This window comes from Corylus avellana, chromosome ca1, assembly GCF_901000735.1.
Source record: "Corylus avellana chromosome ca1, CavTom2PMs-1.0".
In the NCBI taxonomy this organism is placed as follows: Eukaryota; Viridiplantae; Streptophyta; class Magnoliopsida; order Fagales; family Betulaceae; genus Corylus; species Corylus avellana.
In genome coordinates, this window is record NC_081541.1 from 648,908 (window position 1) to 778,282 (window position 129,375).

At 36.2% G+C, this 129,375-nt stretch overlaps 16 protein-coding genes and 1 long non-coding RNA gene across 20 annotated transcripts in view; 8 read left to right on the top strand and 9 right to left on the bottom strand.

The window, feature by feature from the left end:
• The window catches only part of LOC132175688 (anthocyanidin 5,3-O-glucosyltransferase-like), a 1,652-nt gene extending 213 nt beyond the window's left edge, over positions 1-1,439 (top strand). The window contains exon 1 of the mRNA XM_059587713.1: positions 1-1,439. This exon is cut by the window's left edge and continues 213 nt beyond it. Within this exon, the coding sequence (XP_059443696.1) occupies positions 1-1,319 (1,319 nt within the window). The 3' untranslated portion in view covers positions 1,320-1,439.
• A 1,836-nt stretch (positions 1,440-3,275) lies between these two features.
• LOC132175652 (anthocyanidin 5,3-O-glucosyltransferase-like) lies at positions 3,276-4,942 on the top strand. The gene has a single exon (XM_059587666.1). It carries the CDS (start codon positions 3,421-3,423, stop codon positions 4,846-4,848), a length of 1,428 nt encoding a protein of 475 aa, XP_059443649.1. The 5' UTR covers positions 3,276-3,420; the 3' UTR covers positions 4,849-4,942.
• A 96-nt stretch (positions 4,943-5,038) lies between these two features.
• On the bottom strand, positions 5,039-6,611 carry LOC132175668 (anthocyanidin 5,3-O-glucosyltransferase-like). The gene has a single exon (XM_059587690.1). The coding sequence runs from the start codon at positions 6,558-6,560 to the stop codon at positions 5,136-5,138; it is 1,425 nt and encodes a 474-aa protein (XP_059443673.1). The 5' UTR covers positions 6,561-6,611; the 3' UTR covers positions 5,039-5,135.
• A 2,122-nt stretch (positions 6,612-8,733) lies between these two features.
• Positions 8,734-19,452, bottom strand: LOC132167224 (ABC transporter G family member 4). 3 transcript variants are annotated; one of them, XR_009438667.1, is made up of 3 exons: positions 17,527-19,452; positions 17,193-17,261; positions 8,734-8,804 (listed from the first exon to the last, which is right to left on the bottom strand). XR_009438667.1 is itself a non-coding variant. In XM_059578130.1 (2 exons), exon 1 carries the CDS (start codon positions 19,318-19,320, stop codon positions 17,527-17,529), a length of 1,794 nt encoding a protein of 597 aa, XP_059434113.1. In that variant the 5' UTR covers positions 19,321-19,452; the 3' UTR covers positions 16,150-17,261; positions 17,523-17,526. The 3 variants fall into 3 exon arrangements, 1 of the variants encoding a protein (XP_059434113.1); XR_009438666.1 differs by having other exon boundaries at positions 17,523-19,452; XM_059578130.1 differs by lacking the exon at positions 8,734-8,804 and having other exon boundaries at positions 16,150-17,261; positions 17,523-19,452.
• A 3,392-nt stretch (positions 19,453-22,844) lies between these two features.
• LOC132167363 (late embryogenesis abundant protein At1g64065-like) lies at positions 22,845-23,763 on the top strand. Its single transcript, XM_059578315.1, has one exon. The coding sequence runs from the start codon at positions 22,922-22,924 to the stop codon at positions 23,507-23,509; it is 588 nt and encodes a 195-aa protein (XP_059434298.1). The 5' UTR covers positions 22,845-22,921; the 3' UTR covers positions 23,510-23,763.
• Positions 23,764-29,651: 5,888 nt separating this feature from the next.
• On the top strand, positions 29,652-31,800 carry LOC132162983 (late embryogenesis abundant protein At1g64065-like). The gene has a single exon (XM_059573189.1). It carries the CDS (start codon positions 29,825-29,827, stop codon positions 30,461-30,463), a length of 639 nt encoding a protein of 212 aa, XP_059429172.1. The 5' UTR covers positions 29,652-29,824; the 3' UTR covers positions 30,464-31,800.
• A 6,921-nt stretch (positions 31,801-38,721) lies between these two features.
• Positions 38,722-40,735, bottom strand: LOC132162094 (membrane-associated kinase regulator 5). The gene is made up of 3 exons (XM_059572347.1): positions 39,365-40,735; positions 39,186-39,254; positions 38,722-39,066 (listed from the first exon to the last, which is right to left on the bottom strand). The coding sequence occupies exons 1-3, from the start codon at positions 40,302-40,304 to the stop codon at positions 38,975-38,977; spliced, it is 1,101 nt and encodes a 366-aa protein (XP_059428330.1). The 5' UTR covers positions 40,305-40,735; the 3' UTR covers positions 38,722-38,974.
• A 7,358-nt stretch (positions 40,736-48,093) lies between these two features.
• On the top strand, positions 48,094-50,764 carry LOC132191180 (reticulon-like protein B2). Its single transcript, XM_059606178.1, has 5 exons — positions 48,094-48,467; positions 49,475-49,655; positions 49,736-49,877; positions 50,139-50,208; positions 50,308-50,764. The coding sequence occupies exons 1-5, from the start codon at positions 48,269-48,271 to the stop codon at positions 50,475-50,477; spliced, it is 762 nt and encodes a 253-aa protein (XP_059462161.1). The 5' UTR covers positions 48,094-48,268; the 3' UTR covers positions 50,478-50,764.
• Positions 50,765-51,461: 697 nt separating this feature from the next.
• Positions 51,462-54,847, bottom strand: LOC132162843 (F-box protein At5g52880). Its single transcript, XM_059573064.1, has 6 exons — positions 54,478-54,847; positions 53,639-53,793; positions 53,398-53,485; positions 52,871-53,070; positions 52,050-52,195; positions 51,462-51,789 (listed from the first exon to the last, which is right to left on the bottom strand). Exons 1-6 carry the CDS (start codon positions 54,660-54,662, stop codon positions 51,643-51,645), a joined length of 921 nt encoding a protein of 306 aa, XP_059429047.1. The 5' UTR covers positions 54,663-54,847; the 3' UTR covers positions 51,462-51,642.
• An 829-nt stretch (positions 54,848-55,676) lies between these two features.
• Positions 55,677-65,219, bottom strand: LOC132185536 (uncharacterized). The gene is made up of 16 exons (XM_059599303.1): positions 64,435-65,219; positions 63,078-63,199; positions 62,890-62,978; positions 62,772-62,807; positions 62,422-62,515; positions 62,172-62,214; positions 61,912-62,012; positions 60,593-60,657; positions 59,806-60,302; positions 59,631-59,718; positions 59,383-59,520; positions 57,976-58,544; positions 57,441-57,576; positions 57,295-57,363; positions 57,067-57,204; positions 55,677-56,292 (listed from the first exon to the last, which is right to left on the bottom strand). The coding sequence occupies exons 1-16, from the start codon at positions 64,650-64,652 to the stop codon at positions 56,179-56,181; spliced, it is 2,517 nt and encodes an 838-aa protein (XP_059455286.1). The 5' UTR covers positions 64,653-65,219; the 3' UTR covers positions 55,677-56,178.
• Positions 65,220-77,528: 12,309 nt separating this feature from the next.
• Positions 77,529-80,348, top strand: LOC132167288 (S-type anion channel SLAH2-like). The gene is made up of 6 exons (XM_059578207.1): positions 77,529-77,587; positions 77,866-78,050; positions 78,207-78,677; positions 78,761-79,531; positions 79,607-79,638; positions 79,730-80,348. The coding sequence occupies exons 2-6, from the start codon at positions 77,883-77,885 to the stop codon at positions 80,088-80,090; spliced, it is 1,803 nt and encodes a 600-aa protein (XP_059434190.1). The 5' UTR covers positions 77,529-77,587; positions 77,866-77,882; the 3' UTR covers positions 80,091-80,348.
• A 4,560-nt stretch (positions 80,349-84,908) lies between these two features.
• On the bottom strand, positions 84,909-86,317 carry LOC132164832 (probable membrane-associated kinase regulator 6). The gene is made up of 2 exons (XM_059575383.1): positions 85,385-86,317; positions 84,909-85,293 (listed from the first exon to the last, which is right to left on the bottom strand). Exons 1-2 carry the CDS (start codon positions 86,070-86,072, stop codon positions 85,280-85,282), a joined length of 702 nt encoding a protein of 233 aa, XP_059431366.1. The 5' UTR covers positions 86,073-86,317; the 3' UTR covers positions 84,909-85,279.
• A 3,285-nt stretch (positions 86,318-89,602) lies between these two features.
• On the bottom strand, positions 89,603-93,996 carry LOC132167789 (uncharacterized). Of its 2 annotated transcripts, XM_059578814.1 has the most exons (4): positions 93,647-93,995; positions 92,661-92,810; positions 91,858-91,923; positions 89,603-90,294 (listed from the first exon to the last, which is right to left on the bottom strand). In XM_059578814.1, exons 1-4 carry the CDS (start codon positions 93,806-93,808, stop codon positions 89,626-89,628), a joined length of 1,047 nt encoding a protein of 348 aa, XP_059434797.1. In that variant the 5' UTR covers positions 93,809-93,995; the 3' UTR covers positions 89,603-89,625. The 2 variants fall into 2 exon arrangements, with proteins under 2 accessions (XP_059434797.1, XP_059434798.1); XM_059578815.1 differs by lacking the exon at positions 91,858-91,923 and having other exon boundaries at positions 93,647-93,996.
• Positions 93,997-95,881: 1,885 nt separating this feature from the next.
• LOC132190310 (G-type lectin S-receptor-like serine/threonine-protein kinase At5g24080) lies at positions 95,882-100,235 on the top strand. The gene is made up of 6 exons (XM_059605263.1): positions 95,882-96,126; positions 97,185-97,739; positions 97,811-98,616; positions 98,696-98,876; positions 99,258-99,711; positions 99,801-100,235. Exons 1-6 carry the CDS (start codon positions 95,882-95,884, stop codon positions 100,140-100,142), a joined length of 2,583 nt encoding a protein of 860 aa, XP_059461246.1. The 3' UTR covers positions 100,143-100,235.
• Positions 100,236-101,816: 1,581 nt separating this feature from the next.
• On the bottom strand, positions 101,817-102,915 carry LOC132163475 (uncharacterized). Its single transcript, XR_009438307.1, has 2 exons — positions 102,408-102,915; positions 101,817-102,324 (listed from the first exon to the last, which is right to left on the bottom strand). It is a non-coding gene; the product is annotated as an uncharacterized LOC132163475 (long non-coding RNA).
• Positions 102,916-109,459: 6,544 nt separating this feature from the next.
• LOC132188411 (uncharacterized) lies at positions 109,460-117,285 on the top strand. Its single transcript, XM_059602856.1, has 16 exons — positions 109,460-109,761; positions 111,350-111,755; positions 111,836-111,958; positions 112,643-112,784; positions 112,880-113,172; positions 113,883-113,941; positions 114,158-114,252; positions 114,551-114,653; positions 114,765-114,859; positions 114,935-114,997; positions 115,299-115,374; positions 115,463-115,571; positions 115,833-115,945; positions 116,094-116,152; positions 116,542-116,650; positions 116,968-117,285. Exons 2-16 carry the CDS (start codon positions 111,365-111,367, stop codon positions 117,100-117,102), a joined length of 1,965 nt encoding a protein of 654 aa, XP_059458839.1. The 5' UTR covers positions 109,460-109,761; positions 111,350-111,364; the 3' UTR covers positions 117,103-117,285.
• A 1,481-nt stretch (positions 117,286-118,766) lies between these two features.
• LOC132190462 (receptor-like protein EIX2) lies at positions 118,767-121,670 on the bottom strand. Its single transcript, XM_059605456.1, has one exon. The coding sequence runs from the start codon at positions 121,668-121,670 to the stop codon at positions 118,767-118,769; it is 2,904 nt and encodes a 967-aa protein (XP_059461439.1).
• Positions 121,671-129,375: the final 7,705 nt, after the last annotated feature.

Sequence of the window (129,375 nt, forward strand, 5' to 3'; positions counted from 1 at the left end):
TTTACCCATCTTTCTCCGTCACAATCATCGTCTTAAGCACACAAAACACAAATTCTGCCGCCAACGCCCAATATGCAGCCAGCTCTACCGCCCAATACATGGCCGCCGTCAATCTGCCCCCTATCTCCGAAGTCCCTTCCACTCCTTCCCCATTAGAATCCCTCTTCTTATTCCCACGCCTCAACAACCCAAATCTCCACCAAACCCTCCAAACCATCTCCCAGACTTCCAACCTCAAAGCCTTTATCATTGATTTCTTCTGTGATGCTGCCTTTGAAGTGGCCGCAAACCTTAGTATTCCAACGTACTATTTCTTCACCTCTAGCGCAAGCGGTCTAAGCATCTTTCTATACCGCTCCACTTTGCATAAAACCATCGACAAAAGCTTTAAAGACCTCAATAATATACTTCTTGATATTCCCGGCTTACCGCCGACCCTGGCTTCAGACATGCCACAAACTGCATTAGATCGGAATTCTAAGGTGTATGAGTATTCCTTGAACACTGGAATCAACATGGCCAAATCAAATGGACTAATCGTCAACACGTTCGACCAGCTCGAAAGAAAAGCAATTGGGGCAATATCGGATGGACTGTGTGTGCCAGATGGACCGACTCCGCCAATATTTTGCATTGGACCTTTGATTTCAGGCAGCAATCAAGACGGAGATGATGATCAGCACGAGTGTTTGAATTGGCTAAACTCGCAACCGAGTCAAAGCGTCGTGTTCCTGTGTTTTGGAAGCATGGGATTGTTTTCTGCGAAACAATTGAGAGAAATGGCAGTAGGATTAGAAAACAGTGGCCTAAGGTTCCTGTGGGTGGTGAGAAATCCACCACCAGAAAAAAACAAAGAGCCAAATTTGGATGAGTTGTTGCCAGACGGTTTCTTGGAGAGGACCAAGGAGAGGGGTTTTGTGGAGACGCAATGGGCTCCACAGGTGGAAATTCTGAGCCACGGCTCGGTGGGTGGGTTCGTGACTCACTGCGGGTGGAACTCAGTGCTTGAAGCGGTGTGTGGCGGCGTGCCGATGGTTGGGTGGCCTTTGTATGCGGAGCAAAGGATGACCAGGTTGGTATTAGTGAAGGAATTGAAGGTGGCGTTGACAGTGAACGGGTCGGAAGACGGGTTGGTGAGTGCGGCCGAGTTGGAGAAGCGAGTGAGGGAGTTAATGGACTCGGAAGCAGGTAAAGAGGTGAGAGAGAGGGTTTCATGCATGAGAGATGATGCTGTGGCAGCCGTGAAAGAGGGAGGCTCCTCTCGTGTTGCATTGGCCAAGTTAGCTGAGGTGTGGATGGCGACGACGTCCATACTCTAAAAGATATTAGTAGCTGTAATAAGTTAGGTAATGTGGCATTATCTTTTTGCATTTATTTTTCTAGGTGTAGCTTCTAAGTTTTAACCATTGGAAAATAAAATATGAGTTTATTTCTGTGTCTTGGATGAATAGAACCCGGACCAGTCATGATGTAGCGGCTAGAACAAATGTCAATTACGTTACACTCTGCCTCATTGTAACGTTACTTCCAACCTTTTAAAGACCATTAATTGTGATCCTTTCATTGGGTTGCTTACCTGTATTTCTTTTTTGTTTTTGTTTTCTTACTTTTACAAATTTTATATTACTATAAAAGATATTTAACTTGTTACCTGCTCGAGTTACTAAAAAAAAAAAATTTCTTAACAGTGAAGGTGATTGATTTAAAGATTTAAAAACCTTTTGTTTTTTTCTCCAACAATCATATCTATGAAAAATTTTATTTTCCAAATGGCCATTGCGGTTATAATTTTCAAAATTTTAATATAAAAATAACATATTGGAAAAAATAAGTAAGATGAGAGAGAATGTTTTGTATTTTTTGGATGCATTTTAGCTTTTTAACTTTTTTAAATAGTTTGATGAAATGAAAGTGCTCTAAGACTAAAATGGGACCAAAATGAGCATATTTAGTGAGTTGTTAATTTGGTAAATATTGTTCGGCGTTCGCTTACCAAATATGAAATCAGTACTAACAACTAACAAGTCTCTATCATTCTCTCTCCTCTAAAAAAAATATTAGATTATGTTAGTGCACTATATTATATATAGGCAGTAGGAGTGGAACTTTAAGTTTTATTTTGGAGAGGCGAAATTTTTTTAAGGTACAAATTAATTTTTAACGGTCTATTTTATTAAAAAATATATATTTCTTTAAAAAAAAATTATTTGTTTTAGAAACTACCTTTTGGGTTGGGAGAGGGGGCTTGGCCTTAGAGTCAAGGGCCAATGTAAATGTATGCTTGGGGGACATTCTTTAAAAATCCTTGAAAAACCATTTTTAAATCAACTATTATCCTTAATATTTTCTTTTTTGTCCACCCAAATTATTTTCTCACTCTTCAAATGACAAGTTGAAGTCCTACTCTTTTTTTGGGGAGATGGAAGATTCGAACTAGTAACCATCACTTCATGAAGTGTAGTCTCTAGTCGACTAAGCTACCTCTTTAGGACAGTTGAAATATACTCTTAAATCAAGTTATTTCATAGTTTATGACAAACGTTGCTTATCACACTACATAAAGAGGTGAAAATATTGTAAAATCAAATATATACTAATAAAATTACATTTCTTTTCGGACTCACAAGCCTTTTGTGGTTGTGAAAAGAAATGTAGTAAAATTAATTTTCTCTTCATTGATTTTTTTTTTTATAATTTTTTATTTATTTCGTACCCCTCTCACTCAAAGTTTTGGTTCTGCCGCTGCTTAAGGTGTTGGGCCCGGAATTTCTTTTTGTCAAAAGAAAGCAAGGATGGATGCAAAGATGAAGGCATTAGAAAAGTAGCAATCTTTTGATCATTAAAAAGAGTTTTGCTGGTATGCGAAGGGGAATGTGCGGTTAATATTAGAACTTGACATCGTGGACAAATTTATGAAAAACTCTATAAGATAATGAGCAAGTGGGGGGAGCGAAAGCTGCGAAAGGCTTCTTCTCTTTTGCCAAAGACAAAGGTAGTCATAATCGTACTGGTGTAGCAGACTTTCTTTTTATGCGTTCCACCGATCGACGATGACTTCTTCCTAGATAATTGTAGACCAAAGACTTTGCAAACATATGCAGTGACGCAAATATTTATTTCTTGTATGGAAAGAAGCCAGGTAGGCGGATCCTTCAGTCTATTCAATATAACAAATCTTGAAACCCAATTGGTGCGAAATCTTTCGAATAAAGTCCTACGCAAATAAAACTATATATTACATTATTTAATGAGGTGCCAATTAATAATTCGGGCCTTTGAATGGACCGTCTTTCTCTTAGAACATATTCTTAATTAATACATTTCTTTTTCCCCAAGTTCGATAAATCTCCTATTAATACACGTATGGTTGGGGTTACTCAGAGGCAGAGGAAGAGGAAGCTAAGCTAACATCCTGTGAACATGGAGGAGGTGATAGTCCTATACCCCTCTCCAGGCAGAGGCCACATACTCGCCATGGTAGAGCTTGGCAAGGTCCTAGTGAAGCATCACCCTTCTTTCTCCATCACAATCCTCATCTTAGACACACAAAACAGAGCTAATGCCTCCACCTCTCAATATGCAGCCAGCTCTACCGCCCAATACATGGCTTCTGTCAACGCCACCACTCCATCCATCACCTTCCACCACCTGCCCCCAATCTCCGACGTCCCTTCCACTTCTCCCGCCTATGAGTCAGGCTTCTTACTCCCACGCCTCAACAACCCAAATCTCCACCAAGCCCTCCAAACCATCTCCCAAACGTCCAAACTCAAAGCCTTCATCATTGATTTCTTTTGTGATGCTTCTTTCGAAGTAGCCGCAAATCTTAGCATCCCCACGTACTATTTCTTTACCTCCAGCGCAAGCAGTCTAACTGCCTTTCTATACCTCCCCACTCTCCATAAAAAGCTGGATAAAAGCTTGAAAGATCTCAATGATGACGTGCTTCTTGATATTCCAGGCTTACCCTCTATCCCAGCTTCAGAGATGCCGAAAAATATGTCAGATCGTAGTACTAAAGTGTACGAGTATTTCTTAAACACAGCAACCCACATGGCCAAATCAAATGGGCTTATTGTAAACTCGTTTGACCTGCTCGAAAGAAAAGCTATTGAGGCAATATCGGATGGGCTATGTGTGCCAGATGGACCAACTCCGCCAATATTCTCTATTGGACCTTTGATATCAAGCAACAATCAAGATGGAGAAAATCAGCACGAGTGTTTGAATTGGCTAAACTTGCAACCAAGTCAAAGCGTGGTGTTTCTGTCTTTTGGAAGCATGGGATTGTTTTCAGCAAAACAGTTGCATGAAATTGCCGTTGGATTAGATAACAGTGGCCAAAGGTTCTTGTGGGTGGTAAGAAATCCGCCACCAAATAACAACGAAGAGCCAAATTTGGATGAGTTGTTGCCAAACGGTTTCTTGGAAAGGACCAAGGAGAGGGGTTTTGTGGTGAAGCAATGGGCTCCACAGGTGGAGATACTGAGTCACGGCTCGGTGGGTGGGTTCGTGACTCACTGCGGGTGGAACTCGGTGCTTGAAGCGGTGTTTAGCGGCTTGCCGATGGTCGGGTGGCCTTTGTATGCGGAGCAAAGGTTGACCAGGGTGGTCATGGTGAAGGAATTGAAGGTGGCCTTGGCAGTGAACGAGTCGGAAGACGGGTTGGTGAGTGCGGCCGAGTTGGAGAAGCGGGTGAGGGAGTTAATGGACTCGGAAGCAGGCAAAGAGGTGAGAGAGAAGGTTTCAGCCATGAGAGATGCTGCTGTGGCAGCCTTGGAAGACGGAGGGTCCGCTAGTGTTGCATTTGCCAAGTTGGCTGAGTCGTGGGTCACGACAACATGCTAGTTATTGTGATTGTGATTGTGATCGAGTGCTCCTTTTTCGTGCGAGTAGCTTTTTAATCATCCTTTTATGTATAACTGACCATCCTATATATGATGGGTTGAATAAATATGAAAAAAAAAATTTGAAAAATTGCTCTCTTTCTATTTTCGGAGAATACCATTTGGAGACTTGTCATTTGATAGTTTACGCAAACCTTAAAGACAGAGTACTATATGTTATGGAAAGAACAATTTCAACCTTATGAACATTAATTACAGTGGTAGACTGCGTAGCCGATTGAATCAGATTCATGTCACCGTTTGTTTCCAGAGGTGAGCAAGTTTGGCCAAGGCAACAAGAGATGACCCACCCTCTTTCATTGTTGCCACTGCACCATTTCTTATACCCAAAACTCTCTCTCGCACCTCTTTTCCTCTATCAGACTCCATCAACTCTCTGACTCGCTTCTCCAACTCACCCGCACTCACGAACCCATCTTCAGACTCGTTCGTTGCCGTTAATGCCACTGCCACCTTCATTTCCTTGACCATAAACACCATATTCATCTTCTGCTCTGCATACAGAGGCCACGCAATCATCGGCACGCCCGCACATACCGCTTCAAGTACCGAGTTCCACCCACAGTGCGTCACAAACCCGCCCACCGAGTCATGGCTCAGCACATCCATCTGCGGGATCCATGACTTCACTACACGTCCCTTATCTTTTGTTCTTTCAAGAAAACCTTGTGGCAATAGTTCATCCAAGTTGGGCTCTTCTGGTGTCAAAATTGACTGGCTCTGGCTCTTATTTTCTGCGGGTGGAGCCCGTACCACCCACAAAAATCGGTGCCCACAATTTTCCAACCCTGTCGCAATTTCCTTCAGCTGTTTGGCTGAAAACAAACCCATGCTACCAAAACATAAGAACAAAACACTTCGGCTGGGTTGTGAGTTTAGCCAACTCATGCACTCGTGCTCATCTCCAACATGGTTGGTCGAGATCAACGGTCCAATGCAAAATATAGATGCGGTTGGACCGTCGGGCACGCAAAGGCCATCAGATATGGCTTTGACGGCCTTTGTCTCTAGCAATTCGAACGTGTTTAAGATAATTCCATTGGATTTAGACATCTGGGTTCCCGTTTGTAGGAAATTATTGTATACATCAGTATCACGCACAAGTAAAGGTGTAGGCATCTCTGAAGCATGGATTGGTGGTATGCCAGGGATATGAAGGAGCGTATTGTCATCTTTGAAACTTTTGGTGGTGTTTCTATGGAGGGTGGGGGTGTATAAGAGTCCGGTGAGAGAACTTGCGCCGGAGGTGTAGTAATAGAAAGCAGGGATGTGAAGGTTTGTGGCGACTTCAAAGGCAGCGTTGTTGAAGAAGTCAAAGATAAGGGCTTTGAGATTGGAGGTATGGGAGATGGTTTGAAGGGCTTGGTGGAGATTAGGGTTGCTGAGGCGCGAGAGCTCGAAGGCAAGCTGCTCGACGTGTTTGGTGGCGGCAGAGAGAGGGATGGTGGGGAGATGGTGGAAGGTTAAGGAAGGGGCGGCGGCATTGACGGTGGCGATGTATTGGGCGGTGGAGCCCGTGGTGTAGGGTGGGGTGAGGATAAGGATCGTGATGGAGAATGATGGGTGGTGTTTGAGTATGAGCTTGCCTAGCTCCACCATAGAGATCAGATGGCCCATGCCCGGAGATGGATACAAGACTATGGCATCCTCCATTTCTTTTTGTGCCTTTCTTCTTCATTTCCAATCGAGAATGCAATATAATATATATAGAGTTGATGATCTTACTATGCTTTTGATTGATTGTACTTGATAAGTTGGACCATATCGATCCGTTGAACTCTAGCATGCACATGTGCTTTCAGATCTGGCTACTGGTCTTAGCTACTGGTCTTAGCTACTCCAGTGCCATCTCTTCAAGCTGGTAGCTGCAAGAGTCAGGACTAAACACCCCTAGGCACTAGCTACCGACAATAATCTAGATCACTAATTATCAAATCTTTATTAAGAAGAATAAGAACCTAATTAACCACAATATATATTAAACCCATGATCAATAGGAATTACCTAATGAAGTTGTTACTGTTAGCTAATTAATGCATTTTGGACGTTGAAAATGAAACTTTTTGGGGAAACTTCATAAAGCCCTCCTAAACTTTCAACCAATTTGAAAAAATCCTCCTGAATTTTCAAAACTCTCATTTAGGCACCTTGAACTTTGGTTTTCTCTCACTTTTGACCATTTTAACATTAAACTACGTCGTTTTAAGCTTGGTAGGTGTTGTAATTTTAGGACACAAAACGACGTAGTTTAATGTTAAAAGAGTTTAAAGTGGGAGAAAACCAAAGTTCAGGGGGCCTAAATGAGAGTTGAAAATTCAGGGAAGATTTTTCAAATTGGCTGGAAGTTCAGGGGGGCTTTCTGAAATTTCTCCAAACTTTTTTTTATGTTGGACAATGTTGGGATATGGGCCGGCAATGCCACACAACCCATTTGTCAAGCCGAAAGACCAGCCCATTAACCCAAGATCACTTCGTTCACTTGACAGGGAATCAGAGAGCTACAGTGCCATCGATCATACTAGGGATGGGCAGATTAACTGGTTACCGATTACCGGTTTCGACTTAAACCGATATTAACCGTAACCAATATACCGATATCCTTATCGGTTCGGTTAGAAATTTCATATCGGTTAACCGTTTAACCGATATAAACCGTTAAGTAGGAATGCTAAAACGATGTAGTTTTGGGATTATATATATACCTATGTAACCTTATCTTAATTTGGGATTGGGTAGGTTTGATTTTTTTTTTTTTTGTGATGGCATTGGATGAGATTTATTTGCCTTTGATGAAATCATTTTTCATTAACTAGTTTTGTTAGTCAAATTAGCATTCATTATGTTAATTAGTCCATTTGCTTTGGAAAAATGTATTTTATAATATAAAAAAAAAAGTTGTGGTAGATCAATATAAAAAAAACTTTAATTTTTAGCCCAAAAAACAAATATTTGGGTCCCAACAAAAGTTATTTGGGCCCTAAAACAACTCATTGTTAATAAGTTATTTTAGCCCAACAAAAAATATTTGGGCTCTCAAAAGTCAATAAAACTCATTTTTCGCCCAACAAAATAAATCAATATAAAGCCCACGATTAAATCGGTTAACCGGTTTAACCAAACCGTTTAACCGTATACTGTTATAACCGATAATTTCGGTTAAAATTCTTATTGGTTCGGTATCGGTTAATAAACTGTTTAACCAAAAATTATCGGTTAATAACCGATAAGAGCCAAAACCGGACCGTTTTGACCGATACCCAAGCTTAGATCATACTATATATCACAGAGTCCACGACTTACTATACGCTCTTAACTATCATAGTTGAATGAGGGTCCAAATAAAATGATTAACCCAAAGTTTTTTAGACTCCATTGAAGATAAATGATCATCCAGATGAGCCTCACAATACACGCCCAAACCGACTAATATTCAACCCAATCCAAACCGATCATATGCGGGTCGGTTTGGTTTCATTAGGAATCGGGTTGGCTCAGTTCGATAAATTCTCAAACCGACAAGTTCCGATTCGATTAATTGAAAAGATTCGCAAAACCAAGCTAATCCAACCCATGCCCGGCCACATCGAATAATCAATGGAGAGTAACCATAAACTCCATTTCATGGCCAGATAAAATTTTATAGCATTTAACTGTTTATATTGTGTGATATCATACTATAAATCTATTTAATATTCATCTAACCATGCTGATCATGTGATAGTTTCAACTAATCATTAGATTAGTTTTATTAAATAAAAAAAATTGAATAATTGATTTAGAGTTTCACATCAACATCATTAAATAATTAGATTACAAATAATTTTAAAAATGATGTGACAACGTAAATAATCTATATATCATTAGATGCGCCTGTGAAATAATTCATCATCGTCTCACCTGAAATAGAGAGAAATTGTCAAGCACAAGTAAGGATTAATATTAGGAATGCATCGAACTCTCCCTGGCCTTCTTCGATCCTTGCTGAGTTACAACCTTGTTTTTCCAATATAATTTGATTAATTACCATTTTTTGAGAATATGTTGTAGCTGTAAGCTATTGAATATATATAAATGCTAATTAACAATATAATTAGCAGCGGAAATTTAATATATATATGTATATGTACCTCCAGCCATTGCTTTGCTCAAGCAGCTTGAAGAACGACTCCACAGCAATCAAACTAAAACTAAACAATTTTATTGAGAGGTTCTTCTGACCTATGCCTACCAGTGAGTGCCAATTGATGGAATACACATGCCTTATTTATAGGTAGGTCAGGGGACCCTCAATTAGAGATGTTACCTTAATTATTCCTCCCATCAAGGAATAAAAATCAAATCAATACAGCTAATTGATTCCACAAAATAAAATCTTTAATGAAATCAAATACTTGTTCCACAAGAATTAAATCAGTGATTTAATTCAGAATATTTGATTTACACAATAAGCTTTAATTGGAATAAATTATTGAACACCGTAATTTTATTATTACAATAATATATGTGACTAAAGGGACATATTTTAATGGAATTTCTTACATTCTCCCACTTGGCCCTTATGACACGTAAATTCTTTATGGTGTTCAATTCTATGATATGGCCAATACTTTATTTATTCCAACCATTCATGGAATCCTCCCACTCATTCAAGGAATACTACACACGAATCATGGCGGTAAAGCTTTTATATAATAAGCCGTCCCTTCCATGTATCACAATGTGCAATATCTCCCTAAATGAGTACTTTATGGATAATGTACTTTATGAATGAACTTCCTATAAGTCATTCGGGTCCAACTTTAATTTTATCCCCACGGATAAGAATAATATATATATGCGCACAAAAAATCTTTATAACATAACATTTATGTCTATAGACCAATTAAAGAGAAACTAAGCACAAATGAATTAATGAATCTCATATATTCCACATGACTTTATACTTTCTTTTACCGGTAAACCTTTGGTCATGGGATCCGTAATCATTAATTCAACACTCATATGCTTAATAGACACTTATTGTCACTTAATGTTCTCTTTCATAGTGATACCTTATGTCGATATACATACTTCTGCTTCTACTCAGTTTATTCTTAGAAAAATAATTGTAGTAGAATTAACTCAGAAGATCTTTATGGGTCTAACTATAAAATCGACAATTTTGAGACCTTAACAAAAATGTCTCAACCATAATGCCTGTGTAATTAATTCACAGCATGTAATGACTTTTGCTTTCATGGTAGATGTAGCAACTGTAGTTTGCTTACTGCATCTTCAGTACATATATACTGAAGTTGATTATCTACTATCTACCGATTTAGCAAAAATCAAACCTGAATAAACACCACCAAATGGTAAGTGTATCTGTAGTTCTTGGTTTATTGCATATTCCACAATACTATACTGACCCAATAGTCCAACAGCTATTTCAATGCCAGGTCTAATGTAGACCTGTGCATACACATGGAATATCTGCCTTTGTTCCAATACATTTTGGGACATTATCCCCCTTAATAATAAGTGCTACTGAAGATTCATAGTTCTTCATTCTGAATCTCTCCCAAAACTTTAGTGAGATGAACTTTATGTAGCAAACCTAAATAAATGCTTGCAAGCAAAATATTATTTATATACAGGACTAAAAGAAATGTAACTTTACTCCCACTGACCTTAAGGTATATTCAATGATTTAACAAGGTTATCAATAAACCCATATGAGGTAATAACCTTGTAAAAATTTTATATACCATTGATGAGAGCCATATCTTAGTCCATTAATAGATATTCTTAATTTGCAAGCTTTCTGACTGTTATTAATAAAACCCCTTAAGTTGTCTTATGTACACCTCCTCCTTAAGATCCTTATTCAGGAAAATTGTTTTTCACATCCTTTTGATATAGCTCTAAAACAAAATGAGCTACTCATACCATGATAATCAATGCCTTCCTTTTGAGTAAGATCATTGGCTACAAGTCTAACTTTCTATAGTTCAACATTACCCGGAAGCATCCTTTTAGGTTTTATAAACCATTTGCAGCCTATGGCTACAACTCCCTTTGGTAAGTCAACAAGATTGCAGACTTGAATTTTAGCCAAAGATTTCATCTCCTCCTTCATGGCATTGAAACACAATGTGAAGTTATCTCCACCCAAAAAGATGTGAAAACAAATTTTGGATCGTCCTTAGGTCCGACATAAAAATCAGACTCCTAGAAGTATACAACATAATCACTAGAGATTGTTGGTCGCCTTATTTTAGAAAATCTTCTTAATCTACTTCATTTACTTTTGACAAAGTCTGAGTAGGTTCATTCTGAACTTGTTCCTTATGAGTTGACTGTTTCTGAAACCGATTGTGCTTGAAGATAATCAAGTTGATTTTTCTTAAGCACAATCAAACACCCTTCATGTGAAGGGGCTTCAGTCAACTCTTGTGCTTCCTCTAATTTAACCCCTTAAGGATAAGCACTCCCACTAAGTTCAGCGTTCTCTAGAAATTTTTAATATTAGACTCAACAATTCTAGGACTAAATGAAGAACAGTAAAGCCTAAACCCCTTAGAGTTTACTGTATAACCTATAAAATTCTGCTAGTTGTCTTGAAGCTAATTACCTTAGGTGTGGATTATAAATCCTCACTATAGCAAGACAACCCAATATGTGTAAACAATTTGAACTTGGTTCCATTCATTCCTTAATTTAGGTGTCTTATGTACAACTCTGAATGGAATCGAGTTAAATATATACACAGCGGTTTTCAAGGCTTCACTCCATTAGGAGAATAGAACATTACCTTTCATGTCCCCTTTTCGTGTACCTACCATAATACTATCTGCCTCTATCAGATCTTACGATCTTGATTTTCTTTTGTTTTGTTTCTCTACTTCTACCTTATAGGTACTGGAAGCATTAATGCCCAAACCTTATGATTTAGAAGATAGAGATACATAAACCTTATATGGTTATTACCGGAAGAGATATGATATCTCTAACCATTGAGGCAAGAAGCATGGAAAAGGTTACACTTGTACATGATCTCAAGAATTTCAAAAATCCTTTTGTTGGCACCTTTAATGGTATAGTTGGTCTGCTTTTCCTTAATGCAGTCCACATAAATATCAAAGATAGTAAATTTAAAGAGTCGTAAAAACTCTATCATTTATCAACCTTTTATTCTTTATAGAGATATATTCCAATCTCCAATGCCATAATATAGAGGATTTTCTCATTCATAAGACTCTGCTTTATGTCATCATTAATATGCAGGGATTAATTTTCCAAAAATTGGGATCTAGATAAATTTTAAATAGACCATTAATTTAATATTCCACCCAAAAAATTTTAACAATATTCAAATTTGACTTTAACAAACTAAAATAGAAATTAAATTTCTAAAAGAATTGTGGAATATATAAAAACATTATTAAGGTCAAAATGACATAACTGAATTTTTAAAATTAATCTATGGATCCCAGCAACCTCCAATTGTAAACAAGTATTATTTAAAAAACCCTGCATTATGTTGACAACGTGGACCGCTAAACCAAATTCAATCCACATAGCCCTTAATAGAGTCAATAAAAGAGATTCATGACACACTAGGTGTATGAGATTACCTTTATTTCAAGTCATTTATGATACTTTATGCAATCATTCTTTATATGTCCATAATTTTTCCTTAGTGTGAGAGAAACAAGTATCTTAATTGCCATAACACTTTGTTGGCACCTTGTTTTCATTCATCAACTATTGGACATGATTGCCTATAAAGGTCTTCCCTTAACATGAGTAACTTTCTGAATTCTCATGTCTTAATCTCTCATCTTTTTTTTGAACACACATGATCAGAAGTTCCTTAATTGATCAGTTATCCTTATGTGTGCCACAAGATATTTGAAAAAATATCATATTTAGATGAGAGAATAAAATTGACCATAATGACTCAAAAACTCAACCTTTAGGGACTTTATAATGAGCTGTTATGTCCTTCATTTCCATAATGTGCTCAAGCACATTTTGAAATTATAAAAGGTTTTACTTTAAAGCTTTTCTATTAGGGTGCAGGCCAAAGCCTTATTGGAACTCACTAAATGTTCCTCAATGACCTTTCTTTGGCCCTAAAACACTAAGGAATAAAACCCTAATGCTTTCCTTGATATGAGATTTCATGAACGTTGAAACTTAAGCGATTTAAATCACTACAATCGTTCATATTTAATAATCTCATGTGGCGTACTTGATTCCGTGGGAGAAGGTGATTTGTCCACACGAAACGCCAATTCAGTCTCCAAACACCCCAAAGTGAAAAGCACATTTTTCTTTTCAGTCAGGAAAAATTACCACTAAGAATTATTGGAACATAAAATACTAATAATTAAAGCAGTAGGAATACATCCAGTAACCAAGAAAAATTATATACTTTAATGCTATGAAATAACCTTATTTAAATTAACCAATGTTAATTTAATAGTAAATTTCAACCTACCTGTGGGCAAAGGTGCATCACGCATGAAATTTACTCTTTTTTAATAAGACTAATAAATTTAGCATTAATAAATAAAATTTTCCGTACCTGTGGGCCTAAGAGAAATTTTATTTTCAATGTTAAATTTACTATCTTATTCTAATTAACTCATAAAAATAAAAACGTCCCTGTGGGGATTGGCAAATTAAATTTATGAATTAATTACAACACGATGCTAATTTTCTTTATGAAGTTCATATGTATAATCTTGATGCAATTATCATTATAAAATCGGGATGCTGTGGCTCTCCCAAAAATTATTATGACAATTACGACTTCATTAACATCGAATTTATTTAAATTAACCAATGCTAATTTAATAGTAAATTTCAACCTACATGTGGGCAAAGGTTGCATCACGCATGAAATTTACTCTTTAATATGACTAATAAATTTAACATTAATAAATAAAATTCTCTGTACCTGTGGGCCTAAGAGAAATTTTATTTTTAAAGTTAAATTTATTATCTTATTCTAATTAAATCATAAAAATAATAACGTCCCTGTGGGGATTAGTAATTAAATTTATGAATTAATTACAACATGATGTTAATTTTCCTTATGAAGTTCACATATATGATCTTAATGCAATTATCATTATAAAATCGGGATGCTGTGGCTCTCCCAAAATTATTATGATAATCACTACTTCATTAACATCTAATAACTGTATAGATGCCACAAATAAAGTTCTAAAGAATAAAAGACAATACCATCATGTTAGTGGGTAAACAGTATTTTTCCAAAGTACAACCGGATAGTGTCCCAGATAAGTGAGGGGGCGCACAACGGCACACTTAAGTCCCAAGACTTACCTTGCCAGAGCTTTCCGAGTGCAATTTTGGATAGTACCATAAACATTCACCAACACATGAGGCTTAGTTAATTATTCTCAGGTCCAGGCATCAAACAATTTATATTTAAACAATTAAAAGAATAAATATATCCTTAAGTTCATGCATTAAAGAAACAATAATTTAATACTGAACAATTTAAATCATAAGATGAATAAAAATGTAATATTAAAGCATCAAAAACTGAATAGCCTAATGGTCTTGAAGTGACCTAAGGCCCTTTATACCTTAAGAGCCCAAGTTCTAAACCCAATGAGCCCTTTTTTTTTTTTTTTTTTTTTAACTGAATGGGCTATCGGGTTGGGCTTCCTTATTGGGCCAGCCTTTGGTTTCTATATTGGGTTGGCCCAATCGGGTTAGCCCACTTAATAAACCTTTTTTTTTTAAAAAAAAAAAAAAAACTGAATTGGGTTTGGGTAAAGTAAAGCCCATACCCAATGGCCCAAAACCACTAGACCCGGTTTCCTTATGGGTTTGAAAACCCTACCCGAATGATAATACCCGAACCCGAAAAACTTAACACCCAAACCCGGAAAGCTAGTCCCTTGCGCCGCTGCATCTTCCCCTTCCCCATTCTCCGGTCACCGGCGCCGGTTCCTTAATGCGCCGGCCAAAAAACAGCAGGCACCCCGTGTGAGGCTGCCGGCAGTTTTTTTTTTTTTTTTGTGGGTAGCCCGGTGAAATGACCACCGTTCCGGCCAATCGGCAGCCTGTGTAGGCGCCGTTTCTGCCCATCACAGGCGGCCCCTTATGGGGCTTCCTCCGTCAACAGCTCACCTTATGCGGCCAACGCCGCTGCTGTGGGAGAGGGGGAGACCGGTGCTGCAGAAAAAAAAAAAAAAAAATCGGCACTGCAGGTAGGGGCGTTTCTGTAGCTTGTCTCCAGTAAATTCTCATCGAAAGAGACCCAGAGGAAAGTGAAGAACCAAGGGTCCTGATCACCCATTGGCCCCACATAATTTTGTTTTAAGAAACAATACCACATGAGCAATTTTGTCAAAACAAATAAAACATATATGTACACGTGGGTTTCATGGTTGTTGAGAACAAATGGTTCTCAGTTTCAATAAGCATGGGTTTCGTACAGGGAGCATGGCAATATGGTCAAAAAAATAAAAGTAAACAGACCAGTGAGTGGTCGTGGCTTTCATTCAATTTCGATATACTTTATGCTCCTCACCATGTATTTTGTTTCAATAATCAATAAACAAAATAAAGTATTATTGAAACAAAAAATAAAATTTTATAGCAGGCATATCTCAAAATTAAACTGAGCAAATATGGATTAGAGGTGGCTCTGATACCACATGTAAGCTATTGAATATATATAAATGCTAATTAACAATATAATTAGCAGCAGAAATTTAATATATATATGTATATGTACCTCCAGCCATTGCTTTGCTCAAGCAGCTTGAAGAACGACTCCACAGCAATCAAACTAAAACTAAACAATTTTATTGAGAGGTTCTTCTGACCTATGCCTACCAGTAAGTGCCAATTGATGGAATACACAGGCCTTATTTATAGGTAGGTCAGGGGACCCTCAATTAGAGCTGTTACCTTAATTATTCCTCCCATCAAGGAATAAAAATCAAATCAATACAGCTAATTGATTCCACAAAATAAAATCTTTAATGAAATCAAATACTTGTTCCACAAGAATTAAATCAGTGATTTAATTCAGAATATTTGATTTACACAATAAGCTTTAATTGGAATAAATTATTGAACACCGTAATTTTATTATTACAATAATATATGTGACATAAAGGGACATATTTTAATGGAATTTCTTACAGTAGCTTCATAGGAATAGGAACAATATATTACTAATTTAAGGACAAAGTTTTTTAAGAAATTTCTTTCAATTTAATTTATTAAATTAATATTTATCTTTAAAATAGTTGATTCTCTACCCCTTCATTCCTATCAGACTATTACACTCATCTTCCCCTTTTCTTCTTTGTAATGAAGGGGAGAAAGTTACATACTACCACCCATGTAGTGGAAATTGGCTATGCGTGTCACTGTAGGGGTGGTAATTTTTGTTTGTGTGTTGAATTTGAGTCATGTTGAGATGCATGTATATAAAAATCTTAACTTGACCCATATAATTAAACAGATTAGATCATTCAATCATAATTCATTCATTTTGTATTAATTAAACTCATATTAAATTCGTGAAAAAAACGTATAAAATACTTAACCTAAATAAAAAATAAATAAAAAAAAGCTTCAATAGTTTGTCCAGCATGGGGTGGGGGGGATAGATAGGCCGCAGGGGGCGATCGAAGGCAACCCCACAGTGGGTTCACGGGTGACTGCTAAAAGAGAAACCCGTGAGTGTGGCACTGATTCAAGTTTAAGCAACAAAACAAACTTGAATTGTGGCATTTCCCCACCCGACAGACCGCTTTTCAAGAAGCCCAACTCCTTCAATTATTACATGCTCTCTCTCTCCCTTTCTCTCTCTACATCCATCCATCCATATCTAAAACACCCGTGACTCGCTTTCTTCTTAGTAAACACTCAGAAGATGATCATGCCCAAAACACTTTCTACGTCAGCCCCACTGCCTGACACGTAGATTGGAGCCCACCTAATCATGAATCACTATTTTTTTTTTCTTCTTAAAATTAATTAGCTTATATACTTTTATAACAAGAAGGCTTGAAAATTTATAGATTTTAGGATAGGCCATATGATGAGACATATTTCACCGAGGAAAATGTTATTCATTCGAAATCTTTAGGCAGATCGAGAACCGAACAAAAAAATCTTTAATCTTGTCAAAAAATTGGATCCCAATTGTTTTTATTCTCTGTCATTTCACTTTCATCATGTTTCTCGTGTAGTCGAGTTTAATAGAAAGACAGCTCAAGCTTGAATAGGAGTTCTGTTCACCTGAATTTGAGTCTTTTGTGAAGTGGAAATGCGTCTTGACCCTTTCACAATAACATGCATATATATGGCCTACAATACGGATAAGAGAGGAATTAAAACCGTTGTCATTCATTTATCTGCTTCTAAACCTTTTGTGTTTAAACATGGAGAAATGAATTGAAATCCATGAAGCAACTTCCTTTAATACTGTATTTCAATTGTTTCTGTCAATAAATCGAAGCCCAATAAGAAGCCATCACTCACAGGAGCTTCAGTTCTTGGAAAACAAATGACAATATATAAAAAAAAAAAAAACATTAATACAGAGTAAATATGCTTGTGTGTACGTACGTACTCATCTTTTTGATCTTGAAACCCTTCGGATCAAAACCAGCAAGCAGAGCACGCGATAAAACACAAAGAAACCAACCAAGATGTAAATATTTGTCCATTTCTGCCTCTCATGGAGCCCTCTCTTCTGCAAAACATCGGCTCCAGTCACCATGCACTCTTTGTTCTCCTCGTACCATATCAAACACCTTGAGACGAGGCAAGAATACTCATTGATGAGGAGGGCGTCAAGCGCGTACTTATACATTGAGAGGAAGTGCATGAAAAGCCAGTACTTGGGTAAACCATCTGAGGAGATGAAGTAGCCTGAGAAGAGAAAGAAAGCCCCCAAAAGTATAGTCACGAGGGAAGTGCCAGCGATGTAGTTTGGAGCAAGGGAGCTCAAAAAGAGCACGAATGAGTTTGCCATTAAAACTACGACCCATATGACCAATACGAAGTAGGAAAAAGCTTGCCATGAAGCACAAAGACCCACCAAGAAGTAGACCGAGCTCGAATATATGATTGCTATTGCGAGCAAATAAGGCAAGAAAACAAGGGTGTTAGCCATTAGATAAGACGAGAGTCTATAAACCCCACTTGAAGTTTCTCTCAGAATTATTGGCCTTTCATTGATGAAGATTGGGAGGGTTTCAGTTGTGGAAGAGAGAAGGAAGGTGAGAGTGAAAGCGAAGAGACCGAACCTCTTTTCGATGCCTTGCTTGTCAAAACCAATATTAATGTAAATGGTTCCAAGAACCAGACCCACAACAAGCGCTTCCAATGTGTTTGTTAAAAGGAGCTGTTTGGTTCTGTAAACGATTTTCCAAAATCTGTTATAAAGGGTGAGGATCTCATGGACTCTAGAGCTCTTGTATCTTATTCTTTTTCCTTCATTCTCACAAGGAGAGGCTGTGGAGATATTTGGTGATGGAGGGGGTGTGATGGGCTTAAGCTCATTCAGCTGGTTTAGCATTTCCATGGCGTATTCTAATGCATTGAGCTGTGGAGGGACAGTGAAGCCGTTTGAGACCAAGAATGTCTGCAGTGAAGAAAGTGTGCCATGGTGCACCACCGTCCCTTTTGATAGCAGCATGATTCTATCAATTGTAGAGAGGATCTTGAAGCTCGGTTGGTGTATCGACAAAATCACAGTGCGGTGACGCGAAGTGGCTATCGATTTAAGCGTTTGCATTACGTTGAAGGCCGACGAGCTGTCGAGGCCTGAAGTGGGCTCGTCGAGAAGCAAAACTGCTGGGTCGTGGAGAAGGCTTATGCCTATTGAGACTCGTCTACGTTCGCCACCCGACAGGCCATGTGCCAGCCGGGTGTTTGATAAATGTTCTAGCCTAAGCTCGGCGAGAAGAGAGGAGATAATGGCTGTAATATCGGATGATTTAGGGACCAGAAGGCGAGCAGCAAAGGCGAAGGTCTCGGAGACGGTGAGTAATGGAAGGCATGCATCGTGCTGGGGGACATAGGCGGAGAGTTTGCGGAATGTGGAAGGGTTGAAAGGGGAAGAGTTGAGAAGCAGAGTGCCGTTTGTGGGTGAAGTTCGGGCGGCTAAGATGTCAAGGAGAGTAGATTTACCGGCTCCGCTGGGACCAACAATGGCCAGGATTTGAGATGGATAGGCGGTGAGAGAGACATCACGGAGGATGTATGTGGGAGGAGTTGTGGTGCAGGGTTTGAAGAGGAAGATCAGCGGTGCAATGGGATTAATGGAGCCGGCGGTTGATTTAGTGTAGGAGATTGAAGAGGCTGTTAACTTGTAGCTCTTGACCGGTACTGGCGGTGGCTTTGGTGATTGGTCTTCCATGGAAGTGGTGATGATATTGGGAGAGCAAGTGATGAGGGCAAAGAGAGAGAGACGTGGGGATATAAGTTGTTGTTGTTGATGATACTTTCCATGCGTTTAGAGTAAAATGTTGGGGGAAGATACTTAAGAAGAAAAGACAGTGAGAGAGTTAAAAAAGATGTACGTACCATCATAAAATAATGCATGGGTTTAGCAAAGAAAGCGACCAAGAGGACCTCTTGCTATTTGTCCTTTTCCTTAGGGATAACAAACAAGCTTTTCTAATTTTCATTTCTCTATTTTGGTTGACATGAAAAATTTTGGTCTACACATTTATATTGAAAGCTATTTTTACCTAATCTACAAGAGTACCTTTCATCTGTACGTACTATTAATTTTGACCAAAAAAAAATCAATGGTAGAAATGAATTATTTATAAGATAAGATGCGGTTGGTATTCGGACATGAAACCTCTTATCTATCTTGGAAACTTGATTTATAATATTTGTAGTTTATCTTAAAAGTTTAAGTAATGAATTTAATTATTTAATTAATATTTTAATTCTCTTTATCACGTGTGGGTCAATCTCAAGCTATCTTTCAATAAGTGAGATCCTATACATAAAATATTTAATTAAAATAAAAAATAAATTATAGAAACATAATTTGATAAAATAAATGATGATTTAACGGTATAAAACGTAAGGCAAAAAGAAGAAGAAGAAGAAGAAAGAAGTCATTTTTGTGGTAGATGGAGATTGACTTTTTGGCCAATGAGAAGCAAATGTATGCTTGAATGCCCTAATCAAATATGACTAGTAATGAACCAAGGGCAAATGTTGAAGGAGCTTGATGAACAACAAAAGGACAAAGGAACACAGTAACATCAAAGGGAATTGAAATTAAACTCTAGAGTTGGCATTTTCTGTCAAATTGATGGAGGGAATCATGTGATCTATGAGTACATTTTCTTTTTATGTGATTGGGTATTAATTAAAAGATAGATAGATGGCATATAAATATATAATATTTTAGTGGGAAGTGACTGGAGTTGGTGCGCTATTGGCTGGTCAGTAGACAAAAGCCATTAATCCCCTCCCCTTCCTAATTCACGAGTTCACTGTTCTCTCACAGCTCTCTGTCTCTCTCTCATGAGCTAGCTTTTGCATAAAGATCAACCCCACAGTTGACTAGGAGCTGTGCATTCCAAAGCTGTGCAATCCGTGAGTCTACACTGCATTCATTTGTAATGTACAACCAGACAAACGCTTCTTATATTCTGCACCAGGGTTGATAATGAGCTAATACATTATTATCATAACCACCATGATTATAGTTTATATTAATATTCATTGGTAATATAATAAGTAAATTATTTTGGATTTGGCAGTTGAAATTTTTTATAATTAAATTAAAAAAAAAAAAAAAAATCCATTCAATTCATCTAGTGCAGTCTGGCTTATGCAGTATAGGCAAGTTTGAAGTTTGGCCCAATATGTTGAACATTAGCCCAAGTGATCATGACCTTTCATGATTTGGTTCAGCGGCGGACTTGCTATAGCATTGGACTGAAAATGGCAAGCCCAACACCATATGATGAAAACAAGTCTGGCCCATTTCACTTGTCCTACCAGTTAACATGTCATTAGCTGGACCTTTCAATAAACCATATCCAGCCCCCCCATCCTTTCCCCATATTAAATTTCCTTGTTTTCCTTTTTGCTAATTTGCTTAGGAAAAATAAGGTTACAAGATTTTTATTTTTATTTTTTTAATTTAGTCTATAAAAAATGCATATAAGAATCATATAGTTTATAGACAGATAATAGTTTAATTGACCAAATTAAAAGAATTTTCTTCTGTTCAATTTTTTTTTAAAAAAAAACTTTATTCTTAAATGTATCATCACAGTTTTAGCTTTAGTAGTCATTAATGTCTGTATCAATGTGGAAATGTTACAACCAACCTTTATTGGTTGAGAAAGCTTCTTTGCTAGTTTCTTTTTTTAAATCCATATTGATAACAGTACTAGTCCATTCATGATAATAACATGTTTGTCCATAAAATTAGGCTAGAGTTTAGGCTAACAATTTTGATATTCAGATTGCTAGCAATTTAAACAGTAAATATAAAAAAACTCGTGTGAAGTCTACCCATCTAAACAAGGAGGTGAGTTGCTCAAAACCTACTCAGACAGATGAGTGTTATGAAAATTATCTCACATTTATTACTCAAATTATTAGTAATTTAAATAACAAAATTGCAAAATCCCTATCCGTTGTAGTAGCATGGATGTGATCAGTACTGCCTCCAAAGTGAAACACATTTTAGGGAACATTACCGTTATCACGGCTCCCGAGGTGAATCTTCTTGGTAGCAAATTAAAGTTAGAAGGTGGGAGCTAGGTGGCAATGGTACGTATGAGATTAGCATGCAGTGGCGCTTAACCGTAGTAGAAATTTCAGAGAGAAGAGCCAAACGACTTTAACTGCTGTCTTTTTTCCTGGAAAATGCTAAGGAATTACGCAAATTGATCAGATTTATTTCTTCCCAGCTTCCTCAGGCTCACGAGAAGCTTGTCACATCTTCACTGCTGAAACCAGAGCTTCTGATCACTTTAATCATATTCATCACACTCTTTCACTAAAAACATGCATATTGAAGCATCACTGTCGAAACAAAAAAAAAGTGGGACATCTGGGTAACTCGATCGGCCGGTTTAAGCCTTTCATCTTTAATTTCTAGCCTTTAAGAGAAGCTTCTATAATAATTTGTAACATATATAATATAGTTTATCTTATTTCAAATCATAACGGCTCAATATGTTAGAAAATGGGGTAAAAAAAAGTTTAAGAGTTATGTTAAAAATTATATTTGTATCCCATAATTATTCATCTATTCTAAAATGTTGACGCGATATATAGTACCTACTAAATTTTTGTTCAATTATTGTTTTAAAAAAAATATATATATATATAAGGGTCGGTTAAAACGGTTATATCAACGTAGAATAAAAATATAATATGTATAACATTTACTTAAAAAGGTTATAGACAAATACTATATGTAGGGCCTCTTTCATAAATTACAACACTATGCTGCACGCCAAAGACAAAAGATCATTATTGAGTCCTAATTGAGTTTTATAATTTGATTTAGATTTTATTAATTAGTTAATTGGATTACTAGTATATAATTTTGTAGATCTTAATTAACTCTTAAGATGTTATTTTGTAATTTAGTAATGTGTTTTAAGTGGTTCAAAGTTAGTCAAATTAGAGTAGTCTATTTAAGTGAATTATTGTATATAATTCCAATGGAGACAGAGTTATTAAAAAATTAAATAGATTTTATTAATTTGTTCTTCCTTTTTTATTTGATGGTGTGACTCTACAAAATTTTCTTTTTCCTTTAATTGCGCGACTCAATCCTTTTGTTTTTTGTATTTTTGTTTTTGTTTTTGTATTCCTATGTTATTCTTCTTCCTAATTCGACTGTCCTGCATCACGCTATATCTATCTATATATAAGCACATATTTCTGCAGCCAATAGCATACCTTTTATTCCTGCTTAGCTCTCTTTTCCAACCCAGACAATCTCATCGTTCTTCCACCTTAGTGAAATGCCTAAGACGACCACCGCCACCGGCAACCAAGATGCACGTCGGAAAAGAAACAAGAAGTTCTTGGCATTCATAGTTGTCGGCCTCATAGCACAGACAGTAAGTACAGTGCTCTTCGTGCTCCTAGTAATGCGCTTCCGGAATCCTAAGGTCCGACTAGGCGCCGTCACAGTTGAAACCCTCAACCTAAATTCGTCATCCTCTTCGCCCTCCTTTACCATGAAGCTTAGTGCTCAAGTCACCGTCAAAAACACCAATTTTGGTAACTTCAAATTCGACAACAGCACAGCTACAATTTCCTACGGGGGTACTGAGATCGGAGAGGGAGCTATAGTTAAGGCACACGCAAGGTTCCGATCAACCAAGAAGGTTAATGTCACGGTGGCAGCGAGTTCAAGCAAGCTGTCGACGAATTCTCACTTGCACAGTGACATCGAAGCCGGGATTTTGCAGCTTAGCAGCCATGCCAAGTTGAGTGGGAAGATACACATGTTCTTCATTTTGAAGAAGAAAAAGCTTGCTGAAATGAATTGCACCATGGAGCTTAATACCAAGACAAAAGCTATCCAGAATTTGGCATGCAAGTGAAAGAACTCAATCGATTGCTTTTTTTTTTTTTTTTTGGCTGCAAATTTGTATTATTCTTTGTAGCTTGTGTTTGTGAGTAAACCTATCTTGATTTCACTTTTTGAGGTTGTTTTAATTAATATTTTGCTTGCAATATCTAGATCTCCTCTATTAGGTTCTTTGCTTCAAGTTCTGTTTCTCTGTTTTTTGCTCTTGTAGCTAGTTCATGTTTTTAATGACTTATCACAAAGAGTGTATTTGTTTGTAATTTTAGGATAATTTGTAATACAATTTATTGGGATTTCATGTGCAATATCCTTCTACGTCAGTTTATTTGTATCCATCCTTCTATGTCACATACAATAAATGCATACAATGTGCACCAGAAATTTCAGTCACGGAGAGGATTCAATTCCGGCGAGTGGAAATCTTAAGTAAATGAGATAAAGGGCTTAAGCTTGGGTAAGATTAAGGACAAAGCTTTTAATGTTAGCCAATTAAAAGAGAAACTAAAAGTAAGTTCGATAAATGGTCTATCTCAAAATTTAGGGTTGCTCGTTTGCTGGTTAGGTAGAGATCTATTTTCATATTTACTGTCTAAATTAATTACTAACAACCCGAACAATCCATGATATGAGTTATTGTTAACTTTCAACCACAAGTCAATTAATGTGCATTATTATTCAAAGGATTCATACCGGTCATGGACCGAGCCAAAATTTTTTGATTTGAGAGACCAAAATAGGATTGGGGGGTCACACATAATTATTTATCTACGACCATAAGTTTGTCTAAATTATATAACAAACAATAAAAAGGTGAGACATTATCAATATTATCTGATATTATGGTCTTGTGGAGATCATGATTGAAAAGAAAGTTGTGCAAATTTTTGGGTTCCATAAGACCAAATTCATCTGAATTTCTTTGAAAAGTTGAAAGAAACCAAAGATTGGAGGGTCACCACTCCAGTTGGTGAAAGAATAGTTTGCTTTTTAAATTTGAGTATGGATTCGGGAACCAGGATGGAAGTGAACACATGATCATCACATGTAATGGTCATATCATGCCTAGAGAAGAATGAAAAAGCTTGAGAAGCCCATCAAAAGAGAAAGGAAGAAAGGCCCTACCATATGTGGCACGACTTTAGTGTCACTTACGAATAATTTAAGGAACATAATGTACCACGTTATCTGTCTTCATGACGTTGTATTATTGCAATGTGATTGGCCTAACCGGGGCTCTAATTTCAGGAAGTTTTGAAATTTCATGTTATCACTATTACGTGGTGCTCCATCAATCCATTCATCTATCACATTAATGTCGTTTTTGAATTTGTGGTGCATGCTTTACATACTATGTTCCAGATTTTGTTGAAATGTGAGTGACTTTTATAACACATCTTATACAAGGGTCAAGGTTTTTAACACCCAAAGGAACCCATGAGATATATATATTACTTGCAGAAATATATGATAATATTTTTGGGATTTTGTTTTCATATGATATCGGACTTTATAGCTATTTATTTCAAATCATCATTCCAAGATAACTTTAATGTTCATCCTCATTAAAAGAGCAAAGAAAATGTTAAGAGATTGATTCTTGAGAGTACTGAGTGGCATTTCTCTTTTAAATTATACATCCGTAATGATTGATTTGAAAAATACTAGTTTGGCTAATATTTTTCATACATATTAACATGTGATTAGATGGTTTTAAAATAAATTTTTAGTGGTTCGATCATATGGCTTCAATAACATGCTACATGTCACATATGTCAAAAATACTAAAAAATCAAAGTGTTGTCCATGAGAAAATGATCTTCTCCCATTTCAAATAAAAATATATATATATATATATATATATATATATACAATTTCAAATCATAGGAAAAATGCGTGTTTTTAAAAACATAATTTTAAAAGCTAAAATCATAGGAAAAATCGATTTTTCAAATGTCTATTTTAAATCTTACTTTCCAACATAAAGTGGGGGTTATGACATATGACTTATGAGAGGTTGTGGGGTAGAGATCATACGATTAATTATTTGGAGATACGACAACAAACATACAGAGAAGCTTCTATTTACTCTTTAGTAGTGCTAAAGTCAATTTCACTAAAGCGCGTTATAATAGCCAAGTCGACGCTACATCTATCTAATCTCATGCTCTTAATTCAACACGCCTTGAAATTAAAGGCACAAGTTTGAGAACCATGCAAATATTCCTCCCTATGCTACCAGGGAGCTCTCACATATACAATAATACACAACTTCTGTCTATGCCTTGGCCAATAGCATTCCCCTTCATATGGAGTAGGGAGTGCTGGGTGGTCTTAGGCTTCTCTCACTCTTAAAAGCTAGCTCAAGAGGTGATGTTTTCCCTTCATATGAAATATGAAGTGTTGGGTGGTGTTGGGCCTCTCTCACCCCAAAAGCTAGCTCAAGAGGTGAGGCTTTCCCTCATATTTATAAAGCGACCACCAGCCCCTTTTACAACCGATGTGGGATAATCCCAACAATCTTTCCCTCACACATCGGGCCCTGGGTTGAAGGAGCGACAATCTGTTTCTGCCGTGGACTGTACGTTGGGCCGAGACTTGTTGGTAAACCTGGGCTCTGATACCAATGTTGGGTGGTATTGGGCTTCTCTTATTCCCAAAAGCTAGCTCAAGAGGTGCGGCTTTCCCTTACACTTATAAACTGACTACCAGCCTCTTCCATAACAGATGTGGGATAACCCAAATAGGGAGTAAGTATGGACATGTTGTAGATGACTCAAAGGGGCTTCTAAGTGGCTTCCAGTGATGGGAGGTGAGGCACGCAAAAAGGGGGGCAAACACAGCAGCCCACGGACGGGTGAAATTTGCAACCAATGACTCCACAGACCGGGTTTAGATGGAAGATGTGCCAAGTTGTATTTTTGATATTATATCCCAAGAGCTTTATGCTCTTTCAATGTAGAGTCTCGTGCTCTAGCTATTTTCTTGATATGAATGAAAGTGAAATTGGTGCATTCCCCTTCATATTGCTTTAGCTCAGATTAAGAACCCAAAAGTCAATGGACAAAAGAAACGCATGAAATATCTGGCAATTGGACACTGACTCAGATTAAGAACCCATAATTCTGTTGTTACTTTGAACAACTCTTTAATCTCCAAAAAAAAAAAAAAAAAAAAGATTAAGATTAAAAGGTATTTGTGATTGTTAATTGGATAAAAAGGCAAGTAGTATATATAGGGCAAAGGTTGGGCATATATATACCAAGTTCTGAATTAATAAATAAATTGTTAGTATTGAAACAATTATCTCATAAACCTTTCTCGATCCCCTTTCGATTCTTAGATGAACCAAGAATATATATATATATACAAAAATACCACCACCCTTTACTCCAAAATGACAAGGAAGAAAAACTATTGAGAACTGCTATTTATCCTTTTCTTATACATTAAAAAAAAATCAGGCATTGAATTTGTAGGATGTACACCATCATCCATGTGGATCCTTTTGTTTTCTCATTATTGGTAGAATAAGGGAAAACATGAATGAGGAAGTCTGGAAGAAGCATATGGTTGGTAAACACACAAGTCCAACGTACAATGGAATGTAGTGTGAACATCATTTGACCCATGCTGTCTTGGCCCGACAATACATCTGAACAAAGAACATAGAAGGCCGCGGGTTTAACTAAATTATTGGGCTTGCGTACAAAAATAGCCACTAGAAACCCTTGATGGACGTTGCTTACTTGCTTCATAAAAATGACCCTATTTATCAACCAGTTCATAATAATGCCTGCTTTGGACGGTGAACCATAGGTTCATAGCCATTGCTTCTTTTCTTTTTCTTTTTTAATCTTTTTTTTTTTTTTTTTAAATCCAATTTTTTATTTATTATTATTTTATAGAAATGTGAGATGAAAGACTTCTATCAACCAATTAGGATCTAGCTAGCTAGCTAAAACCTTGAGAACCATAACAATTTAATTTTTTTTTAATTTTTTTAATTTTTAATTTTTTTATTTTTTGTGCTTAAACATTTTTATTTTATATACGAGTGGCAATTCATGTTTCTATGCCTTATTTGAATTGTGTATTGATGGAAGAGTATAAAATTATATGAGTCAATTAGAACTCGACTCATGTAATTAAACAGGTCAGTCATGTCAATAATGATATATCCCATTTAAAATTTTAAATAGGCGTGTGGTGTGGCACGACTTAACCCGCATAACTTATTTAATAAACATATTGTGTTAAACACAAAATTTTCAATTATGGAGCATGAAAATGTCATTTTATACAAAGATATTAGCACATTAATGTAAGAAATAATTCTCAATTATTGATTATGAAAAATGAATTACACTACTAAAGTTATATGTACATTTACAACTAGGAATGAGACTGAATGTAATTTTTTGTCTTAGGCTTTAGGGTTTTAATTTTTTAATGGTAAAATAAAATTTAAAAAAAAAAAAAAAAAGTTTTAATTTATACAGTTTAAGCGGGTTGATCCGAAATTGTCATTTTTGTTAATCATGTCTAATAAGACCGACCCGATTTGACCCGAAATATTTCATTTTACTAAATCCTAATTAGCTCGACAATTTTGTGTTGAGATTGTAGTAGATCTCCATAGTGTGTCAAAAATTATTGGTCTTAATTTTAACACGTTTAGTGCAGTGGTCTACTGTAATGTGGACCATTGATCGTGCATTAAGCCAACTCTGAAATGTCAGTTTCACACTGCAGAATTCAAACCAAATACAGATTCGCTCTTAATGGTTATCTGCCAAAAAGTAAATGTATAGGGCCTACAATATTCCTGAATAACATCCAGTCCACCCAATTTTGTATCGCACGTCATTTGGTAAGCCTGTCAAATTTCCGAGTGAAAATAAGAATGCCCATCTTTTGGATCAAAACAATTCATGTTTTTAATTAGGACAGAAGAAGAAAAAAACATTAACCAAGAATTGAATAATCACTGCCAAGCTAGAAGGAGAACTCATTCCTAGCTCCTGGGTCTTTTCCTCGTTGAAAATACATATTAATCTTGCATTTAACCTTGGTCGTGATAATACTTTTGACCAAGGAGAAAATTGGTAAACCCAGTTAACGAGAGTCATAACGCGCCGTCAAAACCCTATCTCAAAATTTACAATGCCTTGCACGATGGTACAGACTAATTGGGCAGAAAATTGCAGCCAATCCCGTTCCTATAATTAGACCCTACTTTGACCAAGTTTATCACCCTTTTTCTGAGGGAGGCACTGAGGAAGCTCATCACCGGCAACCAAAAAAACCCTAAACTGCAATATGATTAGCTCTCCAACCATAAAGAGCTCATATTTTGTATAATTACCACCGTTATTATTATTTTAACCAAAAATGTTGATGTTGCTTAATGGGCGTCATTTTTTTGGACGGAAACCACACGGAATGAACCTTTTAAATCCACTACTAAGCTGTTAAAACCCATTTTAAAAATTTCAGAGAATAATCACAAATTAAAAACACACTTTTGCTCATATATTTATTATACATTTACGCTTTTCTTTCGGTCATGTCCCAAATGAGTATATGTGGCATGGACCATGTGTTTCTTTATAACATTTAGTGCATAAAAATTAATTTTTTGGTTGAAGAACCTGCGCACGCAAGCTTTGAAAAGATGCGTGCGTTATAATGCCCTAAATAGTAGGTAATGTATTCACTATTTTATCACCCATGTTAAATAGCTATGATACCATATTAAATATATTGTAAATATATTGGAGTGAAAGCATGAGAGAAAGAAGAGAAAGAGAGCAAAAGAAAACAATGAACTACATTGTATTGAGTAAGATTGTTATACGATATGATATTATAGAGATCTCTATATAGAGAGAAGCTATGAGTGATAAACAATAAACCCTAAACTAATTAAGGTATGGAATAAACTCTGATATGAAAGACAATAAACCCTATAGAATAATATATAGAATATTCTAACTCTTAATGCATATGGGTGGGGTAATCCTACAGTGACATTTTTGGGGTGGGGGTGATAGACAATTGATTGTGAGAAAGATATTAGTCAATTGCAATCATCTAAACAAGCCCATAAAAGTCAAATTCTTACGCGTTTGGTTTGGGGGAAAAAATGGTACCTGGAAACATTTTCTAGGAAAGTGTTTCAAATATCTTCTAACAATTCCTACGATATATTATATTGTAATGTGAATTTTTTTTTTTTTTTTCTCTAATTTGTAATGTGAACTTATATCTATAAATAGTTGCTCTCACAAAGTTCGAACTCTAAAAAATCTCAGTTTGTCAAGAGCAAATGGCAGGCAAGGATCAATCTTCACCCTACCCGTTGGCACCGGCGGCCAACGGCCGTGGCCGCAGCGACGACGAGTCGTTCACGGCACACACCAAAGAGCTACGCAAAAAGAAGCGCGTGAAGTGCATGGTATACATTGCTGCTTTCGCTGTGGTCCAAACCATAGTCATCTTGGCCTTTGTTCTAGTCGTCGTGCGCATCAAAGCTCCCAAGTTCCGGCTGCTTGCTGCCTCCTTTAATATTACTGATCTTTCAAATTCTTCATTTTCCTTGCGGACGAATGCTCAATTCACGGTAAAGAACACCAACTTTGGTCACTTCAAATATGAACATGGCACTGTTAGGTTTGCCTACAAGGGCATGACTCTTGGTGAGGCCGCTATTGAAAAGGCACGAGCCAGGGCTCGATCAACCAAGAAGGTCAACGCCACAGTTACCCTGAGTTCACTAAATTTGCCTGTCAATTCTGGGATATCAAGCGATGTGGCTGGGGCTCTTTTGCCGCTGACCAGCTCCTCAAAGCTGGATGGGAAAGTGCACCTATTGAAGGTTTTCAAGAAAAAGAAATCTGCTCAGATGGATTGCACCATGAATGTTAATATCGGATTACTAGAAATCCAGAATTTGAAATGCAAGTGATGTCTTCTTACAATATATATCCCCCAGTCTCCCGTTTTCTTTTCTTTCTTTCTTTTTTTCCTTGGTTTTTTTTCATACTGTGACCAAGGAATATAGCGATATCTGTTGATAGCATAAGGTCCCTCATATGCCTTTTTTTTTTTTTTTTTTTTGTGTGTTCTTATGTTCATTTTGAAATTAGACTTATGATTTAAGTCTAAATCTATCAGTCTATTGCCTCAGGCCCTCAATGGATTCATTCTTCAAGCTATTTTGTAAAAGGCTCACTGTTTCTCAGGGAAAACAAAAAGAAACTTGAAGGGGGATAACTTGATTAACTTCAATATTCAAAGGGTTATAGCTTCACAAAAAAGCAAAAATCGTCTTCTAGAGAGAGAGGCTCTACTTTCTCTCTAGAAAACTTTTTTCCACCTCCTTTGTGAGGGTTTTCCACCTCCTCTATGAGGGTTTTCCACTTTCTCGTAAGGGTTTCTAGGGGAGGAGGAATGGATCTTTTTCCTCCTCCTCCCCTCTTTCTTCTTTTCTTCCTTTGTTTTCTCTCAAGTTTTTTGCCATTTTTTAGTTCTTCCCAATCAGACTAGAAGCTCCGGCCATTTCCATTCCCTTTGCTCAGCCTTCGTCGCTCCATCACCGTCATCCATGCCCACTGCCACGCCACTCGTCCTCTTCTCGGAGCTGTTGGTATTTTTAGATCTAGTTTTTTTTTTTTAAATTAGATCTACTTTATTCTGGAGTCTTCTTCCTCCCACGCGCCTATCCACTGTGCTCACCATCATCCCAACTTGATGTCACCACCCTCCGCGCATCGTTCCGTCCACCACGCGTTGGAGTGTGGCTCGCACTTGCCGTAACGTGTCTCCCATGCGCCGTCCAGTGAGCTCCATCTTACGTGCCCCGACTGCTGCTTCTTCTTGTGGTTGTTTTGCTGTGTTTTGTTTATTTATGTTGTTATTTGTATTTCTATTGTTTTTTGTTATGGGTTAGTCTCCTTGTACTATATTAGTTAGATTCAGGTGTGGAGACTTTTGTAACCGAATTTGTATTGGTACTTCTCTCTCCTACAATTCCTAATTCGGACTTTGACAGTGCTTCTTCGGCTTCATCCTCCTTCCTATGGATATTGCTCGTTGCAAGTAAGGGCTCAGATAGGTTCGCATTAATCTGTGCCCATTTTGCTTCTGTAACCGCTTTGTGCGGCCCCTTGAGAGGATCGGATTACTTGTTTAACCAATTTCCTATCCTTTGTAATTATTTAAGCACTGTTTTTGTTTGTTTTGAATTTGTTGTTGAAGAGTCCACCCCATTTTTATTTTTAGGATCGCTCATTCTCTTTTTTTTTGGATCAATAATGGAAAGGATCCTCCCATGTAACCATTTTCCTCATTCAATTAAAAAAAAACACTTCAATATTCAAAGACTAATTTGATAACGGGTATAAACTTCCAAGGTTCAAATGCGTTCTAACCTTTTCAGTTGACTTATCAACAGAATGAACAATAGTTAGACCAATTAAGTGGGGAAAGTGACACACAGCAACTGGAGATATCTAAGCAGTTAAGTCTATGTGGGGTTTTGTTTTGTTTTGTTTTGTTTTTTGTGGTGCTCTATTAAACTAACCTATGCCTAGATGCATGGCTGAAAAGGCTCCAAACTGGGCACCCTCTGCATTTCAACCCCACTAACCTATCTTTATCACCTTTTTCAACATCACCCCCACAAGATTGACAATTTACCTGAAATTTCAGTTCAAAGTCGCCGTGGTAGGGTAGGTTTTGCAAGTAGTAGTGTATTTGGTATGAAAATGTGCATGTGTTTGGCTTCCCATTTGACTTTCCTTCACTGGGATGGGAATCTAAGAGGCGTTCAAATTGTTAGGAATTTGAGCAATTATTGTGAGAAAATTTATAAAAAATTCAACGGTGTAAATAAATTTTGAATGGTTCAATCACTTATTCAAATAGATGAATTTCATATTTTAAACGGCTAATTGTGGTAGACCCATTCTCATTCATTGCTTGATTGATACCCTGGACAAATGCTTAGATGACCCCTAAATGAGCCGTTGTAGACTAGTAGATGGGACAAAGTCCTGCTATGGGCAGCCTAGCGTAGGACATATATTAAAAATAAAAATAAAAAATAAATTTTGTATTTTTTTTTTTTAGTTAAATTTTTATAAGTTAATATTTAATTTTTAATGCCTTAATTAAAACTTGTTTTTGGATTCAAAATTAAAATTTAGGAATGAAAAGTTAACCTTTTAAGAATTTATATCACCCAAAAAGGATTTGATCATCCTAAATTTGGTACTAATCCCTCAAATTTTGGTGTTAATACCTCAAATTTAGTGCTAATATTTCAAATTTGAATTTCCCTTTAATATCTATCTTCTTTAATTAAAAAAAAAAATTAGCCACGTCAAATTTGGCAGACGCTGGGATGACCCCGGGCTGCCGAAAATCTCAACTCGTTGGGACTTGTGATTTGTGACTGATCTTGTTGCTAATCGTTGTAATTTTATATTTTTTTATATGTTTCCCTAGGCCTATATGCGGTTCATGGAGGCCCTTATATTTTTATATTTTTTATATGTTTTATAGAGGCCCCTCCGCAATTGTTGGCCCACGGGCCACTCTTTTCCTAAACCAACGAAATGCCCATTCCATTTTCACGGCCTACCGCTTATCACAAAATCGTAAAATATTTAAGCACAAAATGAGTTCAAGCCTTCACTCAAAAAGTTCCTGCATTCAATATCTTTCTTCTCATATATATATATATATATTCTAATATCATTCATTAAGAATAACATAGCCGAGGCTCTACAAAACAAGAGCTAAACGCTTTAAATTGATAATGTCAAAAATACAGTGAGAAACTTCTTCAAGCCAAATCTTGTTTGTCAGTGTCTGAATTGTTACAGGCCGCCTCCTTTGCAAGTCCATGCGCTGTCATATTAGCTTCTCATTTGACATGGTGCACTTCCCATCATCGGAACACCTTTAGCACTACCTTGGCATCATCAATTACCTACCCGCCCATATCGACAAAAATTAGAGTCCATGTCTTTTAGGGTCGTAACCACAATCTTTGAATCCCCTTCAAGCAGCACTTCCTACAATCTAGAATCACGGCTTAGTTCTAGAGTGTGTAAAGCCGCAACTGCCTTTGCAGTGGTAGGGTCATACACAGCTTGTATGGTCTTGCATTGAGCCGCCAAGACCCGCCCCATGTTGTCCCGGATAATCACTCCTATCCCAATCCTCTTCTCTTTCAAATTTATCGTTGCATCCCAATTAGCTTTGTAGCTATCAAGGGGAGGGTTAGTCCAACGAACTTGAAGCGTCCTCGTTGTTTCTGCCAGTTGACTGGGGTTGTTCTTGTTGGCTCTCCGGAACTGACTTAACAACTCCTCCGCCTCTTGGATTAGACGCTTCAGGTGCAAACAATTCCCCCCATGCAACACAAAGTTACGTCTCTTCCATATTGCACATGCAATAACCCCGGCCAGCTCCAACTCTTCGATGTTGCACCGCTCCATCAAATATTCCATCACCGCCAAGAAATCCCCCCTATCACATTGGCTCTTGAAAAATCTGCTCGCTCGCTTCCACCCCAAACATCTTGGGCAGCTGGGCAATCCCAAAAAGTATGTTTGGCAAACTCCACATATCTATTGCATATAAAATAGAGGTCATCTTGGAGTACCCTTTGCCGTTTAAGGTTGTCTTTCGTTGGGAGGATATTGCTTCACACCTTCCATAAAAACATTCTTACAGCATTGGGGATCTTCAATTTCTAGATACAATTCCACAAGTCCCTATTTTTGTTTAAAAAGGAACTCTCTCCCTGCATGGGTCCACACTACTCCATCTCCAAGTGGTTAGCACTTCACACCGAGAATTCTCTCGTGCTTGTTCGATGCCAAACCAACTTATCCTCTTGCTGATACCTACTAATGGGTAAGTTGCATATGATCTTTGCCTCCTCCACCAAAAAGGAATTTTGAATAAGCTCAATATTCCACGAAGATGTCATCGGATCAATCAGAACACTTACCTTTGCATCCACAGGCAAGCCATTGCATGGCGATTGGATGGCAAAGGTTGTTGGTTTCGGGATCCATCTATCACCCCAAATGAAGACCTTCCTGCTGTCCTCTATCCTCCAAATAGACCCTGCATGAATTAATTCTCTAGCTAATAGAAAACTCCTCCATATGTTAAATTATGACTTATTGCAAAAAAAATATTGTAAATTTTATTATTTAATTAATATTTTAACATTTACACTTAAGTTTAAATTTTCTCTGAATAAGTAAGTTCCAAATATTTGAATAAGTACCAAATATTCAACTAAAATATAAGTGAACATTAAGGTCAAGACTTGAACTAGCTAACCTAGCCATAATTATACAGTGTGAGACTAACTGAGACACCAATATACAATGTGGGACAATATATATATTCTAACATCTTACACTGCCAAGATATATAATTTTGATAATTTATCATTATGTTAAGATCCCAATTGTCATATACGTCATATATATGTCATATTGTTTTCTAATTCATCTCTTTTGCAAATTCACTATAAATAATAAATTTGCCAAATCTCTTGTAGAGAAATACGCAAAAAAATGAAAATTAACATTTATCTTTTGATTATATGCATGGTGGATAAGATTGCAGTGACTTTGTTAGCTCGAGGTCAATCCATTCCTGTGGCTAAAACTTTCTCTAGCGGTTACACTTAACTTGGTCTTCGTTTATACCATCGTTTGCCGATTCATGTATGATGTAATTTTGTTGGCCTTGAACTCAGGCAAGAATACTGATTCCCAATCATAATGTCTCCTACGGATGATATTTTCGCCAAACAAGAATTCCGGAATACGGGCTTAATGATGCTCACATGAGCCCATATTCAACCATCTTACATCTACAATGCGTTGGTGCAAATACGATCCCCCAAAATGGCAACATTAACAACACACATGAGACACAACAAAATCAGCAGAGGAAGGAAACAGAGGCAATCTACGGTCCTCGGAGAAAAATATGATGTCGGGTCTTTGTTTGTGCCGTGTCCCTTGGTTCACTGCATCCTTTCTGAAAACGATTTGTAACACTCACGATTTTTGAGTTATATATAATAAATTGGTGCAATGAACCCTTTTTTTTTGGCGTCCTCTCATCTCCATATGTAGAAACAGAGTCTCTGTCTTTTTCTCTCTCTCTCTCTCTCTTTCTATTGAGCCAGTTTTCTTTTTTCTAGGTTGATGGGTCCACTCGAAACTATAGTTTTATCAAGCAGAAAAACCAAGGGCCAATGTTCTTCATTATCTAACCGTAATAACGTAAAAGAACTTTCCTAGGAATTTGGAAAAAGAGAAGATAATAATAATAATAATAATAAATCAGCCTCTATTCCAAGCAAAACCCATGTATGTATTTTCTGGATAAGTTTGATTTATTTATTATTTTTTATTCGATTTCTTAGCAATTTATTGCTAACAATATGAAGGATAGAATTGTAAATTATGATCTTCTCTAATTCATTTAAATTAAATAATATTTAGTTAATCATATTAAAATGAGATTTTTACCTCTTAAAAAATAAAAAGACAAAAAAATACGTGGAAATTATGAATTAGACTGCAAGTGGGTTTACGTGTGGGAGTTGAAAAATTGAGGATTCCCATTTGATGCAGGGGACCAAGTTGGGTAGAGGTGCCCTAAGAAGTCTGCAATGTTGGCCAGTCGTGCAATAAGCCAATAAGGTGCACAGTGAAGAGAGCAATGGGAGATGGGCCACACTGTTTTGGTTGATTTTGGCATATCTTGCCATTATGAATGATGATGGTGCATTGGAAATTTGGTTTTGTTTGCAGCGTCAGAGCGTTCGTCCTCATTTCATTTATGACTTCAAACAAACACCTAATGTCCTACTCTTTCCTTCCTACTCTCTTTTCATTTTCAAAATTCAAATTTTCAATCAACTCCATGTGTGAGTGTGACCCATTAGTTTGAATTTGCAGCTGCCTAGCAGTAGCAGATATCTCTGTGTGTGATTCATTTTTGGTCAAACTTAGGCTGCTCCGAATGAGCTCTAATTATTACAATACCTGAAATAAATATAACAAAATAAATAAAAAAACTTATTATAATTATTATTTTTTTATATAAAAATTAAAGAACATTAAACAGAAAATAAGAGATAGGGGTACCAACTACCAACAAACACCACTATTCGGTTCAAAGAAGAGATAGAGCTCCCGCTTTGGAAATAGAATTTCAGCAAACCTGATATCATGTAACATTATTTTATGTAATTTTTTTTTTTTTTTTTGGTGAAGGTAACACATTTTATACTTTTGTTTGCTACAATCATGAGTACAATTGAAAAGAGTATATTTGGTTTTTTAACATTCCACGAAGTGGATGGCATACCCAAGGAACCAATTAAGAATTAATAACCATAAAATAACACAAAAAGATAATTGAAAAATAATAATAATAAGGTAAATAATGAGGGACAAATGCAAAATCAATTTTTGGGTATCACCAATTTGCAATTAGATTTTTCCGGTGTAAAAATATTGCTTAAAACTTCTTGTTCTAAATAAAAATGACAAATAACTCTCCGCTCGCTATCAACTTCCATTAAAAATTTTGTCATAAATCGTCAAATCTAACATATCAACATCAATAATAAAATTACAAAATGCCCTAAATTTGGATTCTTTGAAATTAAGCTACATGAATTTTACTAAAATTTGAGTAACTTAAGAGAAGGGTTGCGAGGCTCATTTGTCTTAAGTAGGAAGGTCTCATGCCTTAAATTGCTCATAACTCTCATCTCTTAGGTTGTCTGAATTTCACTAAAATTTCAACAGCCTAATTTTTGGGGACACTCACCCCAAGCAAACATGTTAGAGTCTTGAGATATAATTTCATGACCCAAAAAAAAAAAAAAAAAAAAAAAAAAAGAAGAGTTAAATACCTTGTTGGTCCTTGTGATTTGCACTTTTATCGGACAATTGCATTGATTTTAAAAACTATTGAAAGTGGTGCATGTGGCTTTCCCTTTTTTGTTTGTCATTTCATCTATTTTCCGTCCAAAAGTCTAACAACTCTCCGTGTCAAAGCCATTAAACGTCTATCACATGTCTCTCATGTTACATCATTCATCCATTCTTGCCGCGTCAATATTATTTAAAATAAAAAATGTTAGCAAGAAAGATAAAAAAATGTTAACAAGAAAGATCGTCTCCACCAACCACCAAACGCGACCTACTTGCAAGAGAGGGAGAAGGATCTCCGCTACCCATAGAGGTGGGATCTCCCCTAGCGGTGGGTGGCGGAGATGATCTCCCTCCCTATTATTAATTAATTAATTTATTTATTGATTGATGATGATGTGGTAACAATAGATACATAAATGACATGGCGGATGCCCAATGGCGAGCCAATAAATTGTTAGATAGAATGAACTAAAATGAAAAAGAAAACTGCATATACTAGTTTTAATAATGTTTAAAACGGAGATAACCCGTACTATAAAAGTGCAAATCAAATTGACCAAAAAGTAATTAACAGTAACACAAACAAATCCTGCGTTGGAGATCTCAATCCATGGATGGTTGCATGGTGGTTTGAATAGAGACGGTGAAGAAAGCATATATCATGGCATATGCTCCTCTATATTAATGATTTATTTTCACGTTTTAATGCCCACAGATTTGTACAAAAGCAAGTGTAAATTGCTTTTCTCTTCAAAAGTACTTTCAAAAGAGTGAAGTTTGTCAGGATCATTTAAAACATTGAGATCTATAGACTATAGCAAGCTTAACACCTCTCCTCTCCTCTCCTCCCCTTCCCCACCAACTATTTCTGTTTCTCACAGAAATATGGCCTCCAAATTCTGAATTGGCAAAATGGCAAAATGCAATTGATGGGTCTGGAAAACATGTTCCTTACGATCAATCTTTTCCCACTTCAACCTTTATGCAACACAATATACCCAACCTGGGACTGCATTTTCTGAAAAAGTTAAGGCTCCCCAAAAAATGAAAGAAAAACAAAAACAAAAGCAATAAAACCGTCATGTCATTTCAATCTCAAAATGCACAGAAATGATGATATATTTGATTCGAACAGCTATCCCATATCATATATATCTCAAAAAGTGATATAATGGTAGAAATGCAGGGCCCGAAACTGCAAACAGACACAGAACAGAGCACACACAAAAGATCACAAATAAGGAATTCTTTCAATCTCTTCATAATGACACCATCACTTTACAGACAACACCAAGTGAGTGTATGACACCCGCTGGTCATCATACCTAAGACACCCGAACATTGAAAAAAAAAACAAAAAAACAAAAAAAAACTAAACCTACGCTATCCTCTGCGATTCTTCCCTGTTTCTTCTTTACAACAAAACACAAGAACAGAGTGCCCTGTTCAGTTTCCTCCTGCTTTCCATTTCCCATCAAAGCATCTCAAATGCCAACCACATTGCCTTCCTCAATGCATGTTTTGACGGATATCTCTTCAGAAGGTTCGCTTGCAAATCGCGACATCAGAGAAGAATCTGAGATTAAATTACAAAAAATAAAAAAATAAAAAAAACAAAAAAAAGGGTGAAACTTTGAACTTCATTAAGCAAAATCACGACTATAAAACTCAATATTGAAACAGAGTCGATTATACCTCTAGAATATGAATTTCTTGATTTGTCATGCAACGAATCGCTAATAGAGCTCGTTAAAAATGAAGAATCTGAAACAAAAGGTAGAAAAGACTGAGAATTGGAATCCAGCAAAATATATTTAAGTTTCAGAAATTTGAAATCTTGATTCATTACATTTACTTATGAGCATATCCTATACCTCTAGAAGAATTGAAGGATCTCTTGCAATGAAGAATGGCGCTTTGAATACCATCATCCTGCTGCAACAGCGAATCATCTCTCCTATTCACCGGCTGTGCAGCTGCGATCGAAGCCGATGCGGATTTGCTTTTCCGCAAGGGCTTCTTCTTCTTAGGCAACGCCACCGTAGACGGAGACGACGCAGTGGAAGCCACCGATAACTCTTCGGAGAACTTTATCTTTTCGCTGTACCTTTTTGAGACCTTGACGTATAGAGGTTTGATTAGGTTCAAATATTTTTGTATCACTTCCTTTGAGAATCGCTCTGCTTTTGAGTCCTCTGAGGGCTGGGAGTCTTGTATTTTGCTTTCGGTTTTTCTCAAACTGTTTCCTCTGGTGAATAGTGAGTTTTTCGGAGCTTCTTCAACCTTGAGTTTCACCGTGAAGAAGGCCTTGCTTTCTTGTCTTCTTTGCTCCTGGTTATCCATGGAAACGGTTTTGGACTCTCTTTTTGCAGTTGCCATTGACTTTGACTTCGGCTTCTTAAACATGAGGACTTGAAATCTTGGAGCTGATTTGAGCAGAGCGATCGGGGACTGAGGCTTGGAGGTGGGCTCAATCGGGAGGATTTTTCTTCTGGAAATAGGATCGTTAGGAGACAGAGAAAGGGCTGTCTCTGAGAAATTGAGGGCAGCTTTTTTGGCCGAGTTGTTGTGGTGTTCCTTGGTATCAAGCCTGGTTTTATTGTCTTTGACATTGTTGGCTTCGGGGTTGTCGTTGCTTTTGTCTTTCTTGCTGTCAAAGTCAAAAACAGTGAGCTCCAAGTCGAAGAAAGAGTCTTCTTCTTCTTCTTTTTCAAGTTCATCCTCTTTTTCATTTAGAGGATGAGGAGCTCCATTGGTGATGAAGGGGTAGGTGTTGGTGGGTCTCCAGAACTTCAGGAAATTCAGAGCTTCCATGGTGGTTGTGATATGAGGATTGGGTTTGGGCTATTTTAGGGTTTTGATGGGTTTTATAAAGGGGTTTAAACTTGAGAGAGAGAGAGAGAGAGAGAGAGAGAGCGTGAGTTGTAATGAGTGAAATGAGAAAGCTGTGTTTAATCTTCACTTCGTTTTATGGTTGTGTTTGCAAGCATTGGGAAGCAGAGAATAACGTAAGCTTTTCTTTTGCTTTTTGAAGAGGCAGAGAGGGTTGCTTTTTGTATTTTGATTTTGTTTTTGTATGTTTTCGTTGTGTTTTTTTACATTGAATTGCTTACGTGGGATTCAACGGGCTAGCATGTGAGACTGTTCTTTCAAAAGAGAGAGAGTGTGCGTATAGGCTGTGGCCTGTGGTAGACCTATAAAGTTTCAGATTTGCAGACCAGAAATACAAAATCAGTCTCTGAAGAATGCAGGTTTCGTATCAGAGTTCAACAGAGTACTTGAGTTCTTCTCCCCACACGCGCTCATCAACTGTTTGAATTCTATTTTTTTTTGTATTATTATCCGACATTGTAGAACCTCAATATTCAATGTCATTTAAGATCATGTTTTGGGTTGTCTCTACTCATTAAAGAACCCTGTCTTTACGGTTTCTGATTTGACCATAAGGATACTCGGATTTTTCACTAATTTTACTGTTTAAATTGCGTATTTGACTGTCTTTATAGGTTTACTTATATGAACAAATGGGTAGACGGTTGATGATTCATAAGTTGCTTGAATAGATAAGTTTTTATCATATTTATTGTCTAAAGTTTTAATAATTTGGATAATAAAATTGTTAAAAATCTAAAAGGATATAAAAACAAGTGAGTTTCGTAATCTTTAAATGTTGGAATTATGTGTAATTTAAACAATTAATTATAGGAGATTTTGATGTAATATTTAGGCATATAGCGGTCCTAGAGCCAACGAGAATCAGTGATAGTTCAAATGCAAAAACAAATTTCATCACTAGCTAAATTGGAATGCTTGTCACGTTTAATTTCAACTTTTGAATTCCGTTTGTGAGGAAATACAAAACTATAGGGAACATAGAGAATAAAAGTTAAGACCAAGTGACAAAGTCTCAACCACAAAGTCTGAGTCAAACTTGTTGGTTTCTCGTTTTGAAGAGAATTTGGATACGATAGAATACCTTTCAAAAGATAGTTGAACAATTAAAATAACGATTTAAAACAAGACTTGTTTCAAGTCTATGCAAGACAATATTGAAGTGAAGAAAAAACCAACCATCGGAATTTGGGTTGCGCGTGGGAGTTAATGTGGATGTGTTATAGTGAAGGGGTTTTGTTGTGTAGAGAAGACGGAGGGATGGTGACGAGAAACTTCCAAAAAGTGGTGAAAGGAAAATGAAAAAGATACAAAGGCCAAAAAGAAAAGACGCAGAAAAGAGAAGCAAAGCAAAACAAAGTAAAAACAAAGGAAGCGTAAGGTAGTCTACTTTGCTTTTTCTCAGTCTTATTAAAAGATCTGCTAAAGTCAGAAATTTGGGTTCTTTACAAGGCAAGGCATTGGCGCAGAGACTGGGGGGGCCATGGCATGGGGCACGCATGTTCTGCTTTCAGCTTTGAACAGGTCCAAGTCTTTGTGTTGTTTTTTGAAAGGTTAGTAGATGGTCACCAAACGGGTCCAAGTCTTTGCTACAAAAGGTTTGACTTGTGAAGATGGGCTTTGCTTTGTCTTAGCCTAGCCCGTCCTTTGAAACCTGTGCAAAATGCTTGGGGTGGAAGGTTTCCTTCTTTTTTCACTTTCCTTTTTCTGAACTTGGAAAAAAAGTATTGTTAAATTTTGGGTCCTTCTTTGAACACTAAATGCTCTTTTGGGGCCAATGCTATCCACTAGTGTCTCACAATCCTAATTGGGTTTCTGTTTAAAAGAACATCTAGCTTATATGCAAGTTAGTATAAGCTATTTCGGACCAAGATCCGGTGCAATACTTATACCGTGCAACCGTTATAAAAATTAAAGAAAAATACAAAGGGTGACATGATGGGTATGGTTTGAAGGTGATCGCGGCCATTGCTATCATGATTTGCACATGATCTCAATCTAGGTATTTCCTACATATTGTGGTCTTCAGACAAGAATCTAGCTAGCTTTCAAGTATCCAAGCCATGCATTAGCCATCCCACTGCTCCCACAGGATCACATGGTCGATCATTGCAACATTCATGAGTTATACAACTTTAAGTTCTTTTTTCTTTTCAATTAAAAACACAAAAGACATGGAAAAAGAAAAAGAAAAAGAAAAAGACTATTTTTATTTTTATTTTTTCCTTTATGGCTTGCACGATGCAAATATGCTGCCTGCTCCTCCTGCCTAAGCTGACTTTTATTTTAACAAATTTTGGTCGGTCGAAAAATCATTAGCCGACTCTAGTGATATACATTATATTATTACCACATTTTCCCCATCAAATATTGTAAATTAGGGCCTAGAAATCATGATTTAAAGTTGAATTTGTAATCCCTTTGGCATCATGTCCAAAGTTGTAGGATTCTGTTCTTCTTTTTCTACGAAAGGAGAAGGGTGTTCCCCACCATCATCATCTTCAATTGTTTTTTTATTTTTCTTGTTGTCATCTCAGGTGGATCAAACCAGTCCCTATCCAAAATTCCCTTTCAAACTCAAGAGCCTACCATCACCCTTTTGTAGGTCTTCTGGTTTTGGTTGTTGGGTGTTCCTCTTTTCCACCCTTGAAGAAATTCACAATTGGTTGGCTAGTCAAATTATTCCTTAATGAATTTTGTGAATGGTGGGATCTTTATGTTTGTAATCAATAATCATGATATTAGGGATTAATATAAAGGTTAATTGTCGGGGCTGTGGTATTACACCAACCTTGCTGTACAATATGAAAGTAACAAAAACTGGACATTTTACTGTACTTGAGAACCTTCCACTATAATTATAAATTACTCCAAAATTTCTTTGAATTCAATCCATCTTAATAATTACCCCAAATTCAACGTAACGTAGATAGTTCATGTAAATCAATAACTATAAATTTTGTGGAATTATATAATTTGATTATTGGCTAAGATGAGAACACCCATTAGTCTATAAATTTTGGTTGATGAGCTCGAAGTGACATCATTAATTTTAAATGCAGAGGGTTATTTGAGGCTGTCTCAACTGCCAAATAGGTTTACTTCTCATATTATTGGTCGTGCTAGACTATACGATAGGGATAAAATCATATACTTTAACCGTGACTTCACAATTTACCTCATGCTTAAATTAAATATTTTATGTGTTAGACTTTATCTATTAAAGAGAAGTTTGAGCATACACGTGAGATAATTGTTTTTTTTATATATAAATTTAAGTTTTTAGGATAAATAGTAATTTAGCGGAGCCCTGGTTAGAATTCTCCTAGTTATTTACTATTATTTTTTTTTGAGAAAATAAAAAAAGAAGTTATTGTCGATGGGCTAAGGGCCTTTGTTGAATTTTGTTTTTTTAGGAAAAAAAGAAGAGTTATAAGCAATAGGCCCAGACATGACATGGGCAACAGCCCATTTTGTCTCAACCTTTTTGGGACTTGGACCAGCCCATTTCCTCCTTTTTCCATTTTGAGCCGGTTGAGAAAATTTTGTCAGTCTCCAATAAAGCAGCCATGGCCCGTTTTCAGTTCTCCCTAAAATCCTTGAAGTTCAACTTGGGTGTTTGGAAGCATCCGTAGCATATTCTCCCAGATGTTCCATTGTCCTTCTGGCAACAAGTAACAACAGAAGGATATACCAAAGGACTCTCCCGCAAGTGACACGAGCGGCGTGCCCCTGTTTTGTTGTTGGAAGTAAAGAGGCCGTGTAGTGGTTTGCAAGCAAGCGTTCCTCTCAGCCATCAGCCATGTCTGGCACTTCTCATCGGTTCCATCAAAAACTAATCTCGGTAATTCAACCATAACTTCTTCTGGTTTTTTGCATCATTTCAATTTCAATGTCTATCAAGTATGTTGATGCTTCGATGAATCTTGCTTGCTATTAGGTATAGAAGGTTCCTTCTCATGTAATTCTTGTATGCTCAAAGAGGAACCATTCATTTTGTTTGTTTTGCCCTAGAATGGGATCATGCGAGTAACATTTTGTCATTATGTCTGGATCTTATTTAAGTATTTGCATTAAATTAGGGTTGTTAATTTTTCACATAACCGTTATCTCAATAAGAATTTGACACAAAATTAAAGAGTTAAGGTTGAGAAGTTAGACCCATTTAATTAAATGGGTCGTGTTAGGATTTACCTACATAGTTTTATATTCATGCATCGATACGACTTGAACCCGATATGCGACATACTTGCTGTCAATTTTTGGCATAGCCCACGAACCTAATACAAAATTAGAGGGATATGGTTGATGATTTTGAACCGTTTAATTAAATATGTCATATTAGGGTTGTGGAGTTTGACCCAAATCTGACACGCAAACACAAATTGTCACCCTTACAATTAAGTTGCATATAAGTATCGCATTCTAGATAATGTTCGTATTATCTGGAGCTAGAGTAGCATGATTTTTCTTTAGATGCGCGAGTGAAGAAATTCGAACATATAAGGTTGGTTGTTCCCTTGAAAATTGGAATGATATTATTTGATCTTTCAATGGTTATTTGAAGTCAAGAAGGAGATGGGACTGGTTTCTATCCTTTTCTTTTTGATCCTTAACCAATATCATTGGCTTAGACCCAAAAACAGAAGGAAAAAAAAAAACCTTCTAGATTTGTTTTTCCCAAATAATGTCACCTACGTGCATTACTATAGGCAGTCATTAGAAAACATCGTTGCTGACTTCGTTAAAAGGCTATACATAGGATCATGTATTTGGGATTGAGACCCCATGGGGTGCAATAGGTTTCTTCTAGACCGTTCATTTGAAAATTAATGGTCTAGATCATGCTAACAAGGCATAATAGTAAAAAAAACAAAAAAAAAAAAAAAAAAAAAAAAGAGTTGAGTTGGGTGGTTTGGTGGGGGTGGCCAAACCATTCCTTTTTGGCACGGTAATGATTCGACCACCCTAAACTGGTCATTTGGTAGGGTGATTAAACTACTTCCTTGGCTAAGGAGGTGGTTCGGCCACCCATGAACTATCACTTTGAGAGTGGCTAAACCACTCTCTTTGCTTATGAGATAGTTCGGCCATCTCACCATTACGCTCCGCTCAATTTGTTTTTTTTTTTTTTTAACTTTGTTGGCATGGTATGGACCGTTAATGAACCAGGAAAAATTTATTGCACCCCATGCAATACCTAAGAAATCTGTATCCACGTATTTGGATAGCATTGACATTGTTTAATGGAAAGTCTTTTTATTTATTTTTTATTTTTTAACTCCCTTCTTTGCTGATGATGTATTTGTTTTAGGGCTATAGAAGGAATTCAGGTTGGGTGCAAAGAGAGCTGAGAAGTTAATATGAGAGAGCATCCGGGTGTGTCCAACAAGGTGAAATCTACTTGCCCTTTCGCATAAACTGCCCATTACTATGTGCCACTTTCATTGCACACTGTCCCAAGTTCCCAACTGCTATCTGAACGCCCAAACATTCAAAACAAGATGGCTATCTGGGTGTTAGTGAAATCAGTTATAATTACCATAACTTCAATTTTTTTGTGTATTTACTGAATTGACTTGGCATTAATCTTTGTATAAAACGTGAGGGAATCCTGCATGTCCACAAGTGACAAGAACAACAAATCCTCTCGTTTTTACAACTCCTACTCCATATATGCTTTCGATCCAATTGCTAAGTTTTTGATTTTCTACAACAGGAAATTAATGATAAAAATATTCTGGGTTCTGATTTTGATGCCTGTTATTGTCTAGCTCTCCTCGATTCTAACACCAACTTATTAAATACCTGCTCAGAAAAAAGTTTACTAAATGCTACTTTCTTTTTCTTTTTCTTTTTTTTTTCCTGGGCAAATGCTAGTTAATTTGTTTGGATACCTAATCACATTTTTTGTTTTGTTTTGGAGCTAGAATTAGGTGAAAACTTTTTCCCACTTTCTATAGTTAATATAAGAAATGAATTGCAATATTATTGGTTAAGAAAATTTTACATAGATTTTCTATTTATTAAACAGTTCGCTTTTGACACCTTCATTCACAATTAAGGGGTTTTTTTTTTTTTTTTTTTTTTTAATTAAAAAAATAATTATAAAGTGTTAAACTCTTAAAATTCCTTCTTTTTTTGGGGGGTCATTTTGCTACCGGCCGACCATTAATGGGAACTGTGGACCAAATTTCTGAGTAATTGAAGGGCTGGGACCCAAAGAATCCCAGTTGTGAAACCCACGAGTTGGAAACAACCGGAAGTTGAACATAGAGCCCACGTACAAATAAACGGCTATTCGACGGCGTCCGGTCAAATCCAATGCCGGTTCAGCCTACAGATACCATATTTTGTTTCAAGTAATTAGAGACAAGTAACAAGTAGATCATAATACTCTTATTTTTGGTCAAGAGGAAAGAAAGATTTATTCTAATATTTTCTAAAATCATTAATACATTTTCCATGCATTTCATAGAGTATGAAGATTTGGCTCCCTTGGTTATTAACTTTAATAGATTTTTAGGACTGGTCTTTGAATTATTGTGATTATATTTTGGTTGTATCCACTTTTAGGCACCTTAATTTAGTGCCTTATTTTAGTTAGTTCCTTTAAAAATGAGAAGAAATGGACAACATGTAAATTTAGGGTTATAAGATAAATATGAAGAATATTGTACTAACAAGAAGTGAATTTCTTCGATGTCTTCAAATCTCTCTCACTTTATTTGGAATAGTTAAATTTAGACTGGAGATAGAATATGATTTATATTTAAGAAACCCCTTCAATATTATCAATACGCTAAAATGTGTCTCCTCCTTTTTCACTCTCTTCTTTATATATTATCTATCGTTAAGAAATTTGTTGTTTTGTTAGAATATAAATTAAACGATTAAATTTATAGGTTTTTATAAGCTTAAACTTTTAAGATAAATTGTGATTTAACATGATATCATAACAAATGTATTGAGTTCAAACATTGTCTCCGTCATTTACCTCTTATTTCAATTAAAATATTTTACATATTGAGCCTTATTTATTAAGAGAAAGAGCTTGAATTTACACGTGAGAGCAAGTGTTAGAATATAAATTAAATTATTAAATTAATTTACTCCCATAAGTTTAAGTTTTTGAGATAAATGACTTAACATATTTTGTACCTATGTTGTCAAATCAATCATTGAATTTGTACAATGGTTGATTTTTTTTTTTTTGTTTTTTTTAAAAAAAGGATGAAGATGGAGAGACAACATTTTTTTTTTTTTTTCATATAATATATCTCTTGTTCTAATCACCTCTTTAGAATTTAGACAAAGACTATGGATTAAAAAAATGATTATTACATTGAAAACATGTCAAAAAAAAAAAAAAAAAAACACTGAAAAATAATGTCATTATAAAAAAATAATATACCAACTCTTATAATCCTATTTGAATGAAACAAAAGGTGAACTAAAATCATATCCACCAAAACTCGAGAGAAAGATGTTATACTTCTAAATTATTTTTCTAAAATTTGCTACTTAAATGATGTGTCACGTCCAATATAAGATTGTGACACAATTTAGGGAGCAAATTTTGGAGAAATTTTTAGAATGATCCATCTCCAAATTCACCACGTGTACGCTGTACTGCTCACACTGTTGTCTCCGATAAACTATATTGTCTCCGTGACGTTAGATCGTTCTCACTATCCGTTACGCTCCGAAGTCCGAAGCTCTCGCTCGTCCTCCGAACCTCAGCCTTTGCCTACCAAACGCCTATAAACGGCCCAGATTTCATCTCTCTCTCTCTCTCTCTCTCCCTCTCGAAATTTACACTGTTCTCGTTCTTTGAAACGCAAACACACTCTCTCTCTCTATCTCTTGTTGCGTGGCGGAGATCCATGGCGGACCATGAGGACGAGCATGAAACGCTGGTGGAGAAGATCCTGGAGAAGATCCACGACCACGATGACTCATCTTCGTCGTCGTCCTCCGACTCTGACGATGGCAAGTCGAAGTCCTTCGACTCTGCCAAATCAAAGATTTTTAGACTCTTCGGCCGTGAAAAGCCCCTCCACAAAGTTCTTGGCGGTGGAAAATGTACCCTCTCTGTCTCTCTCTCTATATATAAATATATATATTTATATGGATTTGTATGTACATTTATATATGTATCAACTTATCCCTGTTTGTTTGATGAGGAAATGTGGGAAAGCGATTTAGGAAAGGATGAGAAATTTTTTACGTTTAGAATAGATGAAGAAAGTGTTTCATAAGTAACGATTGTTTTGTTATTTATTTATTTTTCATATGTGAGTTAATCGCCACAAATCGGTTTTAGTTTATCTAGAAAAATTTCCGTTGCCCGATGCTACATTTTCTTTGCGACCAAACAGCGGAGCTATAGATCCGTGTTGCGTTTGATTGACGTGAGAAAAGGTGGCATAAGAAGCAGAAGAGCTAAAAGCTCTTTATATATTTATTTTACTTTTGTTTTCTGATATATAAGATTTTAGAGTTGATATAAAGTTTTTCTTATATAATGCTTAAGAATGTTTGCTAAATTGATTCTTTGCTGCATGGTTATTTGTACTCTCACGCATTAATGCTGTGGCTAATGAAGATAAAACAATTAGCGTGTATAGAACTGATATTTGAACCCATTTCTTTGATTTTCTCCTTTCCTATGATTTATGTGGTTGAATTTTTTGTTTCCTTTTGTTCTATCATTACTTGGGTGTGAAATAATTATTCTTGAACAATTTAGAAGGGAAGATATTATTATTACTTCAAAATTATGTGATTATGTAGAGAAACAAGTAAATGCACCTATAACCAAACCTCTATTTCCCCCCCTGCGACCTATTGGATTCCCATTGTAGGAAAATGGACAATAGACGTGACCATGAATATTTTTTGAAGCTTTCTATTTGGAAATGTTTCCAAAGAAGAGGAAACAAACTTTATGGATTATTTTTCAAAAATTGATATCATTGTTTCCTATCTGTTCATTTCATAACTATGCATTGTAAAAAGAACATTGCCGGAGAAGTGCCCTCCATATTTTATTATTTATAATCATTTTCTTATGTAATTTTTGGTTGCAGCTGCTGATGTTTTCCTATGGAGGAACAAGAAAATCTCTGCAGGTGCGCTTGGTGGTGCCACAGCATTGTGGGTTCTCTTTGAGTTGCTTGGATACCACTTAGTCACTCTGGTCTGCCACATACTAATAGTCTCTCTGGCTATCCTTTTCCTGTGGTCTAATGCATGTACATTTATAAACAAGTAAGGTGTTGGATACTCATTTCCATAAACCTGCTTGATGTTATTTTATGTGGCTTTTAATTAGTGTGTTAATTGACCAGGTCTCCACCACGCATTCCAGAACTTCGACTTCCTGAGAATTGTGTCCTTGAGGTTGTATCCACAGTGAGAATTGAAATCAATTTTGCCTTGGCTGTATTGCGGGATATTGCATCTGGGAGAGACTTGAAGGAGTTTCTTGGTGTATGTTGATTTCTCCCCTGCATGCCTGTTGTAGAGCCTCGTTTTCTATTGATTCCTCTGAATTTTTAGCATTTCAATTTAAACTTGCATGCTAGAAATCTGAAGTAACAAAACATCCGTGCCAATAGGAACTCCCCATGTCAACTTTGCAATCAACATTCATATTCATAGATCACAGTTTTGCTGTTGCATCTTACCAATGTAAACACAGTTACTCAGACAATACCCCACTCAAAGGTTCTTTGTTGATCTGGTTATCAGGTTATTGCTGGCTTGTGGGTTCTGTCACTTGTTGGGAAATGGTTCAACTTCCTGACCTTGTTCTACATAGGTGAGGATATCTATCATCTTTAATTGTCACTTGTTAATGTATTTGATTAAAAAGGACTTCTGATTAACTTCTCCTGTTAACTTGACATTTTTAAAACAGCCTTTGTCTTACTGCACACACTACCTGTGCTTTATGAGAAATATGAAGACCATGTTGATTCATTTGCTGAGAAGGCAACGGTTGAGATCAAGAAGCAGTATGTGGTGTTTGATGCAAAGGTTTTAAGCAAAATTCCAAGAGGACCATTGAAAGACAACAAGAAGGATTAGAGACATAATGATAGTTTCTCAGTAGGCTTAAGTTTGAGATTTGGCAACTGTGTTGTCAAGATGGAGGTCCGACTCTTTATCTACAAGAGTTGGTGTTTCTATTTTATTGTTGTGCTTCACACAGACACAGTTTAAATGAATATGGTATTGAGTAAGATTTGTCTTGAGTTTTTAGATCTTGCTAGTTGGACTTCCGTTAGACGGATGATTAAGCTGGATAAATAATGTCCACTGTTCCTTGCAATGTTGTAGTTGTGTTCTAATGAGTAATATTCAACTCTTAACCATATTCTATTACTGAAACAAAGAAATTCTATTCTACAACATTCATAAATATGCATCTTCTTCCATTCTAAATGACAATTCTTTTTATGTTTAAAGCTGATAGTTTCGGGCTTTGGACCTGGTTTCCTATTCATTTTTTGAAATTAGAAAGCATTTTACGCATTTCCGAGTAAGGCTTTGAAATTCAACCAAAAAAAAGAAAGATGCTTCAGCTGTTACGTGGGTAAGAAACATCATCTAAAGGAACAACTTTAGTAGCTTTTGACCCAACCATGCCTTTTACTGATTCAAAAGAGACCGTGGCAAGCCTAATATTGGAGATTATTTTTTTAGACTGTTAATTTTTATCAAAATCTCTAAACTCAATACAAAATTATCAAGTTATGATATAAAATTTTGACTCATTTAAATTAAATGAGTTAGATTAAAATTGAATTATATAATTTTATACCTATGCATCGATACAACACAAATTTTACGTGACATTAGTACTGATAATTTTTGAAATGATCTGCAAACTTGACACAAATCTAATATGAAATTAGTGAGTTAAAAGTTAAAAAATTTAACCCATTTAATTAAATAGTTAATTTATATAATTTTATACTCATACTTCGATACAACTTGAACTCGACATGCAAATACAAATTATAACCCCTATCTTTGTTTCTTTTTTCTGATAGTGGAATTTGAGATCGCAAGGATCATAACAACTTCATAACGTAGTGTAATTTTGAGGAGTTCAAAAGCAACCCTGATACATATACCAAGCCCATTTTTGAGATTTAGGAATCCGTCTCCGTTAATCAGTTCTGTACAATATCCTTCACTAGGACATTCAATACGTTAAATATATACAAAATGAAAGGACTCCACCGATTTACTTCCTAATGGAAGGCTTCTGTTGGGGTGCGGTCATGTGTCTTGGATAGGCCCATAACCTGGAAATTGACCCTCCATCAGAATCACTATCACTATCTGAGGAAGATATAAATTGTAATGAATCATCCAAAATATACTCCACAACCTGAAAAAATTTACACACTGATCAGTTTGAAGTTCTACAGAATTCCACAGTCAATGCCATTACTTGTCAAGTCAAGAACTACAATCACACTAATGTAACCTCAACACTTTAGAAGCCTCAAAAGTGCCTGTTTGAATTGTGTGATATCTAAATCAGGAGAGCTAGTGTACTATGGTATTTAACGGCAGGGAGACATTCGGTCACCAACTCATAAAAAACCCAGAAGGGAAACCTGAAACTTTGCTTGATCAAGAAAGTACCTGGCAAGGTGATACACGCTTTAGCTGCTGATTTTCAGAATTTAGTCCATGATGTCCATTGGAGCATTTCAAGTTACTGAGCCAAACTATAGTGTCACAGTGTCCACAGTATCCCCTACTAGATGTTAAATTCTTTGACGCATTGCCTGTAATCCAAGCAGATATATAGTATCAGAAAGGAGGAGAGATCATTTGCATTCAAAGTTGATAGGTAGGAATACCAAGGATCTAAGTTCTGTTTTGTGTGCGTGTAAGAGAGAGAGAGAGAGCGCGTTGCTCCAGATCATCATAGCCGGGTGACTGGGAGGATGATTGAAATTAAAGATATTGAAATACAATTACGACAGCGACTCGGTATTGCAGTAGAAGACTGATATCTTTTATATTGGGTTCAAATAAAAAATCTTACATTCCTTCAACATCTATTACAGTTTTTCCTTTTGCATTTAAATCAAGTAAAAAATAGTCTCGTGTGTAGTCTCGTGTGTATGCACCTGCATGAATTCTTCGAGGTCCATTTATTAGGTGCTACCAAAATTACTTGCACATCATATGCGCACTAAAAATTGCAAAGAACAAATTGAAAACGTGTATGCTACCAAAGTCATGATCTTGACATAAATTTTTTTGGGTACAATCATTCTACCAGGAAGCTTTTTGATGTGATAACAAGGGGGAAAAAGGCTGATCTACCCATAAGATTATTCATATTGGTGATTTGCTGTCAAAGATCTATCAAAGTGGGACATAGTATCATAAGAAAAAAAGAAAAGAAAGATATCCAGTCAAAATATATATTAAATGACTCTGAATCCACATACCTATATATGCTCTTTTAAAGGCCTCTCTCCAGTCAATACTGCTTGTATTCATGTCCTCCTCTAAAAATCTAAATTCTTCATCTTCAACTGGTCTACCAATCTGATGTCCCTTACTCTTCAAACAATGATCAAAATTACTAAAAATGGAAGAATATTGCAACTGCCATAGATGGTCATCACTTGCTGCTAAGTTCCACGACCTTCACATAAAGAATCCAAGGTTATTATTATTTATTTATTATAAGCAATTAACCCCAAGGGGAGGAGGAATGAGAGATTCGAACTAGTAACCTCCACTTCATAAGACGCGGTCACATCCAATTGAACTACCCCTTAGGGTTAACAACCAAGATTATTAAGTGAGTAGAAAATCAAATTTGAGGGAATCTCACAACAGATGCAATTTACAAGGCCACTAGTTAAATGGTTTAATTTGACAAGTGGACGTCCATATGCTCCAGATGTTGGATATATGTGCTCAATATAATGTAATAACATTCCACAAACATAATGGCAGGAACAATTACCAGCAGACTAGTCCAACTGAAACTAAAGATTGCAGATCTAGAAAACTGAAGATGTGCATAAGAATATCTTGTGGCAGTTGGGCAGAACCTGAAATTGTGAGGAGGAAAAAAAATTATGAAGCCTTGTATATAGCTAAAACAGAGATTAGCTGGTAAATTTTAATGAGCTTCTCTGCCTCCAAAAAGGAAAATATAGTCAGATAAATAATAACGTCAAACCCTTTTCTGCAATAAAAATGACCTCTTTCTTCTTGGTGGGCTTTATAGCGCCTCTTATGAGCAACCATCGCATGCTTAAATTCAGTAATAGCCAGATTTCTCTTCTGCTTTGGCAACGCAGCCTCTGCACTCTGATGGAGAATATGGGCGGCTGAAACAGCAGTGCGTATCTGCATTCTAGCATTAAAATATCCATCAAATAACAATGGGTGCTTCATCCATGATATAAAAAAAGCATTCAAAAGATAATCGCAGGAGAGAGAGAGAGAGAGAGAGAGAGAGAGAGAGCTACTGATGTTTGTGACCAGTCTCACCAATCTCCTCCCAAAGCGAAAGCCACAAAAGCTAGTTCTTGATTAGAATGGACAGCAATATGAGGGATGGATGCAATTATTACAATTAAACTGCGATTGCATTTTTAGCACAAACCCAAGTATAAGAAAACCAAAGTATCAATCATGCATTTGATTCCAAAGTATCAACCACAGTATAAATTGCCCCTTTTTCTGTTAATTTTCAATGTCTTCCATCATATCTTTACAAAATTTCCAGATGACCCGAAAACGTCCAAGATTGCATGATTCCATCGGAGTATTTACAGAATTTCTACATAATCCAATCTGTTCCATCTTAAGTCAGAGATTTCAACTCAAAAATTCCCGACTTTGAATCACATAAACATCCCAAATCTACTTCTATCTTCTTTAAGTAATATCCACCAGAAAAATCAAATGGATTACAAATTCACATGAAAGAAATATCATTACAAGAGTCCGCAAAATTCACATGTAACATGAAAATTTAGATGAGCATAAAATTCGAATTAAAGATGCGAAATTGAGAATTGGGCTAAATGCTTACTCAGGAAGGAGACGGAAGGCGGTGAGGGTGTCTTGGAAGACAAGGGATTGCAAATTTTTGGGCAGTTTGTTGTAAGCGGCTCTCAGAATGAAGCTGAGCTCTTTGCAGGCTATTGGGTATCGGTAGATTCTTGGCAGCGATTCACTCAATCCCAGTTTTTGGTACCTCTCTAATTGGTTTGACATCGTGGGATTGACAGAAGGAGCGGGATCAAACGCTAGAGTTTGAGTGAGAGAAGGAGAGATTATGTTATGAAAATCATCATCTGGATAAAATAAAAAAATGATGATCAACGCGACCAGTCAGCGAGCGGGGTATCGGTTGTTTTCTATTGGGCATGTTTGCCAAGGACCGGACCAAAGACCAAAAAATTCATCTCAAAATTGACTCCACCTCCTTTTTGAAGTCCTTTGCCAAACACACCTTAAGTGACTTCTATGCAAAAGGCTGGGAATTCAAGTCAAAATTGGTTGAAATGACAGATTGAAAGGTGCAACATAGGGGGTTATAGAAGTTTATGTTTCTTTTTTGTCAAATGCTGAGACAAGATGACGTGTATTGGATACAGCGTGTCACATTTTTTATTGGTAGGATGAGCACAATATGACAGATGGCAAATTTTTTGTTAATTACCAAGTGGAAAATCTCGTCATTAGAGCAAAACTTCAGTATTTATATAGCATTTTGTGTTGAACAATGATATGTTGGCCACTTATCCTTTGTTAGGAAGCATAATGTTTCATTGTGATTAATGTTTGGTTTGGTTTAATGGTTTCCAAATGTACTCTTTAAAAAAGTGGTGATTTTTAAAATTTAGTTAATAAAAATATAAATTTTAAAAATATTTATTTTAAAATTGTAGTTCAACCTTTAAAACGCAGATAATCTTTTAATCTTCATCGCTTGGATGACTGACAGAGTTACCTTTAGTTCTAGTTACCTTTGGATGTGTGAGAAAATTTTGAAATTTGGTTCTATTTGCTAGGCCTTGCCAGTTAATTTACACCACATTGGGTTTTATGTGTTTTAAGAGAATTTTTTGAAATCTGGTCGTCTTCTTTCTCTCTTACCAACAAAAGGCTATGTGAAATCTTCCACTATTTGTCTCATAGGGCACAAGTTACTGTCTCAGTTTTTCATGTATGTTTCTGCCGGCCTGTAGCAAATTTTGATATGTCAAATGAACATTAAAGGTCAAACGTAGCTTCTCATGCCTGGTAAAGACATTGTCACATAATATTTGTAGCAAACTCTACAAGAGTAACAAGTACTGTACTAATCAAAGTTTACATGAAACAAATTTACAAATGCTACTCTATGAGGATGTAGTCTGTAGGGTACAGCATATAAAACAATTTAAATACAAGTTCCTCTCACTCTCTACAAACCTATGCATTTCCAAACACCACAAATTCACAGAAAATAGGATTAAAGATTGGTGCTACTTGGTTTATAGAATGGCCTAACAGATAATGAGAACCCTCTCTCTCTCTCTTAAACATGATGTACAAAATGCACACTGAAATAAACTCTCCTGCGATTTTCAGGATATCTGTCCTTGAGGATTTGGCACTAGAACATCCCATTCAATTCGACATTGAATTCCAGGCGAAGGGCTTAATTTCCAGCTTCCCCTAACTTATACATCCTTTCACAATGAACGGCACTGATGAGCTAGATGAGATATCTGCTTTCTACAATCTAAAGGAAGTAAGTTAGTTGTTGCTTCTTCCTTGAACCTCCTTCCCCATACATCTCATTCCACTGCTTCAGCTCCCCCATAATCGATCCCTCTGCAGCAAAACTTGCTGCAACCTGCATTACATTTACAAATTACACATATAAACACCTATGGAAAAAAGAAGAAGATAGATTCTGTTGGCAGAACTAGAATCCTTCAAGTTTAATCTGTATGTCATACTTTAAAAACAATTAACATGGGCACAAGTTAGATCCTTCGACTTAATTAAAATTTTTTTAGCTATTAATGAAGAAAAAGGACCATTCAACTGGTTGATCATCTCCTTCTAGACAAAGTAGCACTAAGGTAAGATCAATAATGCGACTATGTTTATTGATCCAGGCTACACTTTGGCAACTTAAACTACAAGGTTAGAGTTAAAGAGTGTAGTTCATTACTAAGAAAGTTGAAAATATCCAGTAAGCACAAGATGGCAGGAAAGTTCAGTGACAAGTAAGAGCAGTAGGGTCTAATAGTGAATTTGAAGAAAAACCAAATGGAGCAATCTTTGCTTACTTTGTATATGCAGTCCTACTAATCAGTGTGATGGGGGCATTAGATATAGGCCAGTAATTACACGTGTGTTTGAACCCTGATATCAGAGGACAACCAGCCTCGAGAACAGGAGATTTTACTTTTTGGCACTTTTAATAATGTCACATATTATTGTTATGTTATTTTAGTGAGCAGTCAGCCCAAATATCACTAGGGTTAGAGTTAGGGTTTAATCCCTAATCTATTTAAGCATAATTTTGTATTGTGGTAAGTAGCTTTTGCTGAAGACGACTTGTATCAGATTAAAAATTATAGAGAGCAGTTAAAACAAAAGGAAGTTCAAGCAAGTTTACCTGAGCCTTTGCCTGCCTCATATCTTCCATGTTTAAAGGCCTCAAGGTAATTACTCGGTCCTCTTTGTCTTCTTCTTTTGTCTCTGAAGAAGTAGCTTCTGAACTATTATTGCCTTCTGCATCTTTAGGTTTTTTCTCCTGTAGTTAATAATGATTGGATTTATTTAGCATTTTGTCAAAGATTAGGAATTATGTCAGGAAAGAGGAAAAGCTTAAAAATGTAGTTACCGCATCTTTCAATCTCTCCTGTTGTATTAGCTCCCTAACAGGTCGATAAGCTGCTGTTACACACAAATTCTGTTTCCAGCAGCAAATTTCATGAGCTAATCACAGACAATTAAGTTCTAAATTATTCATATTATAAGAAAACAAACCTTTAGATCACTTCCACTATATCCTTCTGTGATGGTTGCAAGCTCCTTAAAGTCAAGATTTTCAACTTTTTCTTTTCCCAGAAGAGTTCTCAAGATCTTTTCCCTGCTCTCAATGGATGGAAGACCAACCATAACTCTGCTCAAAAGAGGAAAGCTTTAGAATTAGCAAACATGAAGTTCATTTACAATTTCATATATCAGAAATTAATCCTTGAAAGCTTCCTCCAAGTATGGCATAAAATGTTTTTGGAAAGTCTTGGTAGTTAAGAATTATTACTCTCAAGACACAAAAGTGGAAAACATGATCAAGCATTTGTGCCACAAACATTGTCATGAAGCCATTGATTATGTCTAGAAGGCTTAAAATAGGTTAACAACATAGTATATGGATATCAAGTAGAGTAATAAAGTGCAGTTTGGGATCTCGTGCATTTGGTAGGACATCTCTTCATTGATAAAGACAACACATGCACGGACATGATGATGGAGACACCGATCAAATATGTCAAATGGTAAGAAAAATATGCAGTAGTACCTTCGCTCAAACCGCCTAATAATTGCTTCATCAAGGTCAAATGGCCTGTTGGTCGCAGCAAGAACAAGGATCCGTTCACCAGGTTTAGTTAACAGCCCATCCCAGTGTGTCATGAACTCATTTTTAATCTTACGCATGGCCTCATGCTCCCCAACTCTAGTCCGCTGCCCAAGCATGCTATCAACCTCATCTACAAAAATAATTGTTGGGGAGACCTTTGCTGCAAGTGTGAACAGAGCTCGAACGTTCTTTTCATCCTCCCCAAACCATTTTGAAGTGATGGTGGACATTGAGACATTGATGAAACTTGCTCCAGCTTCATTAGCAATAGCTTTTGCCAACATTGTTTTTCCAGTACCAGGAGGCCCAAAAAGCAATATACCCCTGCAAGGCTTGAGGAGGCCTCCTTTGAAAAGGTCTGGTCTTCGAAGAGGGAGCATGACCAGCTCCTGAAGTGATTCCTTAATCTCATCCAAGGCACCAATATCTGCAAATGTCACTCCAATTTCACTGGCAGGGATAACCTCTGGCCTTATGCGCTTCTCAAACTCATTGTCAGGAGGAACTTCCTGTAGGACCATCATAAGACAAAGAAAATAGGTACTCTAAGAAAGATGACCAAACGATTGTATCTGTAACTAATGGATTCCATGTACCAAGATCATACACACGTATACGATGGTGTTGAATCAACTGTTTAAAAGGTTTAAAAGTGTTTGTAGGGTATCATGGGAACACATACATACAAAATTGCTAAGAAAAGTTACATACTCCAGATATAAAACAAAAATGTCAATCAGAATTGATTGAAACCAGCACAAATTGTGCCAGCTATTTTACGTTTTTCAGGCCCAATTATTTAGGATGGGAGTTTGTTTTCTGAAAGGTAGTTCAATTACCAAATGACATGCTGTAATAATAAAAAAGAAAAAAAAAAATTACTAATATATTAGACAAAGCACAATATGAGATTCGGATACCAAACATGTATATTAAGCAGTAATGTTTTTTGTTTCAATTTTCCCTTCTTATTTTTAGTTGATTAAAATATAACTGAAAGAATTCATTTTCCTTTGGGAGGATGTCAAAAATTTCCATGAACAAGATGTACTAGGTACAAACAAATTAGAGACATGCTATTCCTCTATCTCTCATCCATATTTTTTTCAAATCCGCCATTGGATCTGTAGGACACACATGTAGCATTTCTCAACAAATTATATATATATGAAATACAAAGATCTAGATTACTTGTATACATGAAAGTATGGACTAAGATTCAACTAATAATGCACACTAGATTACAGAATCATGGGGACAGATTTCTCTGTAAAATACTTGACGATTCATATCCAATTCAATGAATATTTCCATTTTCAGTTTATGTATTGAACAACTTGTACTTACAGTCTTTGGTGGTGGGGCATTCTCGCCATCCTTCTTCATTGCAAGGACAGATTTATCTGTCTCATTTTTGTTTTCAGATGCAGAGGTTTCAGACTTCGACTCAGTCTTTGCACCAACAGCCTCTTCTACTTCAGTTTCCTACAATTGAAGAAAACATATAAATGATTAAATCAGACTGAAACTGTAACAGTAGTTCCATTAGGCTCATATTGTGAGAAGTACAATCACATTGAGATGGAAAAATGAACCTTTGAAGATTCACCATTAGTCTCCATTTTGAGAGTTTCTTTCCCACCACTTTTACCTTCCTGGAATACACTCACTCCATGGGACAAGCTGTTTCCAAACAGATTAGTAATTAAATGGAAATTGATTCATTTTCAAGAGCTAAGTAAGAAATCAAGGACAGATAAAGATACCTACCTCTTAGATGATATAACAAGCTTTCCATTACGGTATTCCGGATCCTTGTTATTCATCAAATGATAAGATATTGCTGATATCACAATTTCTTCAATGTAGTTACCGAGAACCATTGTATCAGCATGGCAGATTGAACCCAAATCGTCGCATTCAAGATCATTTGCTGCTAGTACCTCGGAGATGTGGTTTTTGTTATCTTGAAACTGGATCATCTTCATGTCCTCTTCCAGTTGAGCTTTCCAGCTGACAAGATGAGTCTCATCTTCAGGTGGTGTGATCTCAATATTGTATGGGAACAAAAGAGTGAGCCTCTCATCCACTTCTCTGCAACCATCTTCTGGGTCCAACATCTGGGAACCAAGTATCAGCACTGAACCTGAGAGTTTCTTTAACAATTTGTTGAACAAATTGTATAATCTTTGTGATTGGAGGAGAAGCTGTCCAACGTCCCTGAGGTATAAAATAATGGAACCAGTTTCTGATATTGAAACCAAGACCTGTAGGGAAAATGACATTTCTTACTGTTAGGTTAGATAGTGGAAAGCTACATACCAGGTTTTTAGATTCAGAAGGCAAAAGTTATAAACAGAACAAACAATAAATCAGGAATTTTTTAGAATCAAAACATTAAAATTACAAAAAAAGAACAAAAAAGAAACTACCATAAGTCTGCAGTTGGGACTATACCCCTAGTTGCATTAGCTAGTATTTGTTCAGTCAACAATCATGCACAAATACAAAAGGAATTTGATTTTTAAGATAAGCAGCTTATCCATGATGATGTTACCTTGTAAAGTGACTGTAGAAAAAGCTTCTCATCAAAACACCAGCTGCTCGAGCGCTTGAGAGGAGCTAAAAACCAAAAGAATCCCAAAGAAACAGTAAGTATAATATAATATCCACGCAGGTTTCTACATATATGCAACTGATTGACCTCCATACATTTATGATAGATAGAATTTAGCTGCAATGAAGTAAAATAAAGATCATGTTCTGATGGAGCATGGATTGCAATAAGAAAATAGGTTTCAAAGTCTGTTATGAATTTGTATTACTTTCAAAGTTGAGAGAATTATCATAGTAAAGGGAGTTACAAATGCTTGCAACTGATCTTCAGCTTTCTTGAAGTAGTGAAGTCAACTTTTAAGGACAGATAGCCATAAATTAAACTATTGACCAGTTTATATATCCATTTAGAAATAACCAAAGGATAGAACTTGAAGAATCTAGGTGTAGAAATTTATGGCACCTTACAACTGATATTCATGTGTAATCCGCTGTTGAAATTTCAAAGAGCACAGATACTTCTACCTGGATATTTGATATAAAAAACAGAAACTGTGCTTTATGCATGCATTTAGGATCCAATTTTTCCATAAATACTATGAGAATACAACTCCCATAAAGTTTACACATTAGGTACTTATTCAGTTTACAATACAAGCAACTAATTCAGAAATTTTACCCAGAAAAAGAGAGTACTTGCAAGATCATGTCAAATAACGTGTCAGTGAAAGCAAAAGGTCTACAACTAGGATAGGCAAATTAGGAAAAGCCGTCCGTCCTCTTTGGTACCCTAAATTTATGTCTACTGAAATGAAAATCTTAATGATTGAAAGAACTTAATTATCTTGTCTATTCATTGATATGAAACTAGGAGTGATATTTTAGTTAAGATATAATAAATGAGCCTATTTTCCTTTTGCCCAACTCCCTAAATTCATTAAGTTGATTTATGTTGCAGGTGAGAGTCTTCATTAGATCCACTGAACAGTGAACCCCACCCAATGTGTCTCTCTACAAGGCAGTGGTATGGAGGACCAAAAAATTTGCCTTCCACCTTAGCATTCCTATGACAAAGGCAATTTTTTGTTTTGATTTGGAAATTAATGAACTTGAAACACTTTTTACAATTAGGCAGCTTCCAATAACTGCTTTTTAGATATCATAACCACCAGATAAATAATGTATCAGGATGAACATCAATGTCATTCAGTTGCAAAAAATCAGAAATTAATAAACCAATGAATGCCAAGGTATTCAGCCAGAATTTTTTTTCTTTTGGGAAGGAAAAAAACGAAGAAAGAAATAGTGATGATGTATGACCAGAATTTGTGGAAGCACATTGAGAACTGATGCTACTCATATCAGACATAGCTGAAGCATTCCTCCGAAGTTTTGAAGGATTACTAGAACCTTCAATAGCCCTGCAAATAAAGGCACTGATTTAGAAGAGAAACGTTACATGTTGCCTGTATTGGATTGTGAACCAATGGTCAAACTGACCCACTAAACTCAGCAACACCATATATCCCGACAAGTCGGGTTGGTAATATTATTGGTTGGATCTAACTGATATACTGTACCTTGATTTGACATCCATAGCACTGTTTTGCCGATGCAATGTCCCTGTAGAAAAAAATTCTCAATCAGAGTTGGGAAACATATAATAAATAAAAATATATGCAAAAATAGTAACATCAAGATAAAGTTCATAAATGTATGAGACTAACCATTACAAAATAAAAAGCATTCAATAGATGCAGCTTTACTTCATCCTCCAAACAAAAGTATATTGATACAAAATAAATAAAGAGCTTTACTTCTTTTCCATACCTCTAGTTTCCCCACTTGGAGGAAGGATTGAAAAGGAACCAAACAAACTGGACATTCTCCCCAATGTTATTTCTGAAATGGACCTCTTGAAAGACTACAAAAAGAAGCCAAACAAGGAAAATTTCCACTTACTCCCCTTTAACATAAGTAGCAAAGAATGCATCAAATGCAGTTAAAAAATGAGTGACATTGAGTTTATACAACAATGGCACCCTACATTGGAATTCATGGTAAGTCATCATCTACTTACTATGTTTAACATATGCATTCTGGAAATGAAAGACACAATGTGGTGCTCAGAAAACACTAAATCAATGCTCATTTCTCGGTATAAAGAAAAGAAAGCTTACAGATTCTTTTTTAGCACAACCATATTTGCTCTGCATCTGTGGGAAGGTGAACATGAAAGATATAAGTAATACTTTATCAAACTTAAAGTTAGGGAAGATAAAAGCTGTAAAATGTTACCTTTAGAGAAAAGTCACCGACATCAAGCAACAGCAACTTTGACTCAAAGTGGTGCGCTAAAGCCTTAGCGAGCATTTGCTGGTAAAGTTCTTCAGAAAATTGAAAATGCAACCAAGATTAAGTTAAAGGTGAACTTCAAAACATAAATTCCTTAGTGCAGGTTTGAATAACATTTCAAAATTACATACCAGCAGGTCCGGAGAGCAAAATAGCCCTACTTGCCGGTGAAAGGTTCCGTGTATGCTTGGAAAAATCAGTGTGCTTTAGATGAACATATGCAGCACTTGTCAATAACACCCGAGTTCTCTCACTGTCATTGTATTATCAAAATGAGGGACATGAGAAGACAAAAACGTTGCATCAAATACAGTCATTCAAGAATCAAACATTAGCATTATGTAAACTATAAAACGTACAAGCTAAACAGGTCTATAACAGATACGAGATAATATAGGTCCACATAGAAGTAACACTAAATATTCACAATAAGGCTGTATGTTCTACCATCTCACTAACATAGTCCCAAGTTAGCATCTTGGTCCAGCTTGGACTTTCTGAGTCCACATGATTACATAATTCTCTTCAAGGATGTTTAATCCAGAAAGATTAACCCTGAGAAGGCTCCTCTTTCTTTCTTTCCTCTTCCCACACAACTCTCTTCCCAGTTTCCTTATCATGGATTACTACATGCCCTCCTCCTTTGCACAAAAGTTCAACAAAAGTTTTAGACCGTGCCTCATCAGCTTCCACTATAATCAATTATAGAATAGCCATGTTATACAGGGTACTACAAGGGTGCAAGATTATCCTGAACAGGACAAAAACATTGTTGACATGCTCTAAAACTAAAAGTTCTAACATAGATCTGAATTCAAGATGGAAGTACACCGCATATGGAACACAAGGCAGTACATCGTACATACTTCCTGAATACAACAGAACTGGAATAAAGCTTAGACTCTAAACAGGAAAAAATAAAGGGAAAAAAGAAAAAGAAAAGCTTTAACCTGGTAATCTTACTCGAGCATCACATAATAATATAAGGCACAGATGTACAGTACTAGATTATTTAATATGCAGTTCTTATACATGTTAGTAGGAGAAATGAATTATTACCCTTAGTTCTATGAACTTGTTGTTCTGTTTAAAACTTAATTGAGTCCATCGCAAAATTAAACAAAATCAATTGAACAGAAAAATAAAACAAAGAACAGGGGAACCTCAGGATTGGCAAGGACCAAAGATCGTTAAAAGTCAAATACCAAATATTATTATAAAATCTGTGGAGCTTAGAGAACCCCCATTAATCAAAACCTCAATAGCAAGTCAACTAAAAAAAATCAAATAGAAAGAGTAGCAGATTAAGAGCAGATAACCATAAAATTAACAAGTCAACTTGTAACAGATCCATGTGCACAATTTTTGTATACACCAACTCAATTCCTTTATGGATATGCATATTTTTAGTCCCCCAGATATCAATATCAAACTGATCCACTAAAATATCAAACCCCATGTCACATATGTGATGAATTCTTCAATTACCTTAGGTAATAAGGAAACTCGTCGAATGTTACTTTGCTATCTTTCCCATCCACCACCTGCCTCATAAGCTCTTGCTCAATCTGCTCCGCTGAAATCTCATCGAACGACCAATTCCCGCCTACCCATTTGCTCACTGTCTGTCCGGAACTCAATCCCAGCCCCACCCCAAGGCCAACCCCAACGCTCAAAGCCGACAACAAAATGTGCTTCTGCTCCATGTTCTCCACTTCCAAACACCCTTTTAACCGCTCTTAGAGGATATATTACAACTGATCTATATGCATATATATCATTCAGTACTCCCCAACATTTTCTGGGTCCCAATTTACCAAAACCATTTCATCACAAAAAAAGGCTAATTTCTTCAGTCACAAACTTCCTTAACTATTCAAAAAGCTTGGACGAATATTGCTAAAAACGCTTTGACATTCAAGAAAGTTGGTGAGAATGGAACGCAAAGATCCACCAAAGAAACCAAGGAAAAGGGTATTCAAAAAAGGCTTAGAGTACTAGTGAATCTACAACTGCAAGATGCTATATATGATGATACTCAAGAAAAAGCTACGTTGATGATCATGAGAATGGAGTAAAGATTCAGGCTTGTGAAGTTAGAAGAGAATCCAAGAAAATGGGTTGGTGTGGAAGATTTCTGAACAGAGAGAAAATGTAAATATATATCGTTTCCGAAGACAACGTTGGTATAATGTTCTTGACAGGTAATGACTCGCTTCTCTATGTGGTCTGGCCCTCTTCCCTATTTATAGCATGCCATAACTAATGGACGTTAAAAGCCTTCTCCGGAATCTAAGAAAATTTATCAATTTACTTTGCTAAGCTTTTCTAGACTCTCTTTCTCTTTGCTTTTGCTTGCTCCTTTTTATTTATTTATCATTATTAATTTCGTTTATTTTGTGTAATTTTTTTTTTTTTTTAAAAAAAAAACACAATTTATTAATTAGTTTTATGAGTCTTTTTGGACAGCCAAGACCGGTGAAGTTGGTAGCCGCCTTTTTCTGTTCTGCTCCTTGACTGGTGTCGTATTCACTCTGTTTGCTTTTTGAGAAAATAGCACAAGAATTCCCGGGCTTTTAAGAATATCAATGTCAAGCGTGAGAATTGAGTCATGATGTTTTCCTTTTTTCTTTTTCTTTTCTTGGAAACTTAAATTTCTTTGGGGTAACTCACACGACAAAAGAACATAGTTTATGTTTCTGTTTATTTTGCTGAAAATGTACCAATTTCCAAATTAAAGAATTTCAAAATCTTCTATAACTATAAGAGAAACTGGCCACGCCATGTTTGTTTGTATTTTTGTATTTTTACTTTATATTAATAAACAAATCAAAATACGAAACATTTTGTAAGGCTATTTTAATAAGCTTCATAGCAAGCTAATGTGAAGGCATAATCCCATTAGTCGAGAGTAGTGCTATTTTTATATTCATGGCATATGAGAGAGTGTGCAACCCACACTCATATATAGCTTTAATTTATTAAAGAATAATATTAGGTTTTAGTGGATTTATTATATAGAGGGTTTCTTTTTCTTTTTTTTTGGGGGGGGGGCTGCTAAGAAAGCATTCTCAAGCTCATTTTTTTTGTTCCTGGAATGCCACGTGTCTAAAGTAGTGGATACTGAATAGTGACCGTTACCAAACTCAGTCGACGACTTTTGACGTATCTTGACGCCTTCTTCTGCGATGGTCGTTCTCAAAACGGAGAAAGGAGTCCTCCGCCTCTACACCATAGGATGGTCCCAATAGTCAAATAACCCAACTTCCAATGACCATCCAACGGTGAATAACGTTGACGGGTACGAATTTCATTCTAACACATGGAGATTAGAGCCTAATTTTTTAATATAATTTTTATACAAATAAATACAACTCAGTATTTAAACGTATTATAAATTATTAATGCTATTAAAAAAATAGATGAACATATGGGTTGAGATAATTTTTTAATTTTTAGGATTCAATTTATAGGAAATTTTGGTCCAAATTTATTCTTTTTCTTAATTTATTTCTAATATAATATAACCTTTTTCTTTTGTATACACTTTCGGTCGTTACTTTACAGAGCACATGGAAAACTAAAAAAGTTGGGTTGTAATTAATTTATCAAAATATTTAATTAGTAATTTAGGATGGTGAGAGTATGAAAATATTATTATCAAGGCATTGGTATGATCATGGAAGCTGCCACTGCATAAAGAGGAAGAAGACTAAAATGAGGCGGCTAGACATTTAATTAGTCGTAATCAAATTTCTTTTCTCCTTTAATCTCGTCCAAGGTTGTAATGGTTTTGCCATCCATAATAAAATATTGTAGTATTGAGTGGCGATGATACTTCAAATCTTTGAAACAAAAAAAAACTATTCGAGTGGCATGCTTTCCCACATCCCAAGTAATTTCCTATGCAAAAAGTAATCAAAAGGAGAATATCATTACAAAATAACAAAATAACAAAAAATTTCAAAGACGAACTTGAAAGGTCGGTAAGAAAAGGATTCAACTTGCAAGTGCTTCAGCATTGAGGAAATGTATGTAAACGATTAGGTATATTGATTGTTAATATGTTTTGGAGGGTTTATTTATTTTTAAAAGTATTCTTAAGTAATGTATAGTTGTTTGTTAATGTCTTTAACTTGAAACTAGAAAACTACAAAGTCGTTACCAATTATAACATAAATATTTGGTATACGGTCTCGTTTGTTTCAGTGTAAAATGTTTTTTCTTATTTTTGAGTGCTTGGTACTGTGTAAAATATTGATCAACTTGATTTTTTTTGTTTTTTTGGTGGACGTAAAATGTTATATGCTTCTCAGACTTGTAAACCCATTTTTTATTGTTTTCCCAGGCACCCAATAAAGCAATTGTGAGAGGACTCATTATACTATTATAGGGCATATTTGTCCGAACATGTATCGGGCTACCCAAACGCTTACTTGGAGGCAAGTCGGCGACACAAGGACTCTCTCATAATTGCTTATCCAAATTGTAAACATTATGAATAGACGATTACATTGAATCTAAATTATTTTCACAAACTCTACCTCTTTTTTTACAATTCTTATTTGTTGTTTTTCTCTTCTTCGTAGCTCCTCATATTATATAAAAATATAAAAAATGTTTGATAATTTTTCATACGAACGAAAGGGACACAAAATATTTTACCCCGAAACAAAGGAAAAATTAGACAAGCATTCTCCCACCAAATTCTTTTATTCTTGTTACCTTTTTCTTGGTTGAAAACTTTTTATTTACTCATTGCAGTTATTATTAATTTTTCCTTTGATGGGTGAGTGGGGATCTATGCAATGCCATCATGTTAACAGTGGGAGATTTTGATGGGTCCAAGATAAAGGCAACAACACTAAAGGTGTAACTTTTGAAGTTGGTTGCCAATGGAAAGCAAAATGTGAGCAGAGAGAGCTCTTATCAAGTTATCAAAAGGCCGTAGTAATAAGAAGACCATTTTTAACATTTTAATTTTTAATTTTTATTTTACCAGAAATAAAAGAAAATAATGACAGATTCCTTGGGCATCCACGGATGATCCATGTCCTTGAGGCCCTTTTCCACCTCAGCCTCACATGCTGCGGTTCAATTAATTGTCTTTTCAACATTCTGATTTGTGGATTACACGCAATGCCACTATGCTTTTTCCTATTCTCGCACCCCAAAAGCTTCTTTTTAAGCACAATTTTTTTTACTGTAGTGGTCCTAGTCAATGACGAAATAATTTTATTTAAATCTTTTTAATTAGTAAAGCAAAACTTAATTCATTGCCTTTTTGATGTTTTGTGAATTATGCGATGCATTAACATAACATGTTTACCACATTCCCTTAATTCCTCAACATCATCGATTCAAAGACAAACACACACATGCACGCCTAAGCAGTACTCATGCATGCACCACACATTCTTACATAAAATTCGAGCGGCTAATCTTTTACACTACCCATAAACTCAAAACAAAATTGGTAGATTAAGGTTAAGGGTTTAATCTATTATTACTCTCTAAAGGCACTGCCAATGATTAAAGACGTTAAAAGGGTACTAAAATTGGGCAGATCGATGTAGATAATTTTAAAATTAGGAGATACCCATAATTAAATTGAAGAAAGATTAAAAAGAAGGCACTGCCAATAATTAAAGGGTTTGATCTATTATCACTCTCTAAAGGCACCGCCAATAATTAAAGACGTTAAAAGGGTACTAAAATTGGTCAGATCGGCGTGGATAATATTGAAATTAGGAGATACCCATAATTAAATTGAAGAAAGATTAAAAAGAAGGTTTGAATACTTTTTATTCCAAACTTTAATGGCGTGTATAGGAGAGGCCTTTTTAGTGTCACATAGTTGGTGCATCTACAAATGTCATTCACTGTCACGTACTCACCCTCCTCAGAAGCAAAAAGTCATGCATCAACAAGTCACTACTCAGAAAAAGTGCTACATACATACAGCTGAGCTTTGTTTATTTCCGTTTTGCTGCATGGAACCATTCTTTACTGACAAGCTAAGTAACCACTTTGCTAGCCAACCAAAAGTAAAGGGAAAGGGAAAAAAAAAGAAAGAAGGAAATTGGGGTTCTGGGTTCATACTTACTCCTATTTAACCTATGACTCTTTGACTGAATAATTTTTATATTTAACCTAGATCTTTGAAGAAGTGGACACTGATTTCCCACTAGTAGCCAATCAAATTGCACAACTATTTTCTTTTGTGTGCCCGCCAATTATGAACCTTTGATTCTTATCGTCCATTATGAATATAGTTCTCATCAAATAAATGTAAAAGGAATATTTTTTTAAAAAAATTAAGAAACATATATGGGGTCCTGGAGATTGGCAGCATATATATATAGCTACTTTTTTTAAACCTAATCTGTCTTTTAGCTAAAACCAAACACAGGGCTTGTGTTTCTCCTTCTAGTCTAAGCATGCCTTGGTGTTGGGTAGGAAGGTTAATTTCTTGCTTGTTTGTTTCTTCTCCTCCTCCATCTACAGGCTTGTACCTCTGTATTCTTGATCACTAATGAGACAGCATAACGCCTGGTCTTTTAATTAGACGGGTCAAATTTTCTAACCTTAATTCACTAATTTCGTGTTAAATTATGTCAAAAAGAAACGATTATTTGCTATCGGATTAACATCTTAGTATGCTGTTAATATTACTGTAAATGTTATTATTTTCGTCCAATTCGCAAAAGGGTCATTGGAGAACTTATCGATATATGGATGGAGACTGGCCACGTTGCTGCTACTATGTCCACAACTTTCCAGCTTTAAAAGAAAAAAGAATGGCATGGTTGAAGAAAAAAACATAGGCTCATTTGATTAAATTTAGACAAGAAAAATGGATTGTTATGCAAGTGATGTTCCTCTGATCTTTTGGCCAAGAGTTGCAGTAGGTGTTGTATACAAGAAAAGTGAAACCTAGAGCCGACCCACCCACATGCTGTAAGAAGTCGTCCCTAATTGGCTTCGGCTAAAATCCAGAAAAGAACAGTTTGGCCACGTTGGCCCAGCAGGAATTGCCGACCAACTTTTTTGTTGTTTGTGGTGCTGATTAAGTGACACACACATACATAAAAAAGAGGCACAAGCTAAGTAGGTCAAAGTTGGGGCAAACTACAATATGACAACCATCTCACTTTAGAGGAAAAAAACAATGGTCTAATTCAACCCTTAAAAGTTGCATTTAAAAGTCCTTTCATTATATATGCAAATTGCAACCCATCTTTCACCTTAATAATTCATTCTTTAATGCAGGAGAATCAACAATTGAGTTGTCACATACGGCATACCAAACTAATAGACAACGACCCTGAAATATCTTAATATATAGAAAAGATCAGCAGAAGAATTACAAGAATTGGGCATAAATTTTAACTATTAATCAAATTTCAATATTTCTCATCTGTTGTTGTTGCTGTTGAGGGTTTTCTGCTTACTTTCTTGTATTTTGCTTTGTTTTCTATCTTGTATTTATGTTTATTCTGTTTTGTTGTTCTTTTGTGGGTTTTAATCTCCTATAGCTACTCTAGTTTGATCTATTTGTAGAGATTGTTTCATCAACCGGATATGGTTACTTCCTTTCAACGGATCCAAATGGGAATTCAGTGCATTTCCTTCAACAACCTCCTTTCGGTGGGTGTTGTTGTTTCAAAGCTGGTTAGCTCTTTAGCTTGCTTCAAACATCACTTTGATGATGCCATTTCTTGGTCTGTTGACCAAGATCCGGAGGACTAGGTCATTTTTTGGCACATTTTCTATTTGTTTGTATTTTCTGCATTGTATTGCTGTTTTTTGTTTGTTGTTGGAGAGTTAAACCCTTTTTCAATTTTTTGATTCCTTGTACCCTATCCTTATTTGCTTAGAAAAAAAAAAAAAAAAATCAAATTTCAATATTCTTTTAAGGTTTTTCTCTCTCTAACCGTTATTTCTTTATTCCTAAATCTTCTCTATGACCTTCAATCTTAGTTTCTATTTACTCATGTCATACGCCGTCAAAACAATCCTAATTCTGTTGGGTGTCCGTAAAAAAAAAAAATTAATTGGAGCCATCATTTTGCAGCTTAAGATTCTCCCCGGCCCGGTGAGGTGCATGTGAAGACATTTTCAATGCTGCGCGCATGCTTTATAGCAGTTAAGCCAAATAATGCAAGAGAGACACAGACACGTCGTAATCACACGGTAACTAAGAATCGAAGAGGGTAGTTTAGTGCATGTATATGCTTTTTGGCAATTTTCTTGCCATGATGGATCAGAATTAGATCACTATCATATATATATATATATATATACTATCATAATTCCTTACTAAAATAACATTTATTATTATTTTATAGTTTTACGGAACTCCAGCTAGTTGTCAATATAATTAATTGGCTAGTCCGTTCTTTCGTTTTCTTCTTGTCATTTTCTCAATGATATTATTATTATTTTACTTTCCCAAATATTGCGGCTGGAGATTTTGGTGGGGGCAATGCAGCTCAACTCAACCAAGTGGAAATTAATGATGCTTGAAAGCATAACCAACCAATACAGAGAAAGCGTACAAGGAAGGAACATTAATATATATACAATTAATTCTGGCATTTCTTCATATTTATCCCATGAAAAATGTATATAGATCGAACTGCTGATTATTAGACTTCTTCTTTTCGTTTGGTTTTGAATTTTCATGTACGTAGGTTTTTCTTCAATTGGCTCCAATTAACTTCTTTTTCGATGCTTATATATATATATATAGATTGATTGATATATAGAATTTCCAGCCTTTTATTGCTTAGAAGAAAAAAAGAAAGATAGAATTTCCAGGAAGCAAGGTTTGTCAATTTCATCTCCACGTACAGTAACATACTTCTATTACAAGATTTGTCATTCTCATCCAAAACTTGTATGCAAGCTAGAATTTGCATTTAGACATTCGAAATTTTTTTGACTTTGGGTATTCTAATTGGCGGCGAATGTCTGATATGATGGCTTGTTTGCAATAATGATAAGAGAGCCCATGAGTCGAATGAGTAATTATTTTGGTTTTGTTTAATTATTATATAACATATATATTATTCAAGCCGTCAAGGGACTAGTTTCGGGGGATTAATGCCTGCTTTAAAAGCTAAATTTTGAAGAAGCTAATTAGCTAGTTTACAAGACAAAGCTTTTAAAAAATGGTTTACTTAAACTATAGACCAACAGCTAAGCTTATCAAAATGGTTATGTACGCTACAGACCAACAATCGATTCTTAAAAAAATCAAAAAAATAGAACAAAGGGTATGTTTGAAAAGTTTTTATTTTTTTATTTTTGGGTTCACATTTGAATGTTTTTATGTGGGATTCACTTAATTAAGAAAATTGTTTAGCTGAAAACAATACTAAACATGCTGCTTTTGAAAAAAAAATACAAGCATAAGTGTAGCTAAAATTAAAAACTTAAAAAAGAAAAGAAAATTTAATTAAAACTCCCTGAATTTTTGTACAATTTCTATTTACTCCATAGGTTTTTAAATCCAAATAACACCTTAATTAGGTTTTTCACGAATTTCACTTATTTCATCCAAAAAACTGCTTATGTGGCATTAACGAGATTAATGTCACATAAAGAGTTCTGCCATGTTTCATGCCACATGTCAAACTTTTTTTATATATATTTTATTGAAAAATATCAAAATCCTAAAAAGAAAAAAAAAAAACCCAAACAATTGTACAAAAAAAAAAATCCAAGAACACGCACACCAAGCCACGCCAACCTATTGCGCGCAAGGGTGGACGCCACCTCTCTGCTGGCCCGCCTCCCTATTCTTTTTAAATCTTTTGATTTTTTTAACATGTGACATAACGTGACAAAACTACTTATTAATCTTGACAAATTAAGGTGGTTGCACAGCCACTCCTCTTCTTCGTTAGTCGTTGTTAGATATGGTTGTGCGACTGCCTCTTTCTAATGTTTTTTTTTTGTAAGTGAGTGGCCTACACGTGAAAAATTAAGTCCATATTTTTTTGAATGTCAAAAGTTTTCTAAAATGTATTTTGTATTTTAATTTGTTTATTAAGATAAAATTATATCTTTAGTTTTAAGAAAAAAATAAATAAATAAATAAACCTTATGAAACGGGGCCAACATCTTTTGTCGACTCTTTAAGGAATCATGTGACCTATCTTTTTGTTGGTCTGAGAATAATGAAACCGAGCTTTTGTAGTACTTTATAGGGCCTCAGAAGTAGAGTGGTCCAGCTTGAGCCATGGTCTACCTAACCCAATGTTTTACTGGTTGGGCTGAAAAACCCTTTTTGGGAACCATGGTTTCGGGCAGGCATCGAGGGATTATTCAAAAACATTAATTACCTATCACAAAAACTGTAATTACCATAAATTTAACTTCTACAAACGAGCATTTAAAAGTAACACGTGTCCAAAGAAAGTATGTGATGAGCACATACATGTTATAATGTTTAACTTCTAGAAAACATAAGTTTCTCAAATATTAAGAGATGTTTGTTACTTTTAAAGGTCAGTTTGTATTTATGTATTTATAGGTAATTTGTATCCTCATTTTATGGTATTTAATATTATTGTATTTAACGATATAAATAATGCCACGTGATAAATACGTTAATATGTTATTAACAAAAATTTAATTAATGTGACACCATTTATATCGTTAGATGTAATAATATTAAATCTCAACCGTAAACACGCAGAGTGCTCTTTACTCCATTGTAATTAATTTTCTCTTTGGCAAACCATAAAATTAGAAAAGGAACAACAAACCTCCTGGTCTAATGTGTGTTTAACCTCCTTGTAGTAATTTTAAGAAAGTAGTTTCAAACCGTTGAGCAGGTTTCATCTCTCCCCCGTTCCCTTCCACACGTAGACATACACGACTAACTACTAACTAGCTTCCATCCCTTTAAATACCTTTTTTCTTCTTCTTCTCCATTGCTGAACCTCCCTCTGTCTTTCACTCCATACAAGGAATTGAAGCACAGGAAAGTAGAGGAAAAATTGGTTGATGGTATGTTCTAAAACCCTTGCTCATATATATGTTTATTTCTTAAATATTATAATCTTTCTTTTTGTCTCTTCTGATTCTATGCATGTTCTTGCAATATTTGTGAGCTTGAATGATATAAAGCCCAACAGCTAGCTTAATTACCAACCCATCTTGTGTTAAGATTATAAGGACACCCATCCCTTTCCTAGCTTGGGCTGCCATGACCAAACAAATACATTGCCATTAATTGGGCTAGCCAAGACCATGAAATAAGGATACAGAGTTCGCGTAGTTTTATTGTTTAGATTATTAACAATTCAGACAGCAAATAAAAAAGCTAAAATGAAGCTCACTTGCCTAAACAAATTTTGAGTTGTTCACCCGCCTGCTTGGGTAGATAAGCTTATAAATTGACTCTCTAACATTTATTGATTGTAAAATCCAGATCCATAAGATATGATAGTTGAAACTTGTCGGATTAGTCAATGAGTGATGTGAAAGGATCACTTTCTAGGGTTTATTCCTTGTGACCTAAATCTTATCTTATAGATCGAGTTTGGAGTTGGAGATATTAGAAGTTCTTGCCAACCAAGCCGATCGATCGATCCAGTACGATATTAGCTGGAATCCATATTTGTCATGCATGCAGATCGGAGAGGACCACGCTTTAATGTTTATCGATCGATCTCAAGTGAAAGTAGGGTTTTTAGGGTGACAGAGAAGGATGGACCATGCAACTCAAGGGTGATATGCTATGGCGCACCATCTTTTGTGGCTTTGTGCTACGAGGATTTAGCTTGCCCTTCCAAAATATCCCCTCATATTCATATATACTACTTCTTCAATTGAATCATTCATTATGCTTTTAATTAATCATACCATTTATTATAGTTTAAATTTGATTAATTTAATCCTTCAAATAACACGAAAATCTTTGGCTTTATTTATTGTTTACATCGGTTAAATGGAAACAGGATCCTCTCCAGTCCATCATGGACTGGGAAATATCCAATTCATGGTTATGATTTTTGAGAAGAAATCTTATGGCTATAAATGGGACACATATCTCATAGCCACCCCCTTCCTTTTTTTCTTATTTTTTTTATTGATTTGTTTTTTAATTTTTTTTTAAAATTTAAAATAATATTTTACTATTATTTTTATTAGTATGATTTTTAAGAAGAAATCCTAGTCATGAACGAGATATTCTTCAGTCCATTATGGACTGGAGAGCATCCTGTTCCAGTTAGGTGGTCGAGATCTTTAAATAATGGGTTAAAAGAACGATCTACCTCTTGATTGTGACATACTATTCAGTGGCAATACGATGAGATAGGGTAAGGTACATACTTTATGTTTGTTTTTTTTTTGTCTAGCCTAAGTCAAATAAAAGTTAATAAATATAAAAGCAATTTTATATGAACGAGTGAAGTTGGAAAGATGAACCTTCTTTGTGTCCTCTTAAATGTGACATGCATTTTAAAATTATTAATAGATCAATATTTAATAATGATCATCTTAAATTAAATAGTAATTTTAAAGGACACATCATATTTGAGAGTACTTAAGAAAGACCATAATCCTCTTTCTAGCATTACTTTGCCTGAACTTCTATAATATAGCTAGATTTGGTTTTTGTCTAGCCTCGACAAAAAAAATAATCTTCTTAAAGGGGTGACTGACTGTCTTAAGGAATAATCTGGTAACTGGATTTTTTTTTTTAAAAGCTTACTTGTCTCAATTCAAATGTTTCATTTTGAATCAATTTATTGCTCGAATTGCTAGTATATACTTATGAGACTTACTTTCCCGGGAGATTTGTATCTTGGCAAATTAATAAGCCATAATTAAGCTCCTAGATGCCATTTTTCTAGGTCATTATATTTTACCATTGTTCTAGTTTATAATTTTAGTAAAAAATTTCGTGACTTTTCCAGTTCAACAGGGTCAACATCTACCTTGCAACACCTAGTGCATGTAGCGTACACAAGCACAAACACTTTCTGTAAAAGGTTTCTTTCATTTGGATGATATTTGCCACTACCCATAAAGAAAGGAAAGGAAGATACTGTTAAAGATGTTTAAGAAAGGAAAATAATTTACCAAGCAGTTTAACAATTATTGTTTCTTCTTACTTATCATTTTCCCAGATCCCAGAGGGAAAAGTTGTTGGGACATGTACGTCTTCCAAAGAGGCCACATTTACCAAGATGGTTATTTGTTATCAAGGTTGGAAGTTCAAGCCATCTTGAGGTAGGACATATATATAGACTTTTTTGTGATACTATTATTTTACTATCTAAAAAAAAGAAAAAAAAAATAAAAAACCAAAAGGAAAATCGACTTCCATTTAAATTCAGTTAGAAAAATTTTGTGATGTGACATAAATGTGAAAATCGTTTGTCACACTTATCTCACATTGTCACACTTTTTAGACCGAATCGAAAGACTAGAGGGAAGGGGATTCTTTCCGCTGTTAGGCCATATAGACAAATATAAGTGGGGACTATACTAGTAGTGTCCGGAACTAGATTTTCTTTCATTGAAATGAACTGGAGAAGAGCCGATTCTTTTATATATATATATATAAAAAAAAAAAAAAAGAATAAAATTATTATTTCACATTTTTTAAACAATTTTATCTTTTTATTTAAAAGAACCGCTGGTTTAAATCGGAGAGGATCCAAATTATAGTAGTGGCATGTCTGATTTTGCAGTGTTTGCAACATAATTTGCAGTACATGTTTGACTTGTTTGTGCTTATCTTCTGTCGAATTTTCAATGGGGATTCCAACTGTTCCAAAGAATGTAAAACAAATGGCTTATTTATGTATTTATTTATCTGATCATTTGTAGTATAAAAATGCATTTTATATATGTTGCGTCCCTTTCATATATGCATGTACTGCCACCTCCGTTTCATGGGTTTATATATTCTCAATTAAGTTACCTCTATTCCCTAACAATTATGCACCTGCATTTTAGGAACTTGTAATAAGATGATGCCGTACGTCAAAGTAGCTCCTTTTGTTTGTTAATCTAGTCAACCTCTTTTTTTTTTTTCAGGATTCAATCTAATTTCTTAGCAAAAAAGTGAGATACATGATTTTAATGGCAATAATATATATTATCGTGACAAATCACTCAAGCCTGTCGTGCAAAACAAAAATATTATAAATAAATATAATTCAAGCCTGTCATTGCTTTGTCGACCTACCATAGTCTCGAATAGCTGGGATGGATAGTGTAAATTTCACTTCTTTGTCCTTAGCATGAATACCTCAATCCCAAATAAATTAAACCATACTTGTATATAAAATGCATTTAATTGACGTACACCCGGCCTGTGTTGCCGTGTTGGGCTATATATATTAATATATGCTGCTTCAATTCCTACTGTTAATTGGAAGATAGAGATATAGATATGTGTGTAGTTGTGCTTATTTGTTTAATTTCTGAGACCATATATATATTTGTTCTAGCCTATGTATGATCTTTTTTTCTGAATTCTCTTCCAACTCATCTGCTCCAGAGAAGTGAAAAGGATACCGTCTCTTTGGTGGTTGGATGCAGCCTCGAGTTTCTCCCGCCTGAGCATCAAGAAGTGTTTGCATAGAAATCAGTTTTGATCTACACTGAGGTTTGGATTCTTAATCTTTTATTCCAGCAATATTCTTTCTGTAGTCCTATATATATATGCAGATATATCGCTCGTGATGCATTCTTGGCTCTTAATATGAAATTACTGTAAATCAATTGGCAGATGAATAAAACATAGGATATCATATAGTTAGTAACGAGGAGAATCTTTGTTACCTTTAATATCAGTGGATGGTAGATATTTATGCAGTATATGTTTCTTAATTGTAACTGGTTTTATTTCAAGGCATTCATGGACTTTTCTTTTATGTCATTCAGGTGTTCTTTCTTCTATCATGGAGAACGGCACACATCTGGGTTCTGCATGGCAGGATTCCCCTGAAGTTCCATCTCTCATCAAGCATATATCATCAAATGATGTTGCCGGCTTTGATGACATGACTAGCTTAACGAAAGATCAGTGTCAGACAAGTGAATCTGAATCTCATAGTCCATCAAATGATGTAAGTTTTTCCTCAAATCCTATGCTTTTTGACGCTGAGAAGCTGAATCTGCACACACTGGAATTCAAAACTCTTATATAATAAATCCTAGAAAACTCTAAGAATTATAGAGAATAGGAAAATATAATAACTGAAACAACTTGTGTATTAAACCAGGGGGACGAAACTGAGCCCATCTACCATCGTCAAAGGGTGCATTCTGTTTCTATCAGCATGCCTCAATCTCCTGTTGCAGTTCACTTACAGAACACCAGAAGAGTTCTCTTCAGTAGTGACACAATTTTTGAAGATGGAATTCCGGATGCTTCTGTTGTATCCGGTGCTGCTTGTGGCGAACCACCAAAACATCATTCTCAGCCAATACGAACAGCCGCTGCATATAATGAGGCAATTGGTGGTGGACAATTTTCCTACCACCAGAGTATTAGAAGGTTGAAGGACAAGAGATATGATTCTTTCAAAACATGGTCTGGGAGACTTGAGAGGCAGATCACACTACTACGTGGAAAGTCGCCACCGGAATCTAAAACTGAGGATGAGAAAGTGCCGAATAGAGAAGTTGAAAAAAATTTACCTGTGCACCGCTACTTTGATGCCCTGGAAGGGCCAGAGCTTGACACCCTTAAGGTTTGTGTTTTTCTTCCAATGAACCCAAATGTTGCTGTGTGTGGTGCTTGTTGATCATATTAATGAAAGTCCTTTTTTAACAGGCTTCAGAGGAAATGGTGCTACCGGATGACAAGACATGGCCATTTCTTCTGCGTTATCCCATCTCTTCATTTGGTATTTGTCTTGGTGTTAGCAGCCAATCAATTATGTGGAAAGCCCTGGCCACCTCTGCCCCTGCAAAATTTCTTCACATAAGCCTGAGAGTGAATCTCGTTTTATGGTGCATTTCTATTGCTCTTATAGCCACTGTTGCTTCCATCTATCTTCTAAAAATGGTAATCTACTTCGAAGCAGTTCGCCGCGAGTACTACCACCCTATCCGTATCAATTTCTTCTTTGCCCCATGGATATCCCTCTTGTTCTTAGCTCTGGGATTGCCACCTTCAGTTGCTAATAACCTGCCTCCAGCTCTTTGGTATGTTCTCATGACACCAATTTTCTGTCTTGAGCTTAAGATCTATGGACAGTGGATGTCAGGAGGCCAAAGAAGGCTCTCAAAGGTGGCCAATCCTTCAAACCATCTGTCGGTTGTGGGGAATTTTGTGGGGGCATTACTTGGTGCATCAATGGGGCTAAAAGAAGGTCCTATATTCTTCTTTTCTGTTGGTTTGGCTCACTACATGGTCCTATTTGTAACTCTCTACCAGAGACTCCCAACAAATGAGACACTCCCAAAAGAGCTCCATCCAGTATTCTTTCTGTTTGTGGCAGCACCAAGTGTTGCTTCAATGGCATGGGCAAAGATTCAAGGAACATTTGATTATGGTTCACGGATTGCTTACTTCATCGCTCTCTTCCTTTATTTCTCACTGGTTAGTGTCTCTGTCCTTCTAATGCATATTGAGATATTGCGTTGTGTTTCTGATTGATATTCTGTGCTTTCGCAGGCGGTTCGGCTTAATTTCTTCCGAGGATTCAAGTATGATATGGCTTAAATTTGTCCTAGTGAAAGTATTGTTCCAAGTGCTTTTGTTTAATTTTCTGATTTTCTGTTTTATTTGCATCCATAGATTCTCCCTGGCATGGTGGGCCTACACTTTCCCAATGACTGGTGCAGCCATAGCAACCATCAGGTACTCAAATGAAGTCAGAAATGTAATAACACAAGCCATGTCTGTCATACTCTCAGCCGCTGCTACACTTACAGTCACTGGTCTGCTTATAACGACCATCTTGCATGCCTTTGTTCTCCGAGACCTTTTCCCTAATGACATGGCTATTGCCGTCAGTGACCAAAAGCCAATACCACAGAAGAAGTGGTTCCATCTAAGACATGGTAGCTCAGATTCCAAAGATATTGAACAGTACTTAAAATTTGCAGGCTCAGATGGCAAAGATTTAGAAGCCTCTCTAAAACATCAAAACTATTGAAAGTAGAGAAGCTTAAACTTCTTGGTCCATGTTTCAAAGGCCTTGAGAGGTTGGTGACGTTCAATGACTACTTTTGCTACTCACATGCATGGGAGGAACAAAATTTAGAGTTTTAGAAGTTCCAGTGAACATGTGTACAGAGAGAATTAAAAGTTTGAGTACTAATTAGAGGATAGTGAAGCACAATCATTAGCTCAGTTGAATATTGTAAGAGATGGGTTTGGGTAAAGAACTTATACAGGTATGTTTTACACTAGAAAAAAAGAAGAAGTAGTACCATGGATCTTGCTTAGTTCTATTTATTATTATCTTTCTCACGCTAGTAAGCCATATACAGAGCTTTGATCTTTAACCAAAGTATGTAAATGCAATGAAGTGCCTAGTAAGTTTTCCTTAGCAGCTGCCACCCTAAAGGAACATCACATTCAGTGATTGTTAAGAGCCTTGTACTCACTATGAGCAAGGAAATTCATGCACTCATTCAATAGCAAAAAAATATCACTTGAAAAGAAAAATGTTGCAAGGAATAAGAATTACACGAGTAAATAAGACATAGTTCCATTAGTCCATGTGAATTTACGAAATTGTTCATGGTCTATTCATAAAAAGGGCAACATCTGAAACTTGTCCGAATTTATAATCATTATATATACCACATTCATGATAAAACTCTTACATGCAAGGTTATCACTTGGTTTATATTGCTTTTGTTAGAACAGTTGATATCGTGCCGACTCAAGCGAGTCAAGTGATAGTTGGAAGTACCTACAAAGAGAGAAGAGCTTAGTAAAAAAACTTGTTGCAATGGGTCGGCAGGAATAGTTTCGATGCTTAAGTCAGTATAACTCAAATAGAATAATCTAAAAAAGCAAAGGTAATGCGAAAGAGAATGAGATGAAAATCCCCTTTTACTTGGTGTTTGCTCTAACTTTGAGCCACATGTCACGCTTTTATTGGAGACTCCTGTTATAATGTTTCTTAGATCCCACAATTCCTACATGCGATCACGTCATGCAATTACTGACGTGTGGAAGAAGCGGATTTAGTGAGGTGCCATACAACTGTTCTTGGGTCGATGGATTAATGGACCGGGTATCGGGTCTACAGGCCCAACAGCTTTCATGCCCAAGGCCAGTAAAAGCCGAACGGCTGCCATAGGGACCCTCTACCCTCCTAATGCATTGAAATATAAGTGAAACACAAGGTCTGTACAGAAAATAAGTTAGATGAACCATTCATTATCCTAACACTTGTACGAATGATCTTAATTGGGATGAGTGCTTCCGACATACGGCATGTACCAACGTTGTGGTCCCCTGGCCTGTTTGGGCCAATGTGTCTACAAGTTGTTCCAAAGAAGCCATCTGAATGCATATGTCTCTTAGCAAGGACGAAGTTAATGCTTCTATTTTCATCATAATGATCAGTTTGGAGATGCAATTTTATCCCAATAATAATCTACATGACATGGCATTGATACTTACCACAAAGAAAAAGGCATGGCATGCAGTTGATAGCCACTGGATCCTTGGTGCATCTATGGCACATATGTACTCTGTTTCTTTCATTTTTGTGCCTCAATTTTTATCCTACACATATTATTTATCTGTGGCCCTCTCACCATTATGCATGTTTTGTTTGTTTGTGTTTGATTTACAGTGATATTAGCTAAAGAAAATATAAATATATTGGAATACAAACTAAACTCATTCTGATAACTGGGTAATCTGCTGAATGGAGTATTTGATTGGCTAACAATAAATCATGTAAAAATTCTTGTGTTTGCATTCCTTTGTTGATTATTCAAGATGAAACGGACCCCAAGGTTGTGTTTCCACCTTAAATCCTGTGTCAATATATTTTGAGGACTAATCTTGGAAACCATATCTTCCACTTGCAAGTCCAGGCAATACGTAGATGACAAGCAAAGTTATGACTTGGCTAGAGTTTGGATAGTAGCTACAATGACTGAAGGATCAATAGGAGCGACAAGTAACATGTATGAGGTTCTGGTCCCCTACAAGCTAATTGATGTAGCAGCAAGAGAAAAAAAAAAGTTGTAAAGGTGCTCTTGGTTATGCTTCCTTTGATCCTAAGCACAGAAAATCCATCATGGAAGACAAAAAGAAGTAGAAAGAAACGAAAAAGCAGTGCTATCGAACTTTGGCATTTCTCCTGGCACATCTTGTCCATGTCTCCCTATCCTGCTGGTTGACATGTGACAAACTTCTTAGTCTTAGCCAATTCTCTTTCCGCTTCCACTGGCTAAAATTTGGCCAAGTAAACTTCAATTAGCTTCCAGTATGGGAATGACAAGCAATTGCAGTATTGGAAGATGATGAACCATATATATGCTCGACCAATCCGGATCGAGAAAATGGACTTGGGAGGCTAGGATTCAGGACAACATTATGTTCCTTTGCTCGACCAATGCTAAGGAACATAACAGAGAGCAAGCGATAGGACTCGACCAGAGCAAAAACCCAAATAGTTTTTATATACATCAGCAATTTTTGATACGACTCGCAAACACGAATTGCCACCTCTACATAATGTCTCTATTTGTTGCCTAGTTGGGGTGTGACAGCATTATCAATGATGATCTCCGATTCTCCGACTTCAAAACATGTTAAATCCAAGTATGAAAGGCATTAATTTAGTCATTTATGTGCCTGTATTGATGAAGTATAATTGAGCAGACAGAAATAGACGCCACTGTATTGGTGTAGAGATATGGGCGCTGCTAGAGCCCAGAACAATTATTGTGCTAAAAGTATCACATTCAAGTTTGGTACTAATTACTCACAAATCACAATATACAGCTAGCTGTTCCACGGCCCAAAATATACGCAGCTCTATGGAATCAAACATTTTTCCACGCACGTTGCCTATTGATCATCATTTCTCTTTACACCAGTTCGAATCCTGAGATGATATAGGAAAAGAAACGAACCCAGTACACCTTTTGAGACATGGATACTGTTAGGTTTTTAGTGATTGGAAAATAGTGTGTCAAAACATGTTTTCTTGATTTTGAGACATGGAATGTCTTTGTGTTGATTTCTTTTACTGCTCTCTTGATTTTGGTATTGATATCCATGGTGGTTGGATTTTAAAGTTGATAACTTTACCTTGTTAATCTGACTTCTGATTTAAGATTGAAATATTTTCTAAATAGTTACAACTTGGGGTCTAAAAATCTGGGATTTCATAATACAAGGAAAAAATTATTTGATACTTGAAGTGAAAAAAGAAAAAAAAAAAAAACTATTAATATACATGTATCTCACACGGGTGGAATTCAAGATTTTGCGAGACTTTCATTTTGATTATATATAATAAGATTACATGTAAAGAATAAAAGGGTTGACAATCAATTACCGTCATAAGTGTTTTACATGGCTTAAGTACAGTCTTAACCAGAGGCGGAACTACATGGCCCCTTGGAGGAAAAGGATCCTCTCCATTTCATTTGAAATGGAGAGGTATCCATTTAATGCATTTAGGAGGACAAATTTGTCCAAAAATTACCTCCCAAAAGAAAAAGACAATATTACCCTCCTAAATACACTAAATAAAAACGAAATGGAGAGGATCTGTTTCCCCCCTTGAAGGGGCCTCAACACCCCTTCCCCCCCCCCCCAAAGGCCATGTTTTCCCCAAAATTTTTAAAAAATGCCTTTAATTTTTTTAAAAAAAATTAAAAATTAAAATTTTACTCCCCGAATTTTTAATTTTGCCCCCCCAAACTTCAAATGCTAGTTCCGCCCTTGGCCGACTCTTAACCATGTACATATAAGCTCTTGAGCACCATTTCCTTGCAAATCAGTTTTTAAGGGTAAGTTCTACTTGAACCTTGTATCATTTAGTGTCCGGGTCAACTCATTGAAAAGACAACCTATAAGCTGGATTAAAATGTCTTAGCACTTGGTGAGAGCATATTGTTAAGTTATTAAATATTGATAGGCTAGTAGAGTCACCAAAAGTGAAATTAGGGCTATCATCAGGTTAGTGTCGATAGAGTTGGTTGTTAACAATCTTAAGTGTTCAATATGACTTAAGCATAATTTTAACCATTTTTATAAAAGCTCTTGAGTATCCTTCTCTTGTAAGCCGATTTTCAACAATGAATTCCACCTTGGGCTTGTATTACAATCATGCATGAACAAAGAGTTAAAGATTATTATATACTACTTTTTTTATTTCTCTCTCTCTTTTCTTATTTTGGTGGGGAAAAGGTTAAGATTGTGAATTAATGAATAAGAAAAATAAAACTCATCAAATTAATTGAACTAAGAATGACAAAAGGTCAATGGAGTTTGATTCTTGATCAGCTCAATATATTTGATTAGCTAGATAAATTTATCTGAAAAGTATTATATGCTTCCCTTAATAAAATATGGATAATTTACTATATTATTTGTTTTTTCTTATTTCTTTCTCAAAAGTAGTGATGGTATGATGGATGTGTATCGAATTACCTCCACTCTCAAAAAGCTGAGCAGGGAATTCATTTTTGGACTGAAAAGGTCCATGTGGCAGTGACTCAAGTAACATGGCCTTCTTTTGGACATCATATTTTCGTACTAGTTTGAAATTTGATAGCATTTTAATGAACAAATTCTTCATAAAACAAAGAAAAGTAAGACCTGGTAAGCAGAACATGCTGATATACACATCAAGTCACTGGCTGAATTCCTTTCAGTTGGCTCATGAAAACACTTGCAGAGAAAAAAAAAAACAAAACTTACTTGCCTTTCCTTTCAACACTACTGTGTTCCTTCAATTCAGTCCTAATAATATATTATATACCATGAATTAAGTAAGTCTACTTTTATCATTAAATAAAAACATCACGGGAATAAGGGAGGCAGATTCTTTGCAATAGGAAGTGTTCCTCCCATAATGAAAAAGACAAATACAAAAATTGCAATGTATCCTTTTCCTTTTTCCTCCTCCCTTAAGTCCAAAATTTCCATAGCAGACCCTTTACACAGCTTCTACTCCCTTGTAGGACAAAAAATTTACATTATCATCCCAGAAAGATAGGGGAAATGGACAAAGAACATGTGGCTGATGATGCTCTTGTCACCTCACATTTCCTCTGTTTCCATGTGCCCTCTTGGATGGCTCCTTTCCATTTCTTTCCCCTTCTTGCTCTCTTCCTTTCTTTGCTTTGTACAACACCCTCAATTCAATTTTTCTGAAAATAAAAAAGTTCTAAGAAGATGTTAATTGACATCCAAAAATGTTTGCAGAACAGCAATAACCTTCATATTAAGAGAGGCATATACCTATGGATCTTTTGCAATGGAGCACTGCCTCATAAATTGAGCTCTCAGAATCACAAGACTTGCGCCAATCATCGACTGAGTAAGCTACACTTATCCTTGGAGATGCTTGGGACGAGTACATCCAGTTCTTCACCACCTTATGAACTCTTTTATCAACACTTGCAGCCTTGGAAGTTGATCTGTTTCCTCTTAGTCTTCTCAACAAGGGCCTAAGAAAATCCAAGTACTTTTGAAAGATGTGCTTTGATAGTCTTCGACACCTTCTAGAGGAAGAGCAATAAGGATTGATATTATCATCTGGAACAAGAACTTTTGGTGCATGGGAAGAGGATGATGGCATGGTGGGATTACTCGAATCTGAGGCCTCATCATAACATGCCTCCATGTCCATCTGCAAAGGGTCGACAAAGAGAGGCATAACATAGCCATTGGAGAAGAGCTCGTCAGCATGAACAAGAGTGAGAGGAGATTGTGCAGCAGCAGCAGGGAAGTCAAATTTGAAATCCTGAGAGTTTCTGAAGAATCTCTTGGAGGGTGTCATTCTTGGATCCATCTCGATGAATGAAGCTTCATCGGACGCGTCAAGTGAGGCCCTGCAGGAGTTCTCTAGGCTTTCTAGAGATGGTTTTAGGTTCACTAACCAACTGTATGAAAAGCTTTCAATTGAAAGAGGGTGTGAAGCTTCCATGAATGTCACTCTATTAAGCCTAGGTATGTAGGGAAAGGGAAATACGAAGGAGGAGAAAGAACAAACAGTATATGTGTTTACAGGGGAAAATGCAGAGGTGAGATAATAGGCTAATAACAAGCAGAGGCCCCCCTACTGATGCATATATATATACACCATTATATCGTAATAGTTTCTCCAAAGAAATTGCTTGTGTGGTTGTCCGAAAAGAGAAGGAATTTCAATAATTGTAAAAGAGAAAAAGAGAAAAGAAACAGAAATGTGAGCCCCATCAGGACCCATAATGTACTGTTGCATCACTAGTTTACCCCACCTTCTTTCTTCCCATCATTCTTTTCTTTATACCTTCGCAAAGAAGATGGTTTCTCTTTAACAAATTTATTTTATTCACAATCAATCATGTTCAAGCAGACTTTTGGAAGTCTGGACCGACAATGAACCACATACAGAATAGAGAAAATGGTAACCGAAAATCCGTTAATCTCTTAGGAATCGAAAACACTCTGATGCTTAAGTCAGTCTCTCGTTTTTCAAAATAACTGAATAAAAAAACGTGCAGAGCTAACTCTGAATGCTTGCCATATGGTAGGCTTTTAGCTAATTGATCAATGGTGTAGTTATTTTTCATGTTGTGAGAGTTAGACTTGTATATAGTTATGTTTAAATTAGTAGTGGGGTGTTAGAGTTGATCCACCTGTAAATTTATCTCCAACCAATCAGAAGTAACTAAAAAAGAGAAAAGAATCAGGTTCATGCATATTGCTCCACTTTTTTAATTAACTCCAAGCCCGCCTTTAGAAATTCAAATATAGAATAAGCAGAAGTAAGACCTGCCCTTTTGAATTCTTATAAAAAAAAGTATACTCCATAAGAGGAAAGTAATTGTAGGAGAATCATTGTTCATTGTATGCAGGTTCATGCATGCTGCATTAATTGTCCCAAGCTGCTCTAAAGACAAGAATAAAGAGAGCACAATCAGTTTTTATAATTCAGAATGTTTTCTGGTAATCCTATATTCTATGCAATATTCTACACAATTGTGATGATGCTTGCTTAGCTTGCTCTCTTTTGTCATTTTCTTTAATCCTATTTTTGTACGTACCAAATTTTGAGAGGATAATTTCACCATTCTGATGCTTACACCCTAACCACTGCAGGACAAGAAGGCTCAAAGCTAAACGATAAAATATTTGACATTATGTTATCATCGATTGGTGCTCTGGATAAAATAATATGTACTATTTAAAAAATAAAATAAAAAATAAAAAACAGAAAACAAAAAATGAATGTTACAAAGGTTAAAAACTTAAAAGTAGGTCACTCATCACCTCACAAGTCTATAGGACTATGAATTAAATTTTCTATGGCACGATTTTCTATTGCTCAAAACATATGTACAAGACTATATAAGTTAACTCTAATTCAACTCATTTAATTAAACGAGTTAAACCTTTCAACCATAATTTTATATTGAGTTTGTATCGAGTTTGCAGATTGTATTGAAAATTGTCAACCCTAGGCCAAAATGGACACATGCATCAAAACAGTGTAGGCCACTTATTCTTTGGGACAATAAAAGCCTTATACATGGACTTGAGAGCCTACAGGTGGCTGCAAGGACAACTTTCATTTCGACCATTGAAAGAGGTCAGCAGGGCCAATTTTATTCGTCCATGCATACATGACATTTCCAATCAAGTATGTTTTTTTTTTTTTTTGTAATAAAAACCAGAAAAGATCTGAAGAAATGAAAAATAAGATAGTTCATGCCTGACCAAAAAAAAAAGTTACAAAAGAAAAGAAAGTTTGAGCCTCATAATAACATTAACATTTGACAAAGATCTAAAAATAGGTAAATTTAGACAACAATTCTCCGAGTCCTCCCATTACGACATGAGAACAAATGCACAAGAAGACACTAGACATAAATCCTATTGTTCAATACCTAAATGGATAAGAGAAATGTTATTTTGCATTCTTTCAATATACTTAAACTGACGTGACATGCTCAATTTACCCTTAGATCAATCTTAATTAAAAAGAAAAAAGAAAAAATCAATAATAGAAGCATGTTACATTAGTATACTGAATGAGTACAAAATAGTATTTTTCAATAGATAAAATCAAATGATTTCCATTGTAATACGTAGCTACATTATTGTCCTTGAATGAGTTAAAGATATATAGATATATATCAAAAAGCAGGAAAAGAAATGGAATGAGAAAATATCAGAAAGTTATTGGTAAGGAAATTTCAGGCTTTTCCATCCACTAACAGTTGGTGGCGTTTAGTTGGAATCTCCTCAAAAGTTTAAATGTTTGAGAAAGGTACGTCCTTTTCATTCACAATTGGACTAATTATAGTATTTACAAACAATTATCTTTAGCAGACAAGGGTCCGGGTGGTTGTCGGTGAAAGAAATGAAACATTGACCATGTTTTTCGGGACAAAAGCCAGAAATAGAGAGCGACTTGAAATCAATTGGTCCCCCCTCATGTGCCCCTTCAAGACAATAAGAGAATCCAAACACTCATAAATGCAGTTCCATACAAGAAAAAGAATGTTTTTTTCGTTCTGCAGAGTTTTTTATCACAATTCAGAAGTTCAAATCAATCAGGTAAAACACCAAGAAATAACCTTCAAGGCTAACTCTGTTGACGCCAATGTGACCCTAAACCCTGCACACAGTAGTCAATAATGCTTATTCAAATCACCATGTTTTCTGTGCAACAATTCATGAACAATAAAAATAATTGCATGGGGGGGCTATCTGGGGATGTTAATAGAATATTAGCCTTTCCTGCCGTTGTATAGTCAAGACTAATTGTTTGCTTTGAGTTGAGTGTGTGGTTTTGACATCCTTTGGTTGGGTTTTCGGGCTGCCTGTTCAGCTGCTCCTGCCAGGTATTTTTTTGGGTTTTTTTTAGTTTGATAGATTCTTATTCATGAAAAAAGAAAAGAAGATTGCAGTGTGCCAGGATTTTTCAAAAACATAGCAACAGTTGCCTTTGCATGGATGACTATATAATGACAAAGAGACAAACAATACTATTAATTGCAAAAGATTGTTACTATCATAACCTTTTATAAGATATCCATCAAAAATCAAAGTGCATCACGTCTAATAGGACCATTTCAAGTGAAATACGGAGAAGTCATTTCATAGCCAAGATTTAATTTCACAGATTTAAAAGTGTATATGTTGTCACATGGTAAATATATGTCATCATGCCATTTAAAATTTTTTTAATGATGTAGCATCATGTAATCTTAACTAGGGAATGGAGAGGATCGGTCATAGTTATTAAATGATGGCCGTTGTAGTGAATAAAGATGTGCCACGTGGGTCCAAAGCCCTGCATTTGTCGAGCGTGCACTATTCTTGCTTGGTGAAAACAGCTGCAACTACCCAATAGTTGCTAGCAGCAGTAAAATTTTGATAAAACCAGAGGAGGGTTACCAGCATTGAACCAAATATAGATGATTGTATCCGGTGGGAAAAGCAATGGAAATTGAAAATTGGTTCAAGAAAAATAAAAGTAGAGAACAATACTATTTCATGAGATCTAAGAAAACAAAAGCATTCCACAAACTATGCAACAACATGGATGGTAAAAGGTTTCTTGACCTTGCAAAGACAGCACCCATCACCACCCCAAGAAATACAAGCGGTAGCATCCTTTGCATATTGAAATGTGCCAAGGCAAAAACTACTGAACTCACTAAAATCGAGCACCATACCGGCATGTACTTTGTCAAGGAAGGAAGAAGGAATCCACGGAAAACAATCTCCTCCCAAATGGGCGCACAAACTGAAACTACCACTGCATAGAGGGCCATTGCCACAGGGTCTCGTGACACGATTGATTGCTCAACACTAGAGACAGTGACAGGCGTGGAGGGAAGGATGGGAAACAAATTTAGGTTGACCTGTGAAAGTCGGTTGACAACCGGAAACATGAGGCAACCCAAACCAACATGAAATTGCCACTTCCCTTCAAGGCTGAACTTGAACCAGCCGGATGGTAGGGGATGAAACCTTCTGAGGCAGCGATGCAGGATTGCTATCCCAGCAAGACCTTCAGCCACATCGGTCAAGAGGCTATACAAGGCTTGCCCTCTGTATGTCAAGGATTCCTTTCTAAACCCTGATGTGTGGGCTAAGAATGGAACTATCCAAGATCCTACAAACCAGAATGAGGCAATCCAGAGAAGCATAACCTGCAGCACAAAAAAGTCTTACTCTCTCCTGTTCTGATTATTGCTTTCCATTCATATGCATCGCTCCTAACAGAAAAGTGATTGTTCATTTACTTTCTTGTGCAATTTTAAGTTTCAAAGTCAACAAGACAACATTATTTGAATGTCAAAACCTTTATTCATCAGTAACAGATGTGATTAATGAGATGTAATCCAAACCCTTTTTATTTTTTTATTTTTATAAGTAGATGTAATCCAAACCTTGATAAAAAATAAATAAATAAAACCTTCAACAACGTTTCAAAGCTTTTCAAAATATAGCCGTCCAACAATACTCTATATTGCTTTATAAAATATGCTGGGTATAAGAGTAACATTAAAAATTACTCATTTACCCAAAAGGCACATGTAATCCAATCAAGAACATCACTACTATCTTGCTATGTTCATCACATAATTTGATTTCTAAGTGAACCTAACTTATCAGCTGGCTGTAACAACCACCATCTTGATTCAAAGTGGCTAGTTCATTTGGCATCCCCATCAGTTACAACTACGCACATTTGGTTGCAGTCTATCTGGTCCTTGAAAATTAGTATCCTTACTACAAAATATGTTCTTATATCATGAATACACAATTAACCTTATAAATTACGATTCATTGTACCAAATTCTCTTCATATGTTTACTCCCCATGCCCCAGAGAAGTCAAATGCCTAGTCTGCCCCTGACTCCATCTTTAACTCAGCCAACATAATCTTTTCCACCACAGAGCCAACACCACACCGCACACATTTTTTCATGTCTCCCACCAAGGACTATCAAAATCCATCACATTTTCCAGCCACCATGTTCAAACAAATACAACTATGACAATACACACCTTCGCAGCACACCACTGTTTAGTGTTTACCTCCTCTTCCATAATGAAATCATCACCATACTAGGCATAGACATCACATCATGTTTGTCCCACTGAACAGTTTGATTACATCCAAAATCTTCCATGCATGTAATTAAGTTCTGCACACTCCTTAAATATATAGATTATACTCCTTGTTTACTCTGTTTAGTTTCAAAAATTATTTTAAAAAAGTTCTGTAAGGGCCCATAAATTGTGGTAGCAAAATCGATTGTGTCTAAGTATTTGTCATCTGCAACTCTTCTACAGCGATATCTTCAGCATTTGTTAGGATATCTCTCATCTTAACATAACTAGAGGTGACTATAAAGTGGACTCTAGAACCCCCGATAACACTAAAGGACCGGAACTGTCACGTAGACAACTCCTAGTATATGCCTACGTGTAAAGAGTGCCCCTCTGACAAGAAATTCAGCCCAGTAGGCAGAGATAGTATTACTCTAACCAAAAGGGAATGGCAACAGGCATAGTGGAGAAATGAAAGCAGCACAGATTATATAGTCATTTCAGAAACTAGGAATTCTGAGCATGAGTTGTTAAGTGGATTGGCTTCAATAATTGCAATTTACACATGAATCTCTATGGTAACTAGTAGCCAGAAAACACAAAACTAAAGGATGACAGTTACATAATATCCAAGTTACATGAAGAAAATGCTTCACCTGCACTATGGTCTTTGCTGTCCATGGTACCGTCCAAGGTTCCGCACGAAAAAGTGTATTTGTAACCTAAAATATTAACAAACAAAACATTCACCACTCCCAAGAATGTGAAAAACATTTAGGTATCATTCGTTACAGACAATAAACAACACTATGAAAGTGGAGAACAACTTGCACAATGTCTCTGAATTGAAGCTAACAAACACTTTATGCTAATGTGCTATGGCCTATATGTCCATAATAATAATGCACTGACCAATAATTTGGTTAGAGTATTTTAATGGAATGGGGTTAAGAAGTCATAGCTACAAGGTGTATGGGTAAGTAGGCACCAGGTATTACTAGATAGAAGGAATTTGAAAATGATTTGCATCTAGTCTTTAATGAATTCAGGGTTTAATTAGGAAGAAATGATATACAAATGAAATTGATTAAATCACAATGACATGAGAAATGAAAAATGATGCTCACCACAATCGTTCCTATGGCATGGAAAATATAAAAAAGAGATCAGAAATCCTTTTCAGTCTGTAACAAAGTAATGCATCCACACCGACCAAACTGATGCATGGAGATCAGAATAGTTATTTTACAGAGAGAGAGAGAGAGAGAGAAAGCATTCAGAATCACTCTTCCCTTAAGGGCTACAACTTCAATTCATCAGTCACGATTCCCACAAAACTGAAAAATGTCAAACAAATAATCTTCATACAGACACCGAATATCATAGCTCAAATGGTGACAAAGAAACCTCATCCAGATACTTAAGATCATCATATAAATGGTGAAAAGGGAAATCTTACCTTTCTGAGTCTGCAAAGCCAATCTTTCTGTGCATCTATTCGATTGAGTTCAGGCTTCACTAATTCTTCTGAAAATTTCTCTTCTAGAAGCTCAGACTCGGGTATTCCAGATGAAGACTCTTCATGCCAAAGGCACGAAAATCTCCATTTCTACAAAACAATTGCAGTTATTCTTAGGAAATCAACACACGGTTTACTTGCTTAGAAAACTTGGGTCCTGTCTGGATGAAGAATTTAAGAAACTCTGAAAATCTTCAAAATCACGGGATTTAAATTAATGGGATTGAGAATCCCATCAATTTAAACTTCTATTGTTTGGATGTTATATTTTAAAACAAAAAAATTACATATTATAACAGTTACAACGATAACGGTAACAGCGGTGGTATCCTGCATGGTCTTTCGAAACAAAGCCATTTAATTTCAAACCCATGGGTGCCTGATATGAGCTTAAGCAAAGTAGGAATCATAACTGAGTCCATGGATCGAGTGACCATATGAAGAGCAATAAAAGGTCAGTTCCAAATAATGAGCAAAAGTGGCCAGTTCTGTTGTGAACACTATTGTTCATATATTACACAAAGGTGGTCACTTTCGCAATTAGCTAGTTCACCATGTAAATGGAAGCTTTAAGGTTTCTCAAAGTTTGTTGTTTGTACATGTATTCATCACTTAGCTTCAATCAATTTCATAGTTCACCCATCCAGAAAGAATACATAACCAAATATTCTTCCTTTCCCTCTCGTTTACTCAGCAACCAAAAACAGAATAGCTATAATTTGATCCTCAAATCTAAACCCAAATTTCCAATCTTATCATTTTTATTATTCACTCCGAAATGTCTCGACCCAAGCAGATTAAATTCCAAAAAAACCACAAAACCATTAAAAAAAAAGCTCCAACTTCTATGTCATTTCATTTCACTTCCTCACTTTTCGTCGTAACCAAACAGCCCATTCTAAGAGAGAGGGAGAGAGGGAGCTTACAGTTGTTGGAGAGGAAGAGAGGGGGCGAATGACGAGTAGGCTTCGATGGAGAGAGAATTTGGCGGGTATGGGAGGCTTCAAAACCCTCCCCCTAACCCTGCAATTGAGAGGAGGAGGAGATGGGTGGAGGGAGAGAGTGTGGCAACAAGGGCTGGTTGACATCGTGGTGGCACCGGATTGGTCGGAATCCGGGGGTCCAGAGGGCTCAGATTATGCATCAGATAGAGAATTAAAACTCCAAACCCTATTTCGCTATTGGCATTAGATTAGCGGAAGAAGAACAAGACCCAGATTGAGTTGTCCGGTTCAGAGTTTGTGGGCGTTGAATGTTCAAACGAACGCGGAGAGGGCTGCGCTCCGAAAAAAAAAAAAACACGGAAAGTCTGCGACGTCGTTTCTTTTGGGGATAGCTGGCAGCCTTCGAAGAATGGGTTTATTATTATTTTTTTTTTTAAGGAAAAATTATTATAATCTCATTAATAAAAATGATTACGAGCATATAGCTCTTACATCACAAAAGCATAAAGCTTAGAAAATATAAATTATAGCCGAAGCTACAAGGTTAATTACAACATCATAGACACATATATAACATTTTATCATTTAAGACCTATCTATGATTTCAATTTTTGCTAACCTATGACTAATCTTCAAATGAAATAACAGATCTGCTCCAGGCAGACACAATCCAATGCATAGCGCTTATTCCTCGGCTCTGGGCGCATAAAACTTATGTGCCTACACTCATCCTTCTCGACCCGAAAGTCAGGATACAATTCTCGTCCACAACCAAGGGTTTGGAATAACAACAAATACCCCACAGATCAACAAGAGAACAAGGCCTTATTACAAGCAAATAAAACAAGAACAAAAACTACAGGGGAAACCAAAACAGAATACAGGAAAGATCAAGATAAACAGAAACAAAAAACAAAACCAGCCCGAGAGAATCAAGATCAAGCTTGAGGCAAACCGGATCTGAACCCCACAAAGAGACCAAAGCATGGGGAAAGGTGGCGCCTCGAAGGAGGGCTTAATAGCCGTTGGGACTGGAAGCAAGGCGTTGTGAAAACCTATAAAGAGGCGGAGAACGGGAAACAAAACCCGCACAGGCAGGGAGGAGGAGGGGGGGAGGAGGGAGGAGCGGTCCTGTGCAGCTCTCCCTAAGGAGCTAGGGTATTTTCTCGCCTTGCTCCAGTATAAATTAAGAAGCTTTAAATGGTAAGAGTGGGGTCTATTAAACTGCAGGAAAGAAAAAAAAAATGGAAGGATTACGCGTTAATAGCTTATATTAACGTTGGAAATATTATCGTTATCACTTTTTTTCTTTTAAAAATAGTGTTTATTAATAAACTCCCAAAAAAAAGATAACACGTATATTAGATTCCTAAATATGTATCATCATGTTATTTAAAATTTTTAATGGCATAATGTACACCACTAAATACAGTAAACAGAATTTAAATCATAAAATCTTGAAATAGAGAGCATTTTCGATCAATTGAAAATGATGGACTAGTGGGACAATGATTTTCTACTCCGGTGACGTCAATAGAAAGAAATTGTAGAGGCCGTTGATCTAAATGTCAAGTTAGACTTAATGTGCCTTAAATATGTGGTCCTTCGGAATCATTGCAATAGTGCCTAAATTTCAACAGGTGATCTACTTTGCTGGTCCATTTACACATGACCATCTACTAATTACTTTACAAAATTAATTCATAAATTAATGTTGAAAATAATTGCATATGAACTCAGCTTTCTACGTCATTTTCAATTTTGATGATGCCGTTTCTGCTTGTTAATGCCAAATTAAGTGAAGGCTCTGAACCATTTCGTACAAGTCCATATTCCCAGACTCCCAGTACACCGACCGAAGTGTGAATGTTTGGACAATTGGACATTTTTCATGCAAATAATTAGAAGAACGTTTCCATATATGGCCCTTGGCCTTTCGGCTGAATGGCTGATAACAGATGCATGGTCCATATTTAGACCACAGAGCAATAAACACGTGCAACAGTATCCAAATGCCAATCACATATCTCTAGCCGACCAATATTTGATGCAACCTTTTTCAACATTTAGCTCACCAACTATAGTACACGTGTTAAGACGATTCATATTAATTTCTTCCCCGCACCAAACTCTAGGCTCCTTTTAATTCATCTTCCTTTTCCCATACCATTGACAATATAGTTATTGATATCCACTGGTCATTTGAGCTTACTAGCCATGGCTACTGCTACTTCTTGTTGGATTCTGTTCTACTTGGTTGTAGCCAGTTTTGGCGAGTACTGCATGGCTAGCCAGATTGGTTTGGGTTCAAAACTGCTGGCTCGTGAGGACCGAGCATGGATGTCGGATAATGGCACGTTTGCTTTTGGGTTCACTCCAGAGGATGGACGTGATGATCAGTTTCAAATTGCTGTTTGGTTTGCAGAGCTTCCCGGAGATCGAATAACAGTTTGGACAGCCAGGTAATTAGTTACTTCTGCATGCATGCTCTTGGTTTATTATTTTTTTTATCACTGTCCTTAAACCACTTCTCACTTATTATACAGATTTATATCGTACGACATTATTAGAAGAATAGATATATATATCATAAGTAAACAGCACATGATCAAAACTATAGCCTATTCAAATATGGTTCTGTTTTTTTACTTTGCTGTATTATTGAATAGTGCATGAGAAAGTCCCATATATAGAAAGAAAACAAAATTAAGAATTAATATGTGAAAGTCTTACAAGTCGCCTTGTTGCCGTTGCAGTAGCAAGTAGACTCTCGTGTTCTGCATCTACAACTATCTTTCAGGGCGACCTTTTTCTTGGATTTCTATTCAAGAAACATTGGTTCGAGTCATTTTATGACCCATTTTCAATTATTTGTTTCTCTCTTTTTTTTTCTTCTTTTTTTTTTTATCCTAGCACTTTATTTCGCAATTGGGCCTTCTTGTTTTAGAGTTCACTTCGTCTTGTTTATTTCCATGTAACACTTTCCCAGTACAACAGTATTGAATTTAAAAGAAAAAAAAAAAAAAAGTCGTACAAATATAGGAGATATACTGTATTGGTTTTTGACTTGCAAAACATCAAGAGTGCCGTTAAAAAGTACTATAATTTTTATTACAAATTTCTTATGAAGTAACTTGGTAATTCACTTGGCACTTACAACATCGGCAACAAAACAACTAAATTTATCTATTAAATTTTTTGTGCCATGTAACAATCATGCAAACTGTTTTATGAATTTTCTAAAATGAAAAATTGTTATATAATTTATAGAGAAATTAAGAAAGTGTATTAAAAGTTGTAGTACAGTAACTATTTTCCAAAAATCAAAATCCTCCATATCACCCAATTAACTTCGTTGTGTTCCACCATTCTTGAAAAAGTTTTAAGTAGATATGGTTACTTAAGAGAAAAACCAGAGACCATTTCTCCATCTCTAGTCTTTACTTAGGCTTTTGCAGGAAAATGAACCCATGATCACTTTATAAGCCAACAAATTTCATTTTCTCTAAATCCAATATAGAGACTCTCGGCCGGTCACCAACAACGCAATCTTGGAGCTCGACACCACTGGAAACCTTGTCCTCATCGACGGCGACACCACCGTCTGGATGTCCAACACCTCCGGCGCCAGCGTCCAATACGCGGTCATGTCAGAGACCGGCAACTTCATCCTCTACGACATAGAAAAGTACACTGCGTGGCAGAGCTTTTCACACCCATCTGACACTCTCCTCCCAAACCAACCCCTAACAGTCTCACTAGAGCTGACGACATCTAAGTCAGCTTCACACGGTGGCTATTACTCCCTCAAAATGCTTCAACAACCCACTTCACTGAGCCTTGCATTGACCTACAATTTGCCTGAAAGTTATGTAAACTTGCCGGAATCTTACGCCAACTATTCCTACTGGCAAGGACCCGACATCTCAAATGTGACCGGAGACGTTGTTGCAGTCTTAGATGAAGCAGGCAGCTTTGGAATTGTTTATGGGGAATCATTGGATGGTGCTGTCTATGTGTACAAGAATGATGGTGATGAAAAGGGATTGTCAGCAGCATCGAACCGATCAACCAGGTTGTTAAATTACGGCTTATCTCAAAAATTTGTTAGTAAAAAAGTTATTTAATTTACATTATATCTCACAGGTTGGCCGTTCTTCGAAGATTGACACTTGAGACGAATGGGAACATACGTTTGTATAGATGGGATGATGATATAAATGGCTCACGCCAATGGGTGCCAGAATGGGCTGCAGTTTCCAACCCTTGTGACATTGCAGGAATTTGCGGTAATGGGATATGTAATTTGGATAGGAGCAAGACTAATGCTTCTTGTACATGTTTACCGGGGACGTTTAAGGTAGAAGGCGGTAGTCAGTGCTCGGAGAATTCGTCGTTGATAGGAAAATGTGATTCGCGGAATGAAAATTCGACGTCGACCCTGTTTCGGATGTCAATGGCGCAGCAAACCAATTATTATTATTCGGATTTTTCGGTGATAGCAAATTATAGCGATGTTGCAACGGTGTCGAAGTGTGGGGATGCTTGTTTATCAGATTGCGAGTGTGTTGCTTCTGTCTATGGGCTCGATGCTGAGAAGCCTTACTGTTGGGTGTTGAAGAGCTTGGATTTTGGTGGGTTTGAGGACGCTGGCTCAACCCTTTTCGTGAAGGTTAGGTCTAATGGTTCGAACACGCCAGAAAGCAATTCTGGGGGTTCTTCGGAAGGGTCCGGGAGTAGTACGCGAGAGAAGGTTTTGGTTATTCCTATCGTGCTTAGCATGACATTTCTCATTGGGCTACTTTGTTTGTTATTGTACTACAATGTTCATAGAAAAAGAGCTTTAAAGAGAGCCATGGAGAGTTCCCTGATCTTGGAAGGTGCTCCGTTGAATTTCGGCTACCGTGATTTACAAATCCGGACGTGGAATTTTTCCCAGTTGCTTGGAACAGGTATGCGTGTAGTGGTAGAATTCAATGCTAACTTCCAGGAACAGAGGATATTGTACACTAACGTAAGCTTCTTTTACAGGGGGATTTGGGAGTGTATATAAAGGAAGCCTAGCAGATGGGACTTTGATCGCAGTGAAGAAACTAGAAAGGGTGTTGCCTCATGGAGAGAAGGAATTTATAACCGAAGTGAACACTATAGGCTCCATGCATCACATGAACTTGGTTCGACTCTGTGGATACTGCTCTGAGGGGCCACAACGGTGAGTAATGTTCCGTGGCAATCATTTTCGCTACCTTTTTTTTAATGACGTGAAACCTTTAAGACAGGGCCACTCTTTACTTGTCTCTGTCAGGTAAATCCCAAAACATGAACTGGAACTCGAACCGGCAATCTTGTGAAATTAACCAAACGAGTAATCTCATGAAATTAACCAAACGAGTGACGATTCGAGCCGAAACTTATAGCATCTAAAAATGTCCACAGGCTATTACATACCATTTTTTCGTGCTTTCTAATCGGTCATGGTTTAGAGCTGTAGTAGACATTTTGAGATACGACATCCTTGGATCACGTCTGAAATGATTTGAAGTTTCACTTTTTGTGATTATTTTGGCTTATCGTACACATTGGGGTTTTGCAGGCTTCTAGTTTATGAGTTCATGAAAAACGGGTCCTTGGACAAATGGATCTTTCCTTCGTATAATAGCCGAGACAGGCTACTAGATTGGTCAACTCGCATCCATATAGCTGTTGCTACTGCACAAGGGATTGCATATTTCCATGAGCAGTGCAGAAATCGAATAATCCACTGCGACATCAAGCCAGAAAATATTTTGCTAGACGAGAATTTCTGTCCTAAAGTGTCTGATTTTGGACTCGCTAAGTTGATGGGAAGAGAGCACTCGCAGGTTGTCACCATGGTCAGAGGAACAAGAGGCTATTTGGCTCCAGAGTGGGTTAGCAACCGCCCCATCACTGTAAAGGCTGATGTTTACAGCTATGGAATGCTGCTTCTAGAGATAGTTGGGGGGAGGAGAAATCTTGACATGTCTTTTGATGCTGAGGACTTCTTCTATCCCGGATGGGCTTTTACGGTACCCTTTATTAACCTCTTGCTTAGCTTAGATTAATGCAGTACTTTTGGATTTCTCAGATTATAATTAAATGTGGTTCTATTTTATAGGAGATAACAAATGGGACACCAATAAAAGTTGCAGATAGGAGACTAGAAGGTGCAGTAGAAGAAGAGGAGCTCATAAGAGCACTAAAAGTTGCATTATGGTGCATTCAGGATGAGGTCTTCATGAGACCTTCAATGGGAGAAGTGGTAAAGATGTTGGAAGGATCAATTGACATCAACATGCCGCCAATGCCACAGACGGTTCTGGAGCTGGTTGAGGAAGGTCTGGATCATGTATACAGAGCAATGAAAAGAGAGTTCAATCACTACAGCTCCTTCACAGTCAATACCAATCCTTCGACGTCTCATGCTACATGTAGTTATTCCACAATGTCACCTAGATAGTGAATGTAAAGCAAAGCTTCTTTCTTCTTTTTTTGGAATCATGAAATCATGGTATACTGCTGATTGGCAAATAGTTTCCCCAAAGTTGGCCAATGTTTTGTTGTCTGGAAATAGATTTCATCAGACATTTGTAAACCTTTTAATTTCTTTCCTTTTATCAATACTAGATCATATATAAATATATAATTATATAAACAAGTAGGCGGTGGATTAAAGAGAACATCATGAGGAAACAAAAGTCTTGTGATGATCAAGATCATAAAGGCGATATCCCTTTTGACTATAAAGATAACTCGGAAAGATAAATCGTGTAACACGATGATCAAATTTTGATAAATTAATTTAATACGATAATAACATCTATGATGAAGGAATAGGTATAGCTCCCAGCCCCTCCTCCAACAGGTATACTACAAAAAGAAAGAAAGAAAGAAATATTGGAATCAATCTAAACTTGGGTATTGCCCCTTCATGGAAAATATCCTAAAGTTGGGAAAACTAATTTTTTTTTTTTTAAATGGTAGAGACACAAGTTAGAAACACAACTTTGGTCCAACTTTTCTTTTATGTGGTCATTAAAAAAAAAAAAAAATTTAAAATGACCATTTTTCTGAAAAAAAAAATATCAAATAAAAAATTGACCATATATAATGTTATTACTTCAGAAATTTTTTTATTTTTCATTTTGTTTTATAAGAAAATGACCACATAAGAGAAAAGTTAGGCCAAAGTTATATTTCTACGTTATGTCTTTATCATTCCTCAATTTTAAAAGACAATGAATCCTTTTAAGAGAAACACCAATTAATATTGAAACCTAATGTCTAAAGAAGACAATTCAATTTAAACTTGATAATCTTCTCTAGTCTAACATGAGAATTAATAAACCGGCAATTTTGACTAAAATTGAGATGAAAAACGGCTAGATATTGAAATAGTAGGAAACAATCTTTCATTGTAAGCTTCAATCTAAAATAGGATTTTTCCGTCCTGCGGCTGAGATCATGCCTCTTTGTGTTGATGCTCTAAATGAGAACGGTGTATTTTGTGTGTGGAGGAGTCCGGTATTCTTTATCCTAAAATTCACAATGGTGATAATAAGAATGGAATACAATAGGGCCATTGTGAATTTTAATAATTAAAGAATTTTTAATTATTAATCAAAACAAGTTGCAGATGTGAACCCTTGTGGTTGAAATTGAGACAGTGACCGTGGAAGCATGTAGAAGGCATATCCTACCTGTCAAACATACAGATCTCCTACCTCTTCCTACCCACCCAATTACCTATCTACATTAATGCATACAATATATATAAATATAATTTAGCCTCCCTTATCTGTCCGGCCGTTCTTAAATCTACTTTTGCAGGCTTATTCATGAATGCCTACATTTTATACAAATTAAGCTTTAAAAATAAATTGAACTTGAGTCATAAATAGCATGCATTGAGTTGGTTCTTGCTGAATGTTACTGAAAAAGACACTCCCGTTTGGTTTGCATGTTAATTTGTTTCTGCTTGGTAGTTGGCTCTGATCCTGAATATACTTAATTTTAAAAAAAAATAAAAAATAAAAATAAAAGGATGGAGACAGGAAGAAAAAACAAAAAAAATTGGGCTCCCCGACAGCTGCATTAAACCTACCGCTCATTACTGGACGGCCTTGACAGCAACTTCAATAAATGGTTTGAGATTGATATGAATATACAGGTTTTGAAGAATATACACAAATAATAGGCAAGGGGTCCCATTGAATAGCTAGATATGAGAAAATTCTATAAGTTTATTTGTCAAGATTAGATTTGTGTTTAGTATGAAACTACGCGTCTTAGAAAAATAAGGAGAATTGCTAAACTTACAAAGGCTTTTACAAACAAAGCCTTACAAACTGACGTGGCAAGGAAAAAGACAAAAAAAAAAATGGGACCAACTGCCCGTGAGAGACCAGACTGGGTCGCGGGCAGACCCACGCTTGAGTCTGCCCGCGACCTGCCGTGCATCGTGGGTCTCGGCCAGACCCACGCCTGGGTCTGGCCGAGACCCAGCAAGGTCAGGCCGGCGGGTCGTTGCCAGACCCAGACCCACGCTGGGTCACGGATTTCTTCTTCTCAGACCAATTTCTTCAATCAAAATTCTACATACCAATTAACCAACCAGTGATCCTCCATTTCAAGCTCAAGCCCTGCAAAAAATAAAAAAAGGCATAGCCTTAAACGCATGGCAGCGTCCACCTCAATTACAAATCAATTTCAGACATTCTCTTACACAATCCCAAAGCCCCATTCTAGAGATTCCTCCAACAAACCGTCTTCTTCGTCCGCCAGCCGCAACTCAAAAAATCCCGACGACCAATGGAACGACTCATGGGAGATGGCTTGGCTGCCGGAGGACCTATCGCTGAAGCACCGGGCTCCCTGTGAGACCGACGTGAATTTCCCGTCTTCGGACCAAGGCGTTTGTGGAGGACATGAATGAGAATTGGAATTAGAGGAGAGGGTCCAAGGCCAAACAGCAAGATATGCAACAGAGGTTGAAGAAGCAGAGGATTCACGCCGGGTTGTGGGTGAAGGAGATTGAGAAGCAGGAGGAAGTCAAGTTGGGGGATTCCATCACGGGCAGTTGATCCCAATTTTTTTTTGCCACGTCAGTTTGTAAGACTTTATTTGTAACAGCCTTTGTAAGTGTAGCAATTCTCAAAAAGAGATAAGACAGTCTGCTTAGAAAAAAAACTCAATGTCCCAACTCCCAAGGGCCATATTCGTCCTGACTTTTCCATGAATTATCACGGAGATCGAGGTAAGTAAGAGAAAAAAAAAGGATCAACTACCCTCGTTTTGGGCTACCGCGTGGTAGGTACAAACGAGGGTAATAAAAAATTAATTTTTTTAAAATAATAAAATAATATTTATTAAATATTAAAAAAAAATCAATAATTAAAAAACTAAAAGTATTAAAAAAGTAAAAAATAAATAAAAAATAAAAATTAAAGGGCTTGACAAAAAATGGGGTGACCTGGCCAGTATGGTGGACGAATCACCTTATGGTCAAGGAAATGGTTCGGCCACTCTAAAGGCCAAAAAAATAAAAATAAAAAAAATAAAAAAATAAAAAATATTTGGATTTTGACCCTTTGGGGGTGGCTGGACCACCCCAATGGCCTAAGAGTGGTCTCGATCATCCCTATACCGGCGAAACCACTCCTATATTGGCCTTGGGGGTGGCCGAAACCACCCTCAGGCCCTTGGGGGTGGTTTGGCCACCCTTGGGGCTGAACCACCCCCAAGGACTTAGGGGTGGTATAAGGGTGGCTGGACCACCCCCACCGAAACCACCTGCAGGCCCTTGGGCCAAAACCCAAACTTTTTTTTTTTTTTTTTAACCTTTTGGCCATGAGGTGGTTCGTCCATCACTAGACAGACCATGCCACCCCTTTCATTTTTTTTCTCTTCTATTTTTTTTAATACTTTTAGTTTTTTAATTCTTTTTTCTTTTTCTTTAAAAAAATTAATTTTTTTATGGTCCAAAACGACCCCAAACGGCTACTGCACCTGGGCCGAATCCGAAAATAATAGTAATAATAATGAGACTATTAGTATTGTTGCCACAACATTAAATACTTCTAAGTTCTAAGTTCAAAGTTCAAATATTGAAATGCGTGGGATCCGTGTTATCTTGAAAGTCTTGTGAAGACTTGATTCTTTTAAAAAATAGAAATAAAAGTTTATAGGCTACTTGTGATAAATTAAATCTTATTAAAATATGGAGAGAAGTAGTTCAATCATCTATCACAGTTTTATAAAACGAAATTTATTAGTTTAAATTTTTCTTTATGTGAACATCACAAAGAAAAAAAAATAATATTAAAATCTTTTGTTAACTTATATATGTATATATTATCACGTCATCAATAATAAAATGACATTATCATCTTCATTGTCTATGTAAATTACCACAAAGCCACCTTTCATCTGAACTTTACCAACCCCATCTGAACTTTACCAACCCAACAAGAGCGAAAGCCCAGTGTACAGCACCGACGTCGGCGACGAGGAGTCTGGGCTTGCAAGCCAAGATGAGGCTGAGAAAAACGGAAAGGGCAGCCGGAGATACGAGCAGAGTCAGAGACAGTCCTCTGGAGAAGAAAGACGTTCCTAATTTCCTATGGTTTCCTTTTGGCAGGTATTGCTTGTCGTTGATGTCGCATCTTATTTCTCTGCTGCCAACTAGCGGAGATACTTTGGATTAAATCGCCGTGGGCTATCAGAATAGATGATGCCTTGAGCAATTGCTCTATGCAAGAATATTGGGTAAAATTCAAATTCAATGATGCTTGACGTCAACAGCCAACAGGTATTCCTTAAGAACTAGATCTACTTTTTGGCTGTTCATGAGAGAACAAGGAAGCAAGATCCGTATCAACTCACCAATAAATTTCCATCTGCTTATCGAGATCTCCTCTCTGCTCTCTGCACTTTGGTGCTCTCTTCCCACAACAAATCATTTTCAAATAACACCAACGTTCCGCTCAGAAAAATAAAAAATAAAGAAATAGCACCAACTCTACCGCCCTTTGGTGGTGGATGGAACTGAGCCCCGTGGCAGGGGCCTAAAAAATTTAAAATTTCCTCTAAAATTAATTATATATAGATTCTTGTATTTGAATCTTTTAAAATTAATTTCTAAAATTTTAGTTCCGATCATGTTCGCTTGGAGTGGTATGGCCGGCAATGGAGAGAGAAGTGTGAGAAAGATGCCATCGATGGATACCATTGGGGAAGAACAATAATATGTCCTTATGTGTAATCCTCAAGTAAAAAATATCTTGAATTCTTTGAATATTCACTTTAAAAATTATTATTAAATCAAAATTTAAAAATTATATATATAATTTAGCATTACTCTATGATTATTGAAGATATAAATTAAAAATTATTAGATGGTGTGATCGATCTGTCACATTCAGTACTGCCCCCACCAAGAAAATTGTTGATAATAACAAGCGCATTAAGAGAGAGAAGAATCTGATGCTTACTGGCAACTTCCGCACCTTTGCTCCGAAGTTTACGCCACGTTACACCCATTTAATTATATCATTGACGGCATTGAATACGCAAAAGCGATGACGCGTTTTTAGGCTTGACTTGAACCACACATATTTCCAAGACAAAGTTTTCCTCCTTTCCAATCCAGTCTCATATATATCTAGATTATTCTACAACAAACCAGAAATTTCCCAGAAATTTCTCAGAAAATTACCAGTTTCTTCCCCCTCCCTCTGATCCTGTGTATTGCTGATCAGGAAATATATATGCATAGGAGATTGCACGAAGCGGGATCAATTAGGACGTCCTACAAGGAACTTCATGCAACAACATGGCAATTATGTGTCGACAGAGGAGCTCCAAAGTGACTACGACGAGCTCCTTGTCATCAACGAGAGACAAGAGAAGCTGGTTCAATACCATGAGAGTAGAGTCCAGAAGTTGACCACTGGATACCTCATCCTGCAAGGACTGTATCTTACAGCAATCTCTCAGAGATCGCCGTCGTCTCTCCAGTGTAAAAACTGGTGGGTGCCTTTTGGTATTTCCCTCTCCTCTTCCATAATTTACTTCATCACCTTCTTCGATGCGGTGAGCAAGTTTTACTGGACCCTTTATAGTCTAGACGTGAACCACATCGATCAGCAAAGCTTGTATGCAAGGTTAAGGGAAAGTAAAGATCATAAGGTCAAAAGTCGTCATAGTAAGATTCAAGTTGTCGAGGAGCTTAGTTATCAACGGAGCCCTGATCCTCTGCAGCTGTTTAAACGAAAGCTCTATATTACTGTCACCGTTTCGGCTTTGATTGCTATTGCTGCTATGGGCTTGTATGCCTGCCGATTCTTCTTGTGTTAAAAAGATGCACCCATACGTGGTTTTAATAGAATGATGGTAAGTCTCTTGAGCTTTTTAATTTTTATTTTTGCGTTTGATCGAGAGAGTTTTTTTTATGTTATTTAAATATAAAAACTGTTTTGTATTTTGAAGTAAAATATCCTTAATATATATATATAAGGATATTTTGTGTTTACAGTTTGTATTTTTGTAATAATTGATGGGCGCCAGGCCAGCAGCCCAACTTTGTTAAGTTTCCCATTTGCTATATATTTACGAATAATACAATGCAATGTGCAATCGATGGTACACTGCAATTGTGCGGGTGAGAAAAAGTGTGTTACAGCAAATAAGCATGTGACAGCTCTCCCTGTTAAATTAATATTAAGCGGTTAAATTTATCTTTTGCTATTAGCTTTAGCTTTTGAGACAAGTAGTAATTTAACATGATATTAAAGCCAAAGTCACAAGATCGAACCTTGACTTCATAAAATCACCCCTCATTTAAATTAAATATTCTACTTGTTGAGCCAGTTTGAGCCACGTAATGGAGAGTATTAAAATAATAATTAAGCGATTAAATTTATCTCTTCCTATCAACTTAAACTTTTGAATTAGCCTCTCTAACAGCTGCTCTCCTTCACCAAGTGACAGCATTGAAGACCTCAAGATGTGTTAATTTATGTATACACCATATTGTTAAGTAGACCGCTACATATCAGATATTTGCAAGTATTTTTACTCATTATACCTTTAATCTCCTCTTTAATAATTAAAAGTGCAAAAAACTCGTCTATTGTAATCACTTTCCTTAATTGTGTAAATCTTCTCGGCAAACACTCTATAACCCATTCTCTTTCTTATATACAAGGAAAATTTAAAAATAAAAAAAAAATAAAAAACCACATAAAGCCGCATATAACAACTTTCTTATTGCTTCTCTAAACATTGGGCATGCTAAATTACTATCCAATTTGTATAAAACCAAAAGAGCTTCTCTATACATTATTAATGTAAATAATTCTTGCTATAGTAGCCGATGCCAGCCAAAATTTACCGATGTCAAAATCCCGGTGAAAGTAACCGTTGCCGGCTAAAAAATTGCCGATGTTCAAGTACGACCATAGTAGCCAATGCTGGCCAAGAGCCACCGAAGTTCAAGTTTTGGTCATAGTAACCGATATTCCAATTTAGGCCATAGAAGCCATTTCTCAACCTTTTGATGTTCAAGATCAAACCTCAACATACGTGATTTACCATTGGGTTTGCAGGGGCATATTGAGACAATAGTTACAATAACTCAAAAGGCAAAGAACTCAAGAGTTGAAAGTTAAAATAACTTAATAGACAAGAGTTACAAATAATAAATTAACTTCATTGTTATTAATGTAAAACTATAAAAGACTTATAACGTTCATACTCTTTCTCTATAAATAGAGTATTGTACATAATAAAAAATATCGAAGAAAATGTAGCCATGTAAAGGCTTTGATATGTGGCGTAGGTCATATGCCGAACTACTTTAATTTTCTTAATCTCTGTTCCTTGTTCTCATTTTTCTTATCTAAGTTGTAAGTTGTAACACCTATTCTTAAGAGGTGTTGGCATGTTAAGGTTTTGGGAGCAATAATTAATGGTGCTTAAATCCAATGAGAATAGGGTAAATTTGAATTGGCCAATTTTTTTTTTTGGACATGTCTATATAAGGGGAGAGAAATTGAAAAAAAATATTTGATCTAGTGATATCTGCTTCATGAGGTATGATTTCTAACCGATTGAACTACTCATATGGACTTTTGTAATGGAACAAAGACAAAATCATACATTGGAAGGAACACCCCCCAACTTTCAAACCATGGATTGCCAAATCAACAAACTATGGGTTGAATAATAATCACTAATTGCCGCAAGTCATGGATCTTGAGGAAGTCGAGACAAACTTTGAGATGCAGATCTTCAACGAGAGGCAAGAAAAACAAGAGCACATGTATCTGACAATCTGCGGGCATATCAATATTTCAATATTGTATATGTAAATGTCAACTCGTTTTCTCGTCGCATTCATTACTTGCACGTTATATTGTTTGTTTAGGTCACCAACTTTATTTTATTTTATTTTAAAAATTATATCAGATTTCATTTGTTATATGTAAGTATAATAGTACTAAAATCAGTGAGACCTATTAAAAAACACAGAAAAAACTATCCAAGTTGAGTTAAACGTTAATTCTTTTTTATATTAGTGGTGTTAGGGTTACTACAATTTTTAGATTTGAATGTGCTGAATATATATACAAGAAGAATGAGTAGTTAATATAATAAAATTAAATTCAAATTTATTAACTTAAACTTTTGAACCTGGCTGAAAAATAAATCAGGCTAAGAGATTAGGCAGCCTACCCAAGTTGTCTTAGCAAACAAGGCCCATCCTTTAAACCATCAAGCCCTTGGAACACACTCTTTTGGGCTTTATGAGGTTTGGGTACTAGCTTGTGTGCAACAAGCTCTCAATGGAGAAAGTTCTTATTGGTACCCCAATTTGTCCATTGAAATCCATTCGTCTCTTGAATTCCTTGACAAGTTTCCAATTACCCAAAATGGACATCCTACTGACCAGGATTGACATCTCCTCCAATTATTTAAAATTGGAAATTTTTATGTTACAAAATTGTGGCACTTCATTTTAGATTCAATGGTCTATAAAATCATTTAAATCTCAGAAAAACAAAAATCAGCTTAAAATTAAAATTTAATGCCTTGGTTATACAAAAGCAGCTAGCATTTTATAGACAATTGAATTAAAAATGAAGGGTCACAATTTCGTAACATGAAATTCTCCAATTTTGAGTAATTGGAAGGGATCTCAATCCAAGAAAATTAAACTGTCGTTAAATGCTGATATATGATGGTCATCATTTGTTTTCCTAGTATAACAATAACATAGTTCTGAAATCTCATGGTGCCTATTGCATTTGCATAGATAGAGTTGCCCTAATAATCACAAAAATCACCTTAATGGATAAGGTTAGGTTTGATTTTTTAATTTTAAAACGTGTAATTTGAAAATATGATTTTTAAAAATGCATTGGAAATAAATTAAGGTTCAAGCTTTAAAATCATAAAGCTTGATTTTTAAAATCGCATATTTTTAAAAATACACCTTGACATAATTTTTTTTCTTCATGTTTTTAGACAATTTTTTTTTTTTTAAAATGTATTTTTAAACAAGACACTTTCTATAATTTTATTTTAAAAAAAATGTTTGTAATGTAAATTTTACATATTCAATGGTAAATTTTTTTTTTTTAAAAAATATATATTAGAAGTTAGAAAATGTTTGTCATTATGTTACTTTGTCTTACGGCGACCTCAGTCGCTCTCACAACCTGAGCGATCGTCTTCACAATTCGTAGACGATGAAAGAGAAGAGGTAAAGCTAAAAAAGGGAAAAAGGAAAAAGATAAAAAGGGCGATATTTCGGGTTTTGGTGAATCGGGATCGGGTAGTTGGGTAACGGCAGCACACAAAACAATAACCCTGCAAGGCTGCAACCACCGGCTTTCTTGACACTTCACAGTGCACATTAGCGGCGCATTATAGCCAATGCCCCATAAACAATATAGGCGCCAAATCTCACTCGCACGCTTTTACTTCTCGGAGATGAAAATAATAATAAAAAAAAAGCCATAAAAATCCCTCTCTTCATATCCCTTCGAAACCCTAAATCCCCGCAATTCTATAAGGTACACTACTTACAATTCTCTTGCAATTCATTATCCTCTCTATCTCTCTGTACATATATGTTTTAGAAAATGTTAGCTTGAATTGATTTTCTTTTGACCTGAATAGATTCTGTTTGGTTCTTGACAACTATTGGAAAAATGATAAATTAAATCATTTTCCCGACAACCAAACCGATATAAGGGACTGGAATTAGTATCTGAGAGTGTGAATTTAACCTTTGGGTGTTTTTCAACTGGATTCTTATTTTTGAGTGTTTGAGTTGTTCAAAAATGAACCGGAACTGTCCCACCTGTTTGCCTCTAAGTGGAATGGAAAATTTGATTATTTAAGTTTGATACAAAAAATAATGACTTTTACGCTTTGAAGCGACTCTTGGGCATTTTCACTCACTTTCTTATATTTGTGTGCGTGTGTCTGAGCGTGTTTTGTGGTTGTAGGATTGGTATGTTGGATTGTCAATTTTAAATTTTAGGTCATCTGAGTTTGATTAATTTTGATGTCGGGGCTATGCAATTTGCTGCAAAAATGAATTGGAGCTACCCCTTTTGTATAGTCCTCTGTGGGAAATGTAAATTACTTGAAAATTTGAGTTGATAATTATTACTAGATGACAGTTTGTTTCCTGTCCTTAAGACTTGATGTCACAAGAAGATGTCTATTTCCGAAATGGAAATGGAATGCTGAACAGCTAACTGATGATTGTGATATAAAGTGTTGGGAACAACCATCATATATGTGATTGTATTTAAGAATTTACAAGTGCTGATAGCCCACATATATAAGCAAGTTGGATGTGTTTGAGTTGTTGAAAGATGGCGCAATTAACTAGTAACTATCAACTTTAACATTTGTCCTATTCTTTTACAATGTCAGCTGCTTTGAATTCATGCATGATCCTCACTGCACCTTGCTTCACTCCTTTTCTCACACCTGTTCAATTTCTAGGATAACATCTGAAGATGCTCAATATCTTACTTCCCACAAATATCTTAGTTTCTATCTTTTTATGTGAGTAACATGTTCTGGTTGTACATATAAGGCTTGTGAATGTCATTGTGGTCCAGGACACCCATTTTGAGTTTAAGCTCTTGTGCATTACCATTTTGATATTTGGGTCTGTGTATTGTTTGAATGTACATTTAATTTGTCATCATAATAATGCCGTTATTGCTGTTGCTGTCATTGTCATCTTTGTCACTACCATCATCATTATCATCAACAGCTTCTTTTTTATTTTTTAAATAAATATTTTAGTAGTTAGAAGGTTAAACTTTTTAAAACTTCATCAATGTACATTTTGGCCACTTTTGTTGTTGCTGATATCTTCTTTAATTACATTTGCATTCAGTTTATTTATTTATTTTTTATTTTTTATAAGTTGCCAAAACTGCTCGTGTCAGATACAAACTAATTGGAAGGATAAACTTAAATAATTCATCAATATTTTTCTAGTGAGCATAGCAATGCACTATTAGGTAATTTCGTATATAGGAATACACCTGCTGATTTATGCATATCATATTTATGATTATGTGGTTGGTGAGATGTGCATAATAAAGTTTGCTGAAGGGTTCTTTATCATTGAAGGTGTAGCAGAACAAGATGGAAAACATGCAGTACGCTGAGGAGCTCGTGAGGGAGTTTCTTGTCTTTAGAGGATTTACTAATACTCTACAAGCTTTTGAGGGTGAATTAGGCACAGATATTGGTAAAGGGTTTCAAGTAGATAAGATTTTAGATTTAATCTTCTCAGTATACGTACCCAAATTTCAGGCAGAAAAATTAGTTGGTCTGTTGAGCTTTTTCAAGAAGTGCTTTTCTTCCTCATCCGAAACTGTACTTGTTTCTACTTTGTCTAAATTGGAGGTCTCTATTTTACGATGCTACATTGCTCATGCCATACAATCAGGCAGAAGGGACAAAGTTGTGGAGTTGTTTGAGATGAATGGCAATGATTTGTTGCAGGGGGGCGAGGATTGGAATGCATGGTTTGGTGGGTTTCTCTTTTATTCACTCTATTGTCTCTAATGGACTATTGTTTCCTTGATTTATTCATTTGGGCATGTGATGCAGCCATTCCATATCTAAAGAACCCAAATTTGGATCCTGAATTTCGTATCTATTTCTCAAAAGAATGGTACGAGGCATTGCGTCTTTCTGTGAGGAACTTCTTTAGTGAGATCTTCAACGGAACTCATATCCTTCGGAACATATAATTTGATTCTTTGGTTTCACCATCTCCCTTATGTTTTTGATGCTATCACAATTTTGATAGCTCCATATAGAAGCAGATTTATTTAGATGAATTTCAGCCTATCTCCTAAATGTTGTAAGTTCACCACCTCCCTCGGTTGGTGGTTGTTTTGGTAAGTCTTATTGTATCTTGATTAAGTTGCTCCGTTTAGACATACACACAACTCATATGACCTTTTATGAAAATGGTATAACTTGATTTTTGAACTTCAAAAGATATGCTATGTCCTACCATATTTTTGTCTCTATTATTTTATCTGCAGGAGTTATTAATTTTATGAAGGAATGGGTCAAAGTCTTTGCAATTAAGGTCTTTTCACGGCCTCAAGATTGTCTTCCTCACCCTTTTAACATAACTTTTATGGATTATGGAGTTTGGAGTGCTAAATGGAAATTCCAGTTATAAGATGAGCCTGTTTACTCTGAGGCTGTCTCTTTCCTCAATTGATTCACATGTTCTATGTCTCCCAAATTCTCTTTTCCTTCTGTCCCAAAGGATATGCTGTTTTCTACTCTTTGATTTATTTCCACCAATAGTTACAGGATATCGTCATTATATTGGTTGTTCTTTTTTAAGACTTTATTTCCGATTGAGTTTTGAGGAGAATATATCCTTAGCTTAACCACGCCTCCCTGCCCTATTAAAGATCAGTTCGGAAAAGAATACCGCCAACCGCCTCAAAAAGGACATCAAGCAACTCAATCTTAAGTTATCACAACTTCAAGCTTTGCTGGAGGAAAAAGAGGCTCAGTTATGTCGGTTAAGGATGTAAGGATTGGTCTTTGTTATTTCCCTCTTGACTAATGGTTATTATGCAGATAACTTTTTTGATAGATATTGATGTATTTTCTTTCTGAACTCAGTCATGCTTCATCAACTTTGGAAGAAAGCACAAGACTAACTAACCGTTCATCAAGTATTATTCATGTGGAAGATCCTCTTATATCGAGAGATGCTCAGGAAGTCTGTCCTCCTGCTACTCCACAATTGGTTCAAAAAGCGCTGGATCCAGATTTTGTTGCTGGACCTTACCAAGTTCAATCAGAGCTTACCATGTCCGAATATTTTTATGATTCAAATACTTCATCAAACCTTAATGTGGGAGATGGTGGAACAGGAGACACTAGTCAAATTTGGCAAGATGGCACCTGTTCTGGTATATTGCTTTTCTGTACAATTTCTCTTCCATAAATTGAAGATGGTAAACAAGCTATGGATGTTTTGTATGAAAATGATAATACCATTGACATTCATTATGCGTGACATGTTGGGATTCCAAGAAGTGTCATGTTTATAAGATAGGTGTGCCAAAGATGAAGATATTGAAGTGCATTAGTGAAATGATATGACAAATGATGTCAGAAACCTGTAAATTTAAAACAATCTAGTAGTTCATCAGTGGAAAATAAGGACAGATCATGTCAGAAATTTGTGAATTTGAAGAAAAGTGTAGTAGCTAGTCAACATTTAATTCTTAATTAAATGTGTTTTTGTGTTGAAAAATTAAAAGCAGACCCATTGTCTGACCTATAATATTTAGAGAGTGGTGATAATAGTGGCAAGATGTGGCAATGTATGTAAATGTGTTTTTGTGTTGAAAAATAAAAATATGAATTAATGTAGATGTAATCTCCAGGAAGATTTATAGAGTTTACTGAACTTGTTACAGAGGCCATATATAATAGGAAATGGTGTTTGTTTTGATATGAGGAAACAGTCGACTTAATTTTTCAACTGTACACTATTGCAGATCGTACTTTTTAAACTAGTTTCTGATTTTCTGTTTGTTATTTCAATTGGTCAATTGGTTGTGACTACATTTATGAATTCCGTGCTGTTTAAGTAATTATAAATTTGTTTTGGCAGAAAATGGCAGGGAAGGTCGCGTAGAAGATGAATTTCCTGAAGTTAAAGTAGACTTTCAGGTAAAAGCTTCTAGAAATCGAGATATAAAAAAATATGAACTTTTACTCCCTACATTTAAATCATTTCACGTCAGCATGTTTTGCCTTCTAGATACACATTTAATTCCTTACCTGGAATTTTCTAGTTTATTTTTACTGGAATATCACTAAATTTTTTTACTTATCAACAAAAAAAAAAAAGGAATATCACTAAATTTCAGAATACCATGGTTTCAGGAGACATTTTTGGGCCACACAAGTCCAATCAGCCGATGCCGCTTTTCTGCATCTGGGAACAATATAGCCAGTGCTTCTCTGGATGGCACTGTAAGGTACTTTTTTTCTGGAATTAGGCGACAGAAAGAGATTAACTGTAAGCGGGGTGATGACTCCTAGTCCCCTATCAGTTGCGTACATTCAAATGCCTAAGTGTGGGAATGGACTCAGAGGAGCCGGTTTAAAGAAAGAAAGTAAGAAAAAGAGGAGACAAAAGAAAAACCTGTAGAACCATCCTGCCTAGGTTGTTGAGCATGCTATAGAGGGCTCCGGGGATCCCCCCCTGTTTAACTTCTTAATTATGTGCTGATTTCAAAATTAATCCCTAATCATTCTCCATTCATTTTAACAAAGGATATGGACGTATGACTCTTCAACTCCAGCATCAAGAAATGCAACAATTTATTGTGGGGCAGAGATCATGTCACTTGACTGGGAGTCTAAGTCTGACCGCTTGGTATGTAAACCTTTTAGAGTAAATTCATGTATGGTTTGATATGGGAATGGTGGTGATTAAATGAGATTGGATATACATACTTTTAAGTTTTGTGGTTCTTTTTGACAAAAGCTTCTCATAGGCACTGCTGATGGAGGCATTAAAGCATGGAATGTTGATGCAAAGAGGGTTGTCTGTGATCTGAGCACAACTGAAGCATTTCCGAGGTTCCTCCTACATATATTATGCCTGTGTTTCTCTTCTTCAATGGTGCTTTCTCTTACATTTCTGTGGTGCTGCAGTGTCTTGGATCTGAAGTGCAGCCCTGTAGAACCAATTTTTGTTTCTGCGGCAGCATCCAGAGGGTATTTTCTGCTAATAATATTAAGATTCCATATAGAAGTGAAATTCCGGATATTTGTCCTCTCTTTTAAACTCATATTAGACTGAAGTATGATGCATGCATTATGTTGTTGAAATGACTTTAGTTTTGGTTTAAACTATTCTTACATAGTTAGGGTGTTTCTTGAGGACATTGATCCCTGTCATGTTCAGAAGATTGACCTAGGATTTGTTATTCTTTTCAATGTCTTCCATATGTGTAAAATGAATTTGTGCTTCTTTCTATGGGTGCAAGAGACTAATATGGATTCATTTTCTTTCTAGGCACGGCTCAAGTTATATTGACAAATTGGGGTTTGCTTCGTTAACCGTATGGAACATGAAAATGTGGAAGGCTGTGGTATCTGCTGATTCATCTTAGTACCTCATATTTGCATGCAGTTGCTAGTTTTTATTTTATCCCGTAATGATCTTTGCCTTTCATGAAGACAGTCCTTCCACTTGGTAAAGATCCACCTGCAATTACTTCCCTATGCTTCAATCACAATGGGAAGATTTTAGCAGCTTCTGCTACCGATGGAATGATTCACATGTTTGGTATCCTTTTAACTATGTTAGGACCTGGTATCATAGTCTACATTGTAATGGTTAACATATGTTGTTGCACATACTTGTTCAAAAATTCCTTTTCTGCTGAAGTGGCCCTTTTGAATGCAATTTTGGAGGTTTACTTTGTCCCTTGGCTAGAACAGTACCGTTGTCATTTGGGGAAAAGGAAAGGGTTTCAGTTATGCACAGCTGAGGGCGCCTACACTGACACAGCCATATAGATATGTGAAATCCCTTAACTAGCGAAAGACATGGCTGCTGGTTTGCAAATTACTGGGTGGCCTGCACATGATTCTGCTATAAACTCTATTCTTTTTGGGCCTGATGAGACAAGCATTTTTAGCTTGGGTTCAGATGGAAAGGCAAGTATCTATTGATTTTGACGTAAAATTTAGTGAGAGTTTTGAAAATAATGCTCCTTTATTTTTTTCTTTGAAACTTAATGTAATTAGATGTTTTTGCTACCTTATATCAAGTGTAAACCTCACGGAATTAGTTTTGTGGTGTTAGATTTTCGAATGGAGCTTGCAAAATCAAGGTCACGTCCTTTGGTCAAGAAACTGTAGTAGGTAAATGCATTGGTTGGCATTACTTTTTTAACAGTGAATATATTGGTTAAAACTCCCTGGACTGACTAAATTCCAACATTCAACTGTTATCATAGTTCTTGCAAAAAAGTGAGATTGATTAACTGCTTTCTATGTGCAAAATGGTGTCATAACCAGTGTGTTGTAGGACTGGGGATTGTTATACCACCTATATGTCAAATTGAAGGATTGTCGACTGATGATGTATTCTTATACCATAGGGCTTCTTTGATGTCTTCCTATATACCACTATCATTTTCCCTTTTATGTTTTTCTCCTATTTTATTGCTCTCTCTCTCTCTCTCTCTCTCTAGGTCATTAGAGTTTATAGAATGAAGCTTGATATATAACATGAGTTTTCAATTCTGTAGGTTTTGTGACCCTGAGAGCTCAAAAATTTGCAGACATGAAATGGCTTTAGATGCTAACGGGAGGAGACTATTGGTGACATCTGGTTCAGTAAGAGCACCCATATATCAGGTTTATCTCTTCCCCACCATGCCCCTCTCTCTCTCTCTCTCTCTCTCTCTCATGCATGTGTAGACGCACGCGCTTGTGTGTACGCTCACAGACTGGTGCAGACACAGTTGGAGTGGTTTTCCCCTCAAGAAACCACTTGCTGATATATTCGTCTAGATCCATTTGTTTACTAGAGTTACAAAAGTAGACTTGAAGCCGTGCTGGTCATTTTGGTGGTCTGGAACATCCCTGGCAGGAAAATCCCTGCCTGTCAGGTTAATGTAGATACAGGTGGTGCTCCTGTTCTAATCGTAGTTATTGTTGTATTGACTCATCAGGTTCGTGGTCATAGAAATGGGTTGAGAACTCTTCCACATAGTGCTGCTATAACAACTGTTGATTGGCATCCTACTTTGCCCATTTTCGTGACTGGATCAGCTGATAACTCGGTTCGAGTAACGTCTATTTTATAAAGGCCTCACTTCAGTGTCTTTATTCTTGGTCTGTTGGAGGTTGAACGGAGTTTTCTTAGTTGGTTTGACACTTGCATTCTGAGCAGGCTTTGTTGAATGGATGTTGTAATTCATTGAACAGGTTATTTGTAATGTATTAACCATTCATTCATATAATATCTTTTCAACTTCTTTTATTTGTAACTGCATGTGTGCTTCATGTGTGAGTGATAGTGTGGCGCTGCGGTTCCTTGCTAATATTTTTAAGGGGAAACTTCATTTTAGACCTTTGAAATATTGCACGATTTGACATACCTCCCTCGAACTTTGAAACCTTTCAATTTGGACAATTGAACTTTTAATTGCAGTCAATTTGAATCCTTCCGTCAAATCGCGTGGTAGTTCAAGTGTGTAAAGGGAAGTTTTCCTTATTTTTATTGTTCCCTACACATTTGCAATGTGATATGTGTAAATTTCATAAATATTCTAATTTGTGCATTGGGATGTGTATAGTACCTTCAAAAAAGGGATCCGGATCCCCCCAATTGGGAAGAAATTGGAAATTCTCCAATTGTTAATCGTGACCCTTCATTTTAAATTCAATGGTCTATAAAATCATTTGAATCTCGGTAAAACAAAAGTCAGCATTTAATGCCTCGGTTATACAAAAGCAGCTGACATTTTATAGACCATTGAATTTAAAATGAAGGGTTGCGGTTAACAATTGGAGAATCTCCAATTTCTTTCAAATTGGAGGGAATCTCAATCCTCCAAAAAGTGGGGTTGTACTTCATTCCCAAAACCTAGCGCCTCTTTCTCTCACCAAAGCCTTCTGCTCTCTATTGATACGATCTTTTGTTTGGAAGCAAACTTTAATAGATTTGTTCTTATTTTTGTTTTCGGTGCAAATTTAGGAATCAGTTATGTGAAAAAACTCAACTTTTTACTTGTGTGTTTTTTTTTTTTCATGAAATCTACGCTTGATTAGTACAAATTCATATGCAAAAGAGGTGGGTCAAAGCATCCGTAATTGCATGGGCTTTTTGAAATTTATGCTCTACATTTGAGTTGAATCCACTTCCAAACAAGGTTGAGGGAGGAAATCGGCTTTAGCATTTAAGGGAGGGTTTGGGCTGTGTATAGTAAGTTAAAAGAAGGGGGTTGTTTTTCTAGTAAATGGTGAGACCAGTAATTTATTATGTTGCGTTTGGTTGGGTTTACTAGAATTGTTTTCAACGGTTATTAGTGGAATGGAATAATCTTTAACCTTTTAGACTTATAGTACACAAAAATGTTGCTTTTAGATGAAAGTCCACAATTGCTTTTTAGGAGAACATTTGTAAGCTTAGAAAAATATAATTACGTAAGCAAGCATACAGGGAAAAAAAAAAAAAAAAAACAATGCACTTAAAATTTTTTTTTTAAAAATATATATAAAACTTTTCTTAAGTAGAGGCCAAAGTTAACAGCTTCAAAAAAAAACCAACAATTCTTATTTGCTCAGAAGAAAAAAAACAAAAACAAAAACAAAAAATCAAAAACCAACAATTATAATACCATTACAGTTTACAGAGGACAACCGACAACGAAACTTCAAGAATGAATTATTTGAAAGGAAGAGCAATTACTGAGAACAACATTTCTACCTTGACTAAAGGTTTTCTTGTTAGCACCGATCGAGTCCTTCACTTTCTCAGTAATTTGGCCATGCCAATAGCTATTGTTACATAGAGCCAATCTCCTATTCTCTCAAGGTACTGGAAATAGGCATGCCTCCAAGAACTTTTCAATAGCAACGATCCACAAATACCCCAAAATCCAACAATGAATCCAAGTACAATGCTAGTATAAAACCATAAATGTTCGTGAGAGTTTGCATGTTCTTGATTATTGCCTTCTCCATCAATGCTACTAGTTCGAGGACCTTGAGCTGCTTCGTCTCCCGGACATCTTTTCAAAAGAGGCAAGCCACAAAGATCTTGGTTACCTATATATGCAGAAGCACTGAAACTTTGGAGTTGGGTACCTTTTGGGATTCTACCTGACAAGTTGTTGTCTGACAAAATCAAGTCGCTTAGGAAGGTCAAATCAACAAGGCTTGGTGGAATTATACCTGAAAGGTGATTTTTCGACAAGTCCAAAGACTCCAATCTCTCCATGTCACCAATATTATGAGGGATAATGCCGGTCAACAAGTTTCTAGATAGATTTAACCCAATTAATCCCGAGAGACTTGTTATTTCTTTTGGAATTTCACCTTTCAATTTGTTGCTCGAAAGATCGATAAGTTTTACTAGTCCAAGAGTTTTACTATACTCGAGATATTTTTCTTTGAAAGCCACCATTGAATTGTCCATGTAGGTGGACACATGCCCAGAGCTGATGGCCTCCCAAGTAATGTAATCTTGAGAAATGCTTACTTTTGAGCTTTGCGTTTGAGCCATGACAGTGAAGTTATTGAGGCATTTCGGTATAGTCCCTCTAATATCGTTGTGAGAGAGGTCCAAAATTTGGAGAGAAGTTAGATGACATAATTGCAACGGTATGTGACCAATGAACAAGTTTGATGCCAAATGAAGAACAATCAAATGTGGTAGGCTTGTGCCTATCCATGTTGGAATCCTTCCGGAGATTCTGTTTTCTCTAAGATCCAATAGCTTCAAGAAAGAGCAGTTTATCAATGACTTCGGAAATTCTCCGATAAAACTGTTGTTATGCAAATCCAATGTTTTTACTCCAAATGGGCCACCAGATGGTTTACCACTAGAATCACAGATGCCTCCAAAAGAATCGGGGATTCTTCCAAAGAAATTATTGTTTGCCAAACTAAACTTGCCAGAAAAAGACTTATCCCTCCAACAATTAGGGAGTTCTCCAGATAACAAGTTATTCGAAAGATCAAAGTAACCATAATTACTCATGGATCTATTTGTTTGGCATATGGATGTAATAGATCCTTGGAACTTGTTATTGGAGAGATTTAACAGGCCCCAACAAGAATTAAGTTGTGGCAATGGACCGCTAAAGTTGTTATAACTCAAATCTGTTATATGATAATCAAAAAAGCTTGATGAAAACCAATGAAGAGGTATGGTACCCTTGATATGGTTGTGGGACAGATTTAAGAGCTTTATATTGGAAGAAAGGTTCCAAAACCAGTTGGGGATAGTATCTGAAATTCCTACATCTGCCATTTCAAGCTTTGAAAAATTCTTTTGTGTTTGAAGCCATTGAGGAAACGCTGACCCCAATTTGCAATAACTCAATCCTATGATATCCAGATGAAATGGGGGAACCCAATTTGAACTAAACTTCAATGACAAAGAATTAAAAGACAAGTCCAATTGATTTAAACTGGAAAGATTTGACAAGTGTGCTTCAGTGACATCGCCTTCTAAAGAATTTGAAGACACAGCTAGAACTTGGAGCATAGAAAGTTCTCCCACACTTTTGGTTAAACTTCTATTTAACCGGTTGTGGGATAGACGCAACTCTCTCAAGAAAGAGAAATTTGAAAGATCAAGTACCTCTCCACTTATATTATTGTAAGACAAGTCTAATACTTGCAAGTTGTGAAGATTCTCCAAAGTTCGTGGCATCACCCCTCGAAGGTTGTTTCCAGAGAGGTCGAGATGAACAAGAGCTACCATTTTCCCAAAAGCTCTTGGAATTGATTCAAGGTTGTTGCCAGAGAGGTCGAGATGAACAAGAGCTACCATATTCCCAAAAGCTCTTGGAATTGAACCAAGGTTGTTAACCCCAAGGTTAAGAAAGACAAGGCTATTGGTATATTTGAATAGCCATGGGAATACGGAGGAGTTGAGATGATTCCAAGAGAGATCAAGGAATGAAAGTGGTGAAGAAGAATTAGCATTGACAAGCACAGGAGGAATCGGCATGGAGAGCTCACAATAAAATAGACTTAAGTGTAATAAAGAAGGGAGCATGTTGACCTTATCTGGCCAATTGACAACCTTGCTAAGGTTCACATAACCCATATCTAAGTGCCTTAAAGAGGAGAGATTAAAGAGCCAGTCAAGATTGTGGTCCTCAATCAGCCTAGGAAAGTTAGAGCTGAGATCAAGAGAAATCAAGCTTGAGAGATTTCCAAACCACTGTGGAATGGTTCCAGAAAAAGAGTTGTAGGAAAGATTGAGATACCGTAATTTAGTGAGTGAACCAATGAATTCTGGGAGGATGGAGAAATTATTGCAACTTAAGTCGAGGTAAGTCAAATGCTGCAAACCAAGTAATGAAGAGTTTATCTCACCATGTAGATATTTGGGCCGGGGTTCAGAGTACCGATAGTCTCCCCGAAGATCAAGCTTGACAACATGAGCAGTTCGGTTGCTGCATTTGATTCCTTTCCAATTGCAACAATCTTCCTCATGACTGCCCCAAGAAGACAGCAGACCGTCATCATCTTGAAGGCCTCGTTTGAATTTGAGGAGTGCTTGTCTTTCTTCCTCTATGCATCTGACTTCTGAATTACGGAAATTCAAACCAAAACAAATTGAAGTTGCGGTACACAGGAGGAGGAGGAGGAGGAGGCCAAGGAGAAGCAACAATGCAGCATAAGGGCCTCTCATTGTTTGACGCTCTAAGTCTTTGGGAGTGGTGGTGGGTAAGAGGTGAAGCTGAGATAAAAAGAAGTTATAATCAGAAGATCGATGCAACTACTGCTGGTTTTGGTGTCCAAAGTAAACCATATGGATATTGTATTTATATTGCTATTGGCTACAATTATAATGTAACAGTGCCTTGAAAAGTCTAAAACAAACTTGCAAATTAATGCAAACATCAATTATACAGAAACTTCGGGGAAGACTCGACAGTCAACTTGCAAATGGAAAAAACTTCCTGCTGGGATCGAGTAGGCCGGGACACAACTGAATGAAATGTTGGCAACAAGTTTCTCATCTTTTCTCGTTTTTATTAAAAAAGAAAAAAAAAAAAAAAAAATTAAACTCCCTTTCTTTCACAAAAAATTCAAAATTCATTTCCTCTTTATATCACATCAATTAATTCTTATTACTATTTTAAGAAAACAAAAATGGAAAAAAATTAAACTCCTTTCTTCAAACAATTTTTCTAATATTTGTTAACAAGCTGTTTATTGGTCGTAACAAATGCGTCCAACTACCAAATTTGTACTTGGTTTTGCATGACTGAGGTTTGATGGCTTAGAGGGTAAGCCGATGCAAGCTGTGTTCTGGTGTGGTGGGTGATTGTGTTGTTGTGTTAGTGTTCCACGTGAACGCTAAAAAAAATAATAATTCATATCACTTTTAATAAAAAATTAAAGAAATTAAAAACTTCAAAAATTAATTAATTATTGTCAAATGCTTCCCAAAGAGAGAAGCCATGCACACGGCTAATAACCACCAATTAAATGAAATACAAATTGTCGAGGATGAGAACACTGGAGCATTAAAAGCATTATTTAAATTACATATTATATATGATCTCTCGATCTGCAAATTTTTTGTCGTACATAGCATTGCCAATTGGAGTAGTACGTAGCAATTCCTGATATAGTAAGCAACGAGGTAAAAGAAAACCATTAGTCTGGAGACACTAGCTAGCTAGATGGACAGCTTCTTCATGCAAAGTGAAACTTGGCATCCAGAATAAGTGTTTTGCCCTGTTGCCTTCATTGACAATCTGCTTCTTATTTGCATTGCTGCGCAGCAAATAAAAAAAAATGGCGAATGTTAGAGAAAAGTAAAAATAAAAACAGCGTCGTGGTGCTAATTGTTTATAATCCATATTTATTCAGTTCTTACGGTAAGTGAGGTGAACATGTCTAGCAAATTAGTGAAAGATACCAAAGGTAATCTCATGGAACATTAATTTAGGCCTTCTCCAATATTCCATAGCACTTGCACTTTTCTAAAGAATCTATTGTCTTCCCATGTCTATAAATTTCAAATAACTGTAATTTTTTTTTAATTTATTATTATTATTATTTTTTATCTATGAGAAACTAATAGCACATAAATTGTTCCCAAGGGGTAGCTCAATCGGCTGTGGACTACGCCTCATGAAGCGGAAGTCACTAGTTCAAATCCCTCCTTCCTTTTCCCCTTCCCTTGTGTGGACATGTCAAAAAAAAAAAAAAATAGCACCTAAATTTAGCTTTTTGAGCCAAGACAGCCAGCCATGAGACTTTGGAATTTCTCCCAAAAAATTAGTTGTTAGCCAAATTCAAAACGACTAATCAAGTTTATGTTGATACATAAAACAATTAGGGACCCTCAAGATAATGTGATTTTACAAGTATATACATTGCTTTTACAAAGAGAATTGAAGAATTAAATGTGTTTAATTGTTGCAAGATCTGTGGGGAATGCAATTATCAGTTTGAGGAAAAATTTAAGTTTATTAAATGACTTTTTAGGCCATGATAAACATATATATAATAGTTTAGGCCATGGCAAAATACTTGAAAATTGCTTTATGACAAATTAAAAATAAGGGACCCTAAAAACAAGGCCACGGATTCACTTCACCTCCAGGCTCCAACCTCAAGGCCCATTCTCTCCCTCACTCACAACTTATGGCGGAATATTTATAGTTTTTAGAGTACTAGCAACTAATTGACAGCTCAGAAAAAAAAAAAAAAAAAAAAGACTACTAAATACTTTTTTTTTTTTTTTTTGAGGAAAAATCAACTTTTCATTAGAATATCACGTGCCAAGAGCAATATGCTCCAGCACAAGAGTCTCTTCAATACAAGCAGGAGGCTCATGCCAAATTTGATCCACTGCATGTCGTACAGCGTATTTAGAAAGGAGATGTGCAGCCTGATTCCCCTCTCTTTTCACAAAAGTCATCCGCCACTGGTCCAACCCCTGACGCTCCACCTTGATGTCCTCTATAACGTGTCCCAAGCTACTTCTATCTGCTAGTGCGCAGTTGACAGCATCAATAATACATTTTGCATCTCCCTCCAGATGAACATGAGTGAGTCCCAATTCCTTGCACTGCCGAATAGCCAGTAGAGCAGCCATGGCTTCAGCCCCAGCCGGAGGAAGATTCCCCGGCTTGACCCCACACCGAGCTGCTAGTAAACCTCCAGTTTGGTCTCGAATAACAACACCCAAGCCCATGCGACCAGCCTTAGTATCCAGAGAAGCGTCCCAATTTGCTTTGAACCAGCCCGAACTAGGAGCCATCCAAACATTCACCCGTTGATGTTCCCTGACCAGAGTATCCTCGTCCCCCTTCGTCTGAGCTTTTTTAAAATCTTCCACAGCCCGTTCAGCTTGTAACAACATTGCTTGTGGGTGGGAGAAAGGTCCTCCGTGCAGGACTTCATTCCGTCGCAACCAAAGACGTCTAGCCAATCCTGCAAACAGAGCCATTTCTTCAATACTACACTTGCTAAACATTCCTTCAACCACTTGCAAGAAACTCGGCCCAGTAAAATTGCTCTTTTGAAATTTTTTTCCTCCCATACCCCACAAGTCCATCGCTGCTGGACAGTGCCACAAAACGTGAAACCCAGTTTCCACCATATAACCACACAGCGGACAGGCAGGGTCTGTAATGATTTTTCTCTTGTGCAAATTCTCACGAGTGGGTAAGATATCATGACATGCTCGCCACAAGAAATTCTTTTCGGTATTAGGAATTGGCAAAGCCCATAATTTACGCCAGATGTCATTTCCCCTGTTAGAGGAGCATTCGGCCATGCTCTGGGAAGTAAGCTCTTTCTGTAAGAAATAAGCACTCCTCACTGAAAAAACCCCATTTGCTGTCCCCCTCCATATGAGCATATCTGGCTGATTTGTACTACTGAGAGGAATTGTTTGAATTAGAAGAGCTTCCTCCTTCGAAAATATTTGTTCCAGAAGGGGTACATTCCACCATTTCAAGTCTGTATCAATGAGCTCCCTGACAGTAGCTTCCGAATGTAACACCCGGGTAGGAGAGCATACACGATAAGTGCTTGGATTTGGCAACCACCGGTCCTTCCAAATCCGAATTTGGGAGCCATTCCCGACCCGCCAGATTAATCCCTCTTTTAGTAGAGCACATGAGCTATGAATGCTCCTCCATGCGAAGGAAGGTCTTCGCCCCACTCTAGCATCCAACAGAGAAGCATTTGGGTAATACTTTGCTCGCATGATCTGAGCTACTAAACTGTCTGGCTGATTCCATAAACGCCAACTTTGCTTTGCCAAGAGGGCTCTATTGAAGCAATTGAAATCCCGGAAGCCCATACCACCCTTAGCTTTAGAAAGACCCATCTTTGTCCATGGCATCCAGTTAATCCGATTCTCCCTTTCTTGGTGACCCCACCAAATTTTTCTCATTTGGGAATTAATATCTAAGCAAAGAGATTTAGGTAAAAGGAAAATGCTCATACAGTAAGTGGGAATGGCCTGTATCACTGCCTTTAGTAAAATTTTCTTACCAGCTTGGGATAAAAATTTCAATTTCCAATCCTGCAATCGCTTCCACACTCGATCAATTATGCCTTTAAAAGCAGTTGTCCTTGATTTACCCACCAAAGCTGGGAGGCCTAAATATGTATCATAGCGTTGATTAGCTGGTATTCCTGAGACCGCCAAAATAGCCTCCTTGTCCTCCAATGTAGTATTTCTACTAAAAAAGAGAGACGTTTTGTTGTTATTGAGACGTTGGCCCGACGCAGATTCGTAAATTCTCAACAAATTCTCACGTGCTTTCTGATCACATTAAAGATCGGTTATTATTTTTCTAATTTTTTCTGCAAGACTTACTGCCTATGAAAACAATAAAATGTCGGTTTGGTAGAAAACCCTCTCCTTTATTTATTACACTCCAAAGTTATTGTTCAACTCTTTTAGGATGGTTGCAAAGATACTCTTTTATGGTAGGCAGCATTAGTTATTGTTCATTAATAACTTAATATCCTCTTTAATGGCCCTTTCTTTCATTGACGTGCAAAGTACCATGTAATTTTTAAAATTTTATCTACAGTCGAACATTATCACCTATTTATAGTTGAAGTTTATGGATTATCACCCATTTACAGTAGAAGTATATTACCTATCTACAATTGAAGATTATTTCCTATTTACCGTTGAAGTCTATAATTGTCATTGCCAAAATTAATTCTTAGCTCTATCACTTGACACGATATGAACCCAACAAACGACATTTAAGAGTGACAATTCTTGACACGACTCACAAACTCGACACGAACCAAACATAATATTAGCGAGTTAGGGTTGAATAGTCTCACTCGTTTAATTAAAAGAATTGAATTAATATTAACTTATATAATATTATACCCATAACTCGACACAATTCGAATTTGACATATGAACACAAATTGTTAATCATAATTTGCCCTTCCAAATCGTAGGATGAAAATCAGATGACAAGCATCTTTTCATTTTTATGTTTTCTTTCTTTTTATTTTTACATTTCTTTTGTAGTCATCTTAAAAAAAAAAAAAAAAAACTACATCCAAACAAAGAATTCATACTAGATTTAATTGATTTCTCCAGGCGGCATAAATACTTGTACGAAGAAGTGATTCTGTAATGGCAACTGGCAAGCAATTTATACGGCACTTACCAACAACAAATCATATAAAGAGCTCTAATAGCGAACTTAGACCATACAAAATTTGATTTATATATGTTGTCATCATATGTCCCATGTTAATAATCAAAACCATTTATATATGATATATTGAAAGTTAAAAGTCAGAATTTCAGGTAAAAGAAGACATGCATATATGCATATAAAAGTAATTATATCAACTCTAGATGGGTGATATACTTCTACTATAGATAGGCGATAATCCATAAACTTCAATTGTAAATATATGATAATCTCTACTGTAGATAGATGATAAACTTCAACTATCAATAGGTGATAATCTTCAACTGTAAATAAAATTTTGGAAATTAAAGGGCCATTAAAGAGGATATTAACGAACAATAACTTATGCTGCCCACCATAAAAGAGTATCTTTGCAACCATCCTAAAAGAGTTAAACAATAACTTTGGAATATAATAAATAATGGACAAGTTTTCCTCAAAATTAACCTTTTATTGTTTTCACAAGTAAGTCTTATAGAAAAAATTAGAAAAATAATAATCAATCTTTAATCTGAGTTGGTGATCCAGAAGCACGTGATCAGAAACTGTGAAAAAAAAAAAATGTAGTCAATAAAAGGTTTTGATGTATGGACGTAGGCTATAGGCCGAACTACATAAAATCTATGTGTCTTATCTCTTTTATTTTTTTATTTAAATTAATTATTTGTTCTAATATGCAGGAACAAATCTATGACTTATCTATAGTTGAAGACTCTCACCTATCTACAGTTGAATTTTGATTATTTATTTGGACAATTAATCATATATATATATATAATTAGTTGACCAAAATGATATAAAAAATAGTAAAATGCTTTGAAATATATAACTTTTTGTTAAAAATAAAAAATTTAGGTAAAAAGTATTGCGGAACGTACGAAGCCATTATAATAACTGTACTCGTGCATATTCCAGAAAGGGAGTGGTTAAAAAATGAGTCAAATGAGAAGATTTTTAAGTGGAGGGTGACAAATATGAAATGGGTGAGACTACATGTTAAAAGTGATCATGATTAATTATTAGAAAATTGCATCACCACCGGCTAATAGTGGGATATATGTCGGATTGTGCTACATATCTTTAATTTGTCTGCTACGTATCCAAGAAAAACAAAAAAATAAAATAAAAAAGATGTCATAAAAAGGAAAAAAGACACTTGTCAGCTACTGATGTGGATGTGGGCCGGGGCCTACTCTCGTCGTTTGACTGTGGTGATGATCATGTTGGTGTGATTAAGAAAATTTGTAGAAGCATATTCTTTGGAATGTTATATTCTATGTAATTTTACCAAACGTTTGCTATTTTCCTTCGATAATCTTCGATTGGATGTGGTTCGTTTTTTCCTTTTCTTGGCAGGAGATATATCTTGGTATGTTTCATTTGTGGAATCTGTTCAAAGATAATATCTTATTTACAAAGTTCTCAAGTCTTGCTGAGCTCAAAAACTGAATAAATAAATAGATAATATAGTAGTAATCATTTATTAGGACTCTCATCTATTGGCAGTGGAAACTTTTGAGAAAAAAAAAAAGAAACAGGCCAGGTTACTTTTGGTTATGACTTGTATTTCAAAGTCAAAAGATTGTATGAAATTTATACTAGTCTCGTTGCACCGACTCAAACTACTTAATAAAAGGAGGTCTCTATGCAAACTCTCAAATCTTGCAAGATCGTCAGACAAATTAACAATGTTGTTCTTGTTCTCGAATCTGAAATTTGGTTTTCTCGTGGACTTCGATGGCTTTAGTACTAGTGAAGACGACGAGTTGAGGTGGGAGACACTAACCAGTCTTTCTCATTGCAGTTCTTCAAGCCTTGCTTCGTCGCAGGAGGATGATTTTTCGTCTTCTGATGATAGCGTGGATGCACCGACGATTGAGACGACATACGATCACCTGCCATCTGACGAGAGCTTCTTTCGGGCGCTCGTAAAGCAAACTCCCGACGAGAAAAGCTTTGTTGGCTGTTCTGGTCATCATGAAGGTAATTGCTTTGCTGCTAAGCTTGATGAGTTTTTGGGTGGCGATTATAACGGCCGGGGGTCTCGTTACTTGGAAGCTTTCCTCAGGGAAGAAGATGAGGTTCGTAAGGATGTCGCTTTGTTGGATGAGTTGCTACTTGCTGATTTCCACCAACCTCTTCCTATAGCCGCCTTTCTTACCAATCTGAGCATGAGAGTATCCATGAAGAGTTATTGAAGAATCCAACAAGCTAGTCTTTATTAACGCTCAATCAATCTCGCAATGGGTCTGAAGAATATTTTAATTGCTTCTTTGAATTAATTTGTTGATTGTGTTTCGCCTTTTTTTTTTTGTAATAATTAAGAATCCTTGTTCGCCAGGATGAGGAATCCTTTATGATTAGGACTTTAGCTTATTGTATGCAACTAATTGTGGCTTTGTAATTTGCTAGCCATTATATCTTGGTGAATAAGATTTCTAAAGAGGTTTTCCTCGTTCTTCCAACTTTTGCTTATTCTTTTGAATCAACCCACTTCTAAAGAAAGGTTTTGCTTTTGATATTAATTCGTGTGTGAATCATTGGTGTCAAAACTGTGCACTCTTCTCATGGTGTCAAAAAGAAACAGCACTAGCAGGGTTTTGGAGAGACAGGAGATAATAAATGACAAGTCTGTTAAAGGGAAGGAAGATAAATATATTAGTGTTGCTAATGAATCAAGAGTGCATAGCT

Bases quoted from the DNA above. Each gene is read 5' to 3' on its own strand.
- LOC132175652 (XM_059587666.1), top strand. From the start codon at position 3,421: ATGGAGGAGGTGATAGTCCTATACCCCTCTCCAGGCAGAGGCCACATA.
- LOC132175668 (XM_059587690.1), bottom strand. From the start codon at position 6,560: ATGGAGGATGCCATAGTCTTGTATCCATCTCCGGGCATGGGCCATCTG.
- LOC132167224 (XM_059578130.1), bottom strand. From the start codon at position 19,320: ATGGAAGACCAATCACCAAAGCCACCGCCAGTACCGGTCAAGAGCTAC.
- LOC132167363 (XM_059578315.1), top strand. From the start codon at position 22,922: ATGCCTAAGACGACCACCGCCACCGGCAACCAAGATGCACGTCGGAAA.
- LOC132162983 (XM_059573189.1), top strand. From the start codon at position 29,825: ATGGCAGGCAAGGATCAATCTTCACCCTACCCGTTGGCACCGGCGGCC.
- LOC132162094 (XM_059572347.1), bottom strand. From the start codon at position 40,304: ATGGAAGCTCTGAATTTCCTGAAGTTCTGGAGACCCACCAACACCTAC. The intron at 39,255-39,364 runs GTATAGGATATG...CTTTTGTTTCAG, and splicing joins ATCCTTCAATTCTTCTAGAG to ATTCTTCATTTTTAACGAGC. The intron at 39,067-39,185 runs GTATAATCGACT...ATTTAATCTCAG, and splicing joins AAGAAATTCATATTCTAGAG to ATTCTTCTCTGATGTCGCGA.
- LOC132191180 (XM_059606178.1), top strand. From the start codon at position 48,269: ATGGCGGACCATGAGGACGAGCATGAAACGCTGGTGGAGAAGATCCTG. The intron at 48,468-49,474 runs GTACCCTCTCTG...TTTTGGTTGCAG, and splicing joins AGTTCTTGGCGGTGGAAAAT to CTGCTGATGTTTTCCTATGG. The intron at 49,656-49,735 runs GTAAGGTGTTGG...TTAATTGACCAG, and splicing joins GCATGTACATTTATAAACAA to GTCTCCACCACGCATTCCAG.
- LOC132162843 (XM_059573064.1), bottom strand. From the start codon at position 54,662: ATGTCAAACCAATTAGAGAGGTACCAAAAACTGGGATTGAGTGAATCG. The intron at 53,486-53,638 runs GTCATTTTTATT...TCACAATTTCAG, and splicing joins AGCCCACCAAGAAGAAAGAG to GTTCTGCCCAACTGCCACAA. The intron at 52,196-52,870 runs GTATGTGGATTC...CTTGGATTACAG, and splicing joins CTTTAAAAGAGCATATATAG to GCAATGCGTCAAAGAATTTA.
- LOC132185536 (XM_059599303.1), bottom strand. From the start codon at position 64,652: ATGGAGCAGAAGCACATTTTGTTGTCGGCTTTGAGCGTTGGGGTTGGC. The intron at 62,979-63,077 runs GTATGTAATTTT...AATTTTCTGAAG, and splicing joins TTTGCTCTCCGGACCTGCTG to AACTTTACCAGCAAATGCTC. The intron at 59,521-59,630 runs GTTCATTTTTCC...CTTCAATTGTAG, and splicing joins CTAATGGTGAATCTTCAAAG to GAAACTGAAGTAGAAGAGGC.
- LOC132167288 (XM_059578207.1), top strand. From the start codon at position 77,883: ATGGAGAACGGCACACATCTGGGTTCTGCATGGCAGGATTCCCCTGAA. The intron at 78,678-78,760 runs GTTTGTGTTTTT...CTTTTTTAACAG, and splicing joins CAGAGCTTGACACCCTTAAG to GCTTCAGAGGAAATGGTGCT. The intron at 79,532-79,606 runs GTTAGTGTCTCT...GTGCTTTCGCAG, and splicing joins TCTTCCTTTATTTCTCACTG to GCGGTTCGGCTTAATTTCTT.
- LOC132164832 (XM_059575383.1), bottom strand. From the start codon at position 86,072: ATGGAAGCTTCACACCCTCTTTCAATTGAAAGCTTTTCATACAGTTGG.
- LOC132167789 (XM_059578814.1), bottom strand. From the start codon at position 93,808: ATGTCAACCAGCCCTTGTTGCCACACTCTCTCCCTCCACCCATCTCCT. The intron at 92,811-93,646 runs GTAAGCTCCCTC...ATTGTTTTGTAG, and splicing joins TCTCTTCCTCTCCAACAACT to AAATGGAGATTTTCGTGCCT. The intron at 91,924-92,660 runs GTAAGATTTCCC...TTAATATTTTAG, and splicing joins GGCTTTGCAGACTCAGAAAG to GTTACAAATACACTTTTTCG.
- LOC132190310 (XM_059605263.1), top strand. From the start codon at position 95,882: ATGGCTACTGCTACTTCTTGTTGGATTCTGTTCTACTTGGTTGTAGCC. The intron at 98,877-99,257 runs GTGAGTAATGTT...GGGGTTTTGCAG, and splicing joins TGCTCTGAGGGGCCACAACG to GCTTCTAGTTTATGAGTTCA. The intron at 99,712-99,800 runs GTACCCTTTATT...TCTATTTTATAG, and splicing joins ATCCCGGATGGGCTTTTACG to GAGATAACAAATGGGACACC.
- LOC132188411 (XM_059602856.1), top strand. From the start codon at position 111,365: ATGGAAAACATGCAGTACGCTGAGGAGCTCGTGAGGGAGTTTCTTGTC. The intron at 111,959-112,642 runs ATATCCTTCGGA...TAGCTTAACCAC, and splicing joins TGAGATCTTCAACGGAACTC to GCCTCCCTGCCCTATTAAAG. The intron at 115,946-116,093 runs GCAAGTATCTAT...TTGTGGTGTTAG, and splicing joins GCTTGGGTTCAGATGGAAAG to ATTTTCGAATGGAGCTTGCA.
- LOC132190462 (XM_059605456.1), bottom strand. From the start codon at position 121,670: ATGAGAGGCCCTTATGCTGCATTGTTGCTTCTCCTTGGCCTCCTCCTC.